General features: G+C 40.0%; 1 protein-coding gene, 3 long non-coding RNA genes and 2 pseudogenes across 5 annotated transcripts in view; all 6 read left to right on the top strand.

Moving 5' to 3' along the window:
• Window positions 1-411, top strand: part of LOC144282694 (nucleoside diphosphate kinase homolog 7 pseudogene) — a 1,796-nt pseudogene extending 1,385 nt beyond the window's left edge.
• LOC144281588 (uncharacterized) overlaps window positions 1-3,319 on the top strand; it is an 8,806-nt gene extending 5,487 nt beyond the window's left edge. The window contains exon 3 of the long non-coding RNA XR_013350030.1: window positions 3,205-3,319. This is a non-coding gene — a long non-coding RNA (uncharacterized LOC144281588). The remainder of the gene's footprint in view (window positions 1-3,204) is intronic.
• A 28,820-nt stretch (window positions 3,320-32,139) lies between these two features.
• On the top strand, window positions 32,140-33,494 carry LOC144281587 (histidine--tRNA ligase, cytoplasmic pseudogene; annotated as a pseudogene).
• A 12,794-nt stretch (window positions 33,495-46,288) lies between these two features.
• On the top strand, window positions 46,289-78,817 carry LOC144282201 (uncharacterized). The gene is made up of 3 exons (XR_013350535.1): window positions 46,289-46,444; window positions 74,890-75,077; window positions 78,483-78,817. It is a non-coding gene; the product is annotated as an uncharacterized LOC144282201 (long non-coding RNA).
• Window positions 78,818-83,745: 4,928 nt separating this feature from the next.
• Window positions 83,746-88,615, top strand: LOC144282200 (uncharacterized). Its single transcript, XR_013350534.1, has 3 exons — window positions 83,746-84,307; window positions 87,642-87,966; window positions 88,294-88,615. It is a non-coding gene; the product is annotated as an uncharacterized LOC144282200 (long non-coding RNA).
• A 1,526-nt stretch (window positions 88,616-90,141) lies between these two features.
• LOC144282199 (KRR1 small subunit processome component homolog) lies at window positions 90,142-101,560 on the top strand. 2 transcript variants are annotated; one of them, XM_077845545.1, is made up of 10 exons: window positions 90,142-90,301; window positions 91,771-91,943; window positions 93,547-93,681; window positions 93,862-93,987; window positions 94,073-94,156; window positions 95,125-95,181; window positions 96,682-96,852; window positions 98,840-98,917; window positions 99,010-99,103; window positions 101,005-101,560. In XM_077845545.1, the coding sequence occupies exons 1-10, from the start codon at window positions 90,217-90,219 to the stop codon at window positions 101,142-101,144; spliced, it is 1,143 nt and encodes a 380-aa protein (XP_077701671.1). In that variant the 5' UTR covers window positions 90,142-90,216; the 3' UTR covers window positions 101,145-101,560. The 2 variants fall into 2 exon arrangements, with proteins under 2 accessions (XP_077701671.1, XP_077701672.1); XM_077845546.1 differs by lacking the exon at window positions 94,073-94,156.
• Window positions 101,561-144,179: the final 42,619 nt, after the last annotated feature.

Genomic DNA, 144,179 nt, shown 5'->3' with positions numbered 1-144,179 from the left:
TCGAGAATTCTGTGGACCTGCTGATCCTGAAATTGCCCAGCATTTACGCCCTGGAACCCTCAGAGCAATCTTTGGTAAAACTAAGATCCAGAATGCCGTTCACTGTACTGATCTACCGGATGATGGCCTCTTAGAGGTTCAGTATTTCTTCAAGATCTTGGATAACTAGCAGTACAGAAAGCAAAGAAGTCACAAGCTGCGACATTCAGACGAGAGTGAATCACGCACATGAGGATGTGTTCATTCTTTTATTGTCCATTGTTTTAACCTGACTGAATACCAGATCAACAAGAGCACTGTACTCCTGGCAATTATTATATATGTTAGAACATGGATTTTGCACTGTAGACAACATTTAACACCAGTCTATGGGTTACTGCATTGCTTTTTATAAAGTCCAAAATAAAGATTTATTTTCAAAAAACCAAAAAAAAAAGCAAAAAAAACAAAAAAAAATGCATGTGTATGTGCGTCTCCTGTAATAATACCCATCTTTATTAAATGAGATATATTTTATCATTTTAAATTGTTTTCTTCTATGCAATTCTATTTCATTGGAAAATGCTACTGCAATCCATTAGGCTCGATTACATGATCCAATAATGGGTTACACTCTGTAGTTTGAAAACTATTGCCTTTGCTAATCTGTGGTGAAGAAGCTGCCAACTGGTGACCCACTGACTGCATTTGGCATGGAGATGTGTCCTCTTCGGCCCACATGCTCATTTCTAGCATACGGATATGGTATGCTTGAGCAAAATTTTAAATATTGGAGATTTCACATAAAAGATTATATAAGAGAATCTGGATTTCCAAATTCTTTTGAGAAAGGGAAATTTTTTTCTAGTGCTCATATTACCTGCTGCCAGACATTGACTGCAGCTGAGAAGCAGCTGCCCCCTTCTACCCCTCAGACTCAAGCACTCCTACCCGGTGTCTCTAGGACTCTGAACATCAGCTGCCATTTAAGGTCGTGCTTATGTTCTTTCTGTTGTTACTTTCTTATGAGAGAAAAGGCAACTGCCATATCAAAGAGCAAGAGAACCACATATTTTTGTCGCATGCAGCCTGCTTCAGTTATTCATGCTACCTTCAGATCCCTGTGAGCGCTTCGTGATTCATAGTACAGCATGCTAACGGCTGCGTCAAGGATGGAAGACTGGCCAACACCCACAACAAGGGACAAAGGGAGAGGAGCCCAGAGGGATACTAAAAAGGAACAACTAGAGGGTTAAGAGCAAAGCCTAAGAATAGGATGTTGAGGACATGAGGGATCAAGAGCAGCCAATTCAGGCTGAATGGTTGCTCTTCAGTCAAAGGCATTTGGGGATCCAGTTGACAGAACTTCCCAAGAAGAGCCTGCTCTCTCTAGATGATTCATCTCAATGTCTGATTCGCACCATCAGGAAGAGGCATAAATAAAGGATTTCACAGAGGGGCCTGTCACCACATGCCACAGCTTAGGAGGGGAGAGGACTGAACGCGGTAGCCGGTGTTTTGGCAGAGGTGTCTTTGGATGGAACGAGAATGTGGCTCCCACACACATGTCCTGCTACTTAGAGTGAGGCCCGAGAGACAGAAGCAGGGACAGAAGCTCCTGTGTCCGGGGGGCTGGAGACTGAGGCCTTGAGCACACGGGTGGCCATCCCCTGGCGTCTCAGAGGCCCTGTCACTGCAGGCCCAGGAGCCTGGCCCAGAGCTGAGGTGGGACGGGACGGGGTGATGCTTCCTGGGCCTTGGGTCACCCCTTGGGGGCAGGCAGGTGAGAGCACTTGAGGGCCTCGGAACAAGACTTGGAGAGCCCTCAGGTCACACAAGGAAGTGACTCCACATCAGCGGCCACCGAGGCTACTCAGTTAGTAGGAGAGGTGACCCGAAGAAATGGGGGGCTTCGGGGTTTCGAGTGCAGCACGAAAGAAGCAAAATCTGCTTGGGGATTAACTACTGAATGTTCAAAAGAGGGGAACAAAATAAGCTCTCCTGTAATTCTCCCAGAAGATGCTAAACTCTGACCCCAAACAAAAATAATTTTAAAAAGGATTTCTACTTCATCACCAATCTTTATTTATTTTTATATATTTTTTTGGTTTAATAATAAGGGAGAAGAAGAAACAAAAAGAAAAGACAGACTATTCTCCCCTGCCTGTCCTTCCTGGAAGGAGAGGAGTGTTTGCTTTCCTTTTGTTCCTTCAAATCCCAGGGGAGCTGTGCGGCCTGGAGTTTCCCTTCGCCTTTTCATCTGCCGGGAAATTGCACACAAAGGCCAGGCTTCCCTGAGCCGCCAGAGACATTTGTGTTTTCTTTTTTCTATTCCCTGTTGAGCTGAGCCTTAAAAAAAAAAAAAAAAAATCTGCCCACTGTGCTTCTCTTGTGTTGTAAGCACCATGACTTGTGTTTTCATTCTTTATATATCATGTTTCCCATGTTTTACCATGTTAGCAAGTTAAAATTAATGCACATTTTAAAGTGTTCGCAAGTGGAAAGTCTTTATTCCTTTGATAATGAATAAAGGTAGATCTACTAAAATATTCTCAGGGTAAATTTGCCTAGATTTAATATACATAAAGCATTCCTTATGTGATATAGCCAGCCATAGCATGAACAAATCAAATCTCTAAGATCTAAGATTTTACAATAAATAAAATCATCCACATAGATAATAAACATTACAATGAGAATGTTATTTCCCACAAGGATGTTGTCAAGTATAGGACAAGATGGCCAACATGATATATAGGGCAAAAACAACTTATTAGTACTTAACAGTCTTAAAGATCACGTTCTTACCCCAAACTAATCAATCAAATCCCTCCCTAGGGAAGGAGACCAAGAGTATGTCTAGTTAACTGAAATCTCCCCATAGCAGGAGACTAAGAAGGAAGGAGGGGCTCCTTGAGAGAACCTGGAAAAGATACTTGTCCTCAGACAGGCTGGCAGGGGCAGATAGATTGAGAGAATAAGGGGCCATGCATGTTTGGAGTACCCGGCAAAGGATAAATAAGGGGCAGCTCTTGTAATTAGGATACATATGGCCCCCAATTGCAATAGATGTTGTTATTTATAATACTGATACTTTACATGCGTTTTGCATATCCTTTGTTCTTTGAGGTACACTTGTGTATTGTCCTGTACGAGCCTCAGAAAAATTTAGTGAAGTAGTAATAGAAAAATAAATATAATTTTATTAATATTCTCATTTTACAGGTAAAGAAACAAGGCTTAGAGACCTGCCCATAATCACTCAGTGAGGATGTACAACTTCTAGATCTAGAGTCCCAATCTTTCTCTGCTCTGATGACTTTTCACAAAGGGAGATCACATAGTTATGAACCCTTGGCCTTGCAATGGAGGTATGTTCTTTCATCAGTGTTTAAAATTACCTATAGATACCTGAGATCATTAGGCCTTTGCCTGGCTCTTTATATTTCATAGGATTAATTATAACCAGTCTTGAGATTGTCGTCACCTTTCCTAACCATTCATCAACTCGATAATTATTTATCAAAAGAGAAAATAGAAGACATTCAGTATATGATTATTGAATAAATTGAAAGACCGGCTATCTACATAGCAAGATGCATGTATCCAGGTCATGGCACATTGTAACATATAAAAAGCAATGATTTGCCTCTCACACGTTTTGATTTTTATGGTGAAAAGACCCACCTTCTGCTACAAAGGTCCCAAAGGCTAGAAACTATTTTTTTCATAGTTTGCCTTCAACTGTCACTGTAGACATGTGGCCAAGATTGTTGCCGCAAGGAAATTAAGCATGGAAAAGAAGAAGTAAGGAAGCATAGACAGGAGGGTGCAGTCCGGGGCTCAGAGCAGCAGCAACATCCAGTAGCAGCGATGGTGAAGACAACCATAGTAGAAAATCCAGTGGCCGAGACTAGTAGGGTTGAGGGTGGCATCGTTCTGGTCAGTTTCTTGGTGTCCCTTTCATTGTGATTCAGGGCTTGTAGCTGTGCTTCCTATCTTCTAACCCTGTTTCTCCAGCTCTCCTGACTCTTCTGTGAGCCATCTGATAGCCTTTCGATAAATGCCTTTCTGCCTAAATTGGCTAGAGTTAGTTTCTATTGTTTGCAAATAAAAAAATGCCAGTTGCTGCGTTGCACAGCTCAATTTATTTGTTCACCTCACAAGTATCTATGGACTGAGTAATATGTGCTTATCACTACCCCAGATATTAAGGACACAACAGTGAATATGACCGAGATACTTGCTTTTATGAAGATGAGATTTTAGTTAGCAGTAGAAAGACCATAAATAAGAAAATAAATGAATGAATCAAGTAATATCAGCTAGTGACAAATATTACGGAGAATAAAAGGCCGGGCCTAGGGGAAAGTACCTAGGCCGCAGGGCGGTTCCACTTTGGATTGGGAGGTTTCAGAACATCTGTCTGAGGAGATGATATTTGACCTCAGACCTGAATGAAAAACGAAAAACAACAGCAGCAACAACAAAACAGTAATAGGTAAGTCTCAGGGCAAGACATTCCAGGTGGAGGGAACTGCGGGAGCAAGTGTCCTGAGGTGGGAATGAATTTGATGTGTTGGAGCAACGGTAAAAAAAAGGGGAGGTATGAGTAGAGCCCACTGAAGAAGCAGGGAGGATTGTGAGATGAAGTCAGAGGCCAGAGCTTATAGGGCCTTGTAGGTTATGGCTACGGGTTCTGATTTTATTCTAAGCTCAATAGGCGCCATTTGAGGATTTTAGGTAAGGAAGTGAAAGAAATTAATTCATATTCTACAAAGATGGCCGGATCATGGGAAGACCAGGGTGGAAGCCGTAAGACCCTTTGGGTGCAAGAGTCTGGACCACATGGAGAAGTTTAGCAGGAACAATGCGAGAAAGGTGCACCTCCAGCTGCTTCTCTTACACCTCCGGGAACTAGTTTATGTTAATCAAGGGCTCTGTGGGCCAGGGCCACCATGTAATGCTTGAATAAACACTTCCATTTCCAAGCAATTGAGAAAGTCAAGGCAGTTCCTTTGTTTAATTTTTGTGTGATTTTCCATTTCATTCAGCTGAAAAGAACAGTCAGGCAAACATCGCAGCTCAATTCTTCAGCTTTGTGATAGAGAAAAACAGAACATAATGCCCCTAAATCAGAATTCATTTTCCTCACATTGAGTTGTTTTCTTTAATTCAAGGTTTCATGACAAAGCATGTTTGTTTAAAACTGTAGAAATATAGGCTGGTCAGTCATTATACAAACAGTTGCCTTAATCTAAAATATTTATATATAAATGTATAATACTGTTTTGTGTATATTTAAACAAGCCAGATATTTTAGAAACATGGTGCCTGGTGTTCCCTCAAGTTCTTTATAACTAACTCCATAAGACTAATACAAAAAATTATCAACAGCAAATACTGATTACTTATCACTATTTATTGATTCTGTTAGTACTTCCGTGAAACTATTCCTAATCTTGAATAAAATAGGAGCATGTAAGAACAGTTTATGAAATAATTCAACGACAAAAAAAAATATTCTCATTTTGCCTTTCACAACATTAGGAATTTTTTGGTGATTTTAAAAATTACTGATGGACAAGATGGATAATTAGGATATTATCTATTTAATAAATTAATTCACTTTGTCTGCATGTATAACTGGTTTGACTTTGAAATGATTAGCAAGATCAATCAAATAATTGTCCACTCAGCTAATATATTTTTTAGTCCTTTTTGCCTGAATTATTTCCTCTCATTTTATTATGCCTGATGGAGATGTATTTTTGTAATTAGCTGTGTGAAATGTCATTTTAAATTTACCTTACAAGGATAGGGCCTTATGGAACTAAGTTTTAATTGGCCATAATGGAAATAGTGGTGACATCAACTTGATCTTAGGCAAAAGATCAAAACTAAGAGATCAAAAGATAAGATTCAGGTATTAGTAAAGGGACAGGATTTAAGTTTTATGGAAAATATACACGATGTTAGATATTGTGCTAGGCATATGCAATATATAAGCTCCTCTATTTAAGACAAGAGCCCTGCAAAGAATACTTTTTAGCCTATAGATAAAGCAGCTTCAGAGAGAGACCTACCTAATGAGTGGCTGAACCAAGATTAAAATCTATGTCTCTCAATAAATATTTTGTGCTTTCTACAGCTTCTTGTTAGTCCTCTTGCAGTGTTCCTTCAGTAGTTCAGTCCAACTTTTCCCATTATTCCTGCCCCACTCCACTCCAGTTAGAACCTTTCACACTATGGCTAAGTGCACCTGACACCTTAAAAAATATTTGCTTTTCTTCTGATTGTGAAAGTAATATATATACTTGCAGAAAACCTGGGAACCACAGAGGAATTTTAAAAAGTAAACATCATATGTTCTTGGAACATAAAAATAACTTCCATAAAGGTTTTGTTGTGGTTAATGTCTTTCTTTTCAGTATTTTTCATACAAAGTGGGGATTACATTTCATCTCTAGTTTCATTTTCTACTGGGTTTATCTGTTATTGTATCATCATCTTTTTTTCTAGTTCACCAAATATCCTTTGAAAATGTAATATTTATGTGGTGCAAACCACCCTTTTGAATAGATGTACTAAAATACATCTAATCATTCTCTCATACAGGAATATTATAATCTTAATTTTTCCTTTCTTAATATAATAGACATACCTGTTTGCCCCCCTTTTGTGATTACTTGCTGAAAATACATTCCTGTAAGTAGAAAAATCACTGTATTTAAAACACATATTTTTAAAAATGTTTTTAATACATCTTGCCAAATTCCTCTGGTCGCTCTCCATAAAACTTGTAACAATTTGTTCTCTTACCCGTCTTCAACATGCTACACCCACAAAATAACTGCAAATTTGAGAAGCAAAAATGGCATCTAATTATGGTTTTAATTTGAATTTTAGCTTACTAGTGCATTTGGATCTTTTTAAATATGTTTATTTGCTCTTTGCATTTCTTCTGTAAGTTGGCCTCTCATGTTTTTTGGCTTTTTCCTACTAATTTGAGTTGGAGAATGTTTGCTTCCTCTTTTCAAATTTTATTGAAGGGTTTTTCTTTGAGTAGAATGATCTGGTTTTAGAATGTTTGCTAAGAATTCACCTGTAAATCCATTTTCTCTGATTTATTTTTTGTATGTAGATTTTACAATGGATTTTGCTTAATGGATATAATACATAGAAGATTTTTTTTTAGTTTTGGTTAAGTTCTATTTTTCTAGGAATATACAACTTTATCTAAAATGGGTTACATTTTACTGGCATAAAGCTGATTTTTAAAGATTTCTTTGGAGATTAAGTAATTTTCCTGTTTTATTTGGCTTTTAGTTTTGCTTAGCATTTTCTTACAATAAATATTCATTTTTTGGTGGCTGTGTTGTCTAGGTAGTTAAGCTTGTTAATCTTGTTCCCCTCCCCCACTTAGGCCTACCTGAAAAAAAAAAAGATTAAACCAAGTTCCTCGTAAGTTTTTCTTTTGGTCCTTTCCTTTTGTTTTTGTTTTTGATATAATATTATATATTTTATAAATCTACTGTGGAATTTGAGGGATGCATTGATAAAAGAAACATAGAGACAGCGTGGTGAGCCCTGAATAACATATAGAATTGTTGAATCACTATATTGTACACCTGAACCTAATATAACACTGTATGTTAATTATATTGGAATTGAAATTAAAGAAAAAAAAAGAACTCTGAGGTGGGCAGCTCCCACTTTTCGTCGGTTTACTAGGACTGCCTTAACAAACTACCGCAGGCTGAGTGGCTTAACCAACAGAAATATCCCAGTTCTGGATGCTAGAAGTCAAAATCAAGGTCTCAATAGCTTCGGTCTCATCTGAGGCCTCTCTCCTTGATCTGCAGGTGGTTACCCTCTTACTGCCTCTTCACATGGTCATCCAGCACGGTGTGTGCCCCCATGCACCCCACCCACCCCACCCACCCTCCCCCCACCCCACCCCCGTGTCTCTTGGTGTCCTCATTTCTTTTTATAAGGTCACCGGTGAGATTGGATTAAGGCCCACCCTAATGGCCTAGTTTAAATATAATTACCTCTACCTTCCAATCCAGTCACTTCTGGTACTGGGCTGTCTGAGCTCAGGGGCATTTTGTTTTCTGTTTTGGTTCCACATGTAAGTAAGAGCATATGGAATACTTTCTCTCTCTGATTTATTTATTTCACTTAGCATAATACCCTCGAGGTCCATTCATGTTGTTGCAAATGGCAAGATTTCCTTTTTTGTAATGATTGAATAATACTGCGCTGTGTACACTCATACACACATATACCACATTTTCTTTATCCATTCACTGATGGACACAGGCTGTTTCCATATTTTGGCTGTGGTATGTGGTGCTGCAGTGAACAGAGGGGTGAGGGTATGTTTTTGAGTGAGTGTTTGCATTTTCTACAGATAAAGTCGCCGAAGAGGAATTGCTGGATCATATGGTAGTTCTATTTTTAATCTTTTGAGGAACCTCCATGTTTTCTGTGGTAACTGCACCAATTTACATTCCTACCAACAGTGCACAAAGGTTCCTTTTTTTCACATCCTTGCCAGCACTTATTATTTCTTGTCTTTTTGGCAATAGCCATTCCAGCAGATACAAGGTGCTATGTCGTTGTATTTTGATTTGCATTTCCCTGATGATTAGTGATGTTGAGCACTTTTCCACGTACCATGTATCTGTTGCCCCCGACCCTGGCAAGTTTTTATTTTAACTATTCTCTCCTTTTTTCCCCCTGCCTCAGAGGGCTACTAAAACTAATCCCTCTACTTATATTTCTTTTTGCTGCTCCCTCCCACCTCCCAGGGCACTGGTCTCTAGATCTGGGCTTTCTAGGAGGTTCCAATGAACATTCTCTTGGGGAGCAGGGAAAATACTAGAACTACTAATTATATGTCTTTTTTCTTCTCTTCAATTGTTTTTGTTTATGTTTTATAATTATATTCTATAATATGTGATGTATAATTACATAGTACAGGTATAATTTACCAATAAACACATGTGCAAATGGTTTATTAAATGAACAGAACTCATCAGAGTATGCCAGAGATTCGATGATTTGCACACAAGAAGTTTATTGGGGGGTGCTCTCAGAATCAACATCTGTGGAGGTTGCACCATGGGTCTCAACTGGGGAAGATTTTGCACCTCAGGATATATTTAGCAACATGTGGAAATATACTGGCATCTAGTGGGTGGAAGCCAAGGATAGTGTTAAATATCCTGTAACACATTGGGTAGCCTCTCTAACAAAGAATTATCCAGCTCAAAAACACAGTAATGCTGAGTTTGAGAAAGCCTAGGGTAGAAGGAGAAGCTTGGTAACAATCACAGCCAAAGCTTCACTTCATTCAGTGGAAAGCTCTGGAATTGGAAGGGTCCTTTGGTGTCCAGCATGGACCTGTCACTGGATACAAGCTGCCTCCAGGAAGGGAGCAGGACCTCAGGGATGGTCTGTTTTGCAAGCTATGTATTTTTGTATACAGCTTCTTTTGCTCAACATTATATTTTTGACATCCGTGTCATTGTTGCATACAGCTATAGTTACTTCCTTTTTTATCACTATAGACTATTTCATTTCACGAATATATCACATAGTCTTCTGTTCTACCATAGGTGAACCTTTGAGAGGTTTCTAATTTTTTCCTATTATAAATAATGCTGCTGTGAACTTTATTCTATACATCTCTAGCTATGTATGTGCACGTATTTATATTGGGTACATATCTGAAAGTGGAAGTGCTGAGTCATTGGTTGTTACATATTTTCAACTTTAGTGGATAATGGCAAATAGTCTTCCGAAGTTGGGTGTATCAGTGTACACTCACCAGAACTGTGTGTGCTCCCGTTGTTCCCGGTCCTTGTGAACACCTGGTATCACCAGTCGTATTCATGTTGGCATTTTGATGGGTTTGCAAGGATGCCGATATGATACTAACTGTGTTTTCCTGACAACTAATGAGGTTATCATGTGTTTATGATCATTTGAATCTCTTATTTAGTGAAATACTCTCTTACTCACTTTTCCATGTTGTTGGAAATACTCTATTTAAGTCTCTTACTCACTTTTCCATGTTGTTGCCTAATTCTTTTCTCATTGCTCTTACTCTTACTCACTTTTAAGTCTCTTATTCACTTTTCCATGTTGTTGCCTAATTCTTCTCTTATTGCTTTATAGAATTCATCATAATCTTGAAACAACCCCTTTTTAACTTACTTGTTTTGCAAATATATTCCCTTATTTTCATGTTCTGGAAATCTTTTGTTGAAAGGAAGTAATTTTGATCCAAATTTTTCTTTTCTTCCTACATGGTTACTATTTTTTATTTCCTACTTAATAACCTAGATCATGAACATATTCTCTTACAGAAACTTTGTTGTATTCTCTGTCATATTTAGATCTATAGTCTATTTGGAACTGATTTTTATGTATGGTGAGAGGCAGAAAGTTAAAATTCTGTTTTGTTTCCAAGTAGATGTCTAATTTACCCAGAATCATTTATTCAAAATATTGAACTTTCTCTAGTGTTCTATTTTTTTTTTCTAGTGTTCTTAATGCCTGCTTTGTTGAATATCGAGTCCAGTTCTTTTCTGTTTTGTTGGTATGTTTGTCAATTTTTTCCCCTTCACTAGTGGAGCTTTATAATAATTTTTGCTATCCAGTAAAACAAATCATCCAATATTGTTTTTCTCCTTTTATTAAGTTTTTAATTTTAATTCCACTGGAGTTGACATGCTGTGTAACATCAGTTTCAGGTGTACAATATAGACATCCAATCAGTACACTATTTAGTGCTCATCATGGTAAGTGTACTCTTTAACATTTTACACTCACATTTCCACCAACAATGTGTGAAGATTCCAGTTGTTCCAAATCCTCACCAACATTTGGTGTTGTCGGTTTTTTAAATTTTTGCCATTCTGGTGGTCATATAATGAAATTTCATTGTGGCTTCAATTTGCATTTCTCTGATGAATAATGATGTCGAGAGCATTTTCATGTATTTATTGGCCATTTGTATATCTTGTGTTATGAATTGTCTATCCAAATCTTTTGTCCATTTTTTATTTTTTTTTTATTTTTTTTTTAATTTTTTTATTTATTTATGATAGGCACACAGTGAGAGAGAGAGAGGCAGAGACACAGGCAGAGGGAGAAGCAGGCTCCATGCACCAGGAGCCCGACGTGGGATTCGATCCCGGGTCTCCAGGATCGCGCCCTGGGCCAAAGGCAGGCGCCAAACCGCTGCGCCACCCAGGGATCCCTTTTGTCCATTTTTTAAATTGGGGTGTATGCCTTCTTATTACTGAGAAAATCTGTTTATATATCCTAGAGGTCAGTTTTGCTGATGTTTTCTTCCAGTACATAGGTTGCCTATTCGTTTCTTTTTTTTCTTTTTAAGATTTTTTATTTATTTATTCATGAGAGATAGAGTGAGAGAGAGAGAGAGAGAGGCAGAGATACAGGCAGAGAGAGAAGAGCAGGCTTCATTCAGGGAGCCCAACACAGGACTCAATCCTGGGTCTCCAGGATCAGGTCCCAGGCAGAAGGCAGCACTAAACCACTGAGCCACCCAGGCTGCCCACCTATTCATTTCTTAATAGTGCCTTTGATGAACATAAGTTTTTGATGCAGTATAACTTAACAGTTTTATTTAATTGATAATGCGTTCTGTGGCCCATCTGTATTCTCCTATCTTTTCTTCTAAAAGCTTTGTGATGTTAGGTTTTACATGTAGGTTTATGATGTGCCTCAAATCAATATTTGTGTATGATGTGAAATAGAGAATGAAGTTTGGTGTGTTCCATATGCATATCCAGTTGTTTTCATTACCCAATGAAATTTGTCATTACCCAATGGGATCCTTTAACATTTAAAAAAATGATTGACATAGTTGGACTGGGTCTACCATTTTATTTTTGGCTATCTGTATGTCCTTCTGTTTTCGTGAATAATTTTTAGAATCCTATTTGAATTTACCTATTGACTTTTTAGCTCTACCTCTTTGCATTAATTTTTTATTAGTTGCTGCAGGAATTAGAATGGGTACCCTTAACTTTTCACATCTTAGTTAAAATATTGTACTACTTCACATTATGTAGCAATTTTGTAATTTTATTCCGTTCAATCCTTTATTCTATAGTTTCCATATGTACTTAATATTTGTTCCTAAATTCTATAAGGCAATGTTTCAATTTTTGATTCATGAGTATTTAAAAAATTTTAATTTATTAATTTTGTCTCCATAGTACCTTATGGCTAGAGAATGTCTTCTATCTAATCACCTTTCCTTCAGACTCCCTGTTCACAGATCTTCTCTCCCAAACACTGTAATAAGGAATGCAGTAGCAACAAGGAGTCCCTGTGCAATCTGAGAAGAAAGTTAACATGTATAACCTAACTCAGTGAATTGCCTGAAAGTCGAGCCTATTTTCGGCAATTTTATATTCTATGCATTGCCTTGTATTGGGCTTTGCACAAAGAAGACGCTCAATGAATATTTATTAGATTGTTGAATGAACAAAGAAACTGTTTTTTCTTACCCACAATGAAGGAGAACCTGTGTTGCTAAAACAAAGTTATTTCTCTGAAAACTGATAATGGCAACTAACAAGAGATGCATTATATGTTACTGCTTCTCAGTGAAAATGAACAAGCAACAAACAAATCTATTCCTCTTTGTGCATAAAATAAAGGATGATTATAGCCAGTCAAGAGAATCCTATGGGAAAAAGGATGAAAAATTATGAATCTTCCAGAAATCTGTCTATCATATATGTCATATCATATCAATCACAGGCAGTTTAATTTCAGAACAAAGAGACTAAAAGTTGATCTATACTCAGGATATTATATTCATCATCTAGTATTGTTGGCACAAACATGGTATCAGCTTATGAATGTCTCCAAGTACCTGTTTTATTTTCTAAAAGATACAAACTGAGGTACTAAATGGTATTTTCTCCATCTCCTCTTTCTCCTCCTCCTCCTCCTCCTCTCCTACGTCGTTGTCGTCGTCTTCTTCTTCTTCTTTCTTCTTCTTCTTCTTCTTCTTCTTCTTCTTCTTCTTCTTCTTCTTCTTCTTTCCTCTTCTTCTTCTTTTCCTTTTTGTTTTCTTTTTGTGGAAGTGGGTACATTTTATGCTCATTCAGCTAAATAAACTGCTGAATTTATAAGCTGAGAAGAGATTCCTCAAAATGACAGATAGGAGGGGTCTCAGATTAACTCAACAGCCGGATTTCTATACCAACTAAGACCTGCTAAGAAAAATGAGCTGTGGGGAGCTAAAGAGAAAAGGCGGACAGTTTAATTAAAACTGGCTCGGGATGGAAACCTTAATGAATTGCAGTCCCAGAGCAGGGCAGATCACAAGACCCTAGAGTCCTAAGGGAACCGTCAATAATAAAGATGCAATTATCTGAACTGATTGCTCACAAGACGCAACTTGTTTTCGATGGTACCACGTGTTATTTCACAGGGCATCATAATTTGGCAGAGCAATAACCTGGCAGAGTGTGCTGAAAATAGCTGCTTTATAATTACATTGCTACTCTCTGTAAATCTGATAATGAGGTAATATCTGGTATGCAAAAATTAATCATGCATTCAGAGAGTTCTTTATTAAATGTCACATGAGTGAAATTTCCACTCAGTAGATACAACCTCGTCACAAAAACCTCTAGAAAACGGAGTTCAAAAACCAATTATGGATAAAAAGAAGCCAGATTTGCCTCCAGGTCTATAATGTCAACCTTATTAGATCAGAGAGGAAAATTTCAATCTAGTGAAAGGACACAGCCTCACGCGGCCCCTGCAGTGTCCCGAATGGATCCGCGGGTGACAGGAGGCTGGGCAAGTCTTTGGGAACTCTTGAAGGGATTCGGTGTGTTTGTACTGCTGTTAATTAAAGCCTCTGTGTTAGTTTGGTACCATTTCTGTGACAAATTGCCACCAACGAAGTAGTATAATGATAAAAGTTTATTGTTTTACGATTCTGTAGGTCAGAAGTCTAAAATGTGTCTATAGGGTTATATCATTTCTGAAGGTGTCAGGGGAGAATCTATTTTCTTGCCGTTTCCAGTCTTTAGAGATTGTCTACACTTCTTGACCTGTGGTCCCTTCCTCCATCTTTAAAGCCAACAGGGTCACATCTTTCCTCTCTGACCTCTGTCTGCTTCCTTAGTCACAGCTCTCTGACTCTAATCCTCCCACCTCCTGCTTAAAAGGACTCTTCTGATCACATTGGGCCCACCTGGATAATCTTCCCATCTTAACATCCTTAACCTTATCACACTTGCATGATCTCTTTTGCCAAGTAAGATACCATATTTACGGGTTCTGGGGATAGGATGTGGACATCTTTGAGGGGCCATTATTCAGCCTTCTATACCTCCTAAAGGGGCACAAAGATTTATAGTAGAAAATAGCAACCTTTAGGTACCAAGGTACAGACTTACAGTATTTTATACTTTCTCAATGTTGTGATAGATGCATCCATTGGTTGTATCAGCTGTGAATGCCAGAAGAATACGACAGGGCAGCTTAAATTAGGTCAGGAGATTATCTGTCATACAACAAAAAGTCCAGGCAAAGGTAGTCCATGGTTTCTCTTTTCCTGCTCTGCTATCTGTAGGGGTGACTGAGGCACCATAGGTGTCCTACCAGGCTTCCAGGCATGAAAAAGCAAAGCAGAAGAGGCAGTGCTAATAGACTTCCACTTACACCCTTCCCCATTCTTATCACAGTGACTGGATAAGACTGGGTGTCTTGTGTTTTTAAAAATCTGTCCCCCTGCTCTCCCAGCTTTCCAAAAGAGTCCCCCAATAATAAATTAAAATTAACCGCAGTATGTGGTGCCCCAAATAACAAATATTCTAAAATAAATTTATTTAAACAGACCAAAATGATAGTTACAGTTATAGTTTTCTTCTAGGCAAATCAGCCAATTTTTTAAAAATTTAAGTGACTGAATCAACAGGTTATCTCATCACTTTGTAAGTACAGACTCTTACAGCACATACCACTTTTCTAGGTACTTTCCCTTCATGGTCATAATGGCTATAGATTCAGGGCAACCATTTTGTCCAACATATATCTGGCTCCTGTCCACAGTGGACAGGTTGGGTCAAAAATCCCAGTCTCTTCTCTGGAAGAGAGAGAATTTTGGCCACAGTTGATTCACCTAAGACTGAATAACAGCTGATAAAAAATAGCCAGTCAGAATTTTAAAATTGGAACTGAGAGAGAGATTACTTTCTCTCTAGATGGCTGAATTACAACACATAAATCAGGGTGCTATTGATCCCCATGTTTCATGTGTCAACTGTGGCAAAGGAAGTTAGTCCTCAGAAAAAAACTGTGGAATAGAAAAGGAGTACAGACAAAGCCCTTGTTCTAGATCATTCTGGGAGCCCAGCCAGACTCCTGTGTTGGGTTCTGTTGCTGATTTTTAAAGAATGTTGAGGTTGGGGTGCCTGGATGGCTCAGTTGGTTAAACATCTGCCTTTGGCTCAGGTCATGATCTCAGGGTCCTGGGATAGAGTCCCACATCAGGCTCCCCGAACAGCAGTGAGTCTGCTTCTTCCTCTCCCTGTGTGATCTCTCTCACTCTCTCTCAAATAAATAAATAAATAATTTTTTAAAAAAGAATGCTGGGGTTAATTCAATGTAGTGCTCTATTATTTGCAACCAGATATAACTCTATGGAATGTAGGATTATTAGGATCCATTAAAAAAAAATCTGTAAAAGGAATACTGGGGTTATTATAAAAGAAATTACTGATTAATTCAAAGGCAGAAGTATAACTGGTGGACTATAATTAATCAAACTATAGTCCTATTTTTCATAAATTGTCACTACATCATGCAATATAGTAAAATATGATAAGACATTTGAAATAGCAATATTAAAATTCAGGACATATGCATAAAATCAGAGGAGTGCCATACATCAAAAAGGAAACCTGAAATATTTTTATAGAAATGAATTAAGTGTTTATTTCAGACTTTATTTCAAACCTCTGGCATGGACTAGAGGGGATGTCAGTGTAGTATTTGGGATTCGCTAGATTTAGAAATTAAGAAAGTGCCATATTTGTATTATTCACAGGAAACCATATCTTTATATTTGAGATGAAAATAACTTTATCAATCTTTTAATAGCTTACTTTAAGATACTGACATCTGACAGTTCAGAACCAATTATATTTCATTTAAAATATAGCTATAAAATAAAGCGCCAAAATGTGGATCTGTAGTGGTAAGAGAATGTACTACACCACATATTACATTGCTAATTCATAAAGTTTCTTCATAAAACTGCAGGCAAAGCCATCTCAAACATCTTGTTAATGAGCCTTATGCTGCCTCCTCTGGGAATGCAGACAGGTTTTGCTTCCAGCCCTTCTGGAGGCAAATAAGGAAATGGGACTAACTGGGCTATAAATCCAGATGAAACCTGCATATGAAGAGCTTCTCATTTGTGCCATCTGTTCAGGCTGAACTGGAGATGAAATATAAGGTGTCATTGGCACAATCCCTGGAGGACTGTCACCAAATGATCTTCCTCCAACTTTGCCTTCAACTAATCACAAGCTACTTTAATTCCTTTCTACTGTGTTCATCATCGTCATCTGCCTTAGATTTTCCCATCACTGACACAGCTGACCAGCCCTTTCCTTGAAATGGGATTCTCTGACATGCAACTTTCTGAACATACTTTCAGAATTGTCTTTTCAAGAGGCCTGCTTTCCTTCCCCCCATGTGCTAAATGTGAGTATTTTGGAACCTTTTTTTCCTTAGCCGCCTCTTCGTTAATCCCTATACTTTGTCCCTGGAGTTTCCACTGACATCTTTGTGCAAATTCCCAAATCTTCCTTTGATTTTTATTTCTATTCCTTCAGGAGCCAACTGGACATTTCCAACTACACTTGCCCTTCAAATTTAATAAATCAAAAGCTTCCCACATCTTTGAGCTCCCAAATGCTTATCCTCTTGACTCTCCAAGTGCTATTCATGCCACTGCTATCTTCACAGTCTCCCAGGCATAGAAACAGGAAGCATTTTTTTGTTTAGTTTTGTTTTGTTTCTTGCCTTTCTTTCCCTTCCCATTTTAAAAATTGACAAGTTCCAGCCAGCCTTTCTTAACAATTTTTCCCTCCTTCTTATTTGTTCTCTCTTTCTTATTCTAGTTTTCACCACCATTGTTTTGACCCTCATTAGCTACATTTAGGCTATGGTCTGCGAGGGGGATGCTCACTGCCACTAGAGAGGCTGTGCTGGAGCTCTCACCTCCATCACCCATGGCTGTGGCCCTCAGCATCACGACCCTCCTGCTACAGATGCACTGAGGCTTTCCAAGTCCAAGATAAATCTCAGGAGCCTCTGAACTTGACAAAATCCCATGCTCACTTGATCATGACACCTTAGAGGCCAGACTCTATGGAAAAACAACACAGAAGACTTCTTGGTGTTGCTGGGGTTCTGCAAGGTGGAGGTTCTGCTGCCTTCTTGTAGTTTGGCCAGATCAGAAGAAATGTTTTCCGATATAGACGAGCTGCTCCTAATGAAACTAAGATACAACTTACCTAATCGCCTTCAGAGATGTTTCATGAGCATCCTTTGAAGTCCGTTACTCTCAGCTTTCTTGTTGACCGATGTTCTCTAGTAACACTTTTCAGAGAGCTTGGGTGGATAAATAATGATGGTTTATAAGATGAGCAGTCCAGAGTAAGAAAACCTGTGCGCTTTCTTCTGTGCCTCTGATTTGTACTCTCTGTGGAGTAAAAGCAAGTTGTCAGATGGTTCTTAACCTACTGAATAAAAGAAGCACTGGCACATAGCATGGATAGAAATAGTCCATTTTGGAATATATTCTTGGGTTACCAGCGTGGAACACACGTTTCTAAAGTCAAATACAGCCAACCAATTTCTTATTAACTTTGTTTACAGACTTAATCCTGTAGCTTTCTGTCTGATAAACCTGTTTCTGTATCTTCTGATTGATGCTTACTGAATTAGCTTATGCTTTTTTTAATTAGAAAAAAGCACATTTACTAAGAATGTGCCAATCATTCATATATACTAATATGTGTGATATAAACAGAAGCTTCATTAACTCAGAAATTTTACTATTTCTTTCATGCAAAAGTAAAATTTCTTGTTTTAAAAAAATTCTATAAGAGACACAATTCCCCAATTCAGATGAAGCTGCCTGACCATTTTAATATCCTTTAAAAGTACACTGATTAACAATGTGAAGCTTAGACTTAAAATCCTAATCATAGGAATTGTTTTTTTTATGGCAAAATGCCTTTTATCATATTTGATTGGCTCTAAAATCTAGATGCATCTTAAAGTCAATATCAAGTGAAATTGTCCAGCCACAAGGGAGAAAGCAAGTTGATAAGTAGTGTCAATGACCAGACACGTGTATGAGCTTTTGATCAATCCATTGTCACCTCGATAAGCACTTTGCATTAGTAATATCACACTCAGGTGAATGTTAAATTATACTCAAATCTCCAACTGTCAGTTAAAATTTCTTCTAAAACTGATATTATTATGCAGTCTTGAAATGAAAATTATTTATATCCAGAAGATCATCTGCTTTGCCCCAGGTGATAAATTGAAAGGCGGTAGAAAGTGCCAAATTAGGGGGAACAGAGAATTTTCTAAGATAGCAAAGATTGGTCTAGCCAATGCAAGCATCAGGAAAGTCTAGCACCACAGCATCCAACATCCATCTGTTGAAAAGTCCCAGCTGGCTTATAAAATAAGCTATTTAACTCCCAGTGGTACATAATTTAATTACCTGAAGCAAAACTACAAATTTAGCTAAATAGAAAGTTCAGATGAATCCCTGGTACTATTTAGGATGTCTTGAGATCATGATCAAGACCACGAAAAGCAGTGTGTTATTGGTACGGTAAAAATGGATGGTATATGTGGCTTTAGAGGGCCAAGGGTGATTTAGAAAAATCTTTATATTCTAAAAGTGAAGAACAGTTAGACCAATCTTTCTCAATGTATGTTGATGGACTACTTGCATCAGGATTCACTGAGAGGCTTGTCTAGAATTGACTATATCCCTGGGCTCTACTGCTTATCCTTGAAGTTATAGTATAAAGAGTACAACCAGGAATAATGCATTTTAACAAGCTCCCACAATGATTCTGATGTATTTTAACATTTGAAGACTACTCTTAGATTCATAGTTTGAGTGCAATCTTGAGAATCTCAATAAGGCGGAATGCAAATATATGTACTATTTATGGTTAATTAAGCTAAAAAGAAAATTGTGAACATTCCATATAATGTTTTACAAGTAAAAAGAGAGTTAAGATGAATCCTCCAGCCAATGATATTTTACAATGAAAGAACTATGATATTTTAATGACACTGAGCTTACAAGTCATATATAAAAAGGATGCATTTCAGTTGCTTAATGAAGGTTCTTAATAGAGCTATATGGGCATGTAAAAAAAAAAAAAAAACTATGTGGGCATGATCCATATATACCCTCTAAGCTAATTTTGTCTTATCACCAAGGCATGAGGTTTGAGATGTAGCCTATGGGTAGGTCTGGAATAATTTAGTTTGTTTGTTCAAGGAAGTGATCCAAGTCACCTAAGTTGGGGCAAGACATTTGAATATTGCTCTCCACCAGGATGATTTTACCTCCCAAGACACATTTTTAGTTGTGACACTGGAGTGGGGGAAAGGAGAGAGAGATAATTGCAGCCAGAAATGCCGCTAAACTCTTTCAGTGCACAAGACACCAATCCAAACAAAGAACTAGGCAGCCCACAATGTCGGTAGTGCTAAGACTGAAAAACTGTGTTCTAGTGAATAATCCTCTGCAACTTCATTTTTTAGGCCGAATCTGGACTTAGAGAAGAAAGACAGGGATAAAATACCTGTCTCCAAGAACAAAACAAAGCCATAATTTTGAAATATGGCAGAGAAGAACCAAAGTCCTGACACTTCTCCCTGAAACATTCTTTTCCCTCATAAAATGAAAAAATTCTCAGATGGGCCAGTAATGTTTTAAAAACACCAATATGTAATTTTGAAAATTGAGATTCCACACAGAATATGAGACAGGAGACAGAAGAGAAAATAAAAGAGGAAAAGAGTGATAAATTGGCAAGATGGAACCGGATGGAAACCTGTGATGGTAAGAGGAACAATTAGAATCAGAATCAAGGTGTAAATGGGGACTTTAGTTACCTCAAAGAACGGGTGTCCCAAGGGCTCAAAATAGGAACAACAGCTATTGTGGTACTCTGTATAATCTTAAATTTTAATCCCGACAATACCACTGTGAGATGGATACCAGCGTATCCAATTTCCAGATGAGAAAACCCAAATGTTGACATATGGAGTTAGAATCAGCCTACTGGATTCCTTGGTTTCTGCCAAGGAATCTGAATCTGGAGGGAGAGATCCAGTTGGCCAATTGAAAACAACATAAACAACAGCTATTGTGGTATTATCTTAAAATTTAATCCTGACAAGAGCACTGTGAGATGACCTTAGGTGATGTAGAGCAGAGCTGTGTCCTAAGCAAATGCTCCTTTCGGGGATTTAGCTATGTTCTCTGCTGGCTAGGTCCCCTTGTTTCCTCTCAGTTTTTAAAGCTGACTCTCCAGCATTTTCATCAGATGAAGGAAATCCCCATTACCTTCCAATAACCTATTTTCATCTTAAATTAACCAGAGTCAATTTCACTGTTTTGCAAGCAAGAAGCCTGCCTGGCTCAGGGCTGGGAAGAGAACAAAGAGGTACTCTTTGGAGTTATTTAAGTAGGAAATGGAAATGAAATTAAAATGAACTTTATCTCACCTCCCCAGTTTCAAGGACCTGCTCCTCTAATTAGGAGTTGTTGATTCTGGGGGTAGGAGGACAGGGAGGTAGGGAAGGGGGATCTCTGTAGAAGCCTGGATGATATGTATCACTAATATTCAATGGATTTACTCCTCCCTGAAGTGAAATATCTGAATACCGTCTTCTAAAATTTTGTATTATTGGTCCCCACACATTCTTTCCCAGTTCTCATTCTTGCTTCCTTCTTGCCATCTGTTTCTCTACCTAAATGCCCTTTTCTTAGAGATGCCTTCTCAAACCACCTAAAAAGTAAGTCATCTCATATTCCCATCTCTTACCACAAACTCCATTTTATTTTGTCAATAGCACCTACCATCTCCAAATATTTTTGATTATTTGTTTGTTTACATGTTTATCTCCCCCCTGCTAACCCTGCAAGATCTTTTCTGTCTTGTTTCCAACTGTACCCCCAATGCCTGGAATGATCCTGGCATGAAGAGAATAGTTTTTGAATTAATGGATTGGTGGATAATGTCCAAGCGCCTTGGCTTGTCATATACTCACCGTATATTTCAAAATAACAGAAACTTATACGTTTTTATATCCTCGCTATATGGAGATGAATGGCAGGGCAGGCCAGATGTGACATATTTATATTTAACCAGATAACAACCCTAAAGTTCTAAAAGCAAAGTTTAAAAAACTAAAGAGATATGCAATCTCACTATCTACGATCTCTCTTTTACAAACATCAAGGCACTTTTGAAAGAAGCTGTATTGTACAGAAAACCTGTATGAAACATGTATGAGAAGTGTGATAACAGATCTGCCCAGAGTTCTACAAAGAATGTTTCATTTGGAGTAATGCTTACCCCAGGCTGGGATGGAGGGTAGGTGGTGGGCAGTAAAGCCCACCCTGACATCTGCAGGTAGATTAGCTGAGCAAAGTGTTGGGGCAGGGCCCGGTGGGGAGTGTGGTTGGAGGGAGCGTGAGGCAAAGGAAGCAGTAGGTACGTGAAGGAGTCCCACAGAGAATGACAATACACTCACCATACCACACAGGACTGGGATCAGTGCAGGGGTTTGGGCCACTGGTGTCAGAAAACAGCCTGTTTCCTTTGGCCGAATGCCTCTCCCAATCATTCCAACATGTGTGTAACGAAATCCTTCCCACCAGCGTAGAACTTAAACAATACTTCTTCCAAGAAGCCCTTCCTGGTCTTCCACATGAGACAAAATTCTCTCCCCCTTGTACTCCTATTGTTGTTCATCACTCCATTTACAGAGTGACCAGATGACAGTGCAGGTTTGGCCCCACAACTTACCCAACCCTACCTGGCAGTTCCGCCTATACAAATGTATTTCTGAGCACACCACATATTTCCTGCTAGCCTTTAAGCAATTCAAGGACATAATTCTCGCTGGCGTTGTCTGTAGATATCCTTTCATTACAAAAATATTTCACTGGGGATCCCTGGGTGGCGCCGCGGTTTGGCGCCTGCCTTTGGCCCAGGGCGCGATCCTGGAGACCCGGGATCGAATCCCATGTTGGGCTCCCGGTGCATGGAGCCTGCTTCTCCCTCTCCCTCTCTCTCTCTCTCTCTCTCTCTCTCTCTCTGTGTGTGACTATCATAAATAAATAAAAAATTAAAAAAAAATATTTCACTGGATTAATAATCCAATTGTGTGTGTCAGTATGAATCTGGAATGTTAATGATCTCCTAATTCAGTGAGAAATATTGAGAAAGCCTGTGTATATTCTGGAAAATGAGAAAAAAAACTTAAAGATGTGTTCTTACCAGTGTTTAGCTGCAGTGAGAATGAGAGATTGACCCTACGATTTTGCCATTAAGCTCCATTCATTCAACCCATCTTCTTTTTAAAATTTTAAAATTTGGGGATGCCTGGGTGGCCCAGTCAGTTAAGAGTCTGGCTCTTGATTTTGGCTCAGGTCATGGTCTCAGGGTCACAGGGTGGAGCCCTGAGACAGGCTTCAGCCGGGAGTCTGCTTGAGGTTCTTTCCCTCTGTCTCTCCCCCAGCACATACTCTCTCTCTTGCTGTCTCATAAATAATTTTTTTTTTAAAATTTTAATTCACTTATGTGGTCTCCTATTTCATGACTTCAGAGGATTCATAAGAACCCGATCTGTTGAAGTCACCATTGAGCTTATTATTTTTGGTAATTTCTCAAGTACATTGTGCCTTGCCACTAAGAAGTTGTTCTCACAATGTGTATTTAAGACATTAAATTATCAGTACCATTTACATTGAGAGATTCTGTATCACGGGAGGACCTCCATTATTCTTTTCTTTTCTTTTCTTTTTTTAACAGCTTAACAGTCATTTGTACGGTACATCTGTTAACCAGAAGGCCAACCTGACTTCAACTCTTAATTGCTTTGCTAACGGCTATATTGAAAAACTTCCTCATCTCCCCACCATCTGGTGTCATTAACCTCTGCAATCTTTCTAGGCAATGTGTGTGTTGTTGGGTGTATGTTAAAGGACATTTTCAGGGAATTTTTTTCTTGAAATTACTTTTAGTAACTCAGAAAAACTTAATTCATCTCCCCTCATCCTCATTTTATTGAATCTCAGAATGTCAGGGCTATCATCGTTTTGGAGCACGTCTGTATTCTATAGAATTCTAATTTTTCTTCTGGCTTTTTTTTACACTTGCAATTTGTTTTTCAAAAAAAAACAAAACCTCTTCTAGCTCCATTCATCAAACTTGGTGGATTTGAGAGGCTCCAGGAAACACTTCCCTTGGTGAGTTTTTGTGCTGGTAATTCCCTCTCCTAGTTAATCCTTGATGTCAGCTCCATAGGCAACTTTTACAACACAAATGTAATCTAAAAAAACAAATGTAATCTAGAAGGAGTATCATGTTAAGCCCTGAGACCTTGAATTAGTTCATTAAGGTGGCACATAGCCGGGGGAAATAGGAAGCAGCACAATTTAGTGTTGATGAAAAGAAAGGAGAGAAAATAAGTGTTGCCAGATGGTCTTAAGGAAAGCCCTGGATGTACAATTAAAATATGTAGAAAAACATATATATGATATTGGAATCTTGGCAATGGTCTATGCTATATATTACAGTTTGCAACATGTTGTATAACATTTATCAACTTAAAATTTTTCCACAAGCCCGTAAATGGACAACTTTTAAAATGTATTCGATTGCTCTTTTATCTGAAAAATGGATTTAAGAAGAGCAAGGCTAGAAACAAGGAGACCAGTCATTGTGAAAAGCCTTTTTACATGGTTGAGTGAGGGGTGCCAATATCTTTAACTAGGAAGGTGCCAGAGGAAGTAGAATGAAATAGACGAATTTGGGGTATATTTTGAAGGCAGGTCTGATAGGACTTGATTATCAAGGACAGGAGGGAAAGAGAGGAATCTAGATGACTCCTAGGTTTGGGTTTGTGCAATGGGGCAAAGAGGGAGAGCACTGGGTTTATGACCAGATATTAAGAAGAGTCCAGAGTTCTCCCAGTGATGGGGAGCCATTTGAGTTTTTTATCTTGTTTTTGAGCAGGAAAATGACATGAGTAGAGTTATCCTTCAGGGAGACGTGAGGTATCTCTGACATTGTATGTGAAAGAATCATGATGACTCTTAGTCTCAGTTCTAACATTAGCCATCCACATGACAGTAAAGGCACTTATGCTCTCTTTGGATCATTATCACTTATAATTGTTTATTAAAGCTTCCCCAGTACCAGCAACTAAACCAGAAGCTGTGAAAACCAACATGAGAAAGACACCTTTGCAGATGCAGGAGCCTGCCCAGCACCTGGAGTCCTAGCCAGAGCACGTCTAATTCTAATACCGAGTTTTAATTTTCACCGTGTGTTTCTGGTGCAAGAGCAAAGTGTTATGGGAGTTCCAAAACTGGGATGATTATGTCTGCCCCTGGGTGAATGCACTGGGCTGAGGAAGTTGTTCGGTGAAGTCTTTGGCTTTAAGGGACTGATTGGAGAAGAGGTGTTTGGTCGCTGTTACAAAGTTACCCCAAAGTCCCTCTCACATTAATCAGTCATGGTCTATATGTGCATTTCTGCATACATTTTATATTTTCTGCATCTTCCTCTTCACAGTGACTGCTAGGTTTTTGCTTGTTTGGGGTTTCTTGTTTGTTCTGTTGGATCTTCAACTATTATCAGGGGGAAATATTGTTAAGCAATAATCAACCGATGACACACTCTCGTGTTGAGCCACTCTGCGGGCAGAGGAAATATTCCGAATAAGGCTATAAAAGGCCCAATGAGAAACTGAGAGCATGAGATGTGCAAACTGTTTCCAGTAAAGCCAGCTTCATTTCTTTCTGTGACTCACCAGTTCGCATGTCAAAAGGCCCGAGGCTTTCCCATCAAACATCCTAAGGTATTCGTGGACTGCAGATGCTGCGGGGAGGAGTAAAGAAGGAACACAGTTTATGCTGTGGACTCAAGGAGGCTGCTCTCAGGAAGTGAGACCCTGGCTGCTAGAACACGATAACCTGAATATCCAGGACCTTCGTGTCTCAGAATCATTTTACTCTGATGCTCTGGCCCATTTCCCCAGATGTCACCTTCTAGCCCTAGCCTCTCTTCTTAGCTCTTCCTTTAAGACTCTTCTGTCCGTTGATAAAAAAAATTCTGCCCAACTGCCTCCCAGATCTCTAAATTTCTAGAATGCTACAATAAACTCAGTTTATAAATGCAGCTTCAAATCTATCCATTTCCATACCTTCCTGTACAATGATGGTTAGAAATAGCTGCTTAATTAAAAAGAAGATTGAATTATCCAATCTAGATGATTTTTTAAAGATTTTTACTTATTTATTTATGAGAGACACAGAGAGAGAGGCAGAGACACAGGCAGAGAGAGAAGCAGGCTCCATGCAAGGAGCCTGATGTGGGACTCGATCCCGGGTCTCCAGGATCACGCCCTGGGCCAAAGGCAGACGCTCAACCACTGAGCCACCCAGGTGCCCCCAAATCTAGATGATTTTGATCATCGAAGCAACCACTTGCTAAAGTATCTATTAGAGGCCTGATGCTACTCAGTGGCATTCTGTGGTCCGAGGATCATATAATAGTTTTCACAACACTAGAAGAACAATAAATTGGAAGAAAAGAGAAGTTTTATTATTTTTCCTCAAACAGGTTTGCTTTTGTCATTTGAATAATAGAGAGTTTTCACTTGAGGATAGAGGAAGACTGAGAGCTGGAGGTGGGGGGAAGGGGATGGAGAGAGAAAACGATTGAAAGGCAGAGAGAAAACTAAATGGTTGTAGTATTAGAAGTACCAAGGCTCTTAGTGCTCCTCAGCTTTCTCTGGCTCGATGACCTAATATGAATGAGATAGTTATACTCCAGGACCTTTCATTTGTAGAGCTGGGCGCATGTCTCTTGTTCCATCTTTTTGAACAATTTCATTTCCCTTTAATGTCATTTCTCTGTGCTCTCCATCTCCACACACAGACTGGGTGATGGGGGCTGATAATAGGTAACAGGCTGTTTCATAATAGCAGTTTATTCTGATCTTGGCCTCATAAAGTCCTGTACATAGGTGCCATTTGTGGAAATATATGAAGAAATTATAGATGTGCTGTGTCTTAGAACTGCAGCTAGAAGCGTGACATTTTAAAGCAGCTTGTGAGCTTCTGAGCATGACTTCTATGTGGAAAGAAAAGATACACGTACACAGTTCGGTGAGCTGTCAGTGGAAATGTTGTGAATTAAAGCAGAGCTCAAGAGGGTCATAAAAATTAGAGGTCACTTCTCTGCTCATCACTAAATCTGGGATTGTTTACCTTGGCACTTTGCAATCTTAAATCATCAACTTATCTACCAAAAAGAATTTTTAAAAAAGATTCAGTCTCAAACTGCTCAAGTTATTATTCCCCGTTTTTCAAGAAACATTCCTTATAGCTTGAGTTGCCTGAAAACTCATCTTACTGTATCACTGAATTCTGCTATGCTGTTGAATTTTTCATCTGCTTTCCCAGACTTCATCCTGCAGTGGTCAATGAAGTGAAAAGTTGGGGAAAGGGGCAGGAAAGGGAAATATAAATGCATATTCTGACCTTGAAGCAGCCCCTGTACCCCAGATGTCATCAGGTGGAGGTGCTATCAAGGTTTACAGCTCTTCTGCTGGGCAAGACACGAGAAATTCTCTTGCCTTAAGAACACTCTCATATCCTTACTACAATATCTTCTCCTCCTCCTCCTCCTCCTCCTCCTCCTCCTCCTCCTCCTTCTTCTTCTTTTTCTTCTTCTTCTTCTTCTTCTTCTTTCTTCTTCTTCTTCTTCTTCTTCTTCTTCTTCTTCTTTAAATATTTTATTTATTTATTCATGAGAGACAGAGAGGCAGAGACATAGGAGAAGCAGGCTCCATGCAGGGAACCCAACGTGGGACTCTATCCCAGGACTATGGGATCACGCCCTGAACTGAAGGCAGACTCTCAACCGCTGAGCCACCCAGGCATCCCCTTATTCTTCTTCTTACTCAAAAAGTATAACTGCCTGTATCTAAGGCAACAATCCTATGGACGGTCAGTTTTCCAGCAATGAGAGGGATGATACTGAGATTTGTTGTGGTGATACCGCTATCCCCAGATATGTGAACCTTGTTACAGAGACTCTCCACTATGTAAGCAAAAATTTGCCATTCATAAAAAAATAAAAAATAAATTTAAAAAAATCCTCAGAAAAAAAATAAAATAAAAAAATAATAAAAATAAAATTAAAAAAAATATCCTCAGCTTGTTCAATCAGCTGGTATCGTAGGAAACTGGAACCTCTTTATGAAATGCAGTCTACCTAAATGGATTTAAATTTTTACCAGTTTATTTGATATAACTTCAGGTGTACTTCATCAGAAATAACAATAGCTATCCCACATATTGATCCTTTATTGTCTAACACACTGGTCTCAGTACCTTCTTTGTGATCCTAATTAGTCCTTACAATAGTCTTTTGAGTAAGGATGTTATTATTATTCTTGTATCACTGATGGAAAAGCTGATGTTTAAAATATGTGATAACAGGGATCCCTGGGTGGCGCAGCGGTTTAGCGCCTGCCTTTGGCCCAGGGCGCGATCCTGGAGACCCGGGATCGAATCCCATGTCAGGCTCCTGGTGCATGGAGCCTGCTTCTCCCTCTGCCTGTGTCTCTGCCTCTCTCTCTCTCTCTCTCTTTCTGTGTGACTATCATAAATAAATAAAAATTTAAAAAAATAAAATAAAATAAAATATGTGATAACATGTTCAGTTGTATGTGGCTAAGAAGTGGTAAAGCCAGGATGCAAACCATTGTCTGCACCCTACTCTCTAACTGCAGCCTCACATCAAATGACAGATTTGAGGAAATCACTTGGTTGTCTCCAAGAGGATGATATTTTTAGAGAATATTCTAGAGAATTTGCTTTCTGAAGCATTAAAGGAGAGTATGCACGCTCATTAATTTTCTGCCTGAAGTGCATGCATTAAGAAGATAAGTACAGTGTGCAGTTCATGTTATGCCAGTTTTTTGACAAGCAAGGATGCCAGGATTCTTAAACTGGAAAACTAAACTGGCTTGGGATGAGTAAGAATCCAGGTCACTTTTAAAATATCTCCATGCTTTTTACCGTATTTTAAGATTTTTTTTTTTCCGGATGTAATGATGTAAGTAGAACATACTCAATGGTCGTAAGATCTAATGAAAAATCTCACAGAGCTCTCAGGAGAGAGCTTTCATTATTACTCCCGTTTGTGTTCTAAAGACAGACATACAGAAATATGTCGGTACTGATTATGAAGTAACAGTGAACATTTATTGAACACAACACAGGCCAGGCACCTATCTAATTCTCTCAGTACCTCTAGGAAGTAGATGCACTTAATGATACAGAAGATAAAGCTGAGATACGGTTGCCTAACTTTCCCGAGGTCATACAGATTTTTAGAGCCACAATGAAAGTCAGGCAACCACCTCTGGAATCTGTGCTCGAGATGGCTCTGCAGCATGGCCTCTCCTCCTATACATACTACAGACGCTACCTGCTGCCTGTTGTGATTGGGTTTAAACATTTATTTTCTGGAGTTGCTTTCCATGGTGATCAAAATTCATAACTCTATATTATGCTGAGTGAAATAAGTCAATCAGAGAAGGGCAAACACTATATGGTCTCATTTATTTGGGGAATATAAAAAATAGTGAAAGGGAATAAAGGGGAAAGGAGAAAAAATAAGTGGAAAATATCAGAAAGGGAGACAGAACATGAGAGACTCCTAACTCTGGGAAACGAACTAGGGGTGGTGGAAAGGGAGGAGGGTGGGGGGGCCGGTGACTGGGTGGCGGGCACTGAGGTGGGCACTTGACGGGATGAGCACTGGGTGTTATTCTCTATGTTGGCAAATTGAACACCAATAAAAAATAAATTTATTAAAAAAAATTCATAACCCTAGCTTAAATTTTTCTTTTTTTCTTTTTTAAAGATTTTAGGTATTCATGAGAGACACACAGGGAGAGAGAGAGAGGCAGAGACACAAGCAGAGGGAGAAGCAGGCTCCCTGTGGGGAGCCCGACATGGAACTCAATCCTGGGACCCCGGGATCATGATCTGAGCCAAAGGCAGATGCTCAACCACAGAGCTACCCAGGCGGCTCTTGAATTTCTTTAATCATACAATCCGTCTAGTAGCATTTTGGGTTTTTAGCTCTTTCAGCACAGAATGATCATGATGTTATACTTTTTCAGTTCACTCATTCATTGACTCAGTCGGGAAATTCAGCACATGCTGCAGATACTATATATAACCCACTTTGCTAGGCATTTGGGGCGAGTCACGAGGATGCTGTTAGTGCTTTCAAGAACCCATTACTTAAGGGAGGGCCACATAATGGAGTAAGGCCAACACAACTACCAAGGCTGACTTTACTACAGTTCAGGATAAGGCATTACCGTAAGACAGTTGAGAATTAAACACTGTACGAATTGAAGTAAGGAATTCATTTTTATAGTGATAGAGGTCAGGAAAGATTGGTGAAGGAAATGGAATTAAGGCTGTCATAAAAGCTGATTATTTGCTACCAGCGATGTTACATTCAGAAGGGACTTTAGAGGTCTTGTAACTAATTCTCTCATCTTAAAGGAGAAAACACTGAGAACCAGAAAGGTTAATTCGTTTCCCAAGGTCACACTCTCCCATCTGTAATGTTTCCAGTTCCAAACCTGAATGCTTGCTTAGTACTTCTTTCCAAATAGTTTTGACACATTGTCCTGAACTCAGTATTGGTTACCTTGCTCACATCTTAGAGTCTCTCAAGAGGCACATAAAATCAAATAGACCTTTAGTAATTAGTAAAAATCGTTAGGGCCAAGCAATGCTGACTAGACAAATCTGAGGTAGAGTCTGACGGATTTAGTGCCAAATCAGGTTGGAAGAGAAGAGGAAGTAGCAGATGGAGTTTTAGGTCGGTGTCGACACTGGGTAGGAAACAGGTAATAGCAAACAGATGGACCCCGGAATGTAGAAAGACCACCAGCATCACATTTTCCACAGCTTTGTTCCCAAATAGTAATGAGATGCAATATAGGTCATTGCAAAAATCTTACTGAGCCCAAGCTCTTACAAAGGCATAATGGTTGGCATCCTACAGGAATAGTATAAAATATGGCTGTTTCTGTGCTCACACTCTTTGCTGAAGCTCAAGGAAAGTGGGAAATATAAAACAAGTACGAAAAGAGAATAATATAATGCAAGAGAGGACCAATAAATGCTATCACAGAGAAACACAAAGCATTCATGGAGAAGGTTGGCACTCTGGTTGAGTCTAGTCTGTGTGTGTGTTGCGGGGGGGGGGGGGGGGGGGGGGGGGGAGGAGCCAGAAAGACAAAAGGAAGTGCTCAAGATGAACAAAAGCTCAGAGGCAGCTAAATGCCGGAGAGGATTTGCCTAATTGCAAATGGCACAGTTATAGACAGGTAAACACATGCCATGGGAGCTCTGTAATGAAGCAGTGGAAGCCCCAAAGCATCATTACATGGCTAGGAATAAGTCACTTAAACCTCTCTCAACCCCCTTATCATCATTTCTGAAAATGGGCTAGTTTCTGCAATCCCTTCCAGGTTTAGGAGTTAGCAACATTTAATCTCAAATTTTATTAAATGTCTTAGACTAGTATTTCCTGAAGTATGGGACAGTGTATGCTACCGGTGGAAAGAAGGTTTTAAGTGGTAGATTTACAATATTTATGTTAATAATCACATAATCTTTGTAGAGTTTCCTTCTATTTAAAGCATGTGATACTGATTTCCATTTTTTGTGGGATCAAAAGTTTTCCTTTAAAATTTTTAGGTGAAAAACACGTACCGAATTATAAAGAAAACATAAGGATTTTCATTGATGTGTTACATTTTAATTCATACGGCTTTCGCAGTTTACACCAAAATATAGCCGTGCTTGTGTGGCTGTAAAATGCATTCGTGGACTCATTCATTCATTGAACAAATACTTACAGAGTGCCAACTGTGTGGCCTACCCTAGATCCCATGGTGATAATTTGGTAAACAAAACAAAAACATTTGCCTTTGTGAAGCCGACATTCTTGAGAGGTGAGACTGACAATAACAATAAACATGATAAAGAAGTAAATCATATTGGGTATTATTAGATATTAAATGCTAGAGAAAAAGAAGAGAGCAGGGTGAAGGAAACCAGAAGAGCAACAGACTACGTGTCAGATGAGGTAGGTGGTCAGGACCACTGGAAAGGTGATATTGTATCAAAAATTTAAAAGGTGAGGGAATGAGCCCTGCAAATACCCAGGGAGTAGAATAATGCTGTGTGTTACTTACTAGTGAGTAAAACCGGGACGCCGGGGTGGCTCAGTGGTTGACCTTTGGCTCAGGTCGTGATCCTGGGACCCGGGATCAAGTCCTGCATCAGGCTCTGTGCAAGGAGCCTGCTTCTCCCTCTGCCTATGTCTCTGCCTCTCTCTCTCTCTCTCTCTCTCTCTCTCTCTCTCTGTCTCATGAATAAGTAAATAAAATTAAAAAAAAAAAAAACTAGTGAGTAAAATTAATGTTCCAAGAAATTGTGTCCTCATGCTCCCCTGTATTTCTGCACCCTGGCCTTATGCACATCATGGTGACCTGACTACCAGGGAACATAGAAACTAGAGTATCTTTTCGGGGGGAAGGAGAGAAAGGAGAAGATGCAGGAGGTGTATTTTATTTGGCATACAGCTCGAAATGCTTGAGAGATACCCTGTGAAGAAACATAACAATTTGTTGGAAATGCAGCTCTGGAATTTAGAGGCAATTAAAAACTATCCAGTTTTTGGGTCTAGACAGCCCTCAGCGCCAGTTGGCCTCAATATGGCAGAACGTGCAGCATTGGAGGAGCTAGTGCGACTTCAGGGAGAGCGCGTGCGGGGCCTCAAGCAGCAGAAGGCCAGCGCTGAGCAGATCGAGGAGGAGGTGGCAAAACTACTGAAATTGAAGGCACAGCTGGGCCCTGATGAAGGGAAACAGAAGTTTGTGCTCGAAACCCCAAGGGTACAAGAGCCTACAGTCCCCGGCAGATGGCCGTTGGAGAGAAGGTGTTTGATGTCATCATCAGCTGCTTCAAGCGTCATGGTACAGAAGTAATTGATACACCTGTGTCCGAACTAAAGGAAACACTGACTGGAAAGTATGGAGAAGACTCCAAGCTTATCTATGATCTGAAGGACCAGGGTGGAGAGCTATTGTCCCTTCGCTATGACCTCACTGTTCCTTTTGCTCGATATTTGGCAATGAATGAACTGACCAACATTAAACGCTACCACATAGCCAAAGTGTATGGCGCGATAACCCAGCCGTGACCCGAGGCCGGTATCGGGAAATCTATCAATGTGTCTTTGACATTGCCGGACAATTTGACCCCATGATCCCTGATGCCTGGAGATCATGTGTGAGATCCTGAGATCCCTTCAGATAGGCGACTTCCTGGTCAAGGTAAATGATAGGCGCATCCTAGATGGGATGTTTGCCATCTGTGGTGCTCCTGATAGCAAGTTCCGTGCCATCTGCTCCTCAGGGAACAAGTTGGACAAGGTGTCCTGGGAGGAAGTAAAGAATGAGATGGTGGGAGAGAAGGGCCTCGCACCCGAGGTAGCTGACCACATTGGGGACTACGTCCAGCAGCATGGTGGGATATCCCTAGTGGAACAGCTGCTCCAGGATCCTGAACTGTCCCAAAACAAACAGGCCTTGGAGGGCCTGGGAGACCTAAAACTACTGTTTGAATACCTGACCCTGTTTGGCATTGCTGACAAGATCACCTTCGACCTAAGCCTCGCTCGAGGGCTAGACTACTATACTGGGGTGATCCATGAGGCGGTGCTGCTACAAACCCCAGTGCAGGCAGGGGAAGAGCCCCTGGGTGTGGGCAGTGTGGCTGCTGGAGGACGCTATGATGGGCTGGTGGGCATGTTCGACCCTAAAGGACGCAAGGTGCCATGCATGGGGCTCAGCATTGGGGTGGAGCGGATCTTTTCCATTGTGGAGCAGAGGCTAGAGGCTACGGAGGAGAAAGTATGGACCACAGAGACACAAGTGCTTGTGGCATCTGCACAGAAAAAGCTGCTGGAGGAGAGACTAAAGCTTGTCTCAGAGCTCTGGTCCAATAAAATGACTCAACCACTGAAAAAAAAATAAAACCATCCAGTTTTTAATCTAAATTATTAATCATATTCTAGCATCCTGTCTCTTAGTGACAGCAATTTCCTGCATCCTTTCTTTGAACAGTCTTTGCCACCTTGCTCTTTCCCTCATCAATAAACTAAGTTTGTCATGCCCATGGTGTACCTGTACGAGAGTTACACTTGCAGCTTTTTAAAAATTATGCTTTGGCATACTATGTATCAGAGTTTAAGCAAATCCATATGGATATTTGTTTTATGTGTATTTCTTAATTACAAATATGTAATTAATAAATAAGCGTATATCTAGTTTATTATAAGGATTTGATGTGACTGTACTATAGGAGCTGGTTCAGAGGCCTAAGTAAGGGTGTAAAGTTGTTTCTGTGTCTGGTGCTGGCACATGAAGTCTACAGGCAGTTGGGAAAAGAAGATGGATGTGGAGTAGAGCAAGCAAAGACAAGCCGGATAAAAGAGAAGGTGGTGCCTTCTACCGTCGAACTAAATATGCATGTGGTCCAGGAGTCAGGGAAGCTGATCCCGCAGGAGCATCTGGCAGGGGCCCAGCTGCTGCCTCGGGCCCTCAAGGTGAGCCTGAAGATAAGCAGCAACATGCCTGAGTTCCAACGGCACTTGGTGTCCTGCATCCACCTTTCAAGCATTAAAAAAATTTAAAAATTTAAAAAAATGACTACTGCCCCACTTCTGCATTCTCAATCTTGTGTAGAATTTCTCTTGAGGGCCATACTATCCTAGAAATCTGTAGAAAAGGGAATTCTGGAAAACATGGTTCCAACTTAGCTGAGTTGAGAGGATACAAATCCATCGCACACTATATATCCGCGAATTTGGTGAAGTGGGGCTTAGAGACCCCCGAAAGCTCCTCATGGGTAGGCTATGGGTTATAAACCCTGGGTTATTACAAATCTCTTTCTGAATTGACACAATAATAGGACTGGTATCAATGACTCAGTTAAGAAAACATGCCTTCTAAATTTAAGCTTATCAGTGTCCATGAATTATAACAGCTGAAGAATCTGTATGATATTTGTTGCCTTTCTAAGTTTCTCTTCCCCCCGGAGCAGGCATTTTAAGAAGCTGGTCAGTCTTCTGTAGGTACTAAGAAGTCACCTTCTAGATCATGCTTTTTTTTTTTTTTTTTTTTTTTTAGTGTAGGTTTTATTTTCCAATTTTTCAAGCGAATGCATCCCTTATTAGAAATTTATTAGGGGGACAGCCCGGGTAGCTCAGAGGTTTAGCGCTGCCTTCGGCCCAGGGTGTGATCCTGGAGACCCAGGATGGAGTCCTACGTCGGGCTCCCTGCATGGAGCCTGCCTCTCCCTCTGCCTGTGTCTCTGCCTCTCTCTCTCTCTCTCTCTGTGCTTCTCATGAATAAATAAATAAAATCTTTAAAAAAAATAAATTTATTATATATGCCACTGACTTCAGTCTTAATTAATTAAATTAAATAAGTGAATATTTTTTCCTCTGACATCTAATGCTTCAGATATATTTCAGCCATAGAATTGTGTTGGAGATATTGCTATTCATCTGGAGTTTCAAACTTCTTGAACACTGGATGGCCCTTCATTCCTACCCTGGCTTCTTGGTTTTGAGTCAATAGGAAACATTTCAGTTCGATTGTCTCTTGATCTTTTGACCAATCTTCATCTCCACAGAAAGGAGGCAGCCCTGGCCCATCTGTTCTCTGCCACACTGGAAAGGCTTTCTATTATGGAGCTAGATAGTAACAGCCAAGATATTGGGGATTTTTATGCAGTGCTGCTTTATCACTATGGGAACTTGGACTACTCTGTTTTCTGAGAACTGTTTTCACAAGGACATTGTTTTGTGGGATTTCACTGAACATTTTACTTTTCCTTTGTCAGATGGGTCTGAAAATATTACATCTTAGAGTGTAAGATGTGTATGATGACACAGTTTACATGTATATAAATAGAAACAAAAAGAAGCCTTTACCTTTTTCCCATTTTCAAGCTTTACCCAAGATTTCTGCACTCCTGATATTATTAAAAAAAAAAAACTTTCATAGAGACCAAAAATAGCAGTTGATGGAAATGTGACATCAGAACAAAAAGTTATATTAGTTTCTTTTTAACTTATTCATTCAAAGACTATGTTACGTCCATTGAGAACAGAATTCTTTTTTTTTTTTTTTTAGAGATTGAGAGGAGAGCCTGTGTAAGTGAGTTTGGAGGTGGGGAGCAGGATGGGGGGAGGAGTGGCAGAGAGTGAGAGAGAATCTTAAGCAGGCTCCATGCCCAGCTTGGAGCCCAATGATCTCATGATCATGACCAGAGCTAAAATCAGGAGTCAGTCACTTAACTTACTGAGCCACCCAGGTGCCCCAAGAAAACAATTCTTATAATAGAAAGCAAACAAGAGTGCATAGGCTCTGGCCTTATGATCTATACAGAAGGTTCCTCTTATGTATCTTATCTGTAAAATTACACCTTACTTGTAATTTCTTTTTTTTTTTTTTAAGATTTTATTTATTCATGAGAGACACACACACACAGAGGCAGAGACACAGGCAGAGGGAGAAGCAGGCTCCATGCAGAGAGCCCGATGTGGGACTCAATCCTGGGACTTCAGGATCATGCCCTGAGCCAAAGGCAGGTGCTAAACCGCTGAGCCACCCACAGATCCCTACTTGTAATTTCTTAGTTATTACATAAGATGACCTAGTTTGGGTTGTTAATCTCGTGAACTTATGCATAGGATAGTGGCCAATAATAGATAATACTCAAAAAACACTTGCCAAATGAAAAAGGAACAAATGGATGAATACATACCTTCACAATGTTATATTATGTTTACCAGCCCTCTAATTTCTAGCATCAGTTAGCATATCTATTCCTAAAGCACCTTCTCTAAACTGAGACAGAGCCTTATTTCCACCCCAGTACAGCACACACTGTGGATGCTGAGAGAGGCCGGTCCGTAGCATTCCAGGAACGATCTCAAGTCCAGAAGTTACTATCTTCAAGAGACGGGACTAACTATGGAAACCTTGAAGTCCTATTATTGCCACTGATGATTCCAAGCTCACCTGAGGACTCTCCCTGAAGAACTTTTTGTTGTGTGTTCCAATAGAACTTTATTTATAAAAACAGGTAGCAGACCGGATTTGACCTTCATCCCATAGTTTGCTGATACCTGGAATAGGTAATCATTTGTCAATGACTAAAATTGAAGAAGGTAATTTGGGGGGTTATCAATTCCTACCATGAAAACATTTTTTTTTAATTTAAATTCAATTGATTAACATATAATGTATTATTAGTTTCAGAGGTAGAGGGTCAGTGATTCATCAGTCTTGTATAACACCCAGTGTTCATTACATCAGGTGCCCTCCTAATGTCCATTACCCAGTTACCCCATCCTCCAACCCCCCTTCCCCTCCAGCAACCCTCAGTTTGTTTCCTATGATTAAGAGTCTCTTATGTTTTGTATCCCTGGAGAACTTTTATAAAACACTCTATTGAGCACCAGTTAGTCTGCTTATCTTAAAAACCCATGAAATGTCTGCCAATCTACTCTTTTACTTTCCTGTATTAAGAGTATTTTACCCCCTTACACTCAAGCCCCACGTGATAACTCAACATCAATTTCTCCTTTAGCTTAGTCTGAAAAATCCTCGTGTGTTATGATAATCTGAGACTTCTATTTAGGAATATCTAGCAGATACAGACAAAATTAGCTATATAAAAACTGGGAAAGAGGCAGCATTTGTCTTGTGTACACTTAAGCCATCCTTCATCTCATTTTCACCACATCTTACTTTCAAGGTATAAAAGCTCATTCTTGGGGCACCTGGCTGGCTCAGTCAGCAGAGTGTGCAACTCTTGATCTCAGAGTTGAGTCCAAACTCCACATTAGGTATAGAGATTACTTAAAATTTTAGAAAATCTTTTAAAATTTTAAAAAATAAAAACTCATTCTTCATTAGCTGTATGATTATCTTTTTAAAGTGTATATGGGAGATATATACATATATATAGCGACCCACTTCTGAACTTTCAGTGGCTTCCCATTACTCTAAGATAAAGACCAAACTCTAACATGATCTCTATGCCTTTGCATGCTCTTGTCCCAGCCTAGCTCTCCAATGCCTTGTCTCTCTTGTCTCCCTGTTGCTTCTGCCATTTGCCTGCACTTGCTGCAAGTCTCTGCCATCCACCCCCACTGCCTTCCACGCCCTGTCATCTGTCCACAGTAGCCATCTTTTAGTTCCTAGAAGGGATCATGCTCACCCCTGATAGGAGGAGGGCCTTTGAACATAATGCTTTTTTTTAAATTGTGGTAAAATATAAGTAACCAACAATTCACTATTTTAACCATGTTTAAGTAGATAATGCAGTGGCATTTAGTACATTTACAATGTTGTGTAACCATCACCACTACTGAGTTCCAGAACATCTTCATCATCCCAAAAGGAAACCCCATACCTATTAAACCATCACTCTGCATTCTTCCTTTTCTGAAGACCCTGGCAATCACTAATCTGGCTTTCGTTTTTATGGATTTGCCTACTAGACAGGGGCTCAGTCCAACTTTTCACCTCAGCTTAGGTCTTGATCTCAGGGTCATGAGTTCAAGCCCTGTGTTAGGCTCCACGCTGAACACGGAGCTGACTTTTTTTTTTTTTAATTTTTATTTATTTATGATAGTCACACAGAGAGAGACAGAGGCAGAGACATAGGCAGAGGGAGAAGCAGGCTCCATGCACCGGGAGCCCAATGTGGGATTCGATCCCGGGTCTCCAGGATCGCGCCCTGGGCCAAAGGCAGGCGCCAAACCGCTGCGCCACCCAGGGATCCTGGAGCCAACTTTAAAAAAAAAAAAATTCCCCTGCAATCGAATGAACTTGCCTGTTAGGTGTATTTCACCTAAATGGAATCATACAGTAAGTGATCTCATGTGTCTGACTTCTTTCCCTCAGCTTAATGTTTTCAAGGTTCGTTCATGTCATAGGATGTATCAGTACTCTGTTCCTTTTTATGGCTGAATAATGTTCCATTTTATGGATGCTGAACACACTGTTATTTTGTCAAGAATGAGTTTCCAGGGATCCCTGGGTGGCGCAGCGGTTTGGCGCCTGCCTTTGGCCCAGGGCGCAATCCTGGAGACCCAGGATCGAATCCCACATCGGGCTCCCGGTGCATGGAGCCTGCTTCTCCCTCTGCCTGTGTCTCTGCCTCTCTCTTTCTCTCTCTGTGACTATCATAAATAAATAAATTTAAAAAAAAAAAAAAGAATGAGTTTCCATCTTTCCCATCATCTAGTTGTCTCCTGCTCAAGCCCTCAGCAGTCAGCTCAGTGATCACTTCCTCAGAGAACTTCCCTGAGACTCCAGCTTCGATGATGTCATAGGCATTTTTCGGCCAGCTTCCTCTTCTGACCGCTCTTATCTCCCACTGCAAAGAAACAGTCATTTAGGGACTTTTGATTAATGTCTGTCTCCCCAGCTAGAACCCAAACCTCATGAGACAAGGAATCACATCTGTATTAATTCCATATTGTATCCCTTGTGCCTATGCCAGGGCCCAATATATAAATAAACTTTTGTGAAATAAATGTTGTGAAATTATTTCCCACTGAAAAGTAAATAATTGGCAGCTGCTTAATGTTCTTTCATTCTCAATGGCATTTTGAATCTGAATAGAAATAGCACTGTCATGGAGAAATTCCAGGGAGGAATTTCCCTGGCAGGATGTAAGGGGCAGAGTTGTTCTGGGAAAGGGTTTCCTTCCTGTCCCTTGATTGCAACACCCTGAGCCTACTTTACCTGCAAGCCAGGCTCTCCGAGGCACTATTCAATTCTTATTCAATTTGTCCTGCTTCTATTCATTGGAACAGAAAAACAAGCATATTTGGTTCCATTAACGCCATTACCTCATCCACTAGAAAAGTAGTGATCTGATCTAAGTAATTATCTTTTAGCCATCCTTCCTCCCTAATATCCATAACATAAGCCTGATTGAAATTTGATGGGTTTCTATGATGTCTGCTACTGAAGGATACAGTTCTCTTCCCATTAAATGGGATTGTAATTATATATTGGAATGTGACCTTCATCAACTCAATGGCACTGTCTTTCTCTAATCTTTTCCTGATATTTGTAATAGACGTAAAAGTAATATTTCCTCCTCCGTGCCTTTCCTTTACCTCATGCATAAACCATATCCTTTGTGTAAGGGTTTGCAGTCTCCACTATGCTGTCCTGTCTTTGAGTTATTACAACTGGAAAACTGCCAGCCGTTATCTTCTTAAAATGATGGCAAATTCTTCTCCGGTATTTATAGACAGATGACAATTAAATTGAGGCCCGGATACAGTCAGAGTACAGTTTAACAAATTCACTTGGTGGCAGCATTTTTATTTAATTTTTGTATAATTACTCATGAGAAATTTTTTCTTTAGAATGACTTCAGTTTTATGCTACAAATGAGCTGGTTGAAATTTTACTCAATGAAGCATCAGATTAAGGGACAGTTGTGTCAAGCTATTACTTGCATATAGAATCACTATTATTTTAGTTTTTATTTATTATGTCAGTCTAATGACAATTGTATTTTTGTGTTTTCTCAGATATAGCTAAGACCCTCAAATGGTTCTTTTCTACCCCAGGTGGGCGGTGGAAAGTTAGATTTGGATGAAGTTAATGGCTACTCTCTGAAGGTTGGGATGTGAATACGGAATGGCTAAACACAAATGTCTTTCAGGAAACCTTAATAAAGGGGCCCTGGGTGGCTCAGTAGGTTAAGCATCTGCCTTTGGCTTTTGTCCTGATTTAGCGGCTCCCTGCCCAGAAGGGAGCCTGCTTCTCCCTCTGCCCCTCCCCCTGCTCCTGCAGTTGCACGCTCTCTCTCCCTCTCTCTTAAATAAATAAATAAATAAATAAATAAATAAATAAATAAATAAACAAACAAAATCTTTTAAAAAAAAGAAAAAGAAAGAAACCTTAAAAAGATAAAAATGAGTCCCTGGACTCAAGGATCGTCAGTGTTTTTTTGTTTTTGTTTTTTTAATTCATGATAGTCACAGAGAGAGAGAGAGAGAGAGAGGCAGAGACACAGGCAGAGGGAGAAGCAGGCACCATGCACCGAGAGCCCGATGTGGGATTCGATCCCGGGTCTCCAGGATCGCGCCCTGGGCCAAAGGCAGGCGCTAAACCGCTGCGCCACCCAGGGATCCCGGATCGTCAGTGTTCTAATTAATTGTGCTGATGCTGTGGATTAAAAGGAATTATTTAGCCAGAGAGGCATTGGGAAAGGAGAGCACCAGAGGCAAATATTGTCAATGTAGATCCAAATGGTCAAGATTGACTGAATCTTGGCCCCTCATAGTCAAAAACAATTGATTACTCAGTCTAAGTAATCAATTCCTGATTGTGGTGGGTGGCTATCAGAGTCTAATGTGGTATATTTTTTTTACAAAATCTTGCTTGTTCTGACCATAATTTGACATCTCATAATTCTAATCTATGGGAAGAGAATGTGTTGGGAAGAGAATATGTTGGTCAGGTTTTTTTTTTTTTTTTTTTTAAACTTTTATTTATTTATGATAGGCACACAGTGAGAGAGAGAGAGAGAGGCATAGACACAGAGGGAGAAGCAGGCTCCATGCACTGGGAGCCCGACATGGGATTCGATCCCGGATATCCAGGATCGCGCCCTGGGCCAAAGGCAGGCGCCAAACCGCTGCGCCACCCAGGGATCCCTATGTTGGTCAGGTTAATGTGATTGTCCATTCCACTGGAGTGTTATATTTCTCATTTTATAAATTTAAAGAAAGAAAAAATAATAAATAAATAAATAAATAAATAAATAAATAAATAAATAAATTTAAAGATTTTTATGTTTTATACATATCTTTATGATGTTTGAGAGAATGAAAAGAATATACTTTGGAATATAGACCAGAGTAAATTCTTGAGCTTGTTAAGACTGAGAGCCAGGTCCTCAGTAGTGGTGAATTCATCAAGGCAAAAGCTAATCCGTGGGGCCCTTCTAGCTCCTAATGGTGATGAGCTCACTCTCCCAACATAGCACCTCTCTCTCTTGCTGTAGGTCTTCTTTTAATTTATTCATCTTCTTTTGAGGGTTTCTTTGAAGAGATGGAAAGACCTCACAGGGGAGGGAGGGTGGACAGAAGGTCTTTTGAGTTAAAGGATTCCAAGTTGGAATATTAGACAAATGATAATTTTTCTCAATTTTTCTTTCATCATACTCTTAAGCTGGAAATGATGTGTTGGGTTTCTTTTGAAAATTAAATTAAAACTGTTTTTAACATGCCATCCCAATGTGGTCATGACATACAGTTGCCCTCAATAATTCATTTGAGTGGCTTGCAGCTTATTCTTTTTTAAAAAATAAGTTGACAATGACATCCAGCTCCTTGGTTTGGGAAGGTATGGTTATAGAATTGCATTCATGGAGTCCAACTAACTGATCCCCACCACCACCACTACCACCACCCGGAGAAAGGCAATAAATGAGCATATTTATTTGGACGTTGACTATCCATTCATGTCTAGACTTAGAAAATTAGGGGATTTTTTGGTGCGCATGGCATGGCAGCCTAGATGAGTACAGAAACAGCCTCAGAGTGTGGGCATGTACCAGGAATTTCCTGAGACTCTTAGCATGTTAAAAAGAAAAAAAATACAGAAAAACAAACAAGGATGATGGCATTCAATCCCAGAATATGGCTTTTGGATAAAGGCGTACTATCTACTTCATATCCTGGTCTCCTCTTTTAACATCCAGCTTTCCTCATTCTGTTTCCTGAGTAACCAGTTACTAGTCCAACATGACCAGCATCCTCCTAAGACGTCTGTCATTCGGGATTTTGCCGGCACACTGTGGTTTTTAAGCCTGCTCTTAACATATAACCCCATGGCTGGGAAAGAATCGCTCATTTCCATCCCCTGTAATAGGATAATCCGTGAAAAGATCTATTTAAAGCTTCACATCAGAAAAGACACTCTCATTTACTCAAAGTGTCCTTTCATGCAGGCACATTTTTTTTGGAGGTGGGATGTTCTTTAATGTTGTTGTTGGAAGACTGTCAGTCAGGTCTGTGGCTTTTATAATTATGAAGGATTTCAGCACAAACCAGTAGGCACTTTCTTAGCTAAATCTGCCTCACAGCAAACTGGCGCAAGCCAAACGCCCAGTTTAAAGGTCAGTGTAAATGCTAACGTTGTCAGGCAGTGGTAGTCAAAGTAAGACGTTTCCCTGTGGTGCAAGACTGTTTGGAGGGGAAAACATGTTTACATACTATACTGTTCCTCTACTTTTCACAAAAAAAAGTTTCTTGGGCTTCCTCCTTTCCCAGACTGGGGTTTTATTGTCTCACATTGTCTGCGGAGGAAAAACTTGGGGTTCTTCAATGTCGACACATCCTTGGAATTGGGGGTTTTCAATTCCATAATTGGGGCTCTAGGGACCTTGCAACGAAGAACACCCGACTCCCTCCTTAGCTTAATGGCTTCCCTGAGCTGCTGGCATGGGCTTCATGGTAGCTTGGAGTCTCTCTAGGGATGGTGCAGGTGCCTTTTTGAAGTTCAGGTGGACAGTGAGGAAGTGATGTCTAGCGTATGCCCCCAAGGAGAGCACAGGCTGATCCACTGAGCTTCCTCCGTGCACATTTATGGTTGTTTCCACTAATAAAAGCACAGGAGCACACACATCAGATCAAACCATGAGACCATGGACTGTAGGAACTGAATGCGAGGGGACATGGCATTCATGCCGCAAGTGATGACGGTTCTTAGCTAATAAAGAATAAGTGATCTTTCATTCAAACCCTCTCACATGCTTAAGGAGTCTCTACAAACTCACCTTCACTTCGTATTGCTGCTATATTTTGATCTTTAGCTTCACTGCTTCCCCATATTTGTATGATGTGATCGTGTGTGTGTGTGTGTGTGTGTGTGTGTGTGTGTGTGGTGCATATCTTCACATCTCTCTTACGGGCACGTTCTCATGGATCTCCCAAACATAACTCAACACTATTTCTTCTCCAGTCTTCCTTTTCTCTTGCATTCCAGGGCTCAATGTAGGACACTGTCGTTCACCCATCATGTTGGCCTTCATCCTCCACTCATGCTCTGAATCCCTTGTCTGATCACCTTATCTGCTCCCCAAGGAAATATCCTATCGCCCAGTTCATTTTCTTTGGGGGCATTTATCATTTATTTATATGATTAAGTAAACTTCTTGTTTACTTGTTTGTGTCTGTCTTTTCCCACTAGAATGTAAGCCCAAGAAGGCAGGGGTCTTTTCTGTGTTATTCCCTGCGGTAAACCTGAAACAATGCCACTCCGTAAATGTCTATTAAATAATGAATCAGTCAATAGTTATGCCTTTGATTCTATCTCCATAATGTTTTGCAAATCATTTTTTTCATCCCTGCTGCTACTACCTTGGTTAGCACCAGTATGATTTTGCATGTTGGTGGCTACAAGAGCCTCCTCGTTGCTCTCCTTGCTTTCACTTCCTCTTCCACCATTCTCTCTCTCGTTAGCTACTTTGTCTTGGAGTCTTTCTCACTGCAGACTGGCTCCTGTCATTGGTCTGCTTAAAACCCTTAAGTAGCTCCCTTAAGTGTGCTTTGCAACTCTTTCTACAAGGGCTCCCTAATGGCAGAGGAGAAGTGGGCCTGAAGATATAACCTGAAGTGCCCCATCACAAGCAAAATGTCTTAGGACCTCATATTTTATCTTACAACTGTGGGTAGATTTTGCATTGTGCTCCTTTAGTAGCAAATATTTTCTATTACTCACCACTAAGTGGAACCAGTGCTTCAGGAAGACTTTTCTTGTTTATCCTGTGGTTCTGGGATATGGGCCACACCAGGATGTCAAAGTCTTGAGAAACACAATGGCAGATGAAGGTCAGATAAATTAATTTGGTGTACAAGGCCCTTCAAAACCCGGCGCCTGATTATCTCTCCTCACCCCCTTGCCTCTCACCACTGTCCCATACACACCTCCCAAAGCCCAGCTCAGCTCTCATATCCAAGGCTATGTTAGGTCCCCTGTGTATGTTCTTCCTCAGGACCTTGTGCATCTTCTGCCCATACATTATCAATCTTCATTGTTTACTTCTGTGTCTGTAGCTCTAACCTATAATCCCTTGAGGAAAGGAGCTGTGCCTTACTCAACTGTAACCCAAACCTGGCACAGTGCCTGGTATATCTCAGGCACCCAGCAAACATCTACAGAATGTACTGGGAAATGAGCGAATGGATCACCAGTCATTCCAAACAAATGCTTATTTAAAGTTGTAAGGACCCATATATAACTAATAGGTGATAAATACATTCCTGGTTGATTTGATTGTCCAAGGGCTGAAAGCTACTGTATTGCCCAGGACCACGGCACCAATCCAAATTTACTGAGAGACCTGTAAGTTTCAAAGAACCATCGTTTCTCTTGGGACTTGAAGGGACTTTTGAGACTCCCTACCTTAAAGCAGCAGTTGAAAATGGGGTTTTGATGACATTGTTTTTCCTGGTCTAGAAGGCACCAAGAATCAGATGCAATCTGCAAAGGCTTCAGAAGAAAGTTGAGCCTAAGTTTAGGAAGATTCTGGACCTGGCTTTTCCATTGTCATAGAGAATCATAATTTGTCTACCCATCTGTCTCATCCATGTCTCACATTCCCTATAAAATATTGTCACTGGGACTATAATAAAGTTTGGTCGTTTGAATGATCTGATGAGCTAACCCTACGGTTCAATGTTTAGTTTAAAACAAAAAAATAAAAAAAGAAAAGCAACACTTTGCCGGTAAAACACCATGAGTAGAGCTCCTATGCCTTCAAAGTCTCTTAGAATTATTTTGGCAAGGGCCAAATATCAACAGCATTTCATGGAGTTTTCGGTCCTGCATGAGAGATGCTCAGGAGGAAAGTTCTGCAGATGCAGTAATTTACTGAGGGAAGTGCTTTGCTGTTTTTTAAAAAGTCTGAATGGGTATCAGAGTGAGCACAAGAGGGAACAGGAAGCAACAGAAAAGGATATGACTCCAAGGCCATCCCTAGGTGCCTAACACACACAGCAGTTGGCCAAGAGTTGAAGTCAAGCAGCCGTGAGTCCTGTTCTCTGAGAACTCATAGTCCCGGACCAACATTGACTCAAATACGTGATTTTTTTTTTTAATTTTTATTTATTTATGATAGTCACAGAGAGAGAGAGAGAGAGAGAGAGAGAGAGAGAGAGAGGCAGAGACATAGGCAGAGGGAGAAGCAGGCTCCATGCACCGGGAGCCCGACGTGGGATTCGATCCCGGGTCTCCAGGATCAGCGCCCTGGGCCAAAGGCAGGCGCCAAACCACTGCGCCACCCAGGGATCCCAAATACGTGATTAAACACCACTTGGCCAACTATACAAATATTCAAAAACAGCCAAAATAGGTATTTCTTATAGACTGAAATGAAAATACAAGCAAATAGATTAAGAGCAGCCTAGCCCCTCCCACCGCAGTGAAGAATACAAATTGACATCTCTTCTCTATAAATAGCTACCGATGGATTCTTGCTGAACTACTCTACTTTTCGCTGGCTCAGAAGATGTCTTTTTAATGTATAGACTATGATTTGGGGATGTTTAACACATAAGATTTATTATTTAGAGTGTTTGCTAATTTTGTTTTATTAAACAGTGTTTATAAATAGTGTTTCCAGTCAGTACAGATTAAAAAGGGGGATTGTATACTTTAATTAGTTAATGACAGTGAATTATTTATCTCTGGCTTGGCAAAGGCTGAAGCAGCCTATTTGCTGACTTCTACACAGGCTGGCCTGCAAGCATTTCCTCTCGGGATTGCCTGAAGCTGCCACCATGAGCTCACACACCATTCCTTCCGTCACCACCAACTCTTTTCCAAACACACAGTGGAGTGACAGTCCGCCCGGGTGTGGGCTGCTCCCCAGGTAAGCAGAGTGCCTTTGTCTTTATATTTTCAGATGAGGTTCTTTTCCAAAGTTCTAGAGCTGAGAGAGTTTTACAAAACTACTCTTAAGAGATAGAAAGATGAGTAGAAAGAGAGATGCTGTACATAGGACATTGTAGTTCGACATCAGAACTACTGCTTGGAGTCATAGGGCTTTGTGCATTTAAAACTCCTGCACCAGCACCCAAATATACTCAAAATTTTCCTTCCTACTAAAGAAAAAACAACAGAACTGCAATGACCTCCAAGTACTCAGTGTCTGTTTCTCTAAACTCAGTGTCTGTTTCTCTAATTAGGATTAGTGTACATGTTGTATTTCAGGTGAATTAGGCTGAAAACCTTTATATCGATACAAGCGACTTTCACTAGTTTATTTTGTGGAGGAAAATAAAACCTGTGACTCGAACGTGTAGAAATCAGATGCCAGTGGATCTAGCCTTGACACAGGCTTTTTCAAGACTGACCTTATTGACTACCACCCAACGCTGAGAATCCAGTTGCCAGACATTCTGATTGACAGGCAAGAAAACACAACAGCTGGCTGCCCATTTAACAGAAACACTCGAAACACATGTCAAAGTGGATAGAATTGAGCATTCTATTTCTCTTTCTGGAGAGAAGATAATCCCCTGCTTTCTATTACAGCATATTTATTTTAAATCACTATGAAATAAAGTTCTCACAATGTAAGATGCCCCCAAACTACAGTTATTGACAGCATTATAGAGGAACCAAAGTCAGGCATTTGGAGTGGAGTCTGAGGTCCCCTCTCCCTCATTCCACTGTGCGCCCCCAGCCACCCACAAACCTGCCAGGAATCCTGGAGAAGAGGTAACCTTGTTCCCCTGGAAAAATCTAGCAAAGGCTATCCAACAATTTATTTCTTTAATTTTTTTAAAAGATCATATTTGTTCACGTGACACAGAGAAAGAGCACAAGCAGGGGGAGCAGCAGGCAAAGAGAGAGGAAGAAGCAGGCTCCCCGCTGAGCCGGGAGCCGGATGTGGATGCGGGGCTCCATCCAAGGACCCTGGGACCATGACCTGAGCTGAAGGCAGACGTTTAACCAACTGAGCCACCCAGGCACCCCTATTCCCTTAATTTTAAATGGCAGTTTACATACATACTTACTCTGCAGTATCTCTTTTCTTTTAAACCAAGAGAATCCTTTCCAAGAAATATTTTATTTTTTTTCCAAGAAATATTTTAAATTACAAATATAAAATCTTTTATGAATATAGATTTCATATTTCATCCCCTAAAGCTTTCCTTTATTCTGACCTTCTTCCTTCCTCCATTTCTTTTTCTTCTTAGCTAAACCATTAAATGACTCTCTTGCCATTTTACATTTTGCTGATAGGCAGTTCCTGTAATTAATAACCTTATCTTTCTATGCATGAGAAAAACAAATTTAATGCATTTTAATAAGGAGTTTGGAAGAACAAGGAGACATTCTACTGCCATGTTAATTTTGGTAAGACTAGAAATAACCTGGTGGGCTAGTGACTGCATGCAGTAAATGGTATTTGTGCAGACATTTTTTGTTACTCTTGATATTGGTATTTCCATATTTCTTTTAAACAAATTTCTAAATAGTCATAGAATGTGGAATTCTTTAGTGAACAAATCTCATTGAATAATGTGATGGCTTTAAAGCCACTTTATCTTTACATCTGATTGTAATCTTGTGTTTGTGGCTCAGTTGAGCAACCTATAGGACTGAGAATTAGAAGACAGGGTTCCAGGTTTTCTAAAAATTGGCTCTTGACTTAGGGAAGACAGCCTGATTGCTATTTCCTTATCTATAATCTATGAATTGGGAGACATGAGTGTATATGCCTAAAAGATCTCTGAAATCTCTTCCAGATCCAGCATTCCACAATTACACTGGGGTGGGGGGTGGGGTGTCTTTTTTTTTTTTTTTAATCCTGCTTTAAAGCTTTTAAAGTTGGATCCTTTGAAATGTGAATAATCAGGTCCCCATTTATCTAGGGCTAAATTTTTGTACTTCCAAAATGAAGGATGAATGATGAAGCCTATTCCTTTGAAATTTGTGAAGTCAATGAGATCATGATGGGTCCCTAACAGAAAGAGCTCTGTCAGGGGCTCAGAGTGGTTTCTGCCCTTATTTCCTGTCCATCCACACACTGAATCCTGTGACGTGGGTGGATCTGTAATTTCATTCCTCAAAAAGGAAAACTGTGTTGGTGTTGCACAGACCGGTTGGTTGCCCTGTGCAGAGCCATAGAGAGTCACACAGCTAGGGAGGGCTGGACAAAAATCCTGATCGTCTAGAACTACACTGATTTTTGTTACAAATCTTGTTTTGTGGGTGCCCAGAAGTATTCCCAAGTCAAGAGCAGAAAGTAAATGAGAGTGAACCCCCCAGTATTTACTGAGTGCATACTCCTCAGATTGGGTTGCCCTCTGAGTAGGAAAGAGAAGGGTTAATTGAGCGTCAAGGTATCTTCTCCACTAGCCTGTAAGCTTGTAGAGGGAATGTGCCCTGTCTTACTAAACTGAGGTAGGGACAGTACCCTCCATTCCCTCATCCTCACATCTGACTTCTTTCCACTTTCACCATATCCCTGTCTTCCATTTGCATTGGCGAGTGTATTTATTTCTCCTTTAGGGCAGGGAAAAGGCTGATAATTTTCAGCACTGTGCCAGGCTTTCCAATATTTTCCAATTCTGTGACTCGGTAGGCACTCGATAACTATTTGCTGATTGGTGAATCATCTGGGCTGACTCCAGGGAAAATGAGAAGTTGGCTTTGGTACCTTTGATAAACTACTTTATTCTCTCAATCTATTGGTCCCCTTCCCCACCCCCACAAGCCCCATTTGAAAAGTATGAGTCCTCAATTAATACCTCAGCCTCCTAGTCATTGCGAAAAGCAGGGATTGTGAAAGCAGGGATCAAGCCCCCAGGGAGAGTGGGCTTTAATTATGGTTTAAGGAAACAATGCCTCCACTTTAGCAGTCTATCTAATTAGTGACACTCTTACTGGAAGATTTGAGCAGGTAACCAGAAGGGGGTTCTTGGCAAGGCTCTACAGCCTTTAAATCCATCTTCAAATAGCGTTAACTACTCGCTTTTCAATACTCATCCCTTTCTTCAAAGGGCAAAGCTTAACCATCACATAATATTATACATCTTTTGAGTATTTTGAACCATACTTTATGTGTGACTATACTGTAAAGGGGGAAAGTTACTTATTGAAATAAGTTATTCACAATAAATTCTAATGATCAAAGAAAGCAACAGAGTATTTTTCTGAGCATTTGGTCATGGCTTCAACAAATAGTCTTCCTTAAGAGCTTATTGTAAAAGGATTTCACCTACGCTTATAAGGATGTCTTCATTTATGCTTTAGCAATTCTGAATTACATTTTAGTGGCATTTCTCTTTCTCCATGCTCAGCAAAAGTTAAAACAGCATCATCATTGACTTCTGCATCATGTTAGAGCAAACATATTTATTTCTCCTTTTTCCTGCAAAGAAATAAATTCTTTATGTGCTCTGCACGTGGGCTGGAGGGAGTAACAATGAGGGGATTGTTCCGGTCCTCATCACTGCCTAACCTCCGAGGTAAGATCTATTATTCTTTCAAGCACTGTCCTCTAGTGGGGAAAATAAATGTTAGCGCTTTCAGAACAAGCATTGCATCTCTGGCACCACCACCAGCCTTTTGGAAGTGCTTTCCACCAACCCACCAAGTGCTTTTCCTGGGCAAAATTGACCCTTTTAACAACATGAGTTGAAGAAACTCTGAAAAGGAAAAACTCTGAGAGCATATATGTCTTTACCAGACAGAGTAAGGTCATCACAAAACGCTGAATAAACGGGAGAAGAGGCCTTGCTTATGTATGCTATGACATGAATCCCAAAAGCTCCCGAATGAAAGACAAAGAAAAGGGTACGTTGCCTATGTTCTTAAAAATCAGTACTTTAAAGGAAGGAGTTTCGTGTTGACAAATGTCCTATTCTGAAATTAGAAGCTATGTAGGGGAGATGTGTCAACTTCTTCAACTGCGTGTGCAACTCAAGCCTAGTGGGCTATCTGATGGGATAATTCAGGATTTGTCTTTATTAACTCCCTTTGGGGCCTAATGACAATTCACATTTTCCAGATCATTTTGTCTTAATTTTATTTGGTGTCATGCCTGACTTTGAAATTATGAGTGAGTGTTGAACAGGGTGTATCAGTTAAGGTTTGGGGCATTAGACTGAGTCAGACCCGGGTAAACCATTCATTGGTTAGCTGGCCTTTCTAAACCTCAGTGTCCTGAGCTGTAAATGGGGATCATAAGAAAATCTTCCTCAAAAAATGTAATCAGGAACTCATGAGACGATGCTTGAAGAATACTTAACATAGTCGCTGGCCCTTCACAAACACGAAGTAGATGTTTGATATTCTTAAAAATACCTTTTGTAATTTTTTTGGCATAGCTTCCAGAAAGTTCTTTGTCCCCTAACCAAGGTCCAAACCAATCTCTCAATAGAGCGTGTGGGAAACCAGAAATCACTAAAGCGCTCACTTTTACCAGATCCAGTCTTGGCTCGGTGTGCGTGCTCAGCTGGACTGTGCTTCTTCCTCTCTGTTGAATTTTTATGTTTGACACCTCCTTAGGGGACCGTTTCATATCAGGTGTCATTTCACATCAAGAAGCCAAATTTTGTGACTGCTTATATACACTCAAGAGCATGAACACAGCCAAGCTGACTGTTCCCGCTGTCAGTTCCCAAAATAGTGATCTAACCTCCATGCCCAAACCAGCATAAACCACAGACTTGTACAAGGGGAACTCCTGGGAAGCTAAGATCCGGAAAGAATCTGTGAAATATTCATACTTTTCATTGCTTCATAGATATGTCTAACACCGTGCGAGGCTAGAAAAGGATCTACAGAGCATCTCTACCATAGACTCTTCCATCCTTCCATGAACCAGGCCAGCTGCACGGCTAGGAATGTTTCTGCAAGACAGCGATGGTCAATGGGGGCTTCAGCGGAGCCAATCTAATCCTCACCTTTGCTTCTCTATGAAAAGTGCCCTAGAGTCTTCCTGCTTGCTTAGTGTCATGTGAAAGATGCTGAAGCTGCCACCACCTGATCCCAGTGTTTCATTACCGCCTGACCCTGACCTGTCAGTCGACTCTCACCAGCTCTTTTGCTCATAAACAAAGCTCAGATCCCCCTTGGGCCAGAGAAGGGGTGACAGTTGAGGTTATAACGGGGGTCAAAAATCCATAGAGGAATCCAATTACTTCTTTGCAGAGGCAAACCCAATACAAATCTCCAAAAACACATGTACTGACTTGGCCCAAGTTGGAGAGAATCCTGAATGGAGAACCAAAGGAAAGCCACAATGAGGCAAACAATTCCCAAATCTGTTTCTCATGACATCCTGGCACGATCTGAAAGAAATGACAAAGTGTACAGTTGTACTTAGTAGAGCCCAGGAACTCCAAAGAGAATAGGAAAATGGAGATTCTCAAGACCGAATTATCTGTGAACTTATTCTTATGAAAACACGAAGGACTCCGTACCTTCTGGCTGGGATGCGGCACATTCACGGACACTGAACTCCTATCATGCTGCTGCATGTGTTTCTATTTTTAAAAACAAAGTGAAAATAGTCTTATTACTTCAGGCTTTCCTCAAGCAAATTGTTGGACTAGTTTAGACTGTTCTCCAGAGAGTAATTTCCCTCCTTGGACATTAGAGGCACGACAATTATAGCACAAAAACCCACTTCAAGGCAGGTATTTGGTATTGTTTTCTATAGACTAAAAGTTTTGAAGATTAACCAAAAAAAAACTTTAAAACTTTAAAACAAAAAAGTTTTAAAGAATCAAAATGAATCCTTCATTCAAAACCTTTAAAAAGGAAAAATAATAATAGCAGTAGATAAAAATTTTTCAGGGGGTGACAACTTCATTGTGCATAGTGAACTCCACCCCCAGCTATTTCTGCATTAGCATATTACACCAGCATCATCGTCCTCACACTGACACCTTAGAATTAATTACATGTGAGACAGGTATAGGTATTTTCTGGCAGGTATATTGAGTGCTGAAAACAAAGCAAGGTGTTTTTGTTAGAGTGGATCGATAAGGAGGAAGAAGTCACCCCAAAGTCACTCAATGCTCTGATCTATTCGGAGATATTAGATGTGAAAGAGAGCAAAACACCTGTGAGTATGTGCGTGAAGCCCAAAGTTTGACAACTAGCACTTCTCTGCCTCATGAACTTCCATCACCTCCCTGATGATAAAACGCAGAGAGGAGGCAATAAACTGCAAATTTGATGACCACATCTGGGCGCTGGGGGCCAGCCTTCTCATAGATCATGTCCTGCGGAGAGAGAATGGTGAGGGATGGGGGCACACAGAGTCAGGCAGCCACTGAGCTCACATAAAATATGTGACATGGTTCTTTATTTAGAGCTAAGAGTTCAGGTCCCTCTTCCATATCCTCTTACTCTGGCCCTTGTGATATTATAATAAAGTGAGCAGGGACCGTCACCAGATTTAGAGGACTCCTGTGGTTCACTTCTTGGACTTCTTCTGAGGCTGCGTGAAACTTTGCTTCAAGACCCTTCAAAAAAAAAAAAAAAGACCTTCAAACACAGTGGCTGAGTCAGGCTTCAGAGAGTCATCGAGGTAGATGCTGAAAAGGAGTCTTGCCGAAGTGAGTCAAGGGCCGCAATTCAGGAGGAGGCTCCTGGGACAGTTAGAGTCTTGTCAGCAAACACGGATTGACGCCTACTACGGACCAGTCACTTCCAAGTTCTGGAGCTACCACAGTGAACAAAGCAAGACCAAACAAACATCCCTGCCTTTTAGCCTCTAACTGAATGAATGAGTGAATGAATGAATGGCCTGATGCGACTGGCCCGTACAAAAGACCTTCAGCAACATGGACAACCGTTTTGACTATTTGAGTCTTTCCATTGCTTATTTCAGTGAAAATTACTAACATGACTGAATGAATCTTAATGATCAAAGTTAACACGCTTTTGAAAATTCCATTCCACAGTCATTTATGAAACGATGGCTAAAAACTGAGCACCGTACTCGGCCTGGGAGATGCAAGGCAGCATGAGATTCCTCTGCTGAAGGAACAAATGCCCAGGAAAGAGAGAAAGAGAAGCAGAGGGCTAGGTAGGCTACTGAGGTGGGCCGCCTCTCTCCGCCGGGGAGGTAGGGTTTTCAAGAAGAGCTGTGTAGGTGGTTCTCCATGGCACATGGAGAGGGGGATGCTAAGGACAAGGCAGGCGGAAGATGCAGAGGGACACTCCCAGGCCGAGAGAGTAGCACATGGAGGTCACGAAGACAGGGTGAGTCCTCGCCCGGTGAGGCCACGCGGCATTGGGAAAAGCCACCGCGTGTTGGAGTCCAGCACACCCCAGCTGGATTCCCAATTCCGGTTCTTCCTGCACATCCCAGGTTTCTCATGTCTGAAGCAGGAACACAAATACCTCTGTGATAGAGAATTTGGAAGATGCAGGACGCTGATATTTGGACCAACAGGATGGGGACAGGCCACCTTGCACAATGAGCTGGGGTGCCTCGACCACCATTTCCGGCTTAACTTTCACTCTCAGAAACCAGAGGCTCCAGTTTGATCTCCGGAGAAGAGCCCGGCCAGCCTCTGGAGGCCCACCCGAAGGAGCCCTCCTCACCTGGAGGAAAACCAAGGCGCCCCGGCCCAAAGCCCCAGGCAACTGTCCCCGGACCCGCCAGTCCCCCGTTGAGCCTCCCCCGACATGAAATGGTGACTCTGCCCCCCAGACACCATGAGGAGCAGGGACAAGCTGTGGAACCCAGACCTGTGAGCACTGGTTGTCCTAGGCCACTAAGTTCTGGGGTGGCTCATTATGCAGCAGCAGGTAAGTGAAAGAAACGTCGAAGAGGTCTTCACTGTATCCAGGAGAGGATGGACTTTGTCAGAAGATTTTACACCAGGTAAAACAGATTCCTAATTGGGCAAGGTTACCCCATTGTCAATATGGAGGCTACACTGAAGAGGATGTTCCTGAAAGCAGGTGCCAAAGAGGGAGCTACTATTAGGAGCAATAGCTACATGAGACTTCTGGGGGGTTTGTGCGCCCGGGTGGCTCATCAGGTCAAAGCATCTGCTCTGGCTCAGATCCTGACTCCAGGGCCCTGGGGTCGAGTCGCCGTGGGGCCCCCATGGGGAGCCTGCCTCTCCCTCTGCCTCTGCCCCACCCCCCGTCTCTGCCTCTCATGAATAAATAAATCAAATCTTTAAAAAAAAAACTTACTAGGGATCCCTGGGTGGTGCAGCGGTTTGGCGCCTGCCTTTGGCCCAGGGCGCGATCCTGGAGACCCGGGATCAAATCCCACGTCGGGCTCCCGGTGCATGGAGCCTGCTTCTCCCTCTGCCTCTGTCTCTGCGCCTCTCTCTCTCTCTCTCTGTGACTATCATAAATAAATAAAAATTAAAAAAAAAAAAAACTTACTAAAAAAAAAACTTTAGGGGCATTTGTAGAGTAACAGAGGGACAGCAAGGACAAAGCAACTTTCGTGGGCAAGCGAGCTCAGGAGGGTTTAATGCTTTGCAGAACCCTCTGGGAATTCTTGATTCTTGAACAAGGAGCCTGTGTCTCTAGTTTGCACTGAGTGCTGCAATCCTGAGGGAGCGGCTCCAACCCCTGTATGTCAGGGTGGGACACACGCGACACAGCACCCCCTCGACTGTGGCCCCTTCAAGGGTGCCAGGCCCGAGAGTCCACACCCAGGGGCACGTCTGGGTCTCCCACTAGCAGCCGCGCTTTGGTTGCTCCAGTGCTGACATCAGCATCAGTGCCACACAACAGACACACCAAGAATAGGAAGAGCACTTCTAGTCTTCTCCTCCCAAAAGCTACCAAAGTGGCCATTAAGGCGTCAAGCTTCTCTGGCTTCCTCATTCAGGAAGTAAGGTAATAATCCCGTCCCCACCCAGCTCGCAGGACTGTGGCAACTAGGCAGACATGTGAATGAAGCACTTTAAATTCCCCACAAAGGAATGCATCCAACGACATCCAGCACTAAAAATAATTCTGGTAACAACAATAACCCTCCTGCCGTGTCCTCGACCCAGGTCCTGCTGAGGTGGCATGACTTTGCTCTTTAGAATACCCAGACCCAAAAGGCCTGGTACTTTCCAGAGGTAAAGAAGAGATAGTAAATAGATAAGCACTTGGTCAGTCTGAAAATATGTTAGCATGGTATAAACTCCTTTTTGTTTATTTATATTGCCTCATCATTTAAATTTTTTTGCAGCCATCCATCCATTCATCCAACATCCATTGAACATACTTTATTATGTATCAGGCACCATGTTAGGCACCAGGAAAGAGAAACCAGTAAGAGTCCCTGCCCTTAAAAAGTTCTTAACATGTAAACTGGAGATTGATACAAAACACACACACACACAAAAAAAAAACAAAAACAAAAAAACAACTAGAGGATAATGTGCCAGTGTCATGAACCAAGTGCTAATGGGACACACAGAAAGAGACTGTTTATAGTGGGTGGAGGGCAGAATGAGGGCTTCCCTGAGGAAGTAACATTAAGTAGCCAGGAATTAATTTCGGTGTGTTGAGAAAAATGAGAGTTAATACCTTGTAAGCCTTTTTTTTTTTTTTACCACCACACCGTCTTTGTTTTATAAAAAGCCATTCTGGGTTCACTGTATTTCTTCATGATTTGATACCAAGTTGCTGTGTGACCTTGGCAAATCACCCAAACCTCAGTGACCATTATGAGTTTCTTACACCTCTGAGCCTCAATTTCTTCTAAAAGTGGAAGATTGGGACACCTGGGTGACTCAGCGGTTTAGCACCTGCCTTCAGCCCAGAGTGTGATCCTGGAGACCCAGGATCGAGTCCTACGTCGGGCTCCCTGCGTGGAGCCTGCTTCTCCCTCTGCCTGTGTCTCTGCCTCTCTCTCTCTCTCTGTCTCTCATGAATAAATAAATAAAATCTTAAAAAAATAAAATAAAATAAAAGTGGAAGATTTAGAAATAGATAATGCATAAGATTTTAAAATTTCAACAGACTGATACTTTTTCTATTTTGATAAACAGATTGATTTTTAAATGATTATGTCAGGACTTAGAGTCATGAAATGTTAGGAATTTCAATACCGCTACATTGGGGGACTGTATTTATATTCCAGTAGTGTTAGCATCATTCAAAAAAATATATTTTTACTTTTTTTTTAATTTTTTTATTTATTTATGATAGTCACAGAGAGAGAGAGAGGCAGAGACACAGGCAGAGGGAGAAGCAGGCTCCATGCACCGGGAGCCCGACGTGGGATTCAATCCCGGGTCTCCAGGATCGCACCCTGGGCCAAAGGCAGGCCCCAAACCGCTGCGCCACCCAGGGACCCCTACTTTTTTTTTCAAAATATTTTTTGTAACCATAGTTAATGATTTGAAAACTTGAGTGGAAACAGCCAAGGAAGAGGCCTCTCTCCAGCCCTCCGTTTCTGTATAAGCAGGTCCCTGAGCAGGTGCCCTGCCTAGCCTAAAGAACCACAGGGAGGTTCAAATGCTAAGGTCGTGTGACACTGTTACCAGCAAGTGTAATACAAATATCTTCCTTGGAAGATGAGCATGATTTCAAATCTGTGCCAAAAGTCATTCAGAGTTAATCCAGTAAATAAATGAACAGTGATTTTTGAGACCGGCTTTTCCTCCAATTTGTACGTAGATTCTGAAAGTAACTCAGTGAGATAACTTTTTAGAAAGTACATACGCTTCCTTGGCCGTGTGAAGATGTGGTGTCCCAAGATGACTTCTTTTAAACATTACCAGTTTAAAAATAACTGTGGGGGGGATCCCTGGGTGGCTCAGCGGTTTGGCGCCTGCCTTTGGCCCAGGGCGCGATCCTGGAGTCCCGGGTTCGAGTCCCACATCGGGCTCCCTCCATGGAGTCTGCTTCTCCCTCTGCCTGTGTCTCTGCCTCTCTCTCTCTCTCTCTATCATAAATAAATAAATAAATAAATAAATAAATAAATAAATAAATCTTTAAAAAATAAATAAAATAATAAAAATAACTGTAGGGGTGCCTCGGTGGTACAGTCAGCTAAGGGTCCGACTCTTGGTTTGGGCTCAGCTCCTGATCTCTGTGCTCAGCATGGAGTCTGCTTGAGAATCTCACTCCTTCTTCCTCCCGGGCTCAGGTCCTTGCTCTCTCTCTCTCTCTAAAATAAATCAATCTTTTAAGAATTAATTAAGGGACGTCTGGGTGGCTCAGTGGTTGAGTGCCTGCCTTCAGCCCAGGGCATGACCCCGGAGTCCCAGGATCGAGTCCCCTGTAGGGCTCCCTGCGTGGAACCTGCTTCTCCCTCTGCCTGTGTCTCCACCTCTCTCTTTGTGTCTCTCATGAATAAATAAATAAAATATCTTTTTAAAAAAACTAAAATCAACAAAAAATTTAAAAAATAATAGAAACAACTGTAGTACCAACACTAGAGTCATGACTTACATAGTGTTTTATACATGACTTCTAAATAGGACTGATGAAGAAGGCTAGCACTGTAACTCATTTGTTCAAAGGTGCAAGCACAACGGTCATTGTAATGGACTTTTCACCATTTCAAAAGTGCTTTGCATAAATCATCTCATTTGAGCCTAATAACACTGCAAGGGATATTTTAATTTTATTCTCAGTTTACAGATAAGGAAATTGAGGATTATCTGTAAAATGATACTGGGCCAGTTGTTAACCTTCACGAGCCTTAAATTAGTCACAGGGCAGAGTTTCAGTCCCACAAATCCCAAATCTGAAGTCCTCCCATGTTCACACACATATTTAGACTACTAGACATCTTCATTTCACTGATGAATTTATTAAAGCTATGTCAAGCCTGTCTGGATGTCTGGAACTTTCTGAACAGCCGTATTTTCTCATTCCCTGGAGATGCCAATGAGCTGGGTTCATGACATGTTGTAGCTCATTGGGAAGAGTCTGTTTCCTATCCTAAGGCTTCACCTGGTGGCCATGTGGCATATTGATTGATGGACCCTTGTGAGGGGTCTATGGCCCCACTAGAAACAGAGGTTCCACTTGTCGATTCCCAACCTCGTTCTTCAATTGTGCTAAGCTCTGGACTTGAAACCAGGCGCCAGCAGTGAATGCTCCCCCTGCTTTGCTAAAAAAGTCATTGAGGTGGGGATCCCTGGGTGGCGCAGCGGTTTGGCGCCTGCCTTTGGCCCAGGGCGCGATCCTGGAGACCCGGGATCGAATCCCACATCAGGCTCCCGGTGCATGGAGCCTGCTTCTCCCTCTGCCTATGTCTCTGCCTCTCTCTCTCTCTCTGTGACTATCATAAATAAATAAAAATTTAAAAAAAAAAAAAAAAAAGAAAGTCATTGAGGTGAGGTTCCTAATGGACTTCCGGGCCCCAGCTGCAGGTCATCCTCCTCTGGTTTGCTAGCTTCACCTATAAACTCTTCCCTTCCACCCTCATTCACTTCCTCCTTTTGTCACACACTCGAAGTGTCCACAGATGTCAAGTATAGAAAAAGACATGTGGTGCTAGTGCTTCAGTGCTGGCACAAAGGTGCTTCCTGAAGAAGATATGGCCCCTCGCAGGGCTGCTTGGTAGGCTGCCCGCCTATGTTGATCACCGCCCACTGCTGATTCTTGACTCAAACAGCCTCACCACTTCTGACCTGGCACCAGGCCACCCCGCTATCAGCCCCCTGGCCCCCCAGCTGTATCAAGGGCGGCTGTGGGGGCAGGCATCCCAGCCAGGAATTCCTACACTGCTGTCAGTGAAGAGGTTCTATGCATTTTGGCTGGGGAACATGTCCAAAAATAAAAACTAGATACCGTGGCCATTTGTTTGGACTTTGTGGAAGAATTATTAGTCATCAGGGGAAGGGACAGGGCAGCGGAGAAGGCAGCATGAAATTAAATCTAATTAATCACTCTGACAGGCAGACAAGAACTGAGCCCACTCTTTCCAGAACAGTGGTTGGAAATCTAGGAAATGGGGGGTGGGGGGCACATTTAGCCTTACCAAACTGCATTTATTTCTTTGGAAATGGGAAAGCCCCAAATGAAAATTAGTGGACGGCAAGGAAACGACCTTTTAATCGGAGTCTAGAATTTAGATGGAAGAGGGTCAGTGTGAAATTAGTTTCAATCTTTGTAATTTATTTACTCCACATGATGTTTACTAATTTAGGCCATCCTGATGGAGAAGCAAATTCACTGCTCCTTTAAGTTGGAGCTGGGAGTGGCTTAGAGGCCTGTAATCCTTTGAAGGTTGTCTGATGGGGTAGGGAAGGGAGGGGAGTGGTATATAATTTTTAAACAGCAGGGGCATTGGAGTTAAACAAAACTGGAGTTAATCCTTGCTTTTCCTAATTTCCTTCTCTATGCCTGTTTCCCCATCTGTTAAAAAGAGATACTAGTAATACAACTTCATAAGATTGTTGTGAAGAATAAATTAAAAATTAGACATAAGGAGCTGCCTGGCAGTTAGTAAATTCTCAATAAATACTAATAAATATGTAACCAATCCCCTCTACACATGGCTTTCATAGGTCGTTGTCTTTGCTGAGATAAATATTCTTGTGGCTTTTCATGCCTGCTTTCTTTTTCCTGAGATCTGGTTGTCAAGTGCTGTCGATATTAAAAACTGGATGAAAAGAAACATATGATTACAATTTATATTTTAACAACACCTCTCATTGGTGCATTGATTTTTCACCCAACTGATGTTATATTTATCTCATCACCTAGAGAGTGAACTTGATGGTCTCAATTTTTAGTGACTCCCTCCTTATCACATAGTAGTAGCTAGCACTGTGCTAGGCAAACAGTGTACATTAAATGTTGAGTGGTGTCCAAAGTAGTGTTTATTTGGGTTTTTTCCTCCCAGTTATTTTTTTCCTCCCTTACCTTTTTATAGAGCTGGGAAGAAAATTGCAGGCTGAGAGTCTAGTATTCCAGAAATACTGGCTTTCATTTAATACAAAACAACAAACCTCCTGTTTATTAAATAAAAATAACATCAGGTCCCTAAGTACTTGATGAAAGTACATAAAGCAAGATATTTTTCCTACTAATGAGAAAAGAGTATTTTTTTTGCTTATACCAAGTTTCAGACAGAATGAGTTACATGAAAACAAAACTAAGACCAAGATTGATAAGTCAAGTTTATATCTACACAATTGGCTCTCTTTATAAATAATTGGACATATTTTTACTCAGAAACTTTTTGGGCTTGTTTTTAACTTGGCACCACACCCAGTATGAGGTGTAATGGCTCGAACTCATGACCCTCCCAGAAACTTTTTGAGATTGAGGCTTGCCTCGATTTTCATTTACTTATTTGTTTAATTTTTTTTAAAGATTTTATTTATTTATTTGAGAGAGCAAGCAAGAGGGCACAAGCAGGGGGAGCAGCAGGCAGAGGGAGAGGAAGAAGCAGGGAGTCCAATGCGGGATCCATCCCAGAACCCCAGGATCATGACCTGAGCCGAAGGAAGACACTTAACGGTCTGAGCCATCAAGGTGCCCCTCTCAATTTTCATGTAAGTGAATAAAGGAACAGATCTTTAGTAAGCAGAGAAAATTTTAAATTCCAGAAATTTTTCTATTCAACTCCTCATAGTAAATTATAGAGTTCTACGATCGAATTGAGAGAGCTAATTAAAGTTCATCAATTTACATTTATTCCATTATACCTATTCTCTTCCTTTCTAGTTGAGTTATCGTTCAAGCCCCACAGGTTCTGTTCAATTTCGGCTGCTTGGAATTCTTTCCCCTTTCATTCCATCTCCTCCCGGGCAATCCAAGGAGAGCCAGAAGTTAGAAGAAAGGAAAACAAAGAAATAATTAGCAATTTCCTTTCTAACTGACCTCTTCTTTCTTTCTTTCCCTCCTCTTTCTAAGCCTAAAATAATTCTTAACAGAAGTGGTGTGACTACCCTCCTTGAAGTATAGCTTGCATATTCAAAAAACAATGCAAATAAAGGATAAATGCAACAGAAGTAGACACAAGTCAAGCAGATACAAGTTGGCTTTAAAAAAATGTAAAAAAAAAAAAAAAACCTGATCTTTAGTATCATACAACTCCTCCCTTTTTGCTCCAAGGACTGTGGTTTGCTTATAACTTCATGAATCGAGATGTGTATCACGTTCATAAAAGTTTATCCAAGAATGAAAAATAGTTTGTAGAAGAGGGTGTTAGGAAACAGGGAATTTGGGATAATAAAAATTCAGCAAGCTTCCAAGATGTAAATTTTTTCATAGCAGATGGAGAGGGCATCTTTAATTGGTAATCCCCCTGGCGTTTACAGAATTAGAGCAGGGATAACCACTTGCACTTTGCACACTTTAATTATTCTGTCTTGATCTGATCAGAAAATCATGAGCTTGTCCTTTTATAAACATGAGGATTACACAGAACCCAGTAAGTAGTCTCAATGGGGATGTCCAGTGAAACTTAATAGAATGAAGAGTTCTGTTATTACCATTTCTGCTTGTTAAGTTTTTATCTCAAAGCCCCATATTTGTATTTTTTGCTTTGTACTAAAATAAGCAGAGTCAAGCTGCTTTAAACCAGTTATTCTAAGCATATCAATGAAATAACAAAAGCCTCCCACTATTAAAAGTTCTCCCTCTAACTTATTCTCCTTAATTTTGTTTCTCCACTCTACTCTTAAAAAAAAAAAAAAATCAAATGCTCCTCTCCTTTTAAAATTGCTCTGGCTTCATTCCTATTTCCTGCCAATTCCCCTCTATTTTAAAATGAAGTTTCTGGCCCACTTAGAAGTAAATTTGGCTTCCTGACTATTTCCATGCCTGCCTGTGTAAATTTAGAACAGCCACTCAGATGGAGGCGCTCAATGTTTTCGAAGAAAATTAGATAGGAAGAGCCCTTTAAAGTCATCCGAGCCCCTTCATTTTACTTGTAAATAGAAAACGAATCAAATCTCCTTCCTCTCCCATCAAATAAAGACTGATAAGGACAGAGATCCTTGGCTGCAGATTTAATCAGACTTTTGAAACCGACCCCCTCCAAGCTCGGGCTGGGTCTCTGCAGATGTAAGAGTGGCCGCAAGAAACTCCTGCTTCAGACTCAGGCTGCTTGGTTTCCAGTCTCCTGCTTCTTGCTTGCCCTCTTTAGTCCACATATAATTTCAGAATCTGTTTCATTTTGTTCAAAAAGAAATGCCCATATGTAAGGAGCGTCATACTTAAAGATGAAGGAAAAGAAAACTACCTTAAAATATCCCTTGTTGTTTTCTCTTTTGAGCAAAAGGAACACATCGGTCAGAAAAAAAGACACATTCTTTTGTCACTCTTTTTTATAATTCAATACACGTTTCAAGTAAAAAATAAATAAATTTATAAGACATTTGGGGAATACCACAAAGGATTGTGGTATTGACCTTTGGTATGTAGTGGAATTCCATAAATAATGGTTTCTAATAACTGGACGCTGGGGATATTTTTAGAAAGGAGTCCAGGGCACAGAGACCTGAGCTGTCCCATCTAGGGGTATCTTTGATCTGCTTAAGAAAACGAAGTTTCAATTCTGCTATTGCTGTCGCCCTGACAACAGGAACATGAACTCTATTAGGATCTGCTCATGTTTTATATAACTTTTTTACTTATTTCACATGTTTTTCTTGAAGAAAGCACTTTTTCCTTCTGTTATTAAGTCCTACTAACCAGATCAGTTTTACTCCCTGTGAGTAGAGAGCAGAGCAAGATTGCCTTCAATCTGCCTTCATAGCAGGCTCTACTATGGATCCTCTTCACTTGAGTCATCACTTTCTTCTGTTAACACGGGTCAAAAATTTGTTAAGGTCCTTATCGTAATGTGTGTGGATGGTTTCTGAAACCATGAACCAACTTGAGTTCATTCCATTGAGTTGTCTCATTTTTCTGCTTTCCACTAACTAGAACAGAACATCTTACTAGACACACAAATGCTGGCCAAATGCGTAAACAAAACAAATAAACAGCTGTGATTAGCCCCTGGACTCAGAGGTATTTTGCACTGATGAAGGAGATTGCTGGTATTTGTAAGGACACGGTCTCTAAAGAAACACCATAAATATTGCATCAATGTCGTTCTCGTATACACTCATTAGTGTCTCCCAGTTCTCCTCCTGTTAGGTTTAACATGGTCTAAGATGTTCCTACGGTTTTAAATGAATAGATTAGGAAATGCATGGAAATGTTTAGCCTTACAGAAGATGGAGACACTTTTAAGGCCGTAGGAGTTTTTTTCTTACTTATAGAAACAAACCTTCTTTAAGCAACGGCCCATCAAATCAAAGCGTGGTTCTCCTAAAAATCATTCATATTAAAGACTTCTTTACCAGTTACTGCATATCACATGGGTGCTAATAAAATGGACCCTGCCTAATGAACAGCTGTTATTATTGCTTAAGCTGATTGAAATAAGAGAGAATTATGGCCAGCTGCAAAACACATTCATGAGTGGTGAGAGAAACTAGCAGCTGGTATTCCATTGCTATAAATATTTTTAATTAAAATGTACCTCCTGGTTTTCAATTTGCGTAATAGTAGGGAGTTTTAGTTACTTACTTTACCGGTAAAGTGATGTCTTTCTCCTCAAGAGAGTTTTTTTTAACTCTTCTATTAACAACAATAACCATTAACAATAATGGTGGCATCTCGCTGGCTGATAGGAAAATGAGATCTGTGATGAAATTCTCATTCTTTTCCAGAACTATTTGCTTAAGAATTTCAAGGTTTTGTTTATTTGCTGTTCATCTCGATTTCTAGGTAGAGTCCCAGCTACCCATCAGTTCTTATAAAGAGTAAAGATAGAGTGAATTGATGAATCTTAGAAGTATCAAAATGGGACTTGTGTTAGAAATACAACATACACACACACTTCCTTATTAAAATTCTGTGTTTTAAAATAAAATAAAATAAAATAAAATAAAATTCTGTGTTTTGACTTCTAGGACTTTCTTCTTAATACTTCCCTTTTGTCTCATCATCCATTTGTTCTCAAATACCGATGACTTCTAGAATCTGGATCCCAGGTCACTTCTACTCTGCATGCTGTCCTCAGATATACTTGGTTCTCTGTGATGTTGTCCATATCTATCTATTAATGATGCAAAAATCTCAGTCTCTAGCCCTTCCTTCTCTCCTGGGCATTAAGAATATACATCTGGATTCGCCTAGGCACTCATTAGTTTCCACACATCTACTCTTTTTCTGCCTTTTTTTAAAAAAGATTTTATTTATTTATTCACGAGAGACACACAGAGAGAGAGGCAGAGACACAGGCAAAGGGAGAAGCAGGCTCCATGCAGGGAGCCCAACACAGGACTTGATTCTGGGACTCTGGGATCATGCCCTGAGTCAAAGGCAGTTGCTCAATCACTGAGCCACCCAGGCGTCCCACTTTTTCTGTTTTCTAATCTCAGTTAACATATATATATTATATATATGTTATATATATGTATATGTATATATCAGTTAATATATATATGTTATATATGTGTGTTATATATATGTTATATATAACATATATATAAAGAATATTACTCAGCCATAAAAAAGAATGAAATCTTGCCATTTGCAATGACATGGATGGAGTTAGAGTATAATGCTAAGTGAAATAAGTCAGTCAGAGAAAGGCAAATACTGTATGATTTCACTCATATGTGGAATTTAAGAAACAAAACCAACAAATAAAGGGTAAAAAAATAAAAGAGAGACAAACCAAGAAACAGACTCTTAACAACAGTTTGTAGAGAACAAACTGACAGTTACCAGAACAGAGATGACTGGGGGGGAGGGGGATGGATTAAACAGGTGGTGGGGATTATGCAGTACACTAGGGATAAGCATCAGGTGATGTATGGAAGTGTTGAATTACTATATTGTACATCTGAAACTAATATAACACTGTATGTTAACTATCAGAATTAAAATAAAACTTAACAAATGAAATAAAATACAAAAATAAAATAGCACTAGTATCCCCTACATCACTGAAGCCAAAAGCCTTGGAGTCACTTGAGACTTCTTTACCCTTAAGTTCTTGACTACATATTATCAGTGTCCAAGCTCTGATAATTTTACTTCCTAAATATTTCTCAGCTCTGTTCCCTCTACCTTCATCCCCATTGCTATAGCCCTTTATCTGGACTGGGAATGTTCTTGCCTAATTTGTCTTCTTATTCCTAGATTTGACTCTCCAAATTTGTTATTTATCTAAAATGAAATCTGACCACATCATCTACCCTGGAGATGGCTTTCCACCATCTCCAGGATAAATTTTGATGTTTTTAGCATGGCATTCAAGGTCTTCCCTAATCTGACCCCAGCCTATCTTTCTACCACTCCTCACTTCTACTCCAAGCTGAATAGTTCTGAATTTTTCTAGTCCCTCACTCATCAGCCTTCAAAACTATAGGTTAAACATGACACTCTGGTGAAGTTTTCTGCAGAATCACCCTCCTCCCCTATGATTCCATGAATTTGGATCGTGTATATACCTCTAATGTGACATCTATCAAAATACATTATAATCATTTGTTTACATGTTTGTGTCTATGATTGGGTCATTCTTTAATTAAGGACAATGTCATTTTCATGTTTCCACAGTGACTGACATGTGGGTACTTAAGTGTTTTGTGATATAAAAAGAATAGATTTTAGAGGTACCTGGGTGTCTCTGCTGGTTAAGTGTCCGATTCTTGGTTTCAGCTAGGGTCATGATTTCAGGGTCATGACATCAAGCCCCATATCAGGCTCTGCACTCAGCTCAGAGTCTGCTTGAGATTCTCTCCTTCCCTCTCCCTCCACCCCTTCCTCTGCTCGTGTGTGCACTGGCACACATGTTCTCTCTCTCTCAAATAAATAAATAAAATATTTTTTAAAAGAATGGGTTTTAAGTAATGACCTTAGATCAATATTCTTAAAAGCATGTACATTAAATAGACAAGTGTGGAAACTCAAATTTTTTTAAACACCCATTACTTTCATTTTAATGAGATAGGCACTTTATTGATAAAAGCAGGAAATCTTATCTATCTTTATTTATAAATGATGTTCAATCAAAACCACTCATTCTCCTGGAAAATAATGTTGCAAAAATTCCTTACTGATACACTTAATTTGCCTCCAGTGACCTAAGATTTATGTTTCAAATATCTTCATAAGATGAATAGCTGTTATAACATATGAGTGATGAATCTACTGTTATAGTATAAATAAACTTTCTAAAATTTACTTATGAAAAAAACTATAAGCCCTTTTTTAGCTAAGAAATCAGGATTTAGAAATGGATCTATGGGTCTAAACAGTCATTAGTAAGCACATGGCTGAAAATCTGCTTGCTTAGCTAAGTTGGCTTAGCACTAGAGGAGAAATGCAACAAGTTTCACAAGAAGGGATGTTTTATATAACCTAAGTGTCTCTGTATTCAAAAAGTAATCAAACCTCCTAGTTCTGTCAAGAATGCACACCAACCTAGTAAAAAAATAGGTGGAAATTCTAGATAAATTATAACACAACACAGACAAGTCTGTGCACGTGCACACAAACACAAATAAATGGCTGATTTATTAAAGGAAAATTCTAAATCAGCAAAAAGAAAGAGAAAATTTATAGCGAATGTGATACTTTTGTAATCTGATACCTAAAAGAATCCTAGCTGAGAAAATAGGGATTATTGATATCCCTGTTAGGACAGCAAGTTTTGTCTTTGTGAGTTGAGATGCCATGTTACTGAGATGCCTTTACATATATACGGTACATTGGAAAGGCTGCTAGATGAGTGTCAGGAAAGTTTGTCTTGGCCTAAAGCTGAATGGAAAAAAAGCTCTACTGGAAAAATCTTAAAGCCTGTGTCATATACTGATGTGGAATCCAGTTGTCTATTGCTAGCTTTGTATAGGTTCTCTTAGGTTCAAAAATAACAATGAGGTAATTCTGGATCAACGAACACCTTGAGGCAACTAGAAGAGCTTTTTACCAATAGTTCAAAACATAGAAAGTTCAGGAATCTTACAGTAGAAAAAAAAATCTTCAACTGAAAATGAGATCACAATAGGAAAAATTACTACACGGATATTTGCTATGCAGGAAAGTTAGTAGGCATGACTATTAGGAGAATTAACACTCTATGAGGACTGGAGCTAATATAACAATCTGAAAAAGACTATAAAATAAATGTTTAATGTGTTCAAGAGATAAAAGGGCTAGAAACTAGGGCACCTGGGTGGCTCAGTCAGTTAAGCGTCTGCTGTTAGCTCAGATCCTGTTCCTGGGGTCCTGGAATAGAGCCCTGCATGGGGCCCTCTGCTCAGCGGGAGTCAGCTTCTCCTTCTCCCTCCGTCCCCCACACCACCTCCCAGCTTGTGTAGACACACACTCTCTCTCTCAAATAAATAAAGTCTTTTTAAATAAAAGGGCTAAAAACCAAGAATAAAGGATACTTAGAAGACAAAGAAACAAATAGAATGTATAGAAATTATATAGCTACAAGGAAAACAATGTATTGGAAGGCAATTCTAAGGAAATAGCTTAGAATAAAGCACAGAGACATAAAGAGGTACCAAATATCAAAGAGTGGTTAAGAGAAAAAGAGGGGGCACCCAGGTGGCTCAGTGAGTTAAGTATCCAGCTCTTGGTTTTGGCTCAGGTCATGATCTCAGGGGTGTGAGATTGAGCCCTGCATCAGGCTCCGAGCTCAGCATGGAATCTGCTTGAGATTGTCTCTCTTTGCACCCCCCACCCCTCCCCACTCCCTGCTCACACATGCACACACACACACTAAAAACAATTTTTAAAAATTTTTTTAATTAAAAAGATAGAAAAGAAGGACATAGTGAGTCAACAAAGCTTTAATGGGAATTGTAAAAAGAAAGAGTGGGGAAGGGGCAGCCCAGGTGGCTCAGCAGTTTGGCGCTGCATTCTGCCCAGGGCCTGATCCTGGAGACCCGGGATCCCTGCATGGAGCCTGCTTCTCCGGGTCTCTGCCTCTCTCTCTCTCCCTCTCTGTCTCTCTCTGTCTCTCTCTCTCTCTGTGTGTCTCATGAATAAATAAATAAAATCTTTTAAAAAAGAGTGGGAAAATAATATTTAAGGAGAAAACAGATAAAGATGTTCAGTGTTAATGAAAACATGAGTTAAAAAAAAACCATGAGTTTACAGACTGAAAACACACAAGTCCTACATATAATAAAAAAAAATCCATTGATAGATACATTGATAATTGTTGTAAACGACAAAATTCCAAAGACAAAGAAAAAATTTAAAAGCAACAAGAGGAAAAAGCACAGATTACCTACAGAGGAACACTTATTAAATTGATAGTTGTATTGCTATCAGCAACAGTAAAGGCAGAAAGAAAATTGAATAATATCCATAAAATGCTGACAAAATGTGAACCTACAATTCTATATCCAAGAGAATTTCTTCAAGAATAAGAATAAAATAAAGATATTACATAAAGGGGTTGCTTGGGTGGCTCTGCAGTTGAGCGTCTGCCTTGGCTCAGGGTGTGATCCCGGCCAGATCGAGTCCCTCATCGGGCTCCCTGCATGGAGCCTGCTTCTCCCTCTGCCTGTGTCTCTGCCTTTCTCTTTCTCTGTGTCTCTCATGAATAAATAAATAAAATCTTAAAAAAAAAAAGAAATTACATATAAAAGGTTAGGGGATTTAGCACTCACACACACTGAAAGAATTATTCAAACATATATTTCAGTGAGAAATATATTGAATCCATAGAGTGAGAGAAGCAACTGTGAGCAAAGAAGTGTATAAACATGTAATTTGATCTAAATATGCATTAATTTTAAAATAAACAAATATATGTGTACACATGTGTATGTTATATTTGATTAATTGGAAGATATTTAAAAACAATCGGTGATACTTCTATGCAACAATATGGAATATCCAAACCATCATGGTAAGAAAAAGAAATAAAATGTTAAGGATTAGGAAGAAAGAAACAAAACCAGCATTATACGGAGACTACATTTTGATTATGTTAAAATCCCATGAGAATCCACAACTAAAATTATAAATTAATGAGTATCCTGAATGCTTGCTACATAGAATATCAATATGTAAAAGTCAATTACACTGTAATTGTCTACAATACTGAAAATGTAATTTTAAAAGATATGTTTTAAAAAGAATACAATTGCTAGATAGTTCAGAATACCTATAGAAATGCTCAGAAATGTACGAAATGTTACGGAAAGTCATTCCAGAAGCTGTAAATAAGTGGGGAGATTACACCATGTTTATGGATAGAAAAGTTCAATATCCTATAGATGTCCATTCCTGCCAAATTAATTTTAAATCAAATCTCAATCCCAGTAGCTGTGTGTGTTTGTGTGTGTGCATAACCAGAGAACTGATTTTAAACATTTGATTAACCAAGGGACAAGAATAACCCAAGCAATTTTTTAAAAGAAGGAGAAGATGCAGAACCTTCCTACTAGATATATCTCAATACCCCCTATAAAAAAAAGCCCAGCGTTAGTACTGGTATGGATAGCTACACCAATGAAACAGACTAGAAAGCCCATGTATAAAAATTTTTAAAGTCAATTTCTGTTTAGATTGTGTTTAATTGTGAAACATTTTAGACATACAAAAAGATACAGAATAAATATCATAGTCACCTAGTACCCACTAAGTAAAATATGACAAAAGAAGCATTGTAGAGCCACCAGAAAGGACAGTTTAATCAATATTCCTGGAACAACGGGTTTTCTATATAGAAATAATACAGTTTGATACCCGCTTTATACCACATGCAAAAATCAGTTAAGGAGAACTAAAACAAAAATGTAAAAATAAAATCCTGAAAGCCTTGGGGAAGAAAATGAGAATATTTTATATCGTATTTTATGAAAAAGGAAAAAATTTTAAAGGAGACTCAAAAATTACAAATCATAAGGAGTTTTACAAATTAGATTATAATAGAATTTTAAAAGTCTATTTATTAAAGGACATCACTTAAAAAGTGAAAAGAAAAGTTATATAAAGTGAGAAGTTGTTTGTAATACATGATACTATTTTGTGACTATGGATAAAATTTAAAGGCGAATATTAAGCTTGGTGAGGATGTGAAGAAAAGCAAATAATTATGCATAGCAATTTGGTAGTATTTATGAAAGTTGAAGTTATATTTTCATCTATGACTATATTTCATTTCTAAGTACTTTTTCCAGAGAAATTCTCTACATTCTAAAAGAAAACATTATACAGGAATGTCCATTGTTTCAATGATAGTGGTAATAATAACAATTAGAAGTGTCTATTAATTAAGTGAAAAAAAAAAATCAGAGTATGTTCATACAATGTCAGAAGTTAAAAGAAATAAATGACAGTTGTATGTACCAACATGTATAAATTACAGAAACAATAATATTGAGTAAAAAGATGTGTTGTGAAATATGTTCCATATGATACTTACATAAATTAAACTCACACAAAACCATACTGCATGGGATTATGTGTGCAGGCGTATGTTATAAAAGTAGGGATATGCATGAGAAAGACAAGCACCAACTTTAGGACAATGATACCCACTGAGAGTGAAGGGTGAGGAATTCTGAAACCCAACAAGGCAAAATATTATTTTAGGTAATGGGTACTAAGAGACTATTATACTTATTCTATACCTTTTTGTATGTCTAAAATATTTCACAATTAAACACTATCTAGCCAGAAATTGACTCTGAAACAAATACATGCATAGGTGTATGTGTATTCGATTAATTGGAGAATATTCTAAAACAACGTGTGATACTTCTATTCAACATTACACTGGATGCTTTTTTTTAGAGAAGCAATGGGAAAATTATTCCTATAAAATATTCTTATTTCTTAATCTGGACATATTACATATATTACCCAGTGTTTGTTTTGGTTTCTTTTAAAGGTTTTATTTATTTTTTTCCTGAGAGACACACAGAGAGAGAGGCAGGCTCCCTGCAAGCAGCCTGATGCAGGGACTCGATCCCAGGACCCCAGGATCACTCCCTGAGCCAAAGGCAGGCGTTCAACCAAGCGTCCCTTACGCGAGCGTAAAAGCTATGCTTGGTAAATAACTTTGATCACTGAGACCAGGAAACCATGTTGTCAGTCCTGGTACACATCTGCGTCCCTGTGTGATGCTTTCTCTGAACATGATGGGGGTACAGAGAGGGAGAGGATAGAACTGAAAATTGGTGGCAGATAAATCTAGTCTCTTGATACATTGAATCACTGAAAATGTCAAAGGGCAACAGACATAACTTATTGATATTAGCAAATTCAGCGTAAAGCACAGAGTTGTGGACATGAGTTGAATTTATGTTTGGAGACAGTTCAGTTTATAGTTTTCTCTTAAATGAGGATGCAAGGACACATGACAAACAGGGACATTTAATGATTTTGTCCCTCCTGGTCATACTTCACTGCCTCTCGTTTAGCAGGGAGGCCAACAGCCTTGAATGCACATGCTCAAGAGGTAACTGGCTGCTAAGGATGCTGGGCTTTTCCTATGCTCTCCCCCTATGAACCGGATGTAGGAGCTTCTATGCGGCAGACAGAACTGTGATGGTGGCTACACACGTGGTTATAAACAAGGTCTGGCTGGACAAAGATTAAGGCTGACATGGTTCTCTGCCATGTGACACAAGACCTTCAGGCCCCTCGGCCCCCTCCTCTCTGCCCTTGTCTTTCTCACAGCCTTTGGCAATGAAAGCTATGAACGCCCCCTGGATGCCCCAACTCCCAGCCCGGTGTTTACTTCTGGGGGAGCCCTTACCACTTGGAACATGGCACTTGTTGTTGGAGCTCTCTGTGGATTTAGGGTTTCCTTAGGACAACAGTTACTTTTTTTTTTTTTTTTTGAAGATTTTATTTATTTATTTATTCATGAGAGACACAGGCAGAGGGAGAAGCAGGCTCCATGCAGAGAGCCCAACGTGGGACTCGATCCTTTATCCCCAGGATCTGGCCCTGGGCCAAAGGTGGTGCTAAACTACTGAGCCACCTGGGCTGCCCACAACAGTTACTTCTTAAAGAATATGCAAGCGACTTGCTCATTGTTGATCTACAATGTTTTGGGAAAATATACCTGTTGAATGGATGGTATAAAAAAATGAGAGAGGTGCTTGGGTGGCTCAGTCTGTTAAGCATCCAACTCTTGGTTTTGACTCCAGTCATGATCTCAGAGTCATGAGATAGAGCCATTCTGTGCTAGGAGCGGGTTCTGTGCTAGGAGCCTACTTAAGATTCTCTCTCTCCCCTCCATCTCCTGCACACATACACGTGCACATGCATGCTCTCCTTCAAAAAAATGAAAGTAAAGAACTTAAAAAAAAATAGATTATTATGTATGAAAAGATTTTGTCTATTCCAATTTAGTGATCCTGGGAGACACACATACACATACATACGCTCAGTGTGTGTGGACATACTTTCGAAAATTCCTTTTTATATGATGTCTCTGATATTCTTCCCTAAATCAATGTAGTACTCTATATTTATTTTATATTTTATTTTATTTTATTTTATTTTATTTTATTTTATTTTATTTATTCATGAGAGAGAGAGAGAGAGAGAGAAAGGCAGAGATACTATTGGCAGAAGGAGAAGCAGGATCCATGCAGGGAGCCCGACGCAGGACTCCATCCCGGGACTCCAGGATCATGCCCTGGGCTGAAAGCAGCGCTAAACCGCTGAGCCACCTGGGCTGCCCTCTATATTTCCTTCTAAGAATATTCTTAATTGTGACAAAGCTTTGTTATTTAAGGGTGAAAGTGAATTTTAGAATTAACTAAGAGCCACATAGAGTTCATTTTAATCAAAATATAGCACAATAATCATACGGTTGATCAAAACCTCATACTTAGAAGGTAAAATGCAATGAAAAAACCACAATTATTCTTTTAAGTAGGCTGCATGCCCAACATTGGGCTTGAACTCACAACCCTAAAATTTAGAGTTGTGTGCTCTGTCAACTGAGCCAGCCAGATGTTCCAAAACAAAATGATTTATACCATCCAAACACATATAAGCATATTCTGATCAACTTCAGGCTCCTGCTAATTATAGCAAGGCCACCCTGAAGTGTCTACATATGAAACTTTTATTTATGATCAGCACTATTATTAGAAGTTGATCAGTAGGATTGATGTTCATCTGCAAGAAACAAAAATGCAGTAAACATTTACAAAACCAAGTTTAGGGTGCATGGGTGGCTCAGTCTGCTAAGCGTCTGCCTTTGGCTCGGGTCATGATCCTGGGTCCTGGGGTCGAGCTCCTTGTTGGGCTCCCTGCTCAGCTGCAATCCTGCTTCTCCTTCCCCCTCTGCTGTTCCCCTGCTTGTGCTCTTTCTGTGTGTGTGTGTGTGTGTGTGTGTGTGTGTCAAATAAATAAATAAACTCTTAAAATAAAATGCCAAGTTTAGTGTAGACTGCACAAGGCAAAAGCAGCCTCTAAAATGTCATCAAAGAATTAAATTTCTTAAAAAAAAAAAAAGAATTAAATTTCTTTTTTTTCCTGCACCATCAAACTTAGTGATAACTCTCAGCCTCATGGTTTTGATGAGGGAGCAAAAAGCAAGCTGAGGGCAAAGCCAACACCCAGTGACACTCCCACCCCCCTCCCTCCACTGCCCACCAGACAGGATATGTGTAACACTCCTTGGGGACTGCTGGCTGCCCAAGAACAAAGGAAGGGGAAAAACATTTTAGCTGGATAGAAATCACAGTCATACAGGACAGGAGTCTCCATCAGTGGGCAACTGTCTGAATGATTTACAAGAAAAAAAAGCCATCTCCAGGAACCTGTAGACTCAATTTCCTGGAGCCCTAACACCACCCTCTCCTCCACAGGATAGAAAATCTTATATAATCAGCCACTCCTCACAACGCCAGGGCACTCTTTCTACCCAGGTCCTGTCCCCATGCTTTGATTAAAACACGTGTTTTGCACCAAAAACGTCTCAGGAATTCTTTCTTGGCCATTGGCTCCAAACCCTACTTCAAACCATCAGTTTCATGATGGCTGCCATACTTCGAGTCATCACAGGCATGTTCCGAGCAGCAAGAAGGCCTCTTAGCCTCGAGGGGGCTCCATCTACATGCCATAGTCCAGAATTGAGTCATGTAGCTACTCTGAGCTGAGAGAAAGGCTGGGAGTTCAACATATTCATTGCCTAGCCTCACTTGTAGAAGAGAAAAGGGTTGGAAAAAGTCCTGAAAGAGCCATACTACAGCATCAACTATGGAAGTCTTTTGCATATGTATCTTGGAAATTATGGAAAACATGAGGGTGTTTCTACATGTCTGATTGAATATATAACTCTTTTCGGTTGGGAAGATTCTAAGAAGAATAATTTGGGAGTTTTGCTAATCTACTTGGTTACTCCAGGGAGAAAATAATAGGATGCAACCTTTTGAGGTGGAACTTTTGGGGCATGTGACAGCTCACGATGAACCAGAAGACAGTAGTATTCACCCAGCGTGGGGCCCACACAAGAAAGGGGACCTTTGGGAAGTGCAAAGGAAGACCAGGTGGTGTGCCACAGGGACCTAATTCGCAGAGTATTCCCAGGAGAGGTGAGTGAGCATCTTTCAGAGAAAGCCCTTAAAAGTGTCATTTGGGATTGAGAAGGTGCACATAAAATTTTAGCACCTTACCAATGGAAGGTGTGGTCTCTCTCCAATCAGATGGAGGGCCCCCAAATATGGGGCAACTACTGGAAGTGAGCTGGTGGCACGGGGTGGGGAGGGATTGGAAGTGGTGAAAGGATTCACCTGAGGCAGAACAAAGGTGATAAAAATTTATTGAATATATGGCAAGGGAGCTGTGGGCAGAACAGCAAAAAAAAAAAGACCATCTGCAATGAGGCATGGGCGGGGGCCATGTAGAAAGGAAGAAGGGGAGGAGGTATGGTATCTTCCCTTTTCTGGTGACTGTGCCTGGTTGTCAGTTACATTGGTCAGTTAGGGTCTCTGGATAGTTTGCGATGGGTCCCCTGACGGGCCTGTGTGTATCCAGCCAGGGGGACGCTGTGGCCCCTTCCACATTCCATCGCTCAAGCCTGTGTGCCTAAAAATGGCCTTCAGAAGGGCCCTTTAGAATTCAGTTAGCCTAAGCTCTCTTATCTCATCTGAGGAAACTGAACACCAGGCAATCACATCCTCCACAATGGGCCACCCAGGGGAGGGCCGCTTCGGTACCATTTTACCAGTTGGAAGAATTAGGAACACTCCTACCAGGCGTTCCCATAGCACCACGTGGTTCCCATAGTTGATTGTAATGATCTCTTTAGTGTCCTTCAGCTCTACACTGTAAACTCTCATGGAGGTGGGGACTATGTCTGTCTCCTTCAAAGCAGTATTTCTAGGGCCCAATACAATTTGGGGAATAGAATAGGAACTCCATATATTTTTATGTAATTGTTTTAAAAAGAGGAAGAAATGACAAAAACTCTAAATGGGGTCATTGTGCCCCGCCCCACCCCCCAGCAAACCAAGACTTAATTGGAGTTTCAACCTATCTCAGGAATGTGACCTTTAAACAGTCCATCTGGAATTTTCTGATCAGTACTAGTGAGGTAATCTCCATGATAAAAACGCTGCTGTTCTCTTCCCAACAAAAGATGTCTTGGCCTGAAACAATCCTTTCTTTTCTTTTGCTAATACTTCCTTGCCCCACCCTCCTTCCTATAAAAACCTCCCATGTTGTACACCTCCTTGGAGTATCTCTGTCCTTGATCGACACCAGGCAACTCAATCCATGAGTCACTCAAAGTCAATTAGATCTTCAAATGTACTCAAATTTACTCAGTTGAATTTTGTTTTTTAACAGAATGAATAAACTAAAGACCAGATGGTCCAAAAGATGCTAAGCAACACTCCATAGAGATTGTGATCTTTTTTTCCCCAGTCACTTGCATTTTCAAGGCCATTGTGATTCTGGTCATCAGCAGAACTTGGGTAAAGAGGTAATACGGTATTAGACGAAGGAAGATTTTGCTACCTCTTCCATTCCTGACCCCCTGGTAACCCCTTTCCTAGAACCAAGAAGCATTTAAGTCCCTCCACCTTGTGAATCTGTGAATGAATGGAAATGGAGATTCATTTTCAGTAAAATGTTCCACTATCTGAGAGAATATTGTTTACCTGACAACACTATAGACCCAGAGGTTCTGGATGGAAGTTTAAATGCAGAGCTAAGGAGATCATACTGGTATCTGTTGTGGTAAATCCTGAGTTCTCTTCATTGAGAGCCATCTGGGATGGTTTGTGAAATGATTTGAGGTGGGGTCTGTGAACGGACAGTCAAGAAAGGATTTTTTTTGGTGCCTAAAGGGCGGTTTTATTAAAGCATGGTGACAGGACCCGTGGGCAGAAAGAGCTTCACTGGGATTGTAAGGAGAGATTGATTATATACTTTAAAGTTGGGGGGTAGAAAGAAAGCAAGTTTCCAAAAAGACTTTTATATGACAAAGAACACTTACAGGATCCTAGAGACCTAGCTATTGTCAAGCTAAGGTTGTGTTTTCCTCTAGCAAGACATTAACATTGAGACAGTTGGGAGTTTCTGGAGGAATCCTATTCTGCTGGTCTCAAGTACTTGTCAATGGGATGCAGCTTATAAGGAAGTTCAATTTCATCTGCACTTCTTTTGCCTTTGTTCTCCACGTCAGTATGGAATGCATAACCAGTTTACATATTCTCCTACCTTAGAGCCTCTATCCAGCTGGAGCCCGGTGAGAAAGACACCTTTTTTAATTACTGCCACATTCTTGGGGTCTGCTGTTTACCTTGTTGTCAACGGCTTTTGGAAGATGGTCTCAGTGTTTCAAAGATTATAGAGATAACTGTTCTGTTCAATTTTATGTCGAAGAGAGATGCTGTCTGATGTGGAGAACAAAAGCAAAAGAAATGTAGATAAGATTAAATTTCCTTATAACCTGCAGCCCACTGACAAGTACTTGAGGCGGGCAGAGTAAGATACACCTCAGGAACTCCCAAATATCTCAGTTAATGCCTTGCTAGAGGGAAAAAACAGGAGCTCGGAGCTCTACAACAATCAGGCCTCCAGGATCCTGTGAGTCTTTAGCGTATGCAAGTCATTTTGGAGGGGCCCCTGGATGCAGCTGCCTTAAGCACAGGCCATGATCCGGGGTCCTGTGATAGAGCCCCACATAGGGCTCCCTGTCAGGGGGAGGCTACTTCTCCCTCTGCCCCGCCCCCTCCCCATTCTCTTTTTCTCTCTCTCTCTCTCTCTCTCTTAAATAAATAAAAAAAATCTTTAGAAAAAGAAAGAAAGAAAGAAGAAAAAGAAAGAAAGAAAGAAAGAAAGAAAGAAAGAAAGAAAGAAAGAAAAAGAGAGAGAGAAAGAAAGAAAGAAAGAAAGAACGAACGAACGAACGAACGAACGAAAGAAAGAAAGAAAGAAAGAGAAAGTCCTTTTGGAAACTTCCTTTGTCTTCATCTCCCCCAATTCCAAAGTAGACAATGAATTGCTCCTCACAATCCCGGTGCAGCTCTATCTGTCCATAGGCCCTGTCCTTGTGCTATAATAAAAACGCCTTTTTGCACCGCAGGCAGCTCAAGAATTCTTTGTTGACTGTCGGCCCCAAACCCCAACATTTCCACATCACTGTCTAGGTTGCTGGGGGCTAGAGCACACTTCAGACTGCAGGTTGCCTGGTCAGCCAAACATGTGAGCAATTGGGAATCTGTCATTAGTTACCCACGGTAAGAATTCACTCCAGAAAGAGGAATCACTTGTTTTGTTTTTAAGATTTTTTTAATTTAATTTGCTTGAGAGAGAGTAAGAGGGAAGAGGGAGAGGCAGACCCAGCTGAGCAGGGAGCCCGACGCAAGGCTTGATCCCAAGACCCCAGGTCTTGACACCAGCCGAAGGCAGCTGCTTAACTGACTGAGCCACCTAGGAGCCCCTGTTGTGGCTACTTCTAAATCTCTTTCTAAACCCTATGTTCACTGCAGGATGAGGCACCGTGGAATTAGAAATGATACAGATTTTGAACATCAGAAAGGTTGTTTCAGCAACTCCCGGCACAGATAAAGCCCACTCTGGTGTCTAGAGAAGAAAAAGTTTGAGTCCTCTTCAAGGCTGTTTCCTAACAACATAAAGAGATCATCCTGTAAATTGAATGTTATTTTATTTCCTGTTACGTTATATTCTAAAGCAAATGGTTCTTAGTGTTAAACTGACTGTTCGAATCATAATTTTATCTCACTATCAATTGTTTAAAAACACTAGTGAATTAGCCATAACGTGTTCTCAGCTTGACAAATAAAGCTCATGCTCACAAAAATAATTCTCTCGTTTGAGTTTTTCGAGGTCTGTATCAGTAATTCCTTATCCACTTATTCCACAAATACGTGGTAAGCATAAAAAAGGACAAAAACTATTAATCTTTGTCATATTTTCTTCTCTCTACTATTACCCTTTCATTGAGGATACACTTTTTTCCCCCAAAGCTTCTAGCTGGGTCCCTTTTATGCAAGGATGTATTATTTATCCCATTAACATCGCAGGACTCTGTAAGGAGCCTTTCATAACATGTGCCTAGGGCCCAAGGGTGCGAGAGCCTCTGACCCTGGGGGCCCCAACAGCCCGGCCTCTGCCACTTGCCACTGACAAAATCCCGAGGCGGAGAGACGATGGTGGTGAACCACAGAGGGATTTATTCAGTGGGATGAGCACCAGGAAGACCGCTGACTAGTCTCGGAGACTGTCTCCAACGTGCTGAGAATATTTCCAGGTTCTGGAAGGAAAACGGGCGAAGGCCCGTGGGTCCGCGCAGGTGGGCATTCGGGTCCTGGAGTCCCTCGTGCGGGCCCTGCTGGCCTCTCGGCCTTCCCCTGGCTCCAGGAGAGGCCTGCAGTTCCCATCACTTTGCCCGCCGGGATTTTTGCCCCTGGAAAGAAATTAATCCGTTAGAAAGTATAGACTGAGGTCAAAATGGAACTAGACAGTTGAAGTCCTCTTTCAAACAGATATTTTGAGACTAGCTCTCTGGCGTTGGACCTATAGTTTATCGAATGAATCACGTTTGCTGCACCTTTTCTGTCGCTCTGACTCGTCTGCCCTCGCAAATTTTGATCACTGCATCACCAATTTAAAAATACTAAGTTTCCGGGATCCCTGGGTGGCGCAGTGGTTTGGCGCCTGCCTTTGGCCCGGGGCGCGATCCTGGAGACCCGGGATCGAATCCCACATCGGGCTCCCAGCATGGAGCCTGCTTCTCCCTCTGCCTGTGTCTCTGCCTCTCTGCCTCTTTGTGACTATCATGAATAAATAAATAAAATCTTTAAAAAAAATAAAAAAAAAATAAAAATAAAAATACTAAGTTTCCAAAATAGCGCCTCTTGGAAAATTATAATAAACGCTCAGCCATTGCCAGTTAATACTGGCCAAATAAGAAATTTATCTTAGATGGAACAGAGTTTGAAAAGTCATCATTTAAATAAAAATACATTTAAATTGAATTCTAATGATAGTGATTGTTGAAGTCTGCTCAGGCTTCCATAACAATCCCACAGGCCAGGTGATTTATAAACAACAAAAATTGATTTGTCACATTCTGGAGCCCAGGAAGTGCAAGATCAAGGAACCTGCAGATTCAGAGTCTGATGAGGGCTGCCTTTCTGGGCAGCTATCCTGTCGCTGTGTCCTCACAAGGGGGAGGGGCCCAGAGAGCTCCCTCCCGTCTTTTTAGGAGGCACCAATCCTGTTTGGGAGGTGGACCTAATCACTTCTCCCAAGCTTCACCTTCTATAATCATCACCTTGTTAGGTGTTAGGGTTCAACATAAGAATTTCAGGATAGGCCGTGGGAGGGGGGGAGGATACAAACATGGTGATCTGCACTTATCCCCAAATTTTATCTAAAGCTGAATAACCCCTTTGGGAAGGAACTACATTTATTTAGCTTTAATCACACACAGGCTCTGTGTTAATTGCATTATGTATTTGTGTGTGTGTGTGTGTGTGTGTGTGCGCGCGCGCGTGCATATGTATAGTAAGTAAGTATGTGTGTGTATGGTTGTTTAATTTTTATTAAAACCAATCATGCTGGGATGCCTGGGGGGCTCAGTGATTGAGCATCTGCCTTCGGCCCAGGGCTTGATCCCAGGATCCGGGATCAAGTCCCGCATCGGGCTCCCTGCGAGGAGCCTGCCTCTCCCTCTCCCTGTGTCTCTGTGTGTCTCTGTGTGTGTGTGTGTGTGTGTGTGTGTGTCTCATGAATAAATAAATAAATCTTTTTAAAAAATTAAAATAACAATAAAACCAATCATGTAAAATGTTGTTTTTCCTACAGTACAATTGAGAAAATGGAAATGCAGAAAAATTAAATAACTTGACCAAGGACACACTGCTAGCAGGTTGCAGAGCTGAGAGCGAAATCCAGACGCTGGTCTTTTAACCCAATATTTGTTCATGTAACAAGTATTTATTAAGCATGTGCTGGGGACATAATATTATGTGAGAGGATGAAGAAGCAAGGAGAGTAGGTCAGAGTCCCTGCCTTCAAAGAAGTCACCACTAATTTTAAAGGAATATGGAAGTGCCTCAGCAGTAGACTCACGGAGAGCACAGAGAACCGTGTGAAAGAAGAGTGGTTTTCCATTTGGGACACTCTTACAAAAAATGCTTTTTCTTCAGAAGAACGTCAGTAACTGACACTTCCAGTGAGGCACTCTGGAATTCTTTGTCTTCCTGTTTCTTTCCTTATTCCAACATTTTCTTTGAGTGTAGCAATGGCCGTGTCCCAGGGACTGTGTCGATAGACAGGGCACAGGCCAGCACTTCTACTCCTCCAAAGCTAGTGTCTCCCATCTGTACTTCCCCCAAAGCTGATAAAGTAGGAGGAAAAACACTTCTCTTATTAAATTTGTTTCAGTGTTAGCAAAGCTATGGACATAAAGTCCCGAAAGGGAAGGTGCTCCCCAAATCCAGAGTTATGAGTATATACTCATATCAAGAAACCACTTATTAGGCAGATAATTAAACTGAATTTCAAGCAGCTCAGGGGGAGCATTTTCTTTCTTTCTTTCTTTCTTTCTTTCTTTCCCTTTTGTTTATTCGTTCATTTGTTTTTGCCTATTAGTTTGTTGCTGATGCGTCAGATAGGCAACCTTTGAAAGGCAACGATAATGCTACCCACATTGCCCACTTCCCAATTACATCACCATTAGCTGAAATAACCTTTTTGCTATGGTTGTTGTTGTCTGTCTTCTCCAACTTGGATGTCAGCACCATGAAGTCAGGGACCTTATCCTTCTCATTCAGCACTGTGTACTCCATGCCTAGACCTGCGCCAGTTATATATTCAGCAATATATCTGTTCAACAAATATTTATTGAACATGAGTGAGTGAGTGAGTGAAGGAAAGAATGAATGCTCTATTTTAATAGGACTTTAATGAAGCTAAAAACTGTATCCTCTAAAAAGGAGTTACCCTCTTCATTTTATCAAATTTATTTTTCCCTCATTTCATTTCTCTGAAGGAATTTCTATTTCATCTAGCAAAGGGCATCAAGAGATATCTGAGCCTATTTTAAGTGTTGATAATTATTCGAAATATCTATTCCTGTGTAACAAACATCCTGAAAACATAGCGACTTACCACCACCAAATATTTATTAATTTTCCTGTTTCTGTAATCGGGCTGGACAGTTCTTTTGCTCCCTGTGGTGTCTACTGAAACTGAAATGTCTAAGATTGCTTCTTCATTCATTCATGCCCAGAACATGAGCAGTGATGAATGGAACATCTGAGAGCTGGCCAGGCACATCTCTCTCGCTCGCTCTCTCTCTCTCTCTCCTTCACATAGCTAGCTTGGACTTCTTCACAGTGAGGTGATCTCAGGGTAGTTGAACGTCTTACCCTGCAGCCCTCTTCCAAGGACGAGAAAGCAGAAACTGCTCCTCTTCCTGAAGGCTTGACTTAGAATTAGCAAAGTCCTATCCACAGCATCCTATCGATCTAAGTAAGTCACAGGGCCAGACCGGATTCAAGAGGACAAGGAAGAGGCTCAGTCTCTTGGCGTGAGTAGTATGCACATATGGAGAGAGAAGGCATCAGTGGTGGCTCTCTTTGGAGACTATAAATCACAGTAATGAGGTGATTCTCCTAAGGTTACCTGCCTAACTGCATTAGAAATGAAGTTGAGTATGTAACAGTTTTGTGCCAGGCGGGGATGATGAACAAGGCAATGTGTGGGGTAAGAAGATACTATGGCCTCCTTGCACCCAACTTGATGCTGCTGACATGCTGACATGACTTCATTGCTTTGGTGTGGCAACAACTCCAGCCAAGTTACTACTGCCAAATACCTGCCCATCTGGCCTAAAATATGACTAATTACGATTATAATGATTCTTCAGCTTTATTAAACACCTGCCTTCTGCAAAATCGAATGAGATTCATAAAGACTTCCTCATTAATCATCACAGCATCCCTGCCGTGAGGCTGAAGGAGGTAGGTGTACTCTCATTTTAGAAATGAAGAAAGTGCGACAAACTAAAGCTCTAGGATGGTTATCCAACACTGCACAACTGGTTGGCTAGAATGTAGGGGAGAGGCAGTGTGTGTGTAGTAGGCAGAGACAGAGACAGAGACAGAAACAGAGAGACTGAGAGAATGAGAGGGAGATAGAAAAAAATCCTCCCTGAAAAGAAGAGGAGAGTCATCAAAATCATTTTTTTCCTTTTCCATTGCCATATGGCAGCCACTTAAGTGTCTTAACTGGAAAGCACTCAGTGATTTCCAGAAGCAACAAACTTCTGTTATAATCAGGCACTATGACTTGTCTCCCCCAAAATCATTGTAATGAGATTTAACCTGTACCAGATTCACACTGGTTTTGTTTCTTTTTAGCTGTATGTCCTTGGACAACATATTGGCCCTTCTGCATTGATGAGTATATAATTCAAAGTTTTGTTGCACAGATTAGTTAAAAAGATATGTCACATAATGTATGATAAGTGGTTTATTATCATAGGCACCCAATAAATGGAAATGGGTTTTATCACAAGTTTTTTTATCCTGAAAATTCTAATACGTTAGTTGAAATAGAGAAGATTTTAAAAAGCCTTCTGTCTTTATTCTACATCTACTGATTTTGAAAAACAACAAGATTGATTAGTAGTTACTGGATCTGCATCTGTTAATTTTTTTAAATTTTTTTATTTAAATTCATGTGTCTGTTATTAAATGAAATTGAGTTTATACATTTAGACCCAGGTCTGTGTGACATTGCACCGGTCAGCTAAAGTCTCTGGGTGTTAGAATCCTCATATGTAAGTTAACAGAGCTGGACTAGGTAATCTTTAAAGTTCTTTTTTCACTCGGACATCTGCAATTCCATGGAAAAAGAAAAAGCCTTTCAATTCTTTATTCAAGCCATCATTTATGAACATTTTGCCCTCTAGTGGCAAGAATCAAGGAAAAACTATTCCTCCTGAGGAAAACTTTCACGTCCACATCCCTATCAAAACCTGGTATTTTGATGAATGCTTAGGCTTGCTTCAATATTTTTCTAGTTATGTCTACCGAAAAGTTACTCCCAAAATTAGCAGCTTTCAACAACAAACATTTATGAAGTTTCCAAGAGTCAGGAACTTCCAAGCAGCTTCCTGCAACCAAGGAATCAGCCCTGCTCAGCTCACTCATCCGAAAGCTTGACCAGGCAGGAGGAGGTGCTTCCAAGCTCGTGAGGCTGGTGACAGGAGGCTTCAGTTCCTAGACTTTCGGATTTCTCCATAGGGCCACTCAAGACACGGTAGCTGGGTCCTTCCAAGGTGAGCTGTCTGGGGACCTGTGGGGGATGCGGGGGGCCTGTGGAGAGAGGTAGAGAGGGAGAAAGGAAGAAGCCAAGACTGAAGCTGCCATGTCTCCTACATTCTGATTCAAAGATTATATACCATGGATGAATGACCTAGAATCACGTAGATTCAACATGAGTAAACCTCAAAACAAACTATTCCAATAAAAATCAAGTTGTAGGGGCACCTGGGTGACTCAAGTTGGTTAAGCCTCCGTATCTTGATTTTGGCTCAGGTCATGATCTTAGGGTCGTTAGATCAAGTCCCATACCAGGCTCTGTGCTGAACATGGAGCCCGCTTAAGATTCTCTCTCTCCCTTTCCCTCTGCCGCTCCCCTCAACCCTCCTTCCTGCTCACACATACAGTCTCAATAAATAAATAAACAAACAAATAAATAAATAAATGCAAATTGTATGAGAACATACATTTATATGTATATAACTATTATAAAATACTTATATAATCATATACAAAACTTGTATTTTTGTATAATGTACATTAATGTATGTATTATACATTAATTACACATTATAATTATGCATTATTAATATACGTATACATTAATACATACAATATGTTATATATATTGTATAATATATTATATGTATAATATATGATATATGTATAATATATTATATGTAATGTAAATTAAATATATCAAGTTTTATAATATTAATTATAATATGTACATTAATGTACATTATACATTAAAGTAATTAATGTCATGTAAAATATTTAAAGCCCACTCTATCTTGTTTAGTACACATCACATGTGTGTGTAGTAGCCACATACACAAAAATATATGTGGAAATGATAAATTCCTAACTTGGCATAGTAGTCACCTCTGGTGGAAAGGGGGAGGAATGAGATTAGGAAGGTGTAGACAGGGGCTTTAGCTGGAAATACTTATGTCTTAAATTTAACTATGTCTACAAAAGCATTTGTTATATTAGTCTGTCTGCTTTTTAGTAAAAAAAAGTCTATTTTTTAGTCTATTGTTTTAGTAAAACCAAAACAACTAACTATTGCTTCTAGAAGAGAGATGACTGGAGTAACTTCATTTTGCATGTATGTGAGATTTTATGATACAAATATTTATGTAAATCTGGGCCCAAAGTGATAAATGATAACACTTATTAAATTTAGGTAGAGAGATTCTTGAACAATGGTTGCATTGCTCCTTGCATTTTCCTTTTTCATTCTTTTCAAAATTAAAAGAAAAAATACATAGCCATTTCCTGCAGGGAAATGAGAGTCTCTCACTACATGAGAGAATAATCATTATAAAAAGACATTACACCAAATCACCACAGTTACAGCAGATCATGTTTTCAGTATCACCACATGTGCCTAGAGAAATATAAATCAACCTAACAGACCAATCAATACATTTGAAAATGCTCACAGCAAATATAGAGAACTACTATACACACATACCCCCAATAAAATTTTAGTACATAATTCCTCCATCTATCTTGTGACTGGGGCTAAGTAATTCTTTTTTTTTTTCTAAGATTTTAGCTATTTATTCATGAGAGACGGCGGGGGTGGGGTGGGGGGCAGAGACACAGGCAGAGGGAGAAGCAGGCTCCATGCTTGGAGCCTGATGTGGGACTCAATCCCGGGTCTCCAGGATCACGCCCTGGGCCAAAGGCAGGTGCTAAACCACTGAGCCAGCCAGGCATCCCAGCCTAAGTAATTCTTTAAATATGTGGCTTATTTTAATGAAATGGTGGCATGGGAATGAGTGATGGTGATGGGTAAAACCTGAAAACCTATTAATCCCCTGCACTGCCCTTGCTATACTTACCGTACTACACATTGCGTGTTTTTGCCCCTCTTCCCCTTCTTTTGGCAACAGCTCTAGATTCCTCCTTAGGAATTGTTCATTCCCATTCTAGGCCCAGATGGTTTATGTGGGTGTAACCCACCTCTGGCTTTAGCAAGTGATCTAGTACTGGTCACTGAGAGTCTTCCTAGGACTTTTGATGGAATTCTTAGGAAGAAAGAAAGTCTTCTTCTGCTAAGAATTTGATTCAGCACTGCTGGCAGATATCTTTGCTTCAGAATAAAAACCTCACAGAAAAAGCAGAGCCAAAAGATGGAAGGACAGAGAGAGAGAGAGAGAGAGAGATCTCAAAGTTATGATAGACAAAGAGCATGAATGTTTCTGTGACACTGTTGAGGTCAGAGGTCCAATTCCCAGGTATGTAGGACAGTAAGTCCTCTTTTTTACTTGTTACTTTGAATGTTGTATGACTTGCACTCAAAAGAATCTTGAGAAGTGTACTTATGTGCAAGTCCTGAAGCATACTAAAATTCTAATCCTGCCTGTCCTGGAGAACTCTAAAAGCAGAGGACTTGAGTGCTCATAAGATCAGATTCAGGCTTCTGAGACATGCCTCCCGTGTTGCTTTAAGGCAAGGGTCCCTAACCTGATGGCTTGATCCTCTAGGGTTTTTATGAAACAGTGTGACAGAAATGTGACCATCTCATCAAACTGTGGGTAAAATGATATGTGTACCCAAATATATGTGCTTTTCTGGGGAAAGGGTCCATTGATTTAATCTTATCAGTAAAGGGACTTGTAAACCAACAGATTAAAGTCACTGACAGATGATCAGAGCAAAAATGTAGTGTTAAGACTGAATTTCCAGTCTCTAAGTGTATCAGAAAGCTGGACTTTTTAAGTTGAGATTTTGAAACAATGGAGAAGCCATGTCACCATCTTATTAATATCATGAAATGCCTTGTTTAAATATAAACCCATTAAATGTTTGAAATATATAATCTAAAAAGTTTATTTCATTTAAAAAAAAAAATTCGGGATCCCTGGGTGGAGCAGCGGTTTGGCGCCTGCCTTTGGCCCAGGGCGCGATCCTGGAGACCCGGGATCGAATCCCATGTCGGGCTCCCGGTGCATGGAGCCTGCTTCTCCCTCTGCCTATGTCTCTGCCTCTCTCTCTCTCTCTCTCTCTCTCTATGACTATCATAAATAAATAAAAATTTTTTTAAAAAAGTTCATTTCATCAAGAGCCATCTGTGGTTACCACTGTCTGAAGAATGGGAGATGCATATAGATTTAACAAATGACTAGAAATCTGCTTCCCAGAGAAATTCAAATATGCCCCCAGTGTCATGTAAACAAATAAAAGACTGTAGTTTGCTTGTTATATTTGCATAAAATAATAATTCTCAGCAATACCAATACATTTCACATGCCACTGATTAAATCTTGAATATTCATGCATGCATTAAAAAGCCTTCTGTTGCTTTGGTGAAACCTAATATCATGAAATGTATTCCAGCTTTCCTTTAGGGAGAAGAATATTATAACCGAAAATTAAATCAAAGCTGTTGCTTATCAATAAGAACAATCAAGAAGAGAAAGATGGAAGATTGCCTTGGAAATAGGAGAGGACCAATGAAATATTAATGTTCTGTGGGCCTGGGGCCCAGAGAGACTAATATTCAATGAGTGTCTTTAGACCTCAAGCATCCACTGTATATAGCAGTATCAGTGTTTGTTTGGGTAATGAGACAACAGAATTCCAGGAAATGGAGCAAGATTGTCCACCAAAGAGCCCAGCATAATAATGAGCAACCATCTGGAAACTTTGGCTTTGATACCAGGTAAGTTCTGCCCTAGTAGTGGGAAATAGTGGGAAAAAGTGGGAAATAACTTCGCTTTCATTGCATGTCTGGTTCTGAGTAAAGCTCTTACTAGCCCTTTGAAGTAGAATCACAGAAATTAAGAATATCTATAAGTCCCCAGTTTCTCAACCTTGGCACTATTGATATTTTGGGGTTGAATAATTCCTTGTTCTCCAGGCTGCAAATTCTTGGGCCCTGTCCTAGACCTACTGAACCATAAACTGGGAATAGGGTCACCCTCCACATGCGTCTGAGGTTGGCTAAAGTTTAAGAAGCATTAATCTAACTCAATTTCTCATTTTACAGCTGAAGAAACAGAGGTTGGTTAAGTGTTTACTCAAGTGACTTAGCAGCCAAAGCTGCACATCATGTGTCCTTATCTACAGAGTTTGCTAAGTGGGGCCTTGCAAGAAGGGGTTGATATCCTGCAAGCATATTTCATCCCAACACCATGACACATGAAACATGTTGTTGTACAGCAAACATTCCAAGACTGAGTATGTTTCTCAAATTTGATCTCTTTCCTGGATTCCCAGGTTTTCCAGGCTTTCATGCAAATACCTTTACTTTTGTTGACATTATTTTTCTAATGATTATTATTGTCCAAAAAAATTAAAATAAATAAATAAATAATGATTATTATTTTCTACTTATTTTTTGTCTTTTTGCCTGCTTCTTTTTTCTTTTCTGCCTTTATCCCTAAGATAGCCAGCTTTGTAACCTTGAGGTGTAGCCTTCTAAGTCTTTTCTTGTTGTATAATCACATACAAACATATATTTGGATATATATATATATATATATATACACACACATATAATTATTATATCCAGCACGTAGAACCTGAAACGTTATAGATCCTCAATAAATACTTATTGAATAATTTGCTTTATAAAAATGGGATAATTTGGGTTTGGGTTTTTTTTTTTTTTTTTTTTTTTTTGAGAGAGAGAGAGAGAATGTGAGTGGGATTGGGAAGAGGAGGAGGGAGAGTAAAAATCTTAAGCAGCCTCCACATCTAGCACAGAGCCCCATGCTGTGCTCCATCTCATGACCCTGAGGTCACCACCTGAGCCAAAACCTGAGTCGGATGCTTAACGGATGGAGCCATCCAGGTGCCCCAAGAAAAATAATCTTAACATAATCATGTGTCTCGTGACCTTACGTCCCTAATTAACAGTCTGTTTTACGTATGCACCTTATGTACAACAATCTTAAGTTTTTATAGAAGATACACAAGGGTGGATTTCAGATAAATGTTCCTAGTCTCACGAAGGCAAGAAATTCAACCTGAGACTTTCCCAACTTGTGCTGCAGGCAATTTTAGAAATGGCAAGCAGTAAGATCAGTCATCAAAAGAAGTCTCACCTTGAATGTGTCTAAGAATTTTTGGATTCTTAGAAGTGCAAAAATATGCAGTAGTGATAAACCTCACATCTTGAAGTCAGCCATAGGCAGCGTTGAGGTAGTCATTTTGGGAAACCTTAGCTCAGTGAAATATTTAAGAAGGGTCACTTAAGTGCTATCCCTGTGGCTTAGAAAGAGAAGTACCAAGACCCTAGGCAATTACCATCGGAAACAAAGACTTTTTAAAACTATCTTACAAAAAAATCATCAGTTTTAGTTTTAAGAAATAGAAATGCAAACAGTGTGTGGCACAAAGCAGTGTCACAATAAATGGTAGCTATTGCTGCCACTCTCTGCCATCAAGGATCATGCATCTTCATATTTGGACTTCCTATTTAGACCTAGCACGGTCAAATAAATATTATCAAATTATTTAACGGTCAAATAAATATTATCAAATGAGTGAGTGAGTGACATCAATGACAGGCCGAGTGCACTCTGCGACCAAACCCTGGAGTCCAAGACCCTGAGCTAGACACAAGGACCGAAAGGAAACTGTAGGTTTCCAAGATTCCAAATAATTTCCAAGATGTATTTAATGCGTGCATGAATATTCAAGGTAGCAGAGTTGGGCCTCCAACTCCCCATAGCGCTGGACTACAACTCCCAGCATGCAGCCAACCTCCGTGGTTGCCGTGCATCCTGGGAAAAGAGTCCGCGGCTGTCCATTGGCTACGCAGGCACAGACGCACGCACAGAGATTGCGCACATCTCCTCATCTGCGTTCTACGGAACTCCTTTCGAGCCAACAGGTTCTTAGTCCTGAATAGCCAGTAGGATTTAAGAGCAGCTCCACTTCCGGTGGCGCCGGAAGCAGCCGGAAGATGGCGGCCTCCTCCTTCCACGGGCTGGCGCAGGCGAACGGGAGGAGTGAGTTTCGTCCGAAGCAGCCGAAGCCGGAGAAGCGAGGTGAGGTCGAGTGAGAACCGAGACTCGGGGGTGGCTGCTGCGTTGCGGCTGGCCGGGGACGTGGGGTCCGTTCTGTGGGGTGGAGTCCGCCTCGGGGCCGGGGGCAGGTGGGGGGGCGGGGAGGCCGTGGGGCGCGGGGGGCGGCGGCGACAGCGGCTCCGCGGGCCCGGGGGTCGCGGCCTCCGGGGCGCCCTTCGCTGCCCTGCTGCTCGGGCGGCTCCCGCGCGTAGGCCGGTTCCCGACGCTCCTGCGGCCTGAAGGCGGGGACGGAGGCTGCCGAGTGGCCGAGCCGCCAAGGGCCGGCTGTCAGAGCCTTTGGCTTCAAGAGATCCTGAAACCCAGGACCGGGAGTTTTGGGTTTTTTAATTATTTTTATTTTTATTTTTTATATATTCATGAGAGGCAGAGACAGAGGCAGACGGAGAAGCAGGCTCCATGCACGGAGCCAAACGCGGGACTGCATGCCAGGACCCCGGGGTCACGACCTGGGCCCCAGGAAGATGCTCAACCGCTCCCCGCCCCAGGATCAGGAGTTTTAACAAATGATGTCGGAGATCGTTTATGCCCTTAGGAGACATTTCATTTCATTGATTGGAGACTTAGACCGAATCACCTTTGTGTCCCTTTAGACAGACCGGTCACTCATCTTTTCTTTTTTTTGGACTAAACGTTTCTCACAAAATGGGAAAAATAATACCCGTCCTTCCCACGTTTCACAGTTGTCATGAAGGTGTATACAGAAGCAAGGCACATGGAAACTCCTTGGAAAGTCTGAAGCCATGTACCTACCGGTGATTGGTAACAGAGTTTACACCAGAATATCAGCTTTTAAGTCTGTGTGTGTGCGTGTGCACAAAATGTACATGCCTCTGCATATATATATGGTATACACACACAGTCGGCAGTTCAGGAAAGTCTAACAGGTCATTTGTATTGAAACAAAGTGGTATTAGGATCTTTGACTCTAAGACCGTGTCGTACAGTGGAAGTTTCCGAGCAGCGCTGAGGACTGTAGACCCAAGGAGGGTCCCTGACCTTAAGGAACTTGGTCCTATGAGGCTGGCGTAGACAGTTGATTTTAATAGTGTGTTGATAAATAATGACGGCGTTATGTTCTTTGTTGAATCATCTAAAGAGCGTGGAAACAGGAACTACAAAGAGTATTGGGAAGCGTGTAAATGTATGCATATAAGCTTTTTTTTTTTTAATTTACATATTCATTAGAAACACAGAGAGAGAGGGGGGCAGAGAGACAGGCAGAGGGAGAAGCAGGCTCCACGCAGGGAGCCCGACGCGGGACGCCGTCCTGGGACTCCAGGATCACGCCCTGGGCCGAAGGCGGCACTAAACTGCTGAGCCACCCAGGGATCCCACATATAAGCTTTTTTTTTTTTTTTCTAAACATATAAGCATTTTTAAAAGTGTCCACAAGAAGGGTAAAATCTTACGTGTATGTTTCTTCTCTTTAGATGAATCTGAGCTCCTCACTGTTCCTGATGGTTGGAAGGAACCCGCTTTTTCTAAAGAGGACAATCCCAGAGGACTCTTGGAGGAGAGCAGTTTTGCAACTTTGTTCCCAAAATATAGAGAGGCTTACTTGAAAGAGTGCTGGCCTTTGGTACAGAAAGCCTTGAATGAACATGTATGCACATTTTATATACTTATTTGAAATTTTGCTTTTATGCCTTTTCTAAAAATAAGTATATATGCTGGTGGATTTTTTTAAAAAGGTACTAGCATAAAAAAAATAAAAATAAAAAAATTAAAAGGTACTAGTGTAAGTAGTTAATTTAGTTCCTTTTTTGGTGTTTTGTTTTTTTAAAGAAAGATCTTTAAGTGTGTGCACCTACAGGCATGTGTGAGTAGAGGCGGGGGGCAGAGTCCCGCGTGGACTCTGCCGAACACAGAGCCCAACGTGACATTTGATCTCACAGCCCTTGAAATCATGACCTGAGCTGAAATCAAGGGTCGGATGCTTAACTGACTGGGCCACCCAGGTGCCCCTGGTTCCTTTTAAACAACCTAGATAGAAGCTTTATTCTTTTAATCCACTTGTTTTTAGTTTTGTGAGTAATAGATTACTTTTAAAAATTCACACACCTTTAGAACTGTAGGGATCTCATCGACTTTCTGAAACTCATCTCAGAATGCCTGTTCTCTACTGTGATATTTGCCATGTTTCTGTATAGTTTGAGTTGAGGCATGTACCTGGATGATTTCTTAATTTTCATTTTAAATGGAAGGGGTAGGGTGTGGCCAACTATCCCCTGTATGTACCTGCTGCCATTTCCCTAGAGTAATACATTTGTTTTTATTTTTCAAACTGGATTGAAACCCATTAGTAGAGCAAGAAATCCCATTTAATGGATATAATGAGCCTTAAAAAAAGGAATGCATCCAAAAAATAAAAATAAGTATCACATATGGTAAGGATAAGTTTCATTTTATGAAGTTTTTGGTTCGTTTATATATGTGCACGTGAGAACCTGTGCACACACCAGGTTGTGATATAAAATGTGTTTCTCATCTAGGTGACTGCTCCAGAGTTTTGTGCCTGTTAGGTATTAGGGTGGTTCAGCAAACCGCAGGCTGTTTTACAGCTGTCTGCATCTGAGATTAGACTTGTAAACTCACAGAGACCCAACCTTATGTTGAATTGTTCATCACTCACTACACTGAAATATAATTCACAAGATGCTATCAGAAAATGACATTTTAATTTGCTTTGTTGAAATCTGTTTCTTCCTATGAACAGTTAATGCCTAATTTTCCAGTTATTTTTTCTTTCTGAACCTATGAGAATTTGTTTTTACTTTGTATTTAGCTAATACCAGGTAGAAGAAAGTTTGAAAGGAAAAGTCTGTTCTTAACCCAAAGGAGCAGATGGCAGAGCACAGCCCCGTCCAGGATAGAGGAGCTATATGTAGCTTTAGATTTTCACCCTAGGTCTTAAGTATGACCTCATTTGCATTGATACATATTTTTTAAACTAGAAATTATCTTTGAGTACAAAGTTCTAAAGCCAAGTAGAAATGGTTTCAGTGCCTAAGTTTCTTACATTCTTTGAAATATGAAAGTAATCAATGTTCATTATTTTTATCAACTACTCAGCTTCTTCAAGGGGGGAGTTGATAGAATTAGAGCTTAATTTACAGTAATTAATAGTTTGATAGGATAGGCTTTGTAATTACCTAAAATTGAATTGATTTTTAGACAGTTGTGTATTTGCTCTTTGCTTTTCTCAGCACGTTAATGCAACCCTGGACCTGATCGAGGGCAGTATGACTGTTTGTACAACAAAGAAGACTTTTGATCCGTATATCATCATTAGGGCCAGAGACCTAATAAAACTTTTAGCAAGAAGTGTTTCATTTGAACAGGTAAATTTAGAATTACAAAAACTTTGCTGTATTTGCATCAACTTTAGAGATAACATATAACACTGCATCCCTCCGTCTTAGAGTTTTTATTTTTCTGGTTAGATTTCATTAGCCTGGGCCTTGAAAACAAATGTGTTTGTAAAGAATATTGATAGAATATTTTCTTCGTTTTTCCCAAAGGCAGTACGAATTCTTCAGGATGATGTTGCTTGTGACATCATTAAAATAGGTTCTTTAGTAAGAAATAAAGAAAGATTTGTAAAAAGAAGACAACGTCTCATTGGCCCCAAAGGATCTACATTAAAGGTACTTTTTATCAGTGGAAAACTTGAGTCTTTCTCTGTCATTAGTTTTTCATTGTACTGAATTTGAGCTTAATCTTTTGTTATAGGCTTTGGAACTGTTAACAAACTGTTATATTATGGTTCAGGGAAACACGGTTTCAGTCATTGGACCTTTTAGTGGCTTAAAAGAGGTGAGAACTATTTACTATCTTCAGTTAATTTTCATCACTCCTAGATCCTAACATAACATGGTCAACCTTTGGCAACTAAGGAAGTATCCACTCCTGAGTTAGAAGGTCTGCACATCATTTCTTTTTCCACTACAAATTTTAAATGAGTATTTAAGATTTTTAGTCTCTAGCACATACAGGAAATGTGTAGTTACATGTGCTCAAGTGATTAGAGAATTGAATGTTGATATTATTTGCAGTAACCTATATAAACTAGTAGAGGTCAGATTCTGGAAACTTTCCTTTAAAATAGTTTTCTTTTTTTTTTGTTTTTTTTTTTTTGTTTTTTTGTCTGAAGTTTAGTGTAGTATTTAATGTTATGAAAAAATCTGTGGAGCAGTTACTGTGTCTTAACTCCTTTTGTTGTCTGGATCTGGCTGCGAGGTCTTGTTCCCTTTCTAGGACCTACAGTAGTTCTGTTGGACCTCTTCTAGTTATCTGTCCTCTTCTCATGTGGCAATAATAATAACTTAAATATATTGAATATCCTGTGGTTTTGTGAAGTCTAAATATATTGTCTTATTTAATTTTTACAGCAGAGCCTTGAGATAGTTTTACTTCTGTACTACAAATGAGAAAGCAGGAAAAGGACAGGTGACTTTCCCTTACGAAGTGGCATTCCCATTATTGAGCCCGTATTTTCTGACTAAATCTAGCTACTTTCTTCCTAAATTCCACAGTTCCAAAATGTTGTTGTATTAGTTCTATATGTTACATTTTAGCAGTAAGTTGAGAAAATCCATTGCTTCCAAGAGAAGTTGACTATTATGAAAGATCTAGAGGTCACCCAGAGCAGTTGAAGGCCTACTGTATTCAATTTGGGAGTCATTGCCTGGTTCATAGGGTATGTTGCAGTGTATTAATCTCCTTCCACTGAGTTCATTAAAATCTTTTTAAATGACTAATTCATTTTTCTTTGCAAATTTCAGGTTCGAAAAGTAGTCCTAGATACTATGAAGAATATCCATCCAATTTATAACATTAAAGTGAGTTAATTATATGTTACTGTAACAGTGACTGTCAGACTTCTTTTAGGTGCAGAAACTTTTCTTGAAATTAGATTTTTTATGGAAGCCTAATGCACAAAGCAGATAAAGCAGAATCATTCAGGGTAGAGGTAGAGTTCTGCACACCCAACTACCCTAGTCCTGGAGTTATATCCGTGGAGGCTTAGGTCTCTGTGCTGTGCCGTAACGTATGGTGTAGTTCTGATACGAAGGACATACGCTTCATGAAATTGGTCATAGATGATCTCAGTCAGGTTTTCTTGGATTATGGGCCCATTACTATATTTGAAGATGTGATCGTTCAGAATTCTGCCCTTTTTCTATTAGTAGAGTCTGGAATACGTCAGATTGCATTAACACTATTTTTTTTTAATTTAATGTTCAAATTATAAACTCTTTGAGAGAGATCTGTTATATCCTTGTGTGCTCAGCATTCATGATTATACCTGGGAACATATAACTCATGATTATACCTGTTGTTATGAACTATTTCATGAGGGTATTTTTGAAGCAATCCACTTAAATTTGATAAAGTTACAAAGTCACTCTTAGATTGGGATGGAAGAACGATTTTGAGTTGCCTTGGGACATTGAAGATAAAAAGAGCTGCTAGTCTTGTATCTGATGCCCGGTTTGCATCCTTTGATGTTCCAGTGTGTGCAGAATTCACATGGAGTGGGAGAAATGTGAGAATATTGGTTTTGTCTGATCAAGAGAAAGTTTACTTTTTTCTTTCCCTGTGATAATTAAAGTGCTACCCAAAAACTTCCAGCTTTTAGGGAACATTGCTAATTAAGAACTCTCCCTGCTCCAATTAATATGTATTTTAAAGACTTTTTTGTTTGTTTTTTAAAGATTTTATTTATTTGAGAGAGAGAACAAGTGATGGGTAGGGGCAGAGGGAGAGCATGAAAAAAGCAGACCCCCTGCTGAGCAGGAAGCCTGATGCGGGGCTCCAGCCCAGGATCTGGAGATTATGACCTGAGCCACCAAGGCACCCAAATTTTAAAGGTTTTAGTGAACTAATGGTTGAAAAGCTGAGTTGTCTCATCTCCGTTCATTTTAACAGTTCTGCATTTTTTTAAGGTTTTTCTTTTGTTTTTGTTTTGTTTTTGTTTTTGAGAGAGAGCGGGGAGAGAGGGAGAAGCAGGCTCCCCACTGAGCAAGGAGCCTGACATGAGACTCGATCCCAGGACCTTGAGATTATGACCTGAGCTGAAGGCAGACGCTTAACCAATTGAGCCACCCAGGCGCCCCAATAATTCTGCATTTCTTAATCTAAATTTCTAATGGTTTTCTTGATGCTTGATTTGAGATTACTTTTCTTATGGAGTCTTTTGCTCCTACTGAGGAGATTAAGAACTACTCATTTTAATTGTATTATTTATAGGAATAATATTTATAATGTCTTAGTTTGACAAATGTATTACTTATAAAATTAAAAATTCTTTCTTTGTTCATATATCACCATGACTAAAGACCTTAATGATTAAACGAGAGTTGGCAAAAGATTCTGAATTAAGATCACAAAGTTGGGAAAGATTCTTGCCACAGTTCAAGCACAAAAATGTGAATAAACGCAAGGAGCCAAAGAAGAAAACTGTCAAGAAAGAGTATACACCATTCCCACCACCACAGCCAGAAAGTCAGGTCAGTATTAATGTTGAATTTATTTATATTAGGGGGATACCATTTTAATCTATTTTGTTAGAAAGTTTATGGAGAGTTATTTAGGTAGATTTTCTCTGTGTGTGTGTGTGTGTGTGTGTGTAAGTATAAGAAACTAAAGGTAAGTGTAAATAGGCTTATTTTGAGCTAAGTGTGGGCGTGGGGAGTAGGGGCTTCACAGTAAGAGTGTAACCTCTGTCTAGGTGGTTGCTGTCAGTTGTGCCCCTGTGGCCACAATAAACATCCCATGGATTAAACAACAACAACACAACTTAGCCCTTAGTGCTCTCACTCTGCCTTAACATCATTCTTGTGACATGTGCTATATGACTACTCCAGTTTTGAAATCTTAAATTCTAACATCTGTACCCCCTCTTTTTTTTAATTTATGAGGGCTTCTCTTATGGTCACTTGTTTTCTGGCTTCATTTTTTTCCCCAAATTTCCTTTTCTCTCTGTCTCATCACTATTTCTTTTATGCTGCCTTTTCCTTCTATCACATCTGTCCAGCAAAACTCTCAAACTTGGTCAGTCCTAAAATTTGACTCCTTTCCCATAATGTGGCTGCTAAACATATTTGGAGAAAGTCTTTGGACTGTATCCATTATAATGATGTGTTTCCAACCTCAGATCCTCACTGTTGTCTAGTAGTTCTGTGTGTCCTCTTAGTTCTTGAAGCACCCTCCCACCTCTAGCAGATGACACTGTATTTTATTGTATGGCAGTATTTAAGACTATCAAGTGAGAACTCCTTTACCTTCCTTTTCTCTCACCTGTAATTTTTTTTTCCATCTGCGCCAGTCCTTTCTTCACCTGTTCTTTGAATTCTGTCTTCACCTATCTTCTGAGGTATCTTATGTCATGATTCCCTACGTTGGCTGTATCGAAAGGTCCTTCCTTTCTTCTAGTTCTTTGTTCTCAGCATAGTAACACATCTCTTTCTATATTTGGAGTTTGAATTTCAGAGGTTTGATGAAGGTCAGAGTGGAAAAGTGATCATGGTGATAAAACAATGGAAGTGTTGGATCATGAGGTCTATTCTGGAAAGGGAAGCAAAGAAAGGCACTGTTAGTTGGGGGAAGGTAGAGTGATCTTATTACTCAGGCGTGCTTCCATAACACCTACTATCCTTCTTATGGGCCTGTCCTCTAGTTAGTAATTGTCTTACCTTCCTCTCCTGTGACTAAACTTCTTAAAACAGTTAATGTCTCAATTGACTTTTCCTGCCACTTACTTGCTTCGTGACTGGCAATTTATTTAGCCCACCCATGCGTCAGTTTCCCCTGTACGTAAAATGGGGATAATATAAATAAATATCTATCTCAAAGGATTGTTAATGAGGGTTAAATGATCAGTAATTGTAGTTTAGTAATTGTAAAGAGATTAGTAATTATTACGAGTGTAAAACATTGCCTTAGATATAATAATGCTGTGTCAGTTTGAGATAAATCAGGATGAATAAGCTGTTACTTTCTCTAATTAGTGTTGAATTAGTCCCCAAATCCTAACAATTCTTGCTCTTCATTTTGCATGCCATTACTTTATTCCAAGTGTTTTTCTCTTCTTTCTTCTGTACCTTTTAAATACTGCTTTGGTCTCCATTTCTCTCAGAAACCTGCAGACATTTCTAAATTGTAGCCCACCCTCTTTACCTGGCATGCACATTTCTTCAAGCTTACCCCATATTATCTTTCCAGTTTCCTCACACTTCCTGAATCATTGATGTTCCATCCACCTAAAACAGCCTGCTGTATATTTCATGAACACATCACCTCCTTTCCTACCTCCATGCTTTTTGCATGTATTCCCTTCAGGTTAGAGCACATCTCCTTTTTTTATGTTACCGCCTTTATGAATTTATCAAGAATTTTTGACCTTGCTATCTTTAACTCAAGGGCATTATGCATTTCCTAGGAAATGTCTTTTATCTACCTATTTTCTGATGTAATTGTAAATCATGATTTCAACAGATTGATAAAGAATTGGCTAGTGGTGAATATTTTCTGAAGGCAAGTCAAAAGAAGCGTCAGAAAATGGAAGCCATAAAGGTAAGACTCTGTCTAGCTCATGACATTGATAGCATAGTTCATAGAAACTTGAATTCCTACTTAATAATAAATCGTTCTTACTAATAATGCAGGCTAAACAAGCAGAAGCTCTCAGTAAGAGACAAGAGGAAAGAAACAAAGCTTTTATTCCACCTAAGGAAAAACCAGTTGTGAAACCAAAGGAAGGTAAATGCTTATTTTCCAGTTATTGGTATGATGTTAAAGTCTGTTACCTGAAAAGTAAACCAGTAGTGAATTTGTCCAAATCTCTCTGAGTGTTAACTAAAGAAATTACCGTTATCTTTCATCAGTTCTCTTGACATTTCATTAGCCACTAATCCTAGAGATGAGGTCACTGAGGTGTTTTATTAGCAGCTAGTGCCTATTTAAAGAGTATCCTGGATTGACAGTCCTTTCCTGACCTCTGATTGTGCTGGGCAAGGACTCGTTGTGAAGCTATAAACTAGAGCAGTGAATCCTTTGTAGACGTAAGAGTAACTAAAGCATCAAGCTCCCCAAGCTCTGTTATCATGCCTCAGAAAGAGCTTATCAGAAGTTACACTTTTCTTCTCTCTGTTTATGTGATTTGTGGCTTTAAATTCGATCCCTTTATTGTTACAGATTTCTGATGACCTTGGGCTAAAAGACACCATCAAAACAACAGGAAGGTCTTGGGGCTTTTAAAAAGACAGCCAGGGTGAGGCGCCTGGGTGGCTCAGTCAGTTAAGCATCTGACTCTTGGTTTCGACTCAGGTCATGAGCTCATGGGATGGAGGGCGCCCACCCCCGCCCCCAGCCTGTCATCGGGCTCTGCTCAGTGGGGAGTCTGCTGGAGGATTTTCTCTATCTGCCCCTCCTTCCATGTGTGCTTTGTCTAAGATTTAAAAAAAAAAAAAAAAAAAAACTCCGAGACTTGAGTCTTTTCTTCTCCATTCCTAGCCTCATTTGATCCATCCGTTCCTCTTCTACATTTTCCTTCCCGCTAGTAACACTTGTGCTCTTTCTGAAGTACTTTTCCAGAGTAGCCAGTGCAGTGAGGGGAGGGAAGTCACTGGCATCACTGTACCTGACCTGTTGGTCAAAACCAGACCTATTATTATTTTAGTAATAGTCTCTGTTTATAATGATTAGGGATGTAGCTGTTTCATGATAGTGACAGCATTAAGTCTGATAATGTTTTATTTTGTGATTCTCCTGTGCTCTGAATACTGTTCTTTAAATGGTGAGGAAAAGCTACAGTTTTTTTCCCCTCTCTCTTTATTATTCAAGTTTTTGTAATTGAGTCCATGGATGGGTTCTGTTAGGGTCTCCAGATATTCTCAGATTACCACCTTTATTACCAAGGCCTTGTTAAATAAAATTTTACTAGTCATTCATTGAACTAATATTTGGAAAATTTTATTTTTAAGTTTGAGGGTTTTTTTAAAAAAAGATTTTATTTATTCCTTAGAGAGCATAAGCAGGGGGAGGGGCATAGGGAGGACGACAAGCAGACTCCTTGCAAGGCAGGGATCCAGACTGGAGGCTCAATCCCAGGACCCTGAGATCATGACCCAAGCTGAAGGCAGACACCTAACCGACTGAGCCACCGAGGCGCCCCTATTTTTAAGGTTTTATGTGTGGTAATAGATAAAGTAGATTTTGATCTAAACCTTCATGATTAATTAAAATTATGGAAGCTAGAAGGGCTACATGTTAATATTCATGAAATGTAATTTTATGTTATTTTAATGTGCAGAATGGAAAATTGGTATATTAATGAGTACTCTATATAAAGTTCTAAAACATGGGAAAGAATATAAAAATATTACTACCAAGTACAATTTAAGGGAAATAAATGCAGCTTTAATATTGAATTTAGTAACTGAAAAGCTAAACTATAATGCCATTTGCATGTGTACTTAATGTATTTTTAAAGTACTTTATGATTTGTTTCGTCTTAAATGTCTTTCATTTAAGCAGGTGTTTTATATTTTACATGACATCTCACCTATTACAGTACTCTGAAATTATTGAACCAAATACATGCTTTATGTTTTATTTGGTAAAATCTAAAGAATTACATGTATCATTTTTAATTTGTCTAGCTTCTACTGAAAATAAAATTGATGTGGCTGCCATCAAGGAAAAGATTAAAAAAGCAAAGAATAAGAAACTGGGAGCTCTTTCAGCTGAAGAAGTTAAGCTTAAAATGGAAGCAGATGAAAAAAAGAAGAAGAAAAAGTAACATTAAAAAAAGTTCCTGAATGAGAAGTCATTAAGCTATCTCCTTTTATAAAGGATTTTGAAATACTAGGGCGTTAATAGCCTATGTGTGAGAAAGAATACTCTGATTACATTTTCTGAGTTTGTGTCATTCTTCAAAATTGTGTTTGTATAAACAGCTGTTCTTTATAAATATAAATTATTGTATTCTCTGTGTGTTTTTTGAAAAATTTAATGCAGAGTGATATATATGTCTTTGTATACATTGTACCTTATCTGTTTTGGCATATTTTGCCTAAGCATGATTTTAGGTGTAGTTTTTATATAAAGGTTTTTGGAATGTAACTATTGTAATTATCCTTCAGTTCCAGTGTTCGATGCCACTGGTTAGTGTTTAAATAAAATCATGTCCCATCATTTGGGTTTGAGCAAAATAAATGCAGATTTTACAGTGCTCTCTTTAATGAAAACAAGTAAACATTTAGGCTTATTTCTTAAAATCTTAGGTTTAAGATTAAACAACCCATAAGCAAAAAAAGCAAGACCTCTTAAATCCCTTAATTACTATTCTGAGTCTGGGAAAATGGTAAACCAAAGACCTCAGATTGCAAGCCAGTGGGGAAAACCAGATGTTCAGAATTGAAGCAGCATGCAACAAGTTACATAGCAAAGTTTTTACTAACAAGGGCCAGTGGAGTTATTTAGAATCACCTAAATCTAGTATTATATGCATTTTGTAGTTTTAGAAGCTGAGACACACACAGGCTGGATTACTTACGGAAAGTCACAGCTGTAGCAGCCTGAAAACAATGCTTATTCATAGAAAAGTGGAGAGTAAAAAGTGAGTTTATTCTAGAGTGAGGAAGTTGGAACAGTTTTTTAAGAATGAATTGTGTTTTTTGCTGGATTATATTAGTTCAAAACTAAATGAGGGTATCTTTGCTTGACTCAATTGGTTATTCTAACACTCGGTGTTAGGTTTGGAGGGCTAACAGTGAGAAAGAGAAGTATCTGTTGCTTAAAAATATTGGCCAGTCGGGATACAGAATAGAGGAGTAACCTGTAAAACAAACATAAATATCCTCTTAAATGTTATTTTTCAGAATGCAGGAATATAATTCACATTGATCTTAAAGGCACAAAGATTTATTATGTACACACATAACCTGTGACTTTGTCTCACTGTGGGTTAGCTATAAAGTCAGACAAGAAATACCTACTGGTGAGGCTATTTTATTTTTTATTTTACCACTACTGTAAGTGGAAAATCGTTTTATGTGCCATAACCAACAGTTGATAAATACAATTAAAAATCAAACCATTAGAATTTAAAAGTAATAATTATTAGTAACAGTCAACGGAGCAATTCATTAAAATATTTTCCTGGAAAGAAGTTCCTCCCTGAGAAGAATATACTGTTTATGATCAGTCAGTAATAAAGAGACTGTGACCTCTTAACAGGGATTTGGTTCTCATAATGTCGTAATTACTCCACAACTTCATTGAGCTTTATTCGGATTTTGACATTCAGAGCAGCAGGTAGAAAATTCTACATCCTGCCTGAGCCTTCTGGAAACTTTTTTTTTTATTATTATTAAATAGATGCCTTTTCTACATCAGTTCTGTGCCTGCTGCTGTTGGAGTCTGGTGGACTCCAGCAAGGAGCTGCCTGGGTGTCTGAGCATCCCCGAACGTCGCCCCTGTGTTTGGGCTTTGGTGGATCACAGGGAGCTGCTGCTGCTGCTGCTGCTTTAACTTTTTGGCTTTTAATACCATGAAATCAAGGATGTGCTGTGCTACTTCTGTTCTTTCCTCAATGTTAAGTATTCAGCTCCTGAGTATTGAAACAAATGTACATTCATGCCCTCGCTAGAATCCTAACAAGTATCAGTGGCACACCCGACACATTGTGCAGAACCATCCTGATTGGGCCTCCACGGGTATTTATTAAACCTGCCAGTGCTACCTAAAGGACCAGAAAGGAACTTTTTCTCTAATATTTGTCATTATCTGTCAGACATGGAATCTGTTAAATAAAAGTTTTTATCCTCTAACCCTTACCCTCATGCACAGTAGCATATTTGCCCCTTAATTTTCTTAAGGGCCCAGGGATTTTTCATTACCGGACCACAGCCTTATTTTCTGAATTTTTATCCCACAAGATTAGAAGCTATTTCAAGCTAGTTCCAAGGTCAAAAGCTAAAACTCCAGGAACTTTCTTCTTGACGTATGGAGTTGTTACGAATTACTAGATTTTTAAAGACAAGGAATATTTTTAAAGAAAATACACCTTCAAATTAGTGCTTATTTGCCAGCCCGAATAGAACGTAAGTGAATTAGGTATAATTCCTACCTGTTTGGAATTTAGAATCCAGTGGGGAAGAGATAACCAGTAGCAATAATTAAATTACTCTTTAAATAATTTAAAATAATTGTTCGTTTTCATCACAGATTTTTAAATATTTTTTGGAGTTCGATTAGCCAACATATAGTATAACACCCAGTGCTCATCCCGCCAAGTGCCCCCCTCAGTGCCCATCACCCAGTCACCCCAATCCCCCGCCCACCTCCTCTTCCACTACCCCTTGTTCGTTTCCCAGAGTTAGGAGTCTCTCATGTTCTGTCTCCCTTTCTGATATTTCCCACTCATTTTCTCTCCTTTCCCCTTTATTCCCTTTCACTATTTTTTTTATTCCCCGAATTAATGAGATCATATAATATTTGTCCTTCTCCGATTGACTTATTTCACTCAGCATAATACCCTCCAGGTCCATCCACGTCGAAGCACATGGTGGGATCCGTCGTTTCTAATGGCTGAGGAATATCCCAGTGTATACAGAGACCACAGCTTCTCTATCCATCATCTGTCGATGGACACTGAGGCTCCTTCCACAGTTTGGCTATTGTGGACATTGCTGCTAGAGACATCGGGGCGCAGGTGTCCCGGCGTTTCATGGCATCTGTATCTTTGGGGTAAATCCCCAGCAGTGCACTTGCTGGGTCGTAGGGCAGGTCTATTTCTCTTTGAGGAACCTCCACACAGTTTTCCAGAGTGGCTGCACCAGGTCACATTCCAACCAACAGTGCAGAGGGTCCCCCCTTCCCCACATCCTCTCCAACATTTGTGGTTTCCTGTCTTGTTAATTTTCCCCATTCTCACTGGTGTGAGGTGGGATCTCATTGTGGTTTTGATTTGTATTTCCCTGATGGCAAGTGATGCAGAGCATTTTCTCATGTGCATGTTGGCCATGTCTATGTCTTCCTCTGTGAGATTTCTGTTCATGTCTTTTGCCCATTTCATGATTGGATTGTTTGTTTCTTTGCTGTTGAGTTTAATAAGTTCTTTATCAATCTTGGATACTGGCCCTTTATCTGATGTGTCATTTGCAGATATCTTCTCCCATCTGTAGGTTGTCTTTTAGTCCTGTTGACTGTTTCTTTTGCTGTGCAGAAGCTTTTTATCCTGAGTAAGTCCCAATACTTCATTTTTCTTTTGTTTCCCTTGCCTTCATAGATGTATCTTGCAAGAAGTTGCTGTGGCCAAGTTCAAAAAGGGAGTTCCCTGTGTTCTCTAGGATTTTGATAGATTCTTGTCTCACATTTAGATCTTTCATCCATTTTGAGTGTACCTTTGTGTCTGGTGTAAGAGAATCGTCTAGTTTCATTCTTCTGCATGAGGATGTCCAATGTTCCCAGCATCATTTATTGACGAGACTGTCCTTTTTTCCAGTGGATCGTCTTTCCTGCTTTGTCAAAGATGAGTTGACCATAGAGTTGAGGGTCCACATCTGGGTTCTCTATTCTGTTCCATTGATCTGTGTTTGTTTTTGTGCCAGGACCACACTGTCTTGATGACCACAGCTTTGTAGTACAACCTGAAATCTGGCATTGTGATGCTTGTGGCCCTGGTTTTCTTTTTCAATATTCCCCTGGCTATTCGGGGTCTTTTTTGATTCCACACAAATCTTAAGATGATTTGTTCCAACCTCTGAAGAAAGTCCATGGTATTTTGATAGGGATCACATTGAACGTGTAAATTGCCCTGGGTAGCATTGACATTTTCACATTATTAATTCTTCCAATCCATGAACATAGAATGTTTTTCCAACTCTTTGTGTCTTCCTCAGTTTCTTTCAGAAGTGTTCTGTAGTTTTTAGGATATAGATCCTTTACCTCTTTGGTTAGGTTTACTCCAGGTATCTTATGCTTTTGGGTGCAATTGTAAATGGGATTGACTCCTTAATTTCTCTTTCTTCTGTCTCATTGTTAGTGTATAGAAATGCCACTGATTTCTGGGCATTGATTTTGTATCCTGCCACACTGCCGAATTGCTGTATGAGTTCTAGCAATCTTGGGGTGGAGACTTTTGGGTTTTCTATGTACAGTATCATGTCATCTGCAAAGAGGGAGAGTTTGACTTCTTCTTTGCCAATTTGAATGCCTTTATTTCTTTTTGTTGTCTGATTGCTGAGGCCAGGACTTCCAGTACTATGTTGAATAGCAGTGGTGAGAGTGGACATCCCTGTCGTGTTCCTGATCTTAGGGGAAAGACTCCCAGTGTTTCCCCACAGAGAATGATATTTGCTGTGAGCTTTTTTGTAGATGGCTTTTAAGGTGCTGAGGAATGTTCCCTCTATCCCTACACTCTGAAGAGTTTTGATCAGGAATGGATGCTCTACTTTGTCAAATGCTTTCTCTGCATCTATTGAGAGGATCATATGGTTCTTTTTTTTTTTTCTCTTGTTATTATGATCTATCATGCTGCTTGCTTTATGAGTGTTGAACCAACCTTGCATCCTGGGGATAAATCCCACTTGGTCATGCTGAATAATCTTCTTAATGTACTGTTGGATCCTATTGGCTAGTATCTTGTTGAGAATTTTTGTATCTGTGTTCATCAGGGATATTGGTCTATAATTCTCCTTTTTGGTGGTTTTTTTTTTTTTTTTTTTTGTCTGGTTTTGGAACCATGGTGATGCTGGCCTCATAAAATTAGTTTGGAACTAGTCCCTCCCTTTCTATCCTGTGATACAGCTTTAGTAGAATAGCTGTTATTTCTTCTTTAAACGTTTGATGGAATTCCCCTGAGAAGCCATCTGGCCCTGGACTTTTGTGTCTTAGGAGATTTTTGATGACTGATTCAATTTCCTCCCTGGTTATTGGCCTGTTCATGTTTTCTATTTCTTCCTGTTCCAGCTTTGGTACTTTGCAGTTTTCCAGAAATATGTCCATTTCTTCTAGATTGCCTAATTTATTGGCATGTAGCTGCTCATAATATGCTTTTAAAAATCGTTTGTATTTCCTTAGTATTGGTTGTGATCTCTCCTCTTTCATTCGTGATTTTATTAATTTGAGTCTATTTTCTTTTTAATAAGGCTGGCTAATGGTTTATTCATCTTATTAATCCTTTCAAAGAACCAACTCCTGGTTTTGTTGATCTGGTCTACAGTTCTTCTGGTCTCTATTTCATTGAGTTCTGCTAGAATCTTTATTAACTCTCTCCTTCTGCCTGGTGTAGGTTATTTGCTGGTCTTTCTCCAGTTCCTTTAGATATGAGGTTAGCTTGTGTATTTGAGTCTTTTCAATTTTTTTAGGGATGCTTGTATTGTAATGTATTTCCCTCTTAGGACTGCTTTTCCTGTATGCCAAAGATTTTGAACGGTTGTATCTTCATTTTCATTAGTTTCCATGAATCTTTTTAATTCTTCTCTAATTTCCTGTTTGACCCATTCAACTTTTCTTTAACCTCCACGTGTTTGAGTTTCTTCTAAATTTCTTCTTGTGATTAGTTGTACTTTCAAAGCATTGTGGTCTGAAAATATGCAGCAGACAAACCCAGTCTTTAGGTATTGGTTGAGACCTGATTTGTGACCCAGTATGTGGTCTATTCTGGAGAAAGTTCCATGTGCACTTGAGAAGAATGTGTATTCAATTGCGTTCAGATGTTAAGTTCTGTAAATATCTGTGAAATCCATCTGGTCCAGTGTATCATTTAAAGCTCTTGTTTCTTTGGAGATGTTGTGCTTAGAACATCTGTCATTTGCAGAAAGTGCCGTGTTGAAGTCTCCCAGTATTAGTGTATTACTATCTAAGTATGTCTTTACTTTGGTTATTAATTGTTTGATATACTTGGCAGCTCCCACATTAGGGGCATAAATATTCATGATTGTTAGGTCCTCTTGTTGGATAAATCTTTTAAGTATGATATAGTGTCCCTCTTCATCTCTTACTACAGTCTTTGGGATAAACTTTAATTTATCTGATATGAGGATTGCTACCCCTGCTTTCTTTTGAGGACCATTTGAATGGTACATGGTTCTCCAACCTTTCATTTTCAGGCTGGAGGTGTCCTTAGGTCTAAAATGAGTCTCTTGTAGACAGCAAATAGGTGGGTCTTGCTTTTTTATCCAGTCTGATACCCGACATCTTTTGATGGGATCATTAAGCCCCTTCACGTTCAGAGTAAGTATTAAAAGATATGAATTTAGTGTCATCATGATACCTATTCAGTCCCTGGTTTTGTGGATTATTTCTTTGGGCTTCCTCTTTCTTTTACAGAGTCCCCCTTAATATTTCTTGCAGAGCTGGTTTGGTGGTCACATATTCTTGCAGTTTCTGCCTATCTTGGAAGCTCTTTATCTCTCCTTCTATTCTGAATGAGAGCCTTGCTAGATAGAGTATTCTTGGCTGCAGGTCCTTGTTATTTAGGACCCTGAATATATCCTGCCAGCCCTTTCTGGCCTCCAGGTCTCTGTGGAGAGGTCTGCTCTTAGTCTAATATTTCTCCCCATATAAGTTAGGGACCTCTTGTGTCTTACTACTTTAAGGATTTTCTCTTTATCTTTGGAATTGGAATTTGCAAGTTTCACTTTTAAATGTCAAGGTTTTTATTGATTTTTGGGAGGGTCTTCTCTATCTCTTGGATCTGAATGCCTGTTTCTCCTCCCCAAATTAGGGAAGTCCTCAGCTATGATTTGTTCATATATTCTTTGTGGTCCTCTCTCCCTGTCAGCCTCTTCTGGAACCCCAATTATACATAAATTCCTCCTTCTCAGACTATCATTTTTTTCCGTAAGCCTTTTCTCATGGGCTCTTAATTGTTTTTCTCTTTTTCCTCAGCTTCCTTCCTTCATCAACTTGTCTTCTATGTCACTCATTCTTTCTTCCACCTTATTAACCCTCGTCGTTAGTTCCTCCAGTTTGGATTGCATCTCACTTAATTTATTTTTAATTTTGGCCTGATTAGATCTCAGTTTGCAGTAACGAAGTCTCTAAAGTCCTTTATGCTTTTTTCCAGAGCCACCAGTAGCTTTATAATTGTGCTTCTGAATTGGCTTTCTGACATCAAATTGTAATCCAAATTCTGTAACTCTGTGGCAGAGAGTACTGTTTCCAGTTCTTTCTTTTGTGGTGAATTCTTCCTTCTAGTCATTTTTCTCAGTGCAGAGTGGCTGTATGAGCAGGCTGAGTCAAGTGTATCAACCACAACCTAAGTAAATTCCACCCTAGATAATTCTGACCAGGTCAGAGACCAGAAAATGAAAAAGATGATCAGAACAGAATAAAACAAAAGGACCACTAAAGTGAAAAACAAATTTTAAAACAAAGTAGTAAAAAAAAATAAAAGGCCAAAAACCCCAAAGAAGAAGAATAAAGAATTTAAAAAAAAAAAAAAAAGTAAAGAGGAAAAAGAGAAAAAAGAAAAAAAAGTGGGGGACTAGGGAATGTTGGTGGTGAAGAAGTGGTAGTGGAGAGAGAATGTAGTCTAGCTGAGGGGTCCTAGAGGGTGAACCTCTTGGTTCTGAGTGTCTTTTGTCCTGTATGTTAGAAGATGCTCACTCCCAAATTTATATAAACCAGCAAAACTTGTAGGAAGCCCCACTATTGACTACCAACACATAAAGAAGATAAAAGAGGGGGCCAGAATGGGAATTAAGAGAGAATATAATCTCACAGGATGAAGCAGCACAGTGTTCCACTTGGTTCTGGGTGCATGCTGGTCATGTTTTAGGAGGCACTAACTTCTGCCATTGTAGAACAAAAAGAGGCAGAGAAACCAAAAAAACACAAAACAAAAACCCATTTCTTGTATATCTCCCAAAATTAAATTGAGTGTGTTGAAGGGAATCCAGAAGTGGAAAACATACCTAAGATATGTAATTGTAGAAATATGAAAGTCAAAAAGGAAAAAACTTAAAAATGAAGAGCTGGTAAAATATTGTATTTAAGGTGGGAAAAGAGGAAAAATATTGGAGATTTGTAGTCTGATATAAAAACGAGTTGTACTGGAAAAAGGAAAAAATAAAATAAAAGTAGACCCTCTATGCACTATATTCCCTCAATTTTCCCTCAGTCCTGGAACTTTCCAGTGCTGCTGGGTCAAGACCTTCCTCTACCCGTTTTTCCAGGTGGTCTTCTGGGGGAGGGGCTTGCTGCACTGATTCTCAGGTGTGTGCACCTGGGGGAGCTGCCCCGCCCCCACCAGGTGCACAGCTCAGTGGGAGCTCTTTACCCCCTGAGGCCCCTGTCCCCTGGGGCCCTTCCCCTCTCAGGCCCAGGGGACACCAGGAGGAACAACCACAGTGGCGGCGGCCAGGTCTCCAGCTCTGGGTTCAGCTCCCCCAGTAAACCACAGGCTGCCAGTCCACACTGGCCTAGGTGCTTGGGGGGTGGGGGCAGGGCAAGCGCTGACCTGCACAGCTTGGGGGCACCCGACTTGGGGAGAGTCCTCACTGTCCTGTGTCCTCCCCTCCTCCCCCTGGGGTCCGCCGGCAGCAGGAGGGTCCTCGCTGCCCTGTGCCCTCCCCGCCTCCACCTGTCCTGGGGGAACTGCAAGATCGGGGGCTGTGTCCCCCGGCGCCCTGGGACCCGGGGCCTGCGATGCTGGAATCACGCTCCTGGGGCCACGGCTCCCGAAGGCATCAGGGTGCAGCCCCTCCATCCAGAGCCCCGCCAAGCTCCCCCCCCCCGCCCCCCACCGAGTGCGGCTCCAGCCCTTTACAGAGCTCAGCCCACTGTGGCGCTCTCCCCAGGGGTACACCTCCTCTCCTAGTGACTCCGGGAGACTGGAGGCGTCCCGGCCTTTCCTGGTCCCCGCCCCCCCAGTTCCCTGATGAGCGCCTTTCCCTCCGGGAAGAATCCGGTTCGGAGTTAAAGTTCCCGTATGTCCTGGGCGGGGCTTTCCTGTCCCGAGGCTCTTGATGCCCCCTCAGCCCGGCTCCTCATGGGGCCCCTCCCCCACTTGATTCTTGTCTCCCCCCCTCCCTCCCCCACCCCCGCGCTTTCCTACCTTGTTAGAAGAGAAAACCCTTCTCTCTGTAGCCTCCAGCTGTCCTCTCTTTAAAACTTAGGTGGGGGATCCCTGGGTGGCTCAGGGGTTTTGCGCCTGCCTTTGGCCCAGGGCATGATCCTGGAGTTCTGGGATCGAGTCCCACATCGGGCTCCCTGCAGGAACCTGCTTCTCCCTCTACCTGTGTCTCTGCTTCTCTCTCTCTCTCTCTCTCTCTCTCTCTCTGTGTCTCTCATGAATAAATAAATAAAATCTTTAAAAAAAAAAAAAAAGAATGTTCTCTTCTGGGGCACCTTCAGTCTGTGAAGATCTGCATTCTGTTCAGGTCATGATCTCAGAATTCTGGGATCTATCCCCGTATTGGGGCTCTCTTCTCAGCAGGAAGACTGCTTCTTCCTTTCCCTCTGACCCTCTTCCTTCCCCACCCCCACTTCTGCACATTTGCTCTCTCTCAAATAAATAAAACCTGAAAAAAAAAAAAGAATATTCTTTTCTTCCATAAGCAATCTGCTCTTTACTTTTTTGTTCTATGTAAACATCTGCTGAATACATACTATGTGGGCAAACACTGGCACTGTAGGGACCACTTCCTGAAACTCTTCCCTATTAATAGCATTCTAAGTGAAAGGAAGGAGAAGAGTGGTTACAACCTCAAGACCTGGGGTCCAGAGTCTGGAATTTCCAGATCAAACTTGACCCAGCAGAAGAATTACCAGAGAGACCTTTATGGCAAATATAGACTCTGGGCCCCACCCTTGAAAGCTAATTCAGTTGATCTGGAAAACAGCAAAAAAAAATCTTTTATTTTTCCTCCACAAAACTTCAGATACTTCTGATTTTAAAAGGTTTAGAAACCACTGGTCTGGGGATCCCTGGGTGGCTCAGCGGTTTAGCGCCTGCCTTCCACCCAAGGCATGATCCTGGAGTCCCGGTATGGAGTCCCACATCAGTCTCCCTGCATGGACCCTGCTTCTCCCTTTGTCCATGTCTCTGCCTCTCTCTCTCTTTCTCTCTCTCTCTCAATCTCTCTCTCACACAAATAAACTAAATCTTTAAAAAAAAGAAAAGAAAAAGAAACCACTGCTCTATCCTCAGACATCAGTCTCAAAAGTGAGAGAGTCCTGTCTGGGGAAGGAAGACCAAGATAATTTAACAAGGATATGGGAGGAATAAATTACAACTTCCATTTGTATCTACTTTTACTTTAAAAATTAGAAAAGAGATTGAGCTTTACTAACAGCTTATATACTGATCAACACTGGCATCCTCACTGGATCCGTATGTTAGACTAGAAGCATTAAGATTCCACACTCACGGCTATTGGTAGAACTAGCCACTCATTTATTCCTTTTCAGCTTCTTATGATATTATCCAGTGTCAACTAAACTATTTTTTACAAGGTGAATATGTGTCCTGAAAGCATTTCTGCAAAGAGACTGAAGCTAGCAGATAACATTTAAAAGCAAAAATAAAAATAAATAAATAAATAAGTAAGTAAGTAAATGCAAAAATAATCTAGTCAGATCTCAAAAGAAATTCCTCAAGAGTATTTCAATTACCAAGAAAACTATTTGACATGCAGAGCTACAGCACCATTACTGATTCATTCCTTAAAGCATATTTTCCTGTGTGCATTTGCTCATGCACAGTGTGTCTACACTCAAAATGTTTTCGGATAGTGTGGAATGGAAGTGCTTGAGGGAACGCTGCAATGGGGAGAAAGCACTTACTTCATCCCTTCTCCACCTCCTGCAAAGGCTCTGACCCTCCCCGCTTCTGTTGGGCTCTTCACAGGCTCCCTGCCTCGGTGCCCTCCAGAGCATAGGGGTAAAGGACAGCATCCGCCCCCCGCACCTGGAGGATGGGCAGCGAAGAGAAGGGCTCAGAGGGCATGTTGTAGTGTCCCTGCTGAGAAGTCCTGAGCCCTTAATCAAGAGTCCTGGAGCACTTCCTGGGAAAGGGAGGAACCAGAAGTAGTTGTGAACAGTGGACAGAGCGTGATTAACAGAGATTTCCACCCCAGCGCCCTCCGAGGCAGCCCCAGGGGAAGGCTGAAACACTTGGTCCTTGCTCTTTGCAACTACAGGAAACAAAGAAGGTTGGGACTTTCATGCTGCTATTGGGCTTGCTGATTGCCCTTTAGGTGCAGTGAGGATTAATAAATCTGGCTTTTCTGTTTTTTTTTTTTTAAGTGAGCCCAAATTTTAAACCAGAAACAGTAGCCTATGTTTTCCCAAGACCAGATGGCGAAGGAGCCTACTCACCCTTCCAGGGAGAGTGGAGGAGCCCCAACCACACTGCTTCCAAAGTGCTCTGCAAAGCCATGGCCTCAGGCCTTAGCTCTGAGTGTGATGCTCCCGGGGCAGCTGGTTTAAAGCTGCCTGCTTTGCATATTCTTCTTTGTGTCAGTGACACCTGAGAGCAAGTCGTTTTTTTTTTTTTAATAAAGTTTTATTTATTTATGATAGTCACAGAGAGAGAGAGAGAGAGAGGCAGAGACACAGGCAGAGGGAGAAGCAGGCTCCATGCACCGGGAGTCCAACGTGGGATTCGATCCCACGATCAGGATCAGGATCGTGCCCTGGGCCAAAGGCAGGCGCCAAACCCCTGCGCCACCCAGGGATGCCTGAGGACAAGTCTTAAAGGGAATGTAACCTTTCAGAGGTCACCACAGTTGGGCAAGTTCATTCTAGAAGCTTGCTTTCCTTCTCTCCGAATGTCAGAAACAGTCCCAACATTGAAGAAAGATGGCTTCATCATTCAAATCACAGTAATGTATCCACACAAGTATGCTGAACTTATCCCATGGGATCCAATGACATGCTAACGTGTTAAAAATAATGATCATGGGGATCCCTGGGTGGCGCAGCGGTTTGGCGCCTGCCTTCGGCCCAGGGCGCGATCCTGGAGACCGGGGATCGGATCCCACATCAGGCTCCCGGTGCATGGAGCCTGCTTCTCCCTCTGCCTGTGTCTCTGCCTCTCTCTCCTCTCTCTCTCTCTCTCTCTCTCTCTGTGACTATCATAAATAAATAAAAGTTTATAAAAATAAATAAAAATAATGATCATGAAATCTTAGCAATTGTGATGGATGAGAGATGAGCTTTTTTAAGTCATAAAAATTCTTATGCAAACATGGCCATCAAAACCTGACTTCTTGCATCCAAGATGGTCTCTCTGGAACACGAATGGAAAGAAACCCTCAGTTATACATTTTTGTAACCAAAAAAAAATTGGATCAAGGAAGCCCCAAAAGCTGCATTTGGAGATGATCTCTTTTGGATGGTATCTATGCTCATTTTGTAGCCTGGCACTGTCCCCCCTGTTATTAATGCAAGACTTACTAGTTCTCCCGCTGGTTTTTATAGTTTTATATAGATTTTCTTGGGATTTTATTTTTAAAAGAAAAGGAAACAATGTTTGTGGCAAGATGAAGTTTATACAGTAAAGAGTTTCATGTACACCACCGCCTAGTGGACGATGTGGGAACTGATGGAACCTCCTTCCTCCCACCAGCCACCTCTGACAGTAGCTTCTCAGGTCTTGAAGTGATTTCATGACCTTTGCTTTTGTTCAAATTCTTCATTTTTATTCAATTTCCATAGAGATATGAAAGTTAACCAGAGGAAATAGCTGCCATCTTGAAAAGCTTTCTGGTTATTAAAAGATGTCCTTTGTTTAGGTGAGTGGTTTTTTTATTTTTTTATTTTTATTTATTTATGATAGTCACACACAGAGAGAGGCAGAGACATAGGCAGAGGGAGAAGCAGGCTCCATGCACCGGGAGCTTGACGTGGGATTCGATCCCGGGTCTCCAGGATCGCGCCCTGGGCCAAAGGCAGGTGCCAAACCACTGCGCCACCCAGGGATCCCCAGGTGAGTGGTTATTTAACAGATATTTCCATGTAGTGAAATATTTCTCTAAAGATGATTGCTTTATTCATTTCCTCCCCCCCCCCTTTTTTTTTTTTTTTTGTAGTTTCCTTTTCAAGTCAGGAGAAATTAGTTTCTTCCCTAATATTTTCCCTTTTGTTTTGCTGGGAGATCCCTTAATAATGATAAGACAATTATTTAAGTCCAACAGAGAACTTTTATCTATATTTTGACCCCCCCCAAAAAAAAATTTCCAAATAAAATAGAGAATACCAATATGGCTGTGAAGTGAGGATAGAAAAATCAAACATAAGTGAGCAAAGATTCAATAAATGGAGAACTAATATAGCTACTGTGATTAATTTTTTTAAGTAAGCTCTGTGTCCAATATGGAGCCCAATGTGGGGCTTGAACTCCCAACCCTGAAATCAAGACCTAAGCAGAAGGACACCTGGGTGGTTCAGTCAGTTAAGTGTCCAACTCTCGATTTCAGCTCGGGTCATGATCTCAGGGTCATGAAACCAAGCTCTGCCTTGGGCTCCCTCGCTGAGTGTGGAGCCTGCTTAAGATTCTTTCTCCCTCTCCCTGTGCCCCTCCCCCACCACTTGGGTGCAGGTACGCACTCTCTCCCTCTTTGTCTCTCTCTCTCAAGAAAAGACCTAAACTGAGATCTAACTCTTGAGCTTAACCAACTGAGCCACCCAGACCCTCCACTACTGTGACTAATCTGAGCTCTGATATTCCTGACAACTGAAACATAAAAGAAAATAGAAAGGGAATACAATATATGAATAATCTAACTAAGCGTCCAAGCAGCTTCTTCCTGAAGCCAAGTGACATATAGGTACAGATAACTTAAAACTCTTTTTAGGTTACTGGTTATGTACTCTTGATTCAAAATTTCCTGCCGCTGCACAGTATTTTTGCATGTGTTTCCTCCCCCTTTACTTATACAGTCCCCTAGTGATGGATTCATAGGCTACCTCTAACCCACCAACACAGCAATGAACATATTTTTTATATTTCCCCTTGTGAACTATGTAGGAATTTCTTTGGGGAATGAATCCAGTAAGGATTGTCCAAACATAGTAAATACACATACTCCATTTCACTAAGTAATCATTCAAAGCAGCAATAGCCATTTACATTTCCACCGGCAGTTGCATGAGCCTTCCAGTCTTTCCAAATCCTCAACATTTGGTATTTCTAAAATTATGGAAAAAAAGAGAAAACTCTAAATTTTACTATATGCTGAGTTCAGTGTTTCATTTTAATTAGCATTATTCTTTATTAGTGAAACTGAACCATTTGCCTTTTCCTTTCCAATATTAACTATTCGTGATTTGCCCATTTTTAAATTAGGTCTATAGTTTTTTCTGAGTAAACTGCAGAAGTTCCTTATAGATGAATTCCTTGATGTGTTCAACATCCCAAATACCTTCTTCTAGTACATCTCTAGTCTATTAATTTGTCTGTGGTGTCCTTTTTTTTTTAAATGAAAATCCTTAATCTTGATGAAGTCAAAGTTATCACTTTTTTTTCATATGAATTTGAACTTTAAGGATCTTGACTTAGAAATCATTCTCTTGGGTGCCTAGATGGTTAAGCATCTGCCTTTGGATCATGTCATGAACCCAGAGTCTGGGATTGAGTCCTGCCTGAGGCTTTCAGCAGGGAGTCTGCTTTTCCATCTCCCTTTGCCCTTCCCCCTCTGCTCATGCTCTCTCTCTCTCTCCGGTAAATAAATAAAATCTTAAGAAAAAAAAATACCATTCTCTACCCAAAGGCCACAAATGTACTTTTGCCTATTTTACTATCTTCATAGGTTTTTCTTTCATATTTTGGTTTTAATTCATCTGAAATTTGCATATATATATAATGTAAGAGGACAGGCAACTTTATTTTTCTCTGTAGAGCAAGATAGTTTTCTTGACACTATCTACCAAATAATCCATCTTTCCCCCTCAGATTTGTGGTACCATCTTTATTATATATAAAGTTACCTATGAACTTCGTTTCTTCCTGAATTTTATATTTTGTTTCCTTGATCTAATTGTTTCTTTTGACAACATTACCATACTGTTTTTATTATCTTAGTTTTATCAAGCAATGCACTTTATCAAGATTTCTCTTTAATCAGTCGGAATTTTAAATGCAATTCAATGAGATCCACTCTAGCCATTTGAAGCAGGAAAAGAATATATTAAGAGATATTAAGTAGATCACCGACTCTCCAGAAGAGGCAATGTATGTAATGAGGACTCAGTGCTGTACAGCTAGAAACAATGCTCAAACACACCAGAGGGAACACTCTAATCAAGGAACCAAATAGCATCACTGCTCAACGCCAAAGCTACAGATTCACTTAACCAGCAATGAAGACACTCAGTACGGAATATCCAAGTTCTTCGATTGCTATCCTGCTAGACACACTAAAGGGTATCTCTGCACACCTACTACTAAAGAACAATAATGAGCAGTAATAGTAATAGTGGCTCATTGTTGTCTTGCTTATGACATAAAGAGAATGCATTTAAATGCATTTAAATGTTTCCATTATAGAAACTTCTTTTATAGTTTAGGATATGCTCAGGTTTTCAGACTGTTCCATGTGTGTTGGAAAAGAGTACACTTTCTGTACCTCTCAGAAAGTTCCCTTTGAATATGTCTCCATCAGCTTCTACCTCTAAACTCCTGTCTCTACAGGGAACTCGAAATCAGTACAAGAAGACTCATGAAAAACAGATGCTATGCCCTCCCCTTCCACTCTTCTCTTTACCTTAGCCCCTTTACTCAGCAAAATTTCCTCTTCCCTCTCCAAATTACCAAAAAAGTCTCATATTTATGAATGAAGAAAAAGGAATTCAGGTGTGGAAGAGAAGGAAAAAGAAAGAAAGAAGAGGGAAATGTTGATTTCATGGATAGTAGGCAGCTGAATGCCTTTGTATAGACTGAATAGAATTATGACGTTTATATACATCTTATCCAAGAATTAACTTAAATATAATATTATAACAAGATAAAATTATAGTCCAGTTAAATTCTTCCTAAGAGAACTTCAATTGTTTAGGGTAATCATTAGAGAGGGGAAAAAAAAAACACCAAGCAGCCTTCAAAGGGTAAAAAGTATGCTTATTATTACAGAGGGGAACATATGATGATGAAGTGAGAGATAACTAAAGGAAAAAAGAAAGGGAAATAATGATGAAGTCCTCACATTCCATGTGACCTTATCTGTGAGTTCTCCTGACTCTTCAAATAGACTTTTATAAAGCCTATTAAAAATTAATTACTTATTGTAATTGGATTTTTTGTGGAAAATGCTGAGGAGACTATATTCTATGACCCAGGTTGATTGAGACACAACAAAACAGTATGAGTAAGGTTGATAGAAATGGCAAAGTAAAGATCTCCAAAAAGTCACTCCCTAAAAGCAATGAGAACATTTACAAAAAATAAATAAATAAATAAATAATTGTCAAATTGAATTTTTTTTAAACTCTAATAATTAATCTAAGCTTAAAACAACTGAAGGAGCATTTATTAAAGAAAACTGGCTGAATTTTGTAAGAACAGGGAACACTTTGTGGCATTTTAATTTGCCCTATGCTCATCCCTTTCTCCCCAGCTCTGCCTCGAAAGCCAACAACCTCCCAATGTGGTAAAAACAAACAAAGAAACAAACCAAACAGCAGCCTAGAATCCCTGGAGAATTTGAAACTGGTTTGGAACCCTCCAAAAACATATCCTCAGAGAACTGTCATTATTTGATCTTTCTGGCACATCTCTCAAACTTCCATTGGTAGGACTTGCATTTATTTGACCTGACTCAGAGATTGCTCATTGCAAACAATCTTTTCCTCAAGGGCATTTGTTGAAAATAATCAGCACCGACTGTTTAATATTGCCACTGCCTGAGAAATTGATAACAATGGGACAAGCATGAAGCTGACCAAAACACCAGAAGGGAAAAATTAAGAAGTCAGATGTCCCTAAGGGGCCCTGAAAACTCCAACATATTTCTAGGAATCTATAAGACCACACACAAGCATAGAGAAAGCTGTGTGCTTGCCAAGGGCCATTTGAAGTCCCAAGAAAGATCTAAAATGGCCCTACTCTTTCACATAGGACTGATCTGAAAGCTCTGTGAAAGCAAGAAGTAAAGGCAAAGAAAGAGTTGTAAAGCCTAAATATTGAAGGAGTGCCCAAATACGCACACAGAGCCCGCCAACTGGCAAAGGGTAGGAGGCCTACTGGTTCCAGGCATTTAAGAAATCTCTGTCCAGTCAGTAACTGATTATTAAGTTAACCAAGCAAAAATGTCACAGTCACTACGAATGACAAAAAAAAAAAACAGACTTTACAAATTAGTTCAGGAAAGTGGACAAGCTCATAACAAACACAAAAAACAGCAACAAAATCTTATTTCCAGCTTTGCCATATTACATTATTTCAAATATCCTGTTTTTTATTTAAAAATTGATAATACAGGCATAAACAAGGAGATATGGATCATACAGAGAAAAAGAAAGATAAAAGAAAAAAGAAAAGCTAGAGGAAGCTACATATTAGACTTACCAAAGACTTTAAAACAGCTTTTTAAAAAATATTTTATGTATTTACTCATGAGAGACACCGAGAGATAGAGGCAGAGACACAGGCAGAGGGAGAAGCAGGCTCCATGCAGGGAGCTGGATGCAGGACTCAATCCCGGGACCCCAGGGTCACACCCTGAGCTGAAAGCAGATGCTCAACCGCTGAGCCACCCAGGCATCCCTGAGAACATTAAAATTATTACATTTTAGAATGGGAGCATTACTACCAACCTTACAAAAATAGAAAGGATTATAAGGGAAGGCTCTGAACAATTATTGCCAGCAAAATAGGTGACCTATATGAAATGGATGAATTTTTAGGAAGATACAAACTACCAAAACTGACTCAAGTAGAAATAGAAAATCTGGGGGCGCCCGGGTGGCTCAGTGGTTTAGCATCTGCCTTTGGCTCAGGTCATGATCCCAGGGTCCTGGGATGGAGCTCCCTGCTCCACGGGGAGTCTGCTTCTCCCTCCCCCTGCTTTTGTATTCTTGCTTACTCATTCTCTCTCTTCCCCTTAACTGGACAAAGTCTTAAAAAAATAAAAAAGAAATAGAAAATCTGAATAAACATTATAACAAGTGAAAAGATCAAGTTAGCAGTAGAAAATGTATATTCCAGGAAGAAGCCAGACCCAGATGGCTTCATGGCAAACTAGACTGAATACTTAAAGAATCAATTCTAATCCTGCACAAACTCTTCCAAAAACCAAAACAGAAGGGAATGCTTTCCATCTTATAATTATGAAGGAGCAATGCTAAGAATTCCCAAGATACGGCCAAAACTAATTCTCCTAAAACTTCACCAACTATTCCTTTTTATTCTCCCTCCCTGACTTTCTCTCTTTTCATGGGCATCTCCTAAGTTCTCATTTCCAGACCTTTAACTCCTGCCTTTATGTCTTAACTGTATCTGTATCTCTGGTAGTCATTTCAAGGATGAAACTTAGAGGAAGTGGTAAACCATTTATTTTTAAATAACATCATATCTGACAGAGCTCTGTACGTGCTCATGCAGGTGTGCACTGCCCAGCCCCAGAACTATCCCATCACAGACCTGTATCTCCATTACAATTTTTCAGCTAATGGTAGTAAAGCAACTTTGTTTCCCAAAAATCGATAATCACAACCAAATTATAACTAATTGTAATTCACAGAAAAGTGCCACACATGACCTGATTTTCATATTCCTAGTGAGTTAGGACCACAAAGGAAACTAACGATCTCTCAACAGAAAAATTTGATTCTCTTTACTCAAGATGCATGATTATTATTAAAAAAGCCAAAATCTAACTCACCCTTTTCACATGAAATCTGACTCTCTTTTTGACTTTCAATTTCTGTAGTTGTTTCCAATATTCACATAGATTTGAAATCTTGGGCTGCTTCACTCACCCCTCCAATCTATTCTACATAACAGTCAAATTAATCTGCCCCTGAGACATAGAAGTGGCACAATAAGGGGTTGGTGACATTTGCTGACTGCAAATAGGATGCAAATAGGATGGGTACCAGGTACACAGTGGAAGCCTGAATAGGGCCTCAGAGCTGACCAGCCTCCCCTGATAGCAAGGGTGTTTACTTTCGTCCCAGGAATCTATTCTAACGCAACATGTACAAATTCTGCAATGATCTCTTGTCTGTCATTTCATGTTGAGTGTTTTTGAATCAAAGAAATAATTCTCAGGGTTGTTTTTTTTCTGTTTTTTTTTTTGTTTTTTTTTCATTTTCCTTCTGGAATTCACCTAATACCAAACAGTGTTCTCCTGAGTGTGACTAGGCTTCGTGATTCTCTGCCCCCTGGATATGTCCTGTGTGCGTAGCGCGGTTCATTGGCCACGTTGATTCATTTGCATAAGTTAATCACGCCATAACCACAACAGTTTTAATAAGATCCACTGGGGAATCCAGCGTGCCTTTGTTAACTACTTATTCTTACCACAGAGAAACATTTAGAAACAGAGAGTAATCAGTGAGACAAGAGTTATAATGAATCGCTAGAGGCATCATCTGGTCTTGGCTGTGATTTTGGCATGAGCCAGAGGACCACAGGAGATTAATTAAAAAGTTGGATTTTCCTCCGGGTCAGCTTAAGAAGTGGTCCCTATTCACCTGTAATTTGTCAAAAGTAACCAAACTCTCGGCATCTTCCCTTCCAAAACTTTGTGTTTGTTTGGCTTACAAACACCTAACCTCTTGGGTGCCTTTTGACCCAGTAGACCAGAAGCAAATTTGTACCCCACAACCTTATTCCTTTGTGCACAGCTTCCTTCATTAAGAAGAGAAAACACAGGGTGCATAGAGAATTTTCTATCTAGGTTATAGCTCAGTACCTTACCAGGACCCTGTGTGAGTAGTTACTCCGTACAATCCACTTACTCTTTTCATTTCCAGCTGAAATGGTCTGTCATCTTAGGTCCAATTAGGCGAGAAATTCAAGGTAATAAATTCTTATCATAGGAGTACCTGGGTGGCTCAGTGGGTTAAATGTCTGCCTTCAGCTCAGGTCATGATCCCAAGGTATTGGGAAATCTCTGCTCAGCAGGGAGCCTACTTCTTGCTTCCCTCTGCCGCTCCCCCTGCTTGTGCTCTCTCTCTCTCTCTGCCAAATAAATACATAAAATCTTTTTAAAATAATTATTATATTTAATTTATCCAATTATTTAACTAGCTAAATTATTTCCATTTAATACATCTATTTTAATTTATACATACAAACTACACATGTAATTTCATTAATGTATTCATCTTCATATCAATCCTATAAAAGAGAAATATAACCATATTCAATTTTCAGTAAGAAAAATGAAGTTTGGAAAACACTGCTTGTGCTCTCTCTCTCTCTCATTCTCTGTCAAGTAAATAAAACCTAAAAAACAAAAATAAATAAATAAATGAATTCTTATCATGGAAATTTAAAGCTGGAAGATGCTAACTCTCAAATTTCTCTTAGCTCTAAGTTCTGCTCTGCTAACCTCACTTTGCTGTATGCTCCAAGGCAAAAGGCTCTGGTCTCTGAGCTCTCCTCCCAGTATTTGTGACAGCACAGAACTACGTGCCCCTCTGATCTAGTCTGTCTCCTTCCAAGGAGAGGTTAGAAGACTTAGGGAACACTACAGTTGTGATAGGAAAAATTCCAGCTACTGCAATTCCGTAAGTTGAATTCCCACGAAAATGGAGCCTTGTCCTCCAACTCCCCTTGGGTTTCTGGCATCAAGACATGATATCATGGATGACGGAAGGGGGGCTGCAGGAGATCTAGATTATTCCCCTTTCCTGAAGTATCATCAGGAGGACTCTAGAGCTTGAAAGACATCAGGTCTGCATCACACTGAAGAAAGAGAAAAGTAAAGTTGTAGGAATAATGGAAAGATAGGCACATGGATTTCATACAAAAGAACGTTCATGAATTGAAAGAAAGCCAAATTGAATGTAAAATGTAAAAACGTTACAGTATTTAAGTCGGCAGCGCTCAGCACCTCAACCAAACAGTCATGTAAGAGCTGGAAGGTACCCTAGAGGACTCTAACATAATCCCCCGATTTTATGAACGAAGGATTTGAGAGCAAAAAAAGTGAAGGCAATTGCTCAGAATCACACAGGTGTTGGGTGGCAGGCGAGAACTCAGATCCCTCAACCGTAACCAGACTCCACAGCCCGGCCCCAGTCAGGAAATCTGTCCACACCACAACCTTACTTGTTACCACTAGCCTCGTTCCCAAGAACCCTGGCTAAATTCAATAACATACGGAGGTAAAGAACTTACTAGAACTTCCTCACTAAATCTTCCATTTGTTCATCAACATTTCGCACAGTAAACTCTCCTAACCACTGATTAAAGAGCAAGATTTCACATTTACTTATATTTAATGTATTGAATTATTTAACGAAATTATTTCCATTTGATACATCTATTTTAGTTATATATACAAACTACACATATGGTTTCGTTAATGTACTCATGTTTATATCATTCCCATAAAAGAGAAATACTACCATATTCAAATTTCAGTAAGAAAAATGAACTTTGGAAAAGCTAAGCAAAATTTCTAAGATCACTGAGCAAGAGGCAGAGCCAGGATTTGCAGCTGGCTCTTTCTGGCTTCTGTTTCTATATCCCCCTTCCACACTGCCGTCTTCCCCGTGTGAGCACCATTATGGTTCTTACCTGTAAACACATCATTTATGTTGGAATGCATATTTGTGCCCACAATTCTATGTTTGTCAGAGCCCAGGTGGTGAAACTAATGAAAGCAAATTTTTTTAATTGCTAAGGATTTCGTTTTCAAATCAGTTTGACAACCTATCTCAGGATGGGAGTGGGGATAAAGTAGAATCATATCTTAATTTGCTTCTGTTTTTATGGTTGCCACAAACAAGCCCTTCACAAATATTTTCAAGAATGTAGATGCTGATAAAATATATAATATAGGGGTGCCTGGGCGGTACAGTGGGTTAAGTGTGGGACTCTTGGGTTCGGCTCAGGTTGTGATCTCGGGGTTGTAAGATCAAGCCTGAGGTCAGTTTCCACACTCGATGTGGAGTCAGCTTTGAATTCTCTACTCCTACCCCCTCCACCTCTGTCTCTCTCTCTCAAATAAATCTTTAAAAAATATATATAATATATATGTATATATTCAGTAATGTATATGATCTTCAGAGTGATGTGTCCTCTGGAGATATTTGTGGTCTCTATTAGTGGGTTATTAGCCCGTTAAGCTCCCTCCTGAACCAGGATCAGAAACATTTAGCACAATGGTCATTGCTTATCTGTTAACACTCCCCACTTTATTTGCATTTCTGTGTGCCATGATATCTTTCTAAATGGTGTAATTAACACATTTCAAGAAAATGAACATCTACAACTGAACTCATTTGGTCCCAATAGCCCTCCTCACCCCCCCACAGACAACAGCCACATCATTCCGTCTTCTTCCAAATCTGGGGCTCATCCGTCTCCTGGAGTGAGGCAGACTCCTTCATCACAAGACACCAGCTAAGTGATGCCACAGAGATACAAGGCTTTTTTATTTATGCTACAAAAGGAGAGAAAATCATCTCTCCCCACGCTCACTGGTTCACGCTATCCATCAGTGAGTGAGAAAAATTCCAAGTGGACCATTTCCTTCAGAGATAAGACAAATGTGTCTCGAAGTAGTAAATCAGTGGCTTTGAAATTTGTCATGATTTTGTTTTATAGAAGCCATTCCTACTGCTGTGAAATGAAAAAGAAGAAAACAGTTACATTTAACCATGTTTGCATTGTTAGTCTATTTTTTTAAAGCAGATCGGAATGTAATCTCTAGAACTAATCACGATTTAAAATCACAGGATGTTGTTAAAAGTTGAAAAATTTGGGGCGCCTGGGTCCCTCAGTCAGTTAGGTGTCCGCCTTCTGCTCAGGTCATGATCCCAGGGTCCTGGGATCCAGCCCCACATTGGGCTCTCAGCTCAGCAGGGAGCCTGCTTCTCCCTCTCCCTCTGCTGCTCCCCCTGCTTGTTCTCTCTCTCTCTCTCTCTTTCTCTCTCTCTCAAATAAATAAATAAAATATTTTTTTAAAAGTTGAAAAACTAATCCATTCCACTTCAGATGCCAATGACAAGCCCAGGTTATCACCTGTGCTTCCGACCTACCAGCTATAGATTGGGAGTTCCAAAGGACTCCTTCCTTGGGCTGCAGATGCGAGTTACACGTCCAGGTTGGTACCTGTACTTCTGACTAACTGGCTGAAGTCAAAGGTTCCCAAACACCCTCTTTCCTTGAGTATGATTAATTTGCTAGAATGACTCACAGACCTCAGGAAACATTTTACTTACTAGCTCACTGGTTTATTAAAGGAAGATATAACTCAGGAACAGCCAAATGGGAAAAATGCTTAGTGCAAAATATGTGGGAAGGGGCACAGAGATTCCATGCCCTCTCCAGGTGTATCACTCTCCCCATATCTCCAAGTGTACACCAACCCCAAAGCTCTCCAAAGCCCTAGACTTGGAGTTTTTATGGAGGCTTCATTATATAGTCACAATTGATTATATCATTGGCCATTGGCAGTTGATTCAACCTCTAACCCCTCTCCCCGTCCTGGAGGTCAGGAGTCAAGTGGTTGGCTGCACTGGCAACAAGGCCACACCCTCGGGTGGAGGGTGGTGTCTAAAAGTCACTGCATTGGCATAACAAGACAGCCACATAGGTCTCAAAACATTCGAAATTCCAAGATATTCCAAATTCTCTGTGCCAGAAATGAGAATAAAGGCCAATATATACTTCTTATTATAAATCACATAATCATAGTTCTTCATTTTTATGGCTATGATATGTTCTTCTGTATGCATATTCACTAATTTTTTAAAGATTGTATTTCTTTATCTGAAAGAGAGAGAGCATGGTAAGAGGGAGAGAAAGAGAGAATCTGAAGCAGACTCCACCCTGGCACAGAGCTCAATGTGGGATGCCATCCCACAACCATGAGATCATGACCTGAGCCAAAACCAAGAGACAGACATTTCACCAACTGAGCCACTCAGGCACCCCAGGTTCACTAATTTTTTTTAATCAGTATCTTACTGAGGGATATTTAGGTTATTGCCAATTCCTTGTCACCACAAAAGTACCACAATAAATAACCTTGTACTTTTTAGATGTGTGCACATAGCTACAGAATAAATTCTTAGAAATGAGGAAGCTGGTTCAAAGAATATAGACATTTGTAATTCTGATAGATTTTAACAATTTGCTCTTCAAAGGCAATGGAAAAATTTATATGCTCACCAGTAGCAGAAAGCCATGCCTATTTTTTTTACATCCTCAACAGTATTAACCAATCATCTTTCAAAATCTAACAGGTGAAGGATGCCTGGTTGCCTCAGTCAGTGGCACATGTGACGCTTGATCTCAGGGTTGTAAGTCAAGCCCCATGATGAGTGTAGAGACTGCTTAAGTAAATAAGCTTTAAAAAGAAAGAAGAAAGAAAAGAAGAAAGAAGAAGAAAGAAAGAAAGAAAGAAAGAAAGAGAGAGAGAGAGAGAGAAAGAAAGAAAGAAAGAAAGAAGAAAGAAAGAAAGAAAGAAAGAAAGAAAGAAAGAAAGAAAGAAAGAAAAAAGAAAGAAAGAGAAAAGAAAGGAAAGGAAAGGAAAGGAAAGGAAAAGAAAAAAGAAAAGAAAGAAAAGAAAAGAAGTGCACCTGAGTGGCTCATATGGATTAAGCATCCAACTCTTGATTTTGGCTTAGGTCAGGATTTAGGTCATAAGACTGAGCCCTACATGCCCAGCATGGAGGCTGCTTAAGATTCTCTCTCTCCCTCTCCATCTACTCCCACCCACACTCATGCCCTCTCTCTCTTAAAAAAAAAAAAAAAAAATGGAAAACACCTATGTATGCAATATGCTCATTTCACAAAAGAGTTGTGGAACATTCCCCACAAAAGCAATCCTTTGGCTAATTAGCAATCCTTCTCAAAACAGGAATTAAACAGAATAAAAAGAAAGAAATATGACAGGTGAAAAATAGTATTACAGTGTAGTTGTTCATTGCTGTTGTCACGCATGAGTATCTTTTGATATATTTAAGTACCATTTTTATTTCTTTTTATAAACTATTGAGGTTTTTACCTCCCTTGCTTCATTTGTACCTCAGGTCTTCTCCTAGGACCATTATAAAGATAGAATACATATGCATAGAGTGTCAGACACAGTGCCTGGAACATAACCAGTGCCATGTACAAGGGATTGCTCTCATCATCATCATCATCATCATCATCATTTCATGTCCCCTACCCACTTTTCTACTGAGCTGTTGATCTTACTGTTTTTGTAAGAATTACTGAAGTATATTTAAAAAAAAGAATTACTGAAGTATAGAGGGATGACCATATAGCCCACTTTGTCTGAAAAAGACCTCATATATGCCTATTATCCTACTATAATAATTAGTAGTGCTCCTTGGCACTTTCAAACAGGTCATGGTTTGAATGATACAATCTCTCCGTATATAGTATATAAATGTCATATATGTCACTCTATGTATATAAAATTAAAACTCTGTCTTGGGACTTGAGTTACAAACATTTTCTCTAGTGTGATATTTGTTTCTCGGACTTTGTAGTGGTTTTGGCCATGCAGAACTTATTTTATTTATATGTCGCTGAATTTATCAGTCTTTTCTTGAGTAGCTTCTGAACTATATGCCATTGCTAGAAAAGCTTTGTGCTTCCAAGATTACGAAGAAATTCTCTCATGTTTTCTTCCAGTACTTCAGGGGTTTAACTTCTTACATCTTTTTATTCGTTTGGGAATTTTTAATTAACAGTTTTATTGAGGTATGATTCACATACCATACCGTTTACCCTTAAAAGGTCTACAATTGGGTAGTTTTTAGCATATTCACAGAATGATGCAACCATCATCACTTTCTAATTTAAGAACATTTCATCACCCCTCAAAAAACCCCGAGCTCATTAGCAGTCACTCCTCATTCTCTGGTCTCACTCAGCTCTGGCAACCATTAATCTACTTCCTGTTCGTATCATTTGTTTGTTCTGGCTGTGTTCATTTGCTAGGCATCACAAATGTGTTCACTTGCTAGGATTCAAAGTATCACAGCCTGAGTAACTCAACTGAAAATTTTTCTCACTATCCTGGAGGCTAGAAATCCAAGATTAAGGTGTTGTTAGGATTAGTTTCTTTTGAGGCTCGTTTCCTTGTCTTACAGATGGCTGTATGCTCCTTATGTCTCCCCATGATCTTCTCTCTTTGCATGATTGTGTCCTAATCTTCTCTTCTTAAAAAAAAAAAAAAAAGACTGTATTTATTTGAGAGACAGCATGGGCAGGGAAAGAGGCAGAGGAGGGGGGAGAAGGAGAAGGAAAGAGGCAGAGAAGGGTGAGAAGCAGACTCCTCACTGAGCACAGAGCCTGGCATGGGGCTTGATGCCAGGACCCTGAGATCATAACCTAAGCCAAAGTCAGACATTTAACTGACTGAGCCACCCAGGCACCCTCTCCTCTTCTTATAAGGATCCCAGTCATATTAGATTAGGGCTCATCATTCTGGCCTCATTTTAACTCAGTTGCCTCTTCAAAGATTCTAAGTCCAAATACAGTCAGACTGAGGTGCTGAGAGTTAAGACTTCAACATGTGAATTTTGGGATTCACACAATTCAGTCCATAACACTGGACAATTCATTTACATGGGATTATACAGGAGCATGAAGTGTTTTCTCCCATTCTGTAGGTTATCTTTTCTTATTGGTGATGTCCTTTGAAAGACCGAAGTTTTTTTATTTTGAAGAAGTACAATGTAATCTATTTCTTTTCCTTGTGCTTTTGTTGTCATTTCTAAGATTCCGTTGCCAAATCCAAGATTATAAAGATTCACTCCTATATTTTCTTCTAAGAGTTTTATAGTTTTACCTCTTTCATTTAAGTCTTTAAATGAATTTTGAGTTAATTCTTATACATGGTTATTATGAGTTTGTGGTCCAACAGCGTTCTTTTGCATATCAAAACCCAGTTGCCCCAGAAGCATTTGTCAGAAAGACTACTCTTTGACATTGAAAGGCTCTGGCACCTTTGGTGAAAATTAATTCACTATGGATGAATAGGTTTATTTCTGGACTCTCAATCTATTCTATTGATCTTCCCATCTAACCTTATGCCACTACACCAGCCCACAGTTTTGATTACTGTAGCTTTGTAGTAAGTTTTGAAATCTGATAATGTGAGTCTTCCAAGTTTATTTTTCTTTTTCAAAGTTTTCGCTATTCTGGGTCCTTTCAATTCCTTTTTTTTTTTTTTTTTTAATATTTTATTTATTTAATCATGAGAGACACACAGAGAAAGGCAGAGACACAGGCAGAGGGAGAAGCAGGTTCCATGCAGGGAGCCCGATGTGCGACTCGATCCTGGGACTCCAGGATCATGCCCTGGGCCAAAGGTAAGCGCTAAACTGCTAAGCCACCCAGGGATTCCACCCCCTTCAATTCCATATACATTTTAGGGCCAGTTTTTCCATTTCTGCATAAAAGGTTATTGGGATTTTAACAGAGATAGCATTCGGTCTGTGAACCATTTGAATAGCATGACCATTTTAAGAATATTAAATCCTTCAATCCATGAACACAAGATGTCTTCACATTTATTCAGATGTTGTCTAATTTCCTTCTGCAATGTTTTATACTTTTCAGTGTACAAGTCTTATACCTCCTGGGTTAAATATTTTCCTGAGTAATTTTTATGCTCTTGTAAATGGAGTTATTTTGTTAATTTCATTTTCAGATCAAAGTGTTTGGGTTTGTTGTTGTTGTTGTTTAAAGATTGTATTTATTTATTTATTTGAGAGAGAGTATGAGTGGGGGGTTGGGAGCAGAAGGAAGGAGAGAGAGAGAGAGAGAGAGAGAGAGAAGCAGGCCCTCCACTGAGCAGGGAGCCTGACCCAGGGCTCCCTCCCAGGACCCTGGGATCATGACCTGAGCTGAAGACAGACACTTAACCTACTGAAACACCGAAGTGCCCCTGATCAAAATGTTCTATATAAATCCTGTGCTGATTCCTTTTTAAATAATATTCCTCTTTAAATTAAATTAAGGGAGTTCCACTTAGTCAAGCTATTTTTGGAAGATAGTAGGAGAAAAGCCTCAACGAAAGTTCTAAGCATCAAGGATTCCCTCTGCACACAGTGAAGTCCTGGATAGCACATGTTTTCTGTGAGATTGCAACGTGATCTGACCTTCCCTTCTGATCAGTTAACAAAGATTAGCTGTGGAGCTGTTTGCCACACTCAGATTCTCCTCCACAGGCAGCACTGTTGCAAAGATAGGATCTGAAGTCTTCTCAGTCAGCCCTGATTCGGCCACACTGGGAAGCAGGCGGGGCTGCAGAGCCTCTTACAGGCATTCCTAATTCTGTTCCAAAAGAGCAGCCATTCGCGGCCTCTGCCAAGGCAGAAATCCCTGCCTTGCTCCCTCTGCCCAAACTCTATAAAGCTGTTGTCCTGACATCCTCCCTTAACTTGATCCAATTTCAAATGCACTGCTTAGCATTTCTTTGTATATTTTTGCATTTTAAGTGTTCCTTTTGAAATTAAAACAGATGAAGTTACCCCCTTTTTTCTAATTGTCCTTGTACTCAATTGATCTCAGAAAGACAATGAGCAAACCAGTCTTTATTCTGCATCTTCCATTTCTAATTTTTCAAAGCTAGCATTGGTTGAATGCTTACTGTGTGCTATGGCTGTGCTAAGATTTTACATGCGTTCCTGATTGATCCTAGTTACAGCCCCAGAACATGGGCATTGTTATTACACCCAGTTTGCAGAGGAGGAAACTAAAACTGAAAGACATTAAGTAATTTGCTCAAGGCTATACTGATAGTAAATAGTGGAGTCAGGGGTTGACCCTGGATGCACTTGACTCCAAAGCCACTCTGAATTCCCGTTACTCTGCACTTTGTTATAGTTCCATCACTTGTCTGCCTTCTGGAGTTATCACTGAGTAAATCTAAACCCCAGGTAGCAAGCTGTAGGACCGGAGGCCAAATTGAAACTGCATATGTATGTTGCTTTCCCCAAATAATGGATTTTAAATGTTTTTAATCAATGGAGTACCTGGGTGGCTTAGTTGGTTAAGCATGTGACTCATGATTTTGGCTCAGGTCATGATATCAAGTCATGGGATTAAGCCCTACATTGGGCTCCAAACTCAGTGAGGAGTCTGCTTGAGTCTTTCTCTCTCTTCCTTCCCCATCATGGGTACGTGCTCACACTCCCTCTCTCCCTCTCTCTAAAATTTAAAAAAAAGTGAACCTTTTAATGCTTAGAATCAATAAACAACATTTTTATTTAAATTGGGTAATTCTTCAAGCAACTCAGGATTTCCACTCTCTTTGAAAAATCAGAAGATGTAGCAGATGATGCTACAGTTAGTTTGGGAATCCCTGGGTGGCTCAGCGGTTTAGTGTCGGCCTTCTGCCCAGGGTGTAATCCCAGAGTCCTGGGATCGAGTTCCACATCAGGCTCCCTGCTTGGAGCCTGCTTCTCCCTCTACCTGTGTCTTTGCCTCTGTGTGTGTGTGTGTCTTTCACGAATAAATAAATAAAATCTTAAAAACAACAACAACAACAACAGTAGTTTATCCTATATAGTAGCTACCCATTTTGGAAGATGCATTAACTCTTTGGTTAACCATAGCCCTACCCAGTTCCCCCGATTCATTTATACTACCCATCTGGCCCCTGGCACATCTGATCCTATGACCCTTTGTCTAACCCCCCTTCCATTAGAGAAACCTCAAATGTTCTTGAATCCCTAATTCTTCTCTTCTTTGTAGGCAATATTCCTTCTTCTTGCAATCGTTTTTCACATTGCCTCATTTCCAGACCCTTCATCCTCCTGATTTCCCTCTACTAGAATTTCACAATTTGTGAATATAGCAGAAGTAAACTCATGGGGATAGAGCAACAGAAATTCTCTCTTTCTTTGGTCTGTGAAAGATTAACTTATGACAATACAAACTGACGTGGACCATGCACATACTCCACCAAATTAAGGCAAACTATGCCAAAGTACCTTCCTAAAGAGATTTCTGGAAGTTGTGGGAAAATTGAAATTTTAATTCTATATTTTAACAAAATTGTTCTGAATCAGTTGTTCTTAAAGTGTGGCCCCCAAACTAGCATGAACATTACTTGGGAACTTGCTAGATATACAAATTCTCAGACCCCACTTTAGACCTATTAAATTGGAACTTGGTGTTTTGGGGGGTTTGGGGGGGCTTTTGTTTTGTTTTGTTTTTTTAGAACTTGGTGTTTTAATAGGTCCTCTAAGTGATTTCCAATGCATGCTACAGTTTGAGAGCCAGTGTTCTAGATTGTTGTAGTTTGAAAAAGCTGGTAACTAACAAAGCAAAGATTTGAACTCAGCTGCAGCACATACCCTGACAATAAACAGGCATCTTCCTCTCCACTACTCTTCGCTGGCAGTCACTACTTTACTAAATATCACAAGTCTTTATCTAGTGTATCCATTTATAGATATGCGGAAGGGATTAATGTCAACTTTTCTGGTTAAAAACTCCTAACTTTTTTGAATTTTGAGATATTTTCCCAATTCTAATCTTCTCACATCTGTCTTATTCTCCAAGATTTTTCAAAGATAAAAACAACAACAACAACCAAAAAAAAAACCCCAAAAAACAAAAACCTCTTTCTACTCAATCCTCCCCAGGCCTCCAGCAGCACAATCACCTGTGACCTAGCTCAGGAAGCTACAAGAAAGCAGGAAATAAACTTCCCATGTGAAAGACACCCTTCCTGTTCCGGGAGGTAAAAAGAAAAAAATACCCTGATCACCAGAAATAGGAAATTAAGAGCCAAGAAAGCTGCCTAAACAACCCTTGTTCTTTTTTACTAATTTATCACTTCAGCCCAAATTCTGTTTAGAATTCCTTAGTAATTGAAGCTCCCAAAGTAAAGTTTTCTATGTCCTGTTAGTTCCTCACAGATTTATTGTCTTTTTGTCTAAAAAGTCTAAAAACTTCCTGCTTTGGTTATCTCTTTAGGTCTCAGTTTCATAATTTGGCTTCCATGCACTTGTAATAAAACTGGTTTTTTTCTCCTGTTATTCTGTCTCATGTAAATTTATTTTTTTTTAAATATATTTTTTAAGTCTTTATTTATTCATAGAGATGCAGAGAGAGAGAGAGAGGCAGAGACATAGGCAGAGGGAGAAGCAGGCTCCAAGCAGGGAGCCCGATGTGGGACTCAATCCCAGGACTCCAGGATCATGCCCTGGGCCGCAGGCGGCGCTAAACCGCTGCGCCACCGGGACTGCCCTGTCTCATGTAAATTTAATTTTTAGTCCAGCCAGAAGATCTTGGAGGTAGAAGAAGAATTTCCCCTTCCCTTCAACATATAATCTCTTCTAAGTTTCTGACACTTTCCATAAGTGTTAGTTTCTGATTGCTGCTATAACAAATTACCCTAAAATGAGTGGCTTAAAGCAACAGAAATTTATTATCTTACAGTTCTGTAGATCAGAAGTTTGAAATAGGTTTCATGAGGCTAAAGTCAAGATGTCAAGAAGGCTCCATTCCTTCTGGAGACTCTAGGAGAAAATAAGTTTGCTTGAATTTTCCAGCTTCTAGAATGTACATAGCCTACATTCCTTGACTTGTGGTCCTGACCAGCAATCTCATCATTCCTACCTCTGCTTCTGTCATCACATCTCCTTCTTGGACTCTGCTTCTCTTGCCTCTCCCTCTTTCACTCAGGAAGGCCCTTGTAATTATATTATTATAATATATTACATAATAATAATTATTATTATATTATATTACAAGACCCACCCAGATATTCCAGGAGAATCTCCCACCTCCAGGTCCATAACCTAATCACATCTGCAAAGTCCCTTTGGCCATGTAAGATAGCATATTCACAGATTCCCCTGATTACAGCATGAACATCTTTGGGGGGATCATTCTACCTACCACACATGACATTAACAAATTCTTTCTTATCAATCAGAATTAAACTCAGAGTAACACTATTTTTCACTGTCTGTAATACATTCCTTACCATAAAATTGTCAGTGAGTCCAAATTTATCAAATATTTTATCAGTCAGGATGGTTTCAATTACAGGAAACAGAAATCAACTCAAATTGAGGAGGATTCATTGACCCACAAAACTTAATGTGGTTGGAAAAGAAGTAGGTTTCAGGGAAAGCTTAATACAATAAAGGTCAATGACTGCGCTTGTTGCCTTAGGTCAATCAGGCCTATAACTGGAGCTGAGAAATGGGAACTATCAATCAGTTCATCTATTCCAAACTTCATGATGCAGCACATTAGACAGGAGTGATTGGAAGTGGTGTTGTTTCAAATACAAGGGAATTGTCAGAGGTCTTTTATCTATTTCAATCTTTCTTTTGACCTAATAGCCAAGAAAGAGGTGACCTGTGAGTCTAAAAGCTTGTCTAAAATCTACGACAGCAATGTAAAAGCTTCAGTTAATTTAGTTCTAGGATTTATACTAAACTTAATGGTTCCCCACACTATATAAATTCTAACTGACAAAAATCATTCAACATTTCACAGCTAGTAGCCAAACTTCCTACGAGCTATTGTTTCTTCCCCTTACACATCATTATCCATTAATGCAACACCAGCCCCCATCACCCTCCATCCCTCACCCAAAGGAGAAGTCTATGATTGCTTATTGCTATCAGGGAACAAATTAGCCATACTTTCACAGAGCTAGTGGATAACCCTTGGATAATCCTGATCCAAAATTATCTGTTAATATTTCATATTGTTTTTAGAAAACAAAATTATAAAGGAGGTTATGCTATCTCAGCCTTGATTTCCTCTTTATATATCAACTTCTCCCAGAAATCAAATCATTTTTGATGACTAGATTCATTGCCCTTGCCTGGACCAGCCCGAGAATAAATGATAAAAGAATAAATATTTATATTGTTAGTAGGGATGATTTTGAGTTAGTATATGATTTCAAAATAATTTTTAAAAGATTTTATTTATTTATAATAAATATGAGAGACACAGAGAAAGAGGCAGAGACACAGGCAGAGGGAGAAGCAGACTCCATGCAGGGAGCCTGATATGGGACTCGATCCCAGGATTCCAGGATCAGGCCCTGAGCCAAAGGCAGATGCTCAACCACTGAGCCACCCAGGGATCCCTGATCTCAAAAAAATTTTAAAATGAAGAGCTTTCTTGACCTCTTTAGGAATCTCTATCAAATGAACAGAGAAGTAAAAAAAAAAAAAAAAAAAGAACAGAGAAGTAAAGAAATTTTAGATATGTTGCTATTATATAAGAAGATAGCCATAATAAAAGTGCATTTCACAAAACTGCTTCACAATATTATCCAAAATAACAGACAAATTGACAAGGATATCTAACCAACATGATGGAATAACTTTAAAGGTATATCCAAAGATGTTTCCTATGCATGTTCCATATTCCAATGACATCATTCTGGCAAGATTATCAAGGTAGTATATGGACAGGGTATAAATCAAGGCCTCAAATTCCCTTTTGAACACCTCCAAATTGATTTTTTTTTAAGATTTTATTTATTTATGAGAGACACAGAGAGAGTGGCAGACACATAGACAGAGGGAGAAGCAAGCTCCCTGAGGGGAGCCCAATGTGGGATTTGATCCCAGGACCCTCAGATCATGACCTGAGCCAAAGGCAGACACTCAACCACTGAGCCACTCAGGCGTCCCCCAAATTGATTTTATATAAATGCCTAGCATTGGCCAATGACTATATTCTACTTATTGTTATTTGTTCTCAGGATGAGTTGATGTTTTCCTTGCCAAAAAGCTATGGCCTCAATTATGGCCACAATTTGCTTGATTTTCTATTCTCTTATCTGGGAAATTTCAACTTATTTTTCTAATAACAGGGTCACATATTTCACTTGCAGCATTATTTAAAAATTATAGAGTTTTAACTTTAACTCCAAATTCCATGATCTTTATCAACTACAAACTTCAGGGAAAGTAAAGAGAACCAATGAAATTCTAAAACTAAAATTCACATAACTCTCAAAAACAGGACTTCCATTAGCCTTGACAGCACAGAGATCTACCTTCTCTGGGATCCACAGGTCACCCCCTTCCAAGCTAATAACAGACTATTCCATTCGTCTGAAAATCTTACTCCTTTTTTTTTTTTTTAACCTTCCCACATTGTATTTTTTATTGGAGTTCAATTTTCAACATATAGCATATCACCCAGTGCTCATCCCGTGAAGTGCCCCCCTCAGTGCCCATCACCCAGTCACCCCCACCCCCTGCCCACCTCCTCTTCCACCACCCCTTGTTCGTTTCCCAGAGTTAGGAGTCTCTCATGTTCTGTCACCCTCTCTGATATTTCCCACTCATTTTCTCTCCTTTCCCCTTTATTTCCTTTCACTACTTTTTATATTCCCCAAATGAATGAAACCATATAATGTTTGTCCTTTTCTGATTGACTTACTTCACTCAGCATAATACCCTCCAGTTCCATCCACATCGAAGCAAATGGTGGGTATTTGTCATTTCTAATGGCTGAGTAGGGCAGCCCGGGTGGCTCAGCGGTTTAACGTTGCCTTCAGCCCAGGGCATGATCCTGGAGACCCGGGATCAAGTCCCACGTCAGGCTCCCTGCATGGAGCCTGCATCTCCCTCTGCCTGTGTCTCTGTCTCTCTCTCTCTGTGTCTCTCATGAATAAATAAAATCTTAAAAAAAAATTCTAATGGCTGAGTAATATTCCATTGTATAGATATACCACAGCTTCTTTATCCATCTTTTTTTCACTTACAAATTTATTTTTTATTGGTGTTCAATTTGCCAACATATAGAATAACACCCAGTGCTCATCCCATCCAGTGCCCCCCTCAGTGCCCGTCACCCAGTCACCCTCACCCGCCGCCCACCTCCCCTTCCACCACCCCTAGTTTGTTTCCCAGAGTTAGGAGTCTTTCATGTTCTGTCCCTCTTTCTGATATTTCCCACTCATTTTTTCTCCTTTCCCCTTTATTCCTTTTCACTATTTTTTATATTCCCCAATGAAAATCTTACTCCTACACCTAGATTTTACCCTGTTTCAGATTCATGTGACTAAATACCACAAAATATTCATTCAATAGGTTCAAGCTGCATTTCCAAAACACTCACTACATGATCTGAAATCTGGAGATACAGTTTTCTGGAAAAGATGTCAGAGAAAACTAGCCCATAGCTAACGTGAAAAACCCTTGACAGAGAATATTAACCAACACAATAATAAAACCTTAAAGTGTTGAAACTTGGAGTCAAGCTTCCTAACTAAAAAACTCACCCATTTCTCATGATCCTGGAAATCCATTCAATTGGTTGACTTCAGGTTGAGGATTCTTATAGATTCTCCAGAAGCTGATGACTACAGAAGTGAATAGCTGCTTCCCAAAATTAGGGAACAAGACAGAAGTAAACAGCTTCCACCAAAGACAGAAAAATCAGATTAATTTCTGACTCTTCACTCTTTTTCTTTCCCTTGATCTACCACTAGTCTTGCTCATTATTGGATTCTAATGCTCTCTATTAGCTGACTAAAAGGTTTTTCAAGATGGTCTCTCCTATCTTCATAGGAGATGGTCTTTTACCACTTTGGAAAAACAAATAGATTCTCTGGTGTGTTTGTTTAGAACATAGCTCCCACTCTTATTCAACAGATCGTCAGATTTGTAATCCCAAATCCCAATCCTACTGACAAAAATGCACAAACTATGCCTTTAGACACTTTAAAAAGTAAATTTCCTTCTACGTATCTGCTCTGGTACTTAAGTTTTTCTCACAAAATTAATCTCAAATTTCAGTCCTGTAAAATTGGATTTTGATATTATGTCAACAAAATTCTTCTTCTAAGGTCATTACAACAACAGAACCCAAATCAACTGATATGGAAACTAATATTGGGGCTACTTTGCTGCAATACTTGGTTTGTTTTCTTCAGAGACCCTCCAGCCTACTTTGCAAGAACTGTTTAACTCCAGTTTTAAAAATTTTCCTACCATAAGATGAGACCAATGACTGTCTTGTTCCTGTTGAGTTAACTAATATTTATATTCTCAATAGAGTCTGTGCACCTCTAAACCAATACTGTTTATGAAAACACAACTTATGTTCTGGAAGCCCGAAAAGCAGTTTCAATTTATATTCATTAGCCAGAGTTTTCATGCATAAGCACACAACTCAATTTCTTCTTAGCTAGGCAAGGAAATTTTTATACTATAGCAAACACTTCCCAATGCATCTACATAAATAGTACAAGTGAAGTAAAATAATTTGTGACTGTGTTAAAAGGAAAAGCCACTGGTTCTCTGGAAAAGACCAGCTGGACGTTGGGTTCTGTTCTCATTGCCTGAGTTTGAGCAGCTAAGCTTCTGTCTTCAAGATTTATTACAAGGACCAATAACCATTTCCTTCTTGGTAATTGCTTGTGTTTCCATTAACCATTGCATACCGTCTATACTCTTAAATGCTGCTGCAAATACATTGTCATGTCAAAATATTCAACAACTTGGTATTCAACAGAAGGAACAAGGGAGATGAATTCTAGTCCAACTATAGAAAATATTCTCTGGATAACTTCTAGATAGACAAAGCAACAACCTCTTAACATGGCTAGGAACTAGTCCAGCACTCATAGTTAAGCCATAGTGGTTTCCTGTTAAACATAAGCAGTTTTCCAAGACATCAATAGCTGGTGAGGCCACTCTGCACCATAATGGAACAAGATAAAAACAAGACCATTCCACAATCATGTCTGAACACAGACAAAGATGAAAATATGTCCAAACCACAAAAATAACCAAATATTCCTCTACCTTGACTATATGAATAACTGCTGATTTTCAAATAATTAAAACTTTAGATTTTTTCCATTCCACTGGCTCTCTAGATGAGAATTATCAAGACATCCAATTACAGAATTACTCCCACTCCCTGAGAGCATTCATTCCAGAGAAAAGCCCTGCTTCCTTGGATTTTTCCCATTATCACCTAACATAAGTCCAAATCCTATAGTAAGTCCTCTTACTGAGACTCCTTATGTTACCTATGATCCATGGTCTCTCTCATTGCAAGGGAGTCAATAAACCCAGTTTTGTTTGGTGGTCATTAGCTCGAGGTTGTTGATGGTGGAATTAGGATTTGGAGAGTACTCCTTGTTGGCAATGTCATCAAAGCAGTCCTCTCTTAAGAGGTGATTTTTTTTATCAATAGCCTAAAGAAAATGAAGCAGAGAGCCGTGTACATATGTGGAAAGGTATTCCAGGCCAAAAGAATAGTTAATGCAAAGGCCATAAGAAAAAATGTTTGATGTGTTCAAAGAACACTAGGGAAACCAGTGGAGCTACAGTTGAGATAGCGTGAAAGAAGGATGGGACGAAGTAATGACCTTAGAGAGAAAACATACATAATATATAAATAGTAATAAGGGGAGTCTTCTAAAATAAGCAAAGACTTGATTTTACTTCCATTGTGATGGAAAGAGGATTTTAAGCCAAAGACAGAAGTGTTTTTAAAGAATGAATATGGGTGCTGAATGAAGAACGAGTTGTAGGGCAAGAATGGAAAAGGACATAGATTAAGAGGCTATTGTAGTAGTTCCAGAGAGAAATAATGGTGTCTTAGACTATGGCTGAGTAGCTTGAGGTTCAGAACATATTTGGAAAGCAGAAGACATCTGTATTTGCTCATGAATGGGTGCATGTGGAAGATGAGAAAGAGATACAAGAACATATTCAAAGTTTCATGCTTTAGCAATTAGGCGAAAGGTAATACCAAGTTACTTAAGATGAAGAAGATAATGACTGTATCACTTTGGAATAGCATAAAATTAAGAGTTTTGTTTTTTTGTGGGTTTTTCTTTTAATTTGGGACACACATTAAAAATCCCAGTAGATAGGGCAGCTCGCTTGCACAGTCAGAAAAGTATGTGACTCTTGATCTTGAGGTCATGAGTTCAAGCCCCATGTTGGACATAGAGATTAAATAAATACAACTTTTTAAAAAAACCAGTGGACCACTGGGTATATAAAATTATAGCTCAGAGAAGTTGAGGGTACACATAAAAATTTGACTTGTCAGGATAAAGATGGGATTAAAACAATAAACTTAACTGAGGTCACTTAGAACGCATAATCAGAGAAAAGCAAAAGCCCAAGGACTGAGTGCTGGGGCACTTTATATACAGGTCAGAAAGGAAAGGGGCCCAGCAAAGGAGATCTAGCAGGAGCAACCAGGGGCATCTGGGTGGCTCAGTCAGTTGAACATCTGACTGCCTCAGGTTACAATCTCAGGGTCCTGGGATGGAGCCCCATGTCAGGTTCCACACTCAGCAGGAGTCTATTTCTCCCTTTTCCTCTGTGTCTCCCCTCACTCATGCTCTATCTCTCAAATAAATATAATCTTTAAAAAAATAAAAATAAAAAAGAAGGAGCAACCAGGACGGTTGGAGAAATTAACAGGAGAGAGTGGTGTCTTCCCTGGAAAAGGAGAAAGTAATTGCCTATGTTACATGATGCTGAAAGGTTCAATGAGACAAGGACCTAGAGCTGCCTGTTGAATGTGGCATATAAATGTCACTGGTGACCTTCATAAAAACAGTTTTAGTGGAGTGGTTGAGGCACAAAGACAGATTGCTATAGGTTCAATAAAGAAATGATAAGGGATGGAGTGGAGCAAATGAACATAGGATATGCTTCTGAAGAATTTTGTTGTAATGAACAGAGAAATCAGGTGATGGTTGGAGAAACACATGGAGTGGAGGCAGGGTTTCTCAGTCCTGGAGTCATTAGTGCATGTCTGTGCTGTCGGGAATGATTCAGCAGTGACGGAAATGTGATGATGCCAGAGACAGAGAATCGCAGGAGCAAAGCCCGGGAGACGCAGGAACGGTGGCATGCAAGGTACAAGTGGAGGGCTCGTCGGTAGCAGGGTATCCCTTAGAGGCGTAGGCAGACTCTACAAGCTCAGATGCAAATCAGTGGATGGTGTGACAGTTCTCTTCTGCTTACTTCTATTTCTCGCTGAAATAATAAGCAAGTCTTCAGCTCAGATGTAAAAAGTGGATGAAGTTATTAAAGATTTGAGTAAAGAATGTAAAATAGTCATCATTGAGTAAAAAAAAAAAAAAAAGTAACCTGAATGTGGAAAATGTAGTAAAATCGCCCACCTGAGATAGTGGTCCCAACTTCAAGGCGAGCCCATCTATACTGCTGTGTGGTTGAGGTGAGGTGGAGAACAGATCAAAGAACTGAGATAAGAGTGTCATATAGACCATCTCTGTGGATGATGACAAATGCCAACATCTTTAGGAAGACGAGGGAATGGCCAAGAGGGCAGTTGAGGACACAATAAGAGTTATGGGTGGAATTGTCTGAATTTTCTTCCAAGGATAGGGATAATTGCAAAGGAGGAAAGAAATATGATCTGAATCAGAAATTTTAAAAAATGAATAAATAAAAGGAGGGGTACCTACTAAAACTTGAGGCCTGGCATCGAAGAAAAAACCTGCACTACTTCAGAAGGCTGGAGAAGGGGTGGCTGGGTGGCTCAGTCAGTTAGGCATCTGACTCTTGATCTCAGCTCGGGTCTGGATCTCAGGTCGTGAGTTTGAGACCCACATTGTGCTCCACACTGGGCACGGAGCCTACTTTAAAAGAGAGAGAGGGAGGGAGAGAGAGAGAGAGAGAGAAGAAAGGTTGTAGGAGACAGCCCCTTGGAGCAGGAATGTAAAGGTAATGTACAAACAAGAGGTTGAGGATTCTACTTGCAAAATGCTAACCAGAGGGCACACTGAAGAGTTTGCAGGGTCAGAGAAGGGTAAGAGCTTGACTCAGAAAAGAACCAAATCTTAGAGAGATAAGGGTCTGTAGAGCTGAACAGAAGGTTCCAAAATGTTGTGAACTGAGATGAATAGGCGGACAGGGATTGATAAGATTAGACTGGCTGGTCTCTTTCGAGAGAAGGTGAGTAGGTGATGAGATGTAATGGGAGCTTCCTCTCAGAGTCTGATTTTTGCACAGTTGTGCGAGGGGCAGAATGAGGGTCTTGCTAGGAGCGTGCAAGTTCTGAGTGTGAAGGCTGGGACAGAAGGCCGCTTCACGTCATTAAATCTGATTTCATTCACTGGCATCACTTCAAAGTTTTCAGTGGGTTTCCTTAAATTCCTAAAATAGAAGTCACCTTAATTCACCGTATTATAAATACCGCATAGGAACAAATCATTATTCTTGTGGATCTCTTCATCTCCTATGGCAATAAGCATGATTATTGCACACACCTTAGATTATTGACTGTGTATTGATTGCTTTTAGCAGAGTCAGTGACCTTTCACAAGTAAGGAGTGTAGCACTTTGATCTTTTGGAATGGAGAGAATGGAATGGGAAGAAGGAGTCAATCAGGAGGATCAAAATACGCCAAAGAGTGGGGTGCCTGGGTGGCTCGGTGGGTTAAGCATCTGACTTCATCTCAGGTCCTGGGACAGAGCCCCACATCAAGCCCTGTATGGGGGCTGTTCAGTGGGGAGTCTGCTAGTCCCTCTCCCTCTGCCCCTCTCCCCCGCTCATGGTCTCTCCCTCTCTCTCTCTCATAAATAAATAAATAATAGTTTTAAAAATACCAAAAATTTATCTCTCCCTGACACCAGTGAAAATTTTCTGTGATTCAACAAGCAACTCCTCTATGAAGTACAGCATCCAAGTGAAGGGATAAAGTATCAGAATCAGCAGCAGAAGACCTGAGTTCAAGCCCTGGTTCAGGAGCTTACCTGATACACAAGCTCTGTGAAAAATCACTTCATGCCAAGTCCAGTTTTTCTATAATGCTCCCCACTGGGATATTATAAAGATCAAATAAATTAATGAGTGTGAAAGAGCTTTGCAAGCTCTAAAGTGCAAAGTCAATGTAAATAATTGTTCTCATCTGCTCTGCAGAGGAAATGGGAACACACAATTTTAGAGCATGAGGGACTTCCAAGGAGGAAAAGCCTGAGTGGAACATTTAAGGGACAATCTGTATACAAAGAGGAAAGTAGTAGGCCAGCGAAAGAGGGCTTTTGAGAAGAAGGGGGAAATACAGAAACTGTATGTTAGATCAAATATTAATCTCTCAGTCTTGCATATTATCAGTGACAATGATGGTAATGATTGCCTATAATCAATTGAACATCATTTTCTATATCATCCTTGGTATATTATACCTATGACAAAGTATCTCAATTCCAAAAATACTTGAGAATGAGTCCAGTCAGTGTATCCCTCTTCCTAATGGATACCTTAATTGCCAAAGTGACAGTGTAATGTAAGACCCACATTGATCAAGTAGCAGTATCTGTAAGTGCTGGAAGCTCTGAGTTTTTCAGTGCAGTTAAGTCTGGCCTCTGATCAACGGTAACACATTCAACAAGAAAACTGGGGGAAAGGAGCCCAAGCCTGAAGAGAAAGAATTTTGGTGATTTCTGACACTTTCCCCATTACCATCTTCTCTTCTATACACTGTTGCATTGAGTCAGCTATAAGGCTTACTTCTAACTCTACACGCTTGATTTTATATATCCTAACCATCCCACAAAACTATTCAATGTTGAAATTAAACTCAAAGTATAGGGGTGTCTGACTGGCTCAGTGGGGAAGTATTTGGTTCTTGATCTCAGGGTCATGAGTTCAAGCACCTGTTGGGTGTAGAGATTACCTAAATACACAATTTTTAAAAAAAAACCCTCAAAATATGATCTGTATTCTTCTCCTGTGGATTATTCTTTCACCAACTTAAACTACCAAACTCTTATATCTAAATAGAGAAAGCAAAAGGTAATTAGAGCAAAAAGTTCTAAATTTTCACTAGTGATTATTGGCTACTAACAGCGCTAGTTGGCTGTTACTTGGTGGTGGCTTTTTTGATTGTTTGAATTGCATATTATAAAACAGTATTAACTTAGGCAACATATTTACCAAGAGCCATGTGCTTTGCAAAGATTTCAAGAGTTTTAAGAAAAAAAATTTTTTTTAAATTACCATTGTTATTTGTTTTATGGTTGAGAAGCTAAGGCCCAGAGACGCTAAATAAATTGCCCAAACTTACACATCTAGGATGTTGGAATTTGCACTCAGACGATCTGACTCTGATGTCCAAACACTTGACGTCTCTGGCAGAGAGCTGATTAAAATCATTCCATGGCCCGTCCCTCATCTCTGTGTTTTTATATGGATTAAATAAGAAAACATGAAAGCCCCTCTGTACTATGTACTAATACTTAGTACATAGTACACAATCTAAATAGTAGTTCATTTAATCGTGTATAAACACATCCTAAAGGTCCAGATGTGGAAGCCCTGCTTTCCTATTCAATTCCCCTAGTGACAATTTCAAGGTCCGTAACTTTAGTCCCCACAGAATTAACTTTTTCTAATAGTGACTAGAGCAAGCTGATGTCATTGCTTATAAAGTCCCAAGGACATAAAACCTATATAATTCAGGTAAAAAAAAACACCAACACTGCAGCTCCAGCCCCAGCTGCTTTCTTTCTGTACATATTTCCTTTCAGTACTTGGTGGAGTAATCCACCTGAAGCTAGCAATATAAAACTTGGACTTAAAGAGTGTACTGCCAAAGAAACAGAATGCCTCTGTCACACTGGCTCTGAAAAATTAGGTCAAGTTTGTGTAGAAGTCTTCTGGTAAACTAGCATGGCCTGCAGAAGTGGTTGGTAGCGACTTTTGATCAATCTGCTACCAGTATCATCTGAAAAA

The sequence above is a fragment of the Canis aureus genome, chromosome 13, assembly GCF_053574225.1.
Source record: "Canis aureus isolate CA01 chromosome 13, VMU_Caureus_v.1.0, whole genome shotgun sequence".
In the NCBI taxonomy this organism is placed as follows: Eukaryota; Metazoa; Chordata; class Mammalia; order Carnivora; family Canidae; genus Canis; species Canis aureus.
Note: the sequence above shows the minus strand (reverse complement) of the source record. Positions and strands in the feature narration are given on the sequence as shown.

Bases quoted from the DNA above. Each gene is read 5' to 3' on its own strand.
- LOC144282199 (XM_077845545.1), top strand. From the start codon at position 90,217: ATGGCGGCCTCCTCCTTCCACGGGCTGGCGCAGGCGAACGGGAGGAGT. The intron at 93,988-94,072 runs GTACTTTTTATC...CTTTTGTTATAG, and splicing joins CCAAAGGATCTACATTAAAG to GCTTTGGAACTGTTAACAAA. The intron at 96,853-98,839 runs GTCAGTATTAAT...TGATTTCAACAG, and splicing joins CACCACAGCCAGAAAGTCAG to ATTGATAAAGAATTGGCTAG.